Source organism: Podarcis bocagei (assembly GCF_964188305.1).
Source record: "Podarcis bocagei genome assembly, chromosome: 13".
Taxonomy (NCBI): domain Eukaryota; kingdom Metazoa; phylum Chordata; class Lepidosauria; order Squamata; family Lacertidae; genus Podarcis; species Podarcis bocagei.
The window spans coordinates 11,245,960-11,387,898 of NC_138138.1; the positions used below are offsets into that span (position 1 = coordinate 11,245,960).

The window sequence follows — 141,939 nt, forward strand, 5'->3', positions numbered from 1 at the left end:
GCGACTCTGAGTATATTTCACTGGATGATTCCAGTTTCTAGTATTATGAGAGAGAGAGAGCGAAACAGCCTCTCCATTCACTTTCTCCACAATATGCATCATTTTAGATACCTCTTCATGTACATTGCTTTACAGGCACCAGCAAGTAATAACAAGTACAGACTAACAGGATGCTTAATCTCAACTGCTAGTAGATTTCTTTTTCCCTTTTTGCAAGTCACTGGGTGGTGGGGCTGCTATCCCTCTGCTCCCCACTGCCTACCAATAACAACCTCTTTCAAAGTAATTCCGCTATGTTTGTGCTGATGATTATTATTTCACTATTTAATAAATTTATACGTCACCTTTCATCCAAGGATCACACAGCAGTTCACAATATAAAAACACAAAAATGTACACTATAGTTACAAACAAAACAGTTACACACAAAAGTATTATGATGGTGGGAAGGATCTCAAGGAATAAACTGCTGGGGTTAATCTAGAATAGTCCTGTGCTTGTCGCTTGGGATTCCATAGGAACATAATAGGTAAAGGTAAAGGAGCCCTGGACGGTTAAGTGCAGTCAGGCGACTATGGGGTTAATAATAATAATAATAATTTATTATTTATGCCCCGCCCATGTGGCTGGGCTTCCCCAGCCACTCTGGGCAGCTTCCAAAAAAATATTAAAATACAGTGGTACCTCAGGTTACATACCCTTCAGGTTACATATGCTTCAGGTTACAGACTCCGCTAACCCATAAATAGTGCTTCAGGTTAAGAACTTTGCTTCAAGAGGAGAACAGAAATTGTGCTCCGGTGGCACAGTGGTAGCAGGAGGCCCCATTAGCTAAAGTGGTGCTTCAGGTTAAGAACAGTTTCAGGTTGAGAACAGACCTCCGGAACGAATTAAGGACTGAACCCGAGGTACCACTGTACTGTAATGCATCAAACACTAAAAGCTTCCCTAAACAGGACTGCCTTCAGATGTCTTCTAAAAGTCTGGTAGTTGTTGTTCTCTTTGACATCTAGTGGGGGGGCATTCCACAGGTAGAGCGCCACTACCGAGAAGGCCCTCTGCTCTTCTCACTTTCAGGCCAAGGGAGCCGCCGTTTGTCCACAGACAGCTTTCCGGGTCATGTGGCAGCATGACTAAACCACTTCTGGCACAACGGGACACCGTGACAGAAGCCAGAATGCATGGAAACGCCATTTACCTTCCTGCCATAGCCGTACCTATTTATCTACTTGCACTGGCGTGCTTTCGAATTGCTAGGTTGGCAGGAGCTGGGACAGAGCAACGGGAGCTCACCCCGTCGCGGGGATTCGAACCGCCGACCTTCTGATCGGCAAGCCTAAGAGGCTCAGTGGCTTAGACCACAGCGCCACCCGCTGCATAATAATACATAATAATAGCCTGCTGGTTCAATCTCGTTTAGCACCCTGTTCTCACAGTGGCAAAACCAGATGCCTGTGGGAAACTAGCAAGCAGAATTCGAACACAAGAGCACCCTCCCTTCCCGTGGCTTCCAGTAACTGGTATTCGAAAGCATTGCTGTCTGCAGCGATGGAGACAGAGCATAACCATCACGGCTAGGACAGTTTGTCTAATCCTCTTTTAAAGCCATTGAAGTCAGGGACAGTCCTGGTCGAGCCAGTCCCATAGTTTGACTGTGTAAATAAGTTATTTTTATCCGTCCTAAATCTTCCGGCGTTCAGCTTCATTGGATATCCACGGGTTCCAGGGCTGCGAGAGAGGGAGGAAAAGATTTCTCTACCCACTATCTCGTAATTTCACGAACTTCTCCTCCTGCTTGTCTTTTCTCGAAAGGGGAATTGCAAGGCGTACACCCCAGTCGCTCTTGAGAGCAAGTCCTCTCCCACTTACCTCAACTTCAACGTGCTCTTTGCCCTCCATCGTGTCGCAGTCACATCCTTGAAGGCTGTCTCGTTTTTTTTATACGCCGGCTGCTCTGCCGAGCGATTTTGTGGCTGATTCTGAAAGGGCTCGCCCCCTCCTTGATACTGAGATAAACACGCTAAGAATAAGCGCTGCATTAACCGCATCAAAACCTAGCAAGCCTGGCCTTACTTTGCAGATACAACATGGTGCGTGCGATGGAGATAATTTGCAAAAGTGTTGTGCATCCCACATAGTTTAAAAGTTTTTTTGGGGGGGGTTTCCACCTGTTCGGGGCATGCTTGTAAGCAGTTATGAAATCTGTTTTGAGTGTTTGTGGGTGCAGAATGATGGGGCGGAATTTCCCTCTCCTCAGGGCCGATGAATGAAAGTGTGATGTTGTATAGAAGACACAACTTCAAACCCATCACATCGTGTCTCTTTCCAGTGAAAAATGACGCCAATGGTCCATTTAGTCTGGCGTTCTGTTGTCGCAGTGGCTGACCTGTGAGAAGCCCAAAGGCGCAAGGGCACTGTCCGCTCCTGCAGTTTTCAGCAACTGTCATTCTGACAGTTGCTACTTCTCACTATGAGATGTAAGAGGAATGTGTGCAGATTGAACATTTATGTTCCCTGTTCTCATCCACCATAGAGCAATAAAGCCAGCCCTGAAACAGATCCCTTTAGAACTACAGCGGTACCTCGGGTTACATACGCTTCAGGTTACAGACTCCGCTAACCCAGAGGTGGTACCTCGGGTTAAGAACTTTGCTTCAGGAGGAGAACAGAAATTGTCCTCTGGCGGCGCGACAGCAGCAGGAGGCCCCATTAGCTAAAGTGGTGCTTTAGGTTAAGAACAGTTTCAGGTAAAGAACGGACCTCCGGAACAAATTAAGTACATAACCAGAGGTACCACTGTATGTAGAACAGTGACAAAGACAAAACTACCACCAACAAAAAAAGTTCTCTTTTTTAAAAAAGTCATTTTTATTTGATTTTACAAATATAAATTTATAACAAAACTGTACATATGCATATACAGTGCATATACAGTGGTACCTCAGGTTACAGACGCTTCAAGTTACAGACTCCGCTAACCCAGAAATAGTACCTCAGGTTAAGAACTTTGCTTCAGGATCAGAACAGAAATTGTGTGGCAGCAGTGGGAGGCCCCATTAGCTAAAGTGGTACCTCAGGTTAAGAACAGTTTCAGGTTAAGAACGGACCTCCAGAACGAATTAAGTTTGTAACCAGAGGTACCACTGTAAAGAGATTCCTCTATATCTCCAGACTCCCTCCCCAATCCCCTCCATAGGTCCTATTGTCCACTTTTCCAACTGCATATCATTTCATAATCTACATTTTATATCTCTCCATATTGTCCATAGTATTTGTTACATTACAGGTGAGATTAAAATCCTGCTAATGTTTTCATACTCTTACAGTGGTTCTCCTAAATAAATTATAAATTTTCCCCATTCTTTTTTGAAGTTTTTGTTGTCTTGGTCCCTGAGCTTTCCGGTAAATTTTGCCATTTGGGCGTAGTCTAACAGCTTAGTTTGCCATTCCTCTCTGGTAGGGACTATTTCTTCTTTCCATCTCTGGGCTAATAGCATCCTTGCTGCTGTTGTCGCATACGTGAAGAGCCTTTTCTGTTCCTTTGGGATGTCGGTACCTACAATTCCTAATAAGAAGGCTTCTGGTGTTGTATTTTTACAAAAGTTATTTTAAACATTTTTTTTCAAAGAATGTACAAAACAGGCTCAAACATGTGTTGGAGATGTAAGGAAAAAGATGGGACTTTTTATCATATGTGGTGGGATTGCACTAAGATCAGAAAATTTTGGGAAATGATACATAATGAGTTGAAGAAAATGTTCCAATTAACATTTGTTAAAAAAACCGGAAGCATTTTTGTTAGGAATTGTTGGGAAAGACCTGCCAAGGAAATTTAAGAATATCTTTATGTATGCGACAACTGTGGCAAGAGTCTTAATAGCACAAGGATGGAAGAATGAAGAAACCCCGACTAAAGAACTGTGGCAAGAGAAACTGTTGGACTATGCGGAATTGGCGGAATTGACACACAAACTGCGTGACAAGGACAACTGTGACTTTAAAGAAGCATGGGAACCTTTTGCAAAGTACTTAAAGAAACAACAAAATGAATTGGACTCCTTGGCAGGTTTTGAATAAACACCCACAAATTTATTATGAATAATACATAGACAGATAAGTTAAGGATCTTTACAATTTTACAATATGCAGAGAATTATAAGTACGGAAAACCAGAGAGAGGAGCTGAGGGAAGTCCGGGGAGGGGAGGTTCTTTTTGGGGGAGGGGGGAGAAAAAAATTAGGGATTTTTTTTTGGGAAGATATGTTTTATTGTTAAAATATTATATTGTTGTTATGTTCAATAAAATGCTTTAAAAAACAAACAAACAAACTTTCCCCCCCAGTTCATTGTATATCCTTTCCCAACAAACAAACAAAAAACGTTCTCAATGAGCTTCAAACAGCACTGTAAACCTTTTGTTTCAAGCTGTCTGGAGCTGTGAACCACAGTATTTTTATTCAGGGACTGCAATATTTGTTTCTTCTGCTTCCCATTTGTCTAATGTTGACCTCCTAATTCTGGATGCTTATTCCTCGGCTAAACCCTGACACCACAGCAAAACAAAGAAAGAGGATCACAGAGGTGAGGAATTGCCCCATATTTTCCCTATGTGGGGCAGATGTAAATCCTATATTTCAGATTTCACTTTAGATTGGTTGTGTTTCGCTTGTGGGGGAGGACGTCATTACATTTTCCCAGTAAACAGTCAAACACACATAAAAAATCCATTGTCGATAACAAGCAGATTAAACAGCAGTGGGGAGGAGCCCTCCTTTTCTCTCGATGTCAGCTGAAAAATCAATTTGGTTTTAATTTTAATAGGCTTTTGGATTTGGGAAGTTATAATCCTGCCGGGCTTTCCCCCATTCTCCAGGCCCCAAAGAGCTCATCCCTGCTTGGCCTTCATAAATAAAGGAGGCATTTCTTCCCCCATCTTTTTAACAAGCGGAGGGCTTAGACCCCCCACATCTGTCCCCCAAAGAGGCATGAACCCCACCCCACTCTCACCACCCTTGCCCTCCCTTCTTAAAAGAACAGCTTCACGAAGGGGGAGGAACCCGCTAGCTTCCTGCTTTGGCAACAGAGCAACATATGGGGCCCCCATTGTTGCCGAAAGAGAAAACAATACCAACAATTGTCTGAGTGCGGATTGCCAGTAGCAACAAAACAGGTTTGCCATCTTTTATTTCTGGCATTTTCCCAGTAGTGATGTATGGAAGTGAGAGCTGGACCATAAAGAAGGCTGATGGCCGAAGAATTGATGCTTTTGAATTATGGTGCTGGAGGAGACTCTTGAGAGTCCCATGGACTGCAAGAAGATCAAACCGATCCATTCTGAAGGAAGTCAGCCCTGAGTGCTCACTGGAAGGACAGATCCCAAAGCTGAGGCTCTAATACTTTGGCCACCTCATGAGAAGAGAAGACTCCCTGGAAAAGACCCTGATGTTGGGAAAGATGGAGGGCACAAGGAGAAGGGGACGACAGAGGATGAGATGGTTGGACAGTGTTCTCGAAGCTTCCAGCATGAGTTTGACCAAACTGCGGGAGGCAGTAGAAGACAGGAGTGCCTGGCGTGCTCTGGTCCATGGGGTCACGAAGAGTCGGACTCGACTAAACGACTAAACAACAACATTTCTGGCATGCCTCCTCTGCTTGGGAGCTTTACATACCACCCAACATTTCTCCAATGAAAATAGGGATGTCCTATTGCCTAGGACTTTCTGATCAGAAGGTCGGCAATTCGAATCCCCATGACGGGGTGAGCTCCCGTTGCTCGGTCCCTGCTCCTGCCCACCTAGCAGATCGAAAGCACGTCAAAGTGCAAGTAGAGAAATAGGTATCGCTCCAGCGGGAAGGTAAACGGCGTTTCCGTGCGCTGCTCTGCTTCGCCAGAAGCGGCTTAGTCATGCTGGCCACATGACCCGGAAGCTGTACGCCGGCTCCCTCAGCCAATAAAACGAGATGAGCGCCGCAACCCCAGAGAAGTCCGCAACTGGACCTAACGGTCAGGGGTCCCTTTACCTTTACCTATTCCATTATTATTATTATTATTATTATTATTATTATTATTATTATTATTATTATTATGCCCCAACCATCTGACTGGTTTGCCCCATCCACTTTGGGGCTAGATCTACACAGCTATAAAAAACGCTCTGAAAACTATCTGCAAAAAAAGTTGTAAAGCTCACAACTGAAAATATACAGTGGTACCTCAGTTTTCGAACAGCTTAGTTCCTGAACAACTCGGAACTCAAACCCTGCAAAGCCGAACGTGCTCCAGAGCTTCCGTTTTTTTCTCTTGTGCAGCAAATTTAAGTCCCCTCGCATAGTAATAAGGTTTCCTTCCCCCCCGTTTTTACCCTTAAGCAGCAAATTTAAGACCCCCCATCATAATTAAAGCCTTCCGTTTCTGCTTGCAGTGTTCTGAGGCGATATTTGGTGCTTTTGTTTTTGCTGTTTTTTGCGTTTTTGTTGGTGTGGCTTTTTCATTTTTGTGTCTCTGACTTGTTCGTTTTATGATTGATTGATTGATTGATTGATTGTGTGACTGCAGAAATGGATAACCCCCCCCCCCATCCAAACAATGACTATTATCAGTGCAGGTAATAATTTATTTATTTTTACATTTTTATCATCTACAATACTGTCTTATTTAATAAGACAGTACCAGCTGCAACTGGTACACAGGCTGAGACCCTAGCTGCCTGCAGACTGTCTGGCCAGAGTGGTGCATGCTCTGGTTATCTCCCGCTTGGACTACTGCAATGCGCTCTACGTGGGGCTACCTTTGAAGGTGACCCGGAAACTACAACTAATCCAGAATGAGGCAGCTAGACTGGTGACTGGGAGCAGCCGCTGGGACAATGTAACACCGGTCCTGAAAGACCTGCATAGGCTCCCAGTCCATTTCCAAGCACAATTCAAAGTGTTGGTGCTGACCTTTAAAGCCCTAAACGGTCTCGGTCCAGTATACCTGAAGGAGTGTCTCCACCGCCATTTTTCAGCCCGGACACTGAGGTCCAGCACTGAGGGCCTTCTGGTGGTTCCCTCACTGTAAGGTTATCAGGAACCAGGCAGAGGGCCTTCTCAGTAGTGGTGCCCTCCCATTGGATGTCAAGGAAATAAGCAACTATCTGACTTTTAGAAGACACCTGAAGGCAGACCTGTTTAGGGAAGTTTTTAATGTTTGATCTTTTATTGTGTTTGCAATACAGTGGTACCTCGGGTTACATACGCTTCAGGTTACATACGCTTCAGGTTATAGACTCCGCTAACCCAGAAATAGTACCTTCAGGATGAGAACAGAAATCGTGCTCCGGCGGCGCGGCGGCAGCGGGAGGCCCCATTAGCTAAAGTGGTGCTTCACGTTAAGTTTCAGGTTAAGAACGGACCTCTGGAACGAATTAAGTACTTAACCCGAAGTACCACTGTATCCTGTTGGAAGCCACCCAGAGTGGCTGGGAAGGCCTGGCCAGATGGGTGGGGTATAAGTAAAATTGTTGTTGTTGTTGTTTTAAAAGGCTGGCTGCAATTCACTAAGTGGTGAGCTGTAGTGTATTTCTGCCCGTCACTGCGGACCAGCTGTTATTTCATGAATAGTGGCTGGTTCTTCCACCCCATCGCACACCACAAGCACCTGGGACTCTTTGTTCTCACTTTCACCCTCAAGCCCCATCATCCCCATCAATGCACAGGAAACATCAGTGGAAATGGTGGGTAGAAAAGAAGCGACTATTGACGTCTAGCACGTATCAGCTTGAGGAGGTGGGACTCTGGAACAGACCTCCACAACCACCCTTTGCAGCCCTCAGCATCACGGGCAGGATGGCACCCAAACGCAACAAGGCTGGTGAAATATACTTGGAGTCGAAGAGTGGAGTTCGTGCTCTTTATTCATCTCATAGTGGTGAGGAGGAAATGGAAGTTCCCCCAGAATGTCCGCTTTATATACATTATTTACACAATGGGCCCCACGTGACTGGCTAATTCCGGGGTTCTCCTGTAGGCCAATCAGGTTGCAGATTCACTTCCACCTGGAGCTGGATTGGGTGGCTCCTGTGGACCAATCAGACTGCTGCATTCTGGGTCCTATTGTTCTAGGACCAATCAGACTGCTGCATTCTGAATCTTATTGTTCTAGGACCAATCAGACTGCTACATTCTGAATCCTATTGTTCTAGGACCAATCAGACTGCTGCATTCTGAATCCTATTGTTCTAGGACCAATCAGACTGCTGCATTTTGGATCCTATTCAACTCAGTACATAACAGCTGGCTTGGCACATTTTGAAGCAGCAAAGCAACACACATTCCCAGCTTTAACATGTTTCTTAATAAAATCTGCTGTTTCCTTACGCTTCAAACCCCGCTGTGGTCTTCGCATATGGGAAATACCTTTTAAAATAGACAGTAAAGGGTTTCTAGTTATCTTCAAAGGATTCTAAATCTGCGTCTCTTGTCAGCGCCATCAGTTTAGCCATCTCTGCGTATTCCAGGATTTTCATTAACCCATCTTCCATTGAGGGTGTTCTCTCCTACTTCCATTTCTGTGTGCAGAGATCCCTTGCCTGTAGTCACATACGTAAATTAGGTTTGCCATATTTCGAAAAGTTATTGAGCTTTTTTTTAAGGAAGACCCCAAAATGGTTGAACCTCTCTCTTTTAGGTAACCCCCAAAATTATTGAACATTTTAAGGAGGGCCTTAACCAACGATCTTGAGCTTTTTTTTTACAAAAACGCCCCCAAAATTGTAATTTTTCGATTGACAAAGCATCATTTCTGCCTTTGAAATCCCAGTAAAGTCTGGGAAAATGCAGACGTATGGCAGTCCTAAAGATAAACCGTTGAGGATTTATTTGGGGTTCCACTGTTTAATATCGCCAGCAGGGAAGATTCTGCCCTCTTGAGAAAAGTCAGTTTAAAAATGTTCTTAATTTCATTATATATCATGTTCCGAAAGGCCCACTAGTGGAGGAAGGGGGTGTGGTGGGTGCAGTCTGCCCCAGGTGTCATCCCTGAGGGGGGTGACATCGCCTCGCCCCCCCTGGGACACTCGCCGGCTAGTTCTGCTTCTGCAAAGGCCTTTGACTTCCTGCACACATAATAATAATAATAATAATAATAATAATAATAATAATAATAATAATTTATTTATACCCTGCCCATCTGGCTGGGTTTCCCCAGTCAATCTGGGCGGCTTCCAACAGAACACTAAAATACAATAACCTATTAAACATTAAAAGCTTCCTTAAACAGGGCTGCCTTCAGATGTCTTCTAAAAGTTTGGTAGTTATTTTTCTCTTTGACATCTGGTGGGAGGGTGTTCCACAGGACGGGTGCCACTACCGAGAAGGCCCTCTGCCTGGTTCCCTGTAACTTGGCTTCTCGTAGCGAGGGAACCACCAGAAGGCCCTCAGCGCTGGACCTCAGTTTCTGGGCACAATGATGGAGACGGAGGCACTCCTTCAGGTATACTGGACCGAGGCCGTTTAGGGCTTTAAAGGTCAGAACCAACACTTTGAATTGTGCTCGGAAATGGACTGGGAGCCTATGCAGGTCTTTCAAGACTGGTGTTATATGGTCTCGGCGGCTGCTCCCAGTCACTAGTCTAGCTGCCACATTCTGGATTAGTTGTAGTTTCCGGCTCACCTTCAAAGGTAGCCCCACGTAGAGCGCATTGCAGTAGTCCAAGCGAGAGATAACCAGAGCATGCACCACTCTGGCGAGACAGTCCAGATAGACGGAGGCAGGTAGGGTCTCAGCCTGCGTACCAGATGGAGCTGACAAAACAGCTGCCCTGGACACAGAATTAACCTGTGCCTCCATAGACAGCTGTGAGTCCAGAATGACTCCCAGGCTGCGCACCTGGTCCTTCAGGGGCACAGTTACCCCATTCAGCACTTGTTTGGTTCATTTTTGTACATTGGAGCTAGCTTCTTTGGGGTTGAAAACCATCTATATATCCACAGCATCACAGACTTGACGGCCGAGCAGAGTTGTGTAAAAAGGAACAGGCGTCCAGGACACAAATGGATAACAGATATCATTAAACTTGAGTGAACAGTAAATCAATATAATTTCCAACCGCAGCAGGGATAGTTATCAAACAACATAGCTTCTCCTCTTATATTAGAATATACAGTCCTTAACAACATGGGACCAGTTTACTTATGATTTTGTCTTATTTGCCCACTCGGCTGCTTCAGTCGGTGGAATTGGCACAATTACAGTTGCCATATAGATACCCGTTCCACATTTGTAAGAACTCGGTCCCTGAGTGTGGCAGCACCGAAATGTTGGAACTCCCTGCCGCTTGAGATCAAGCAGGCGTCTTCACTGTATTCTTTCCAGCACCTGCTAAAAACATTCTTGTTTTGACAGGTCTGCCCAGATACTTAGAAAGCTGAAGTAATTTTAATCTGTTTTAGAATTGTAACTTTCGCATGTTTTAAAGTACGGCTACAAATTTTGCTTGATTTTCTTGTTTTATCTTTTCATATGTCACTATGTGGTTGTGTGGGTGGGTGTTTTTGCAATCAAGCAGCGTATAATTTTTTTGCAAAATTAAATAAATGGATACAACTAACCATTTCAGGGAGTTTCGCACAGAGGGCTTAATATATCCACAGGTCACTGATATACCACAGATAGGCTATTAGAGGTTCAGAAATATGCCTCCCCTCCCTGAATTAAACTCTAGGAAACTGTAGAGAACAAATAGCTGAGTTATAAAAATAATTTATTTCTTGTACCCCGCCCATCTGACTAGGTTACCCCAGTACTTTTTATTTTTCAATAAAGAATATGAAATAATAATAAAAAGGAACACACCCAAATATCCAACATTAGAAGCTTTCTGAAACAGCTGCCTTTAGATGTCTGCAAAAAGTCATATGATTATCTCCTGATGGGAGGGCGTTCCACTGCCTGATTCCCTGTAACCTCACTTTTCGCAATGAAGGGACTTGCCAGAAAACCCTTGGCGCTGTACCTCATTGTCCGGACTGAATGATGGGGGTGGAGACTTTCCTTCAGGCCTCTAGTTGTAGTGGGTTGTAAAGTTCAGCTCCACCCTCCATAAAATAACAGTGAGGAATGTTCTTTCCAACTGGATATTAAAACAGAATACTGTAACAGATGGAACGCGGGTGGTGCCATGGGTTAAACTACAGAGCCTCTTGGGCTTGCCGATCAGAAGGTCAGCAGTTCGAATCCCCGCAACGGGGTGAGCTCCCATTGCTCGGTCCCTGCTCCTGCCAACCTAGCAGTTCAAAAGCATGAAGTGCAAGTAGATAAATAGGTACCACTCTAGCAGGAAGGTAAACGGTGTTTCCATGTGCTGCTCTGGTTCGCCAGAAATGGCTTAGTCATGCTGGCCACATGACCCGGAAGCTGTACGCCGGCTCCCTCGGCCAGTAAAGCGAGATGAACGCCGTAACCCCAGAGTCGTCCACGACTGGACCTAACGGTCAGGGGTCCCTTTACCTTTACTGTAACAGAAACCGTGTCAAGATGTTGTTGTTGTTTAGTCGTTTAGTCGTCTCCACCTCTTCGTGATCCCCTGGACCAGAGCACGCCAGGCACTCCTGTCTTCCACTGCCTCCCGCAGTTTGGTCAAACTCATGTTCATAGCTTCAAGAACACTGTCCAACCATCTCATCCTCTGTCGTCCCCTTCTCCTTGTGCCCTCCATCTTTACCAACATCAGGGTCTTTTCCAGGGAGTCTTCTCTTCTCATGAGGTGGCCAAAGTATTGGAGCCTCAGCTTCAGGATCTGTCCTTCCAGTGAGCACTCAGGGCTGATTTCCTTCAGAATTGATAGGTTTGATCTTCCTGCAGTCCATGGGACTCTCAAGAGTCTCCTCCAGCACCAGAATTCAAAAGCATCAATTCTTCGGCGATCAGCCTTCTTTATGGTCCAGCTCTCACTTCCGTACATCACTACTGGGAAAACCATAGCTTTAACCATAAGGACCTTAGTTGGCAAGGTGACGTCTCTCGTGTCAAGTTGAAATCTAACATTTTCTCTGTAGGTTTGCTTCTGGAAGTATGCATTTGGGACTCTAAACCTCTAAAAATAGGATTTAGGCCATTCCCTGGGTGGTTAAAAAAAAACCTTTCCTCTGTAGAAAAACCCATTTAAATTAGTTACAGTGGTCCGGGGAACCCCTGTTAGGATTGTGACGCTCCCCATTCTCCCGAGGCACTGCAGGGTTGTGACGATTTCCACTTGGCTCATGCTCCGTAACCATTAATACGCCGGGATGTCTTTCATTCTCTCTCTCTCCACGCCCCCCCATGTTCCAGGGCAGGAGATGACCTTGCCATTGGTGGAGGGCGGTGAGATTGGGGGCCGTTTCTAGGTCATCCGGCCAAACCGTAGCCACCCCTCTGACTCGGAGAGGGTGAAAATGACAACGGGATCCAGAAACAGAATCAATTCCATGTAGCTTTCACTGCTTTAGCTGATAATAAACCCCACAAGCCCCTAAAACCCCCCAGGGCTTAATCTGCTGGTTGATTGCAAACGAGCCACACATCTGTCACACTGCAGCCAGAGCTTGTCTGGTTTCTCAGATGATGCTAGCACTAACACATCTCCTATTTATTTCCCTGCTGTCACACCCTGGCTCTTTATTATCATCTCTCTTGACCCATTGCAGCAGTCCAGGGCATCTCCTGCTCATTTTAAGGAAGCCAGCATGCGAGAACCTCCTAGCTGTTCTGTAGGGCGTGTGACTGGTTGGGTTTTTCTGCCTTTCACACCAACTGCCCTCCCTTCCTCTCTCCCTGTTCCTGCAGGTGACGAGGCAAGCTCAGTGGCTATTTTCTCAGCGAGACGATGAGCTTCAAAATGTCAAATCCTTCATTCAGCAGCATTAAAAGTCCTTGTCATCCAGTTACCAGACCTGACATCAGAATGGGATCCAGCGGTTCACGTACCACTTCCATCTGGCTCAAATTAAACCCTGACCTCACTTCCTCTCATCCCAGAAGCAGGCTGCTTCCCCTTCCTTTGGGACTTTCTTCCCTGAAAGGATTTGAAGTGGATTAAATGTATATATATCGCCATATCAAATTTTATGGTCATGGCAATTATACAGGCACAAGACTCCCTATACAGGTAAACCGAGCTGGTCAAAGCTGCATTCCACAGCCTGGATGTTATTATAAATCTTAATAAAAACCCTGTGGATTTGTACAAACTGTCTGATATTTGGCATGGGTTAGCAATACACTCCTGACAAAATTTCCTGTGTGAGTGCCTGGAGGCAGTTGGAGGATGGATGGCGGCTAACAGATTGAGGTTGAATCCTGACAAGAGAGAAGTACTGTTTTGGGGGGACAGGGGGCCGGCGGGCAAGTGTGGAGGACTCCCTGGTCCTGAATGGGGTAACTGTGCCCCTGAAGGGGCAGGTGCACAGCCTGGGAGTCATTTTGGACTCACAGCTGTCCTTGGAGGTGCAGGTCAATTCTGTGTCCAGGGCAGCTGTCTACCAGCTCCATTTGGTACACAGAGACCTTACCTGCATGCAGACTGTCTTGCCAGAGTGGTGCATGCTCTAGTTACCTTCTGCTTGGACTACTGCAATGTGCTCTATGTGGGGCTACCTTTGAAGGTGACTCGGAAACTACAACTATTCCAGAATGCAGCAACTAGACTGGGAGCGGCCGCTGAGACCACATAACACCAGTCCTGAAAGACCTCCATTGGCTCCCAGTATGTTTCCAAGCACAATTCAAAGTGTTGATGCTGATCTTTGAAATCCTGAATGGCCTTGGCCCAGTGTACCTGAAGGAGCGCCTCCATCCTCATAATTCAGCCCAGACACCGAGGTCCAGCTCTGAGGGCCTTCTGGTGGTTCCCTCCCTGCGAGAAGTGAGGTTAGAGGGAACCAGGCAGAGGGCCTTCTCAGTGGTGGCGCCCGCCCTGTGTAACGCCCTCCCATCAGATGTCAAGGAAATAAACAACTGACTTTTAGAAGACATCTGAAGGCAGCCCTGTTTAGGGAAGTTTTTAATGTCAGCCACATGGGTTCCAGGCAGATCCAGCAAATGGTTGGGACATCACAGTTTATAATCTTTTGTCCATTTCAACTTGGATTTTGCCAAGATACTTTTGGGATTGTTTTTCTTGCCCCTTTAATTGGGCACAGAAGTTCAAGGAAATGTGATCATGTGGAGAAGTGACATGCAGACACTCTGCTTCAAATCTCCCTCCTCCAACACATGGACAGCGACAATAGGGACACAGCAGAGGGTCCCTATTGCCCCCACCTCCAGTTATGGGGTTGTAATAATAATAATAATAATAATAATAAATTTTTATTTATATCCCGCCCTCCCCAGCTGAGCCGGGCTCAGGGCGGCTAACAACAATCAAATAAACAATCAAATAATGACACATTCTAAAAAAATTTCATTATAAAAATTAGTTAAAATCACATTGGTGGCAACCGATTAACAAAATTCTGTGCAGGTTGCCAGAGGAGGGGGTCAGGCTGCGCCCTGACTAAAGGCCTGGCGGAACAACTCTGTCTTGCAGGCCCTGCGGAAAGATGTCAAGTCCCGCAGGGCCCTGGTCTCTTGTGTCAGAGCATTCCACCAGGTTGGAGCTGCAGCCGAGAAGGCCCTGGCTCTAGTTGAGGCCAGCCTAACCTCTCTGAGGCCTGGGACCTTGAGGGTGTTATTATTTGTAGACCGTAGGTTTCTCTGTGGGGCATACCAGGAGAGGCGGTCCCGTAGGTACGAGGGTCCTAGGCCGTATAGGGCTTTAAAGGTTAAAACCAGCACCTTAAACCTGATCCTGTACTCCACCGGGAGCCAGTGCAGCTGGTATAGCACCGGATGAATGTGATCCCGCAGCGAAGACCCCGTAAGGAGTCTCGCTGCGGCATTCTGCACCCGCTGGAGTTTCTGGGTCAGTCTCAAGGGCAGCCCCACGTAGAGCGAGTTACAATAATCCAGTCTGGAGGTGACCGTCGCATGGATCACAGTGGCTAGGTCAGGGAGATGTGAAAGAGAATGCCCGAATTGGGGCAATTAGCATTCTAGGAAATGGCTAACAGGATAGTAAGTGTGTTTGCTGTTGTGGATAACATGTGTACTCTTCAATATACAAATGTGCCTTTTTTTTTAAAAAAACAACTTTTTATTGGATTTTCTAAACAAGGGCCATAGGAATAACAAACGGTACAAATACAGTGGTACCTTGGGTTAAGAACTTAATTTGTTCTGGAGGTCTGTTCTTAACCTGAAACTGTTCTTAACCTGAAGCACCACTTTAGCTAATGGGGCCTCCTGCTGCTACTGCTGCGCCGCTGCTGCACGATTTCTGTTCTCATCCTGAAGCAAAGTTCTTAACCCGAGGTAATAGTTCTGTGTTAGCGGAGTCTGTAACCTGAAGTGTCTGTAACCCGAGGTGCCACTGTAAATAGATCAAGCCTTCTCACGTCATTTGTCCACCACAAAAATAGCAAAAATAAATTTGCAGTAATACCTACAGCATATCACTGTTCATTATTGGTGGTTAATGTATAAGTCAGGGGTTGGCAAGGTTTACCTCGCCTGGGCCGGTTCACTCCAGTAGAGAAACTCCGTGTGGCCATAATTTCTGGCATCTACGCAGACATGATTTTCGGCATCTGTGTCTGCGCAGATGCGATTTTCGGCGTCTGAGCTTGCGCAGACATGATTTCCGGCACCACGGAAGCGAGTCCCCAAGCCGCACTGCACCGGTTTAGCATAGCGCATGGGGACTCGCTGAGTAGGCAGCTCGGTTCGGGGGTGGCTCGTGGGACGGTCAAACGACCCCTGTGGGCTGCTTGTGGCCCATGGGCCTTAGGTTGCCTACCCTTGGTATAAGTTTTATTTTATTTTATTATTTAATTTTTATTTTATTCAGGATTTTCTTGTTTTACAGAAGTGTAGTGCCTCGTATTTCCCCCCCCATGTAACATTTTTACAAATCCGTTTCATTTGTTGAGGCATTAGGGGGAGAAGAAAAGAAAAAAAGAAAAAAGAAAGGGGGGTAGAGAGGGGGAAGATGGATAGGGGTGGGGTCGGGTGGCGGTGTTTCTATTATGTTTAATGTATGCAGAGTTTGGTGTCAGCGTTGCTTGTGTTGTTCACTTGTGTTCCTTTGGTGGTGAGAGAGGTTGGGGTTGGCCTAGGGCAGGGGTCTGCAACCCGCGGCTCCGGAGCCGCATGTGGCTCTTTTACACCTTTGCCGTGGCTCCAGGGTGGATACTAGTGAGGGGAGGAGGCGCATTGTGCGCCCCGACACTCCCCACTGTGGCGGGCGCTGTACTGGCTGTGACATCGCATGGGGGTGGTACGTGCGTTAGTCACACACCGTCCCGACGTCACCTTCCCGCCCACCCGCCCGCTACATTGTAAGGGGCATGTACGCTGGTCACTGCATTGAAAGGGGGCATGTACGCTGGTCACTGTTTTGAAGGGGAGTGAAGAACACACACACAAAAAAAGGTAACTTGTTAATTTAACGTTTATTTCTATGAGGAGGAGTAATTCTGAGGGGTCAAACAAAGAAATAATAAAAAAGTGACAAAAAAGTTATTTTTATAATGACGAGTTTTGTGGCTCCCAGTTTTTTTTTCTTCGGAAACGGGTCCAAGTGGCTCTTTTTATCTTAAAGGTTGCAGACCCCTGGCCTAGGGTGTGATTGTTTGCTTGTGATTGGCTGTGGTGATCTTTGCTTTCGTGTGTGGGTGAGGTGGGTGGGTGTTTTGGATCAGGTTAGCCATATTGATTTGTATGCTATTGGTGGATTATTGTCACTGTCCTGTTGGGCTGTGTATGTGATAAAGGGGAGCCATACCTTGGTATAAGTTTTTGGTTCATGAATTGGTTTAAATAAAATCTAAATCTAAGGGGAAACAGAATAGAACAGAGTTAGCAGATAGCAGAGTTAGCCGTAGCTAAACGCCTAATCAGGAGCTCTTCCGTTTGTGCTTAGATTAAATATGAGTAATAAGTCATTCCCCCCCCCCCCTTATGTTACCAATGAAACAATGAAAAATGCTTGTCTATCGATGAACATGGGAGCAGGGTTCAAAGTGAAGATAATGATTTATGCTTAAATTTAATTGTAGATCAACCAGATTGAGGCGAATGCTGAGGTGGGGACTTGGTCGTTTCTTGGAATACTGGCATATGTTTTGAAATTAAGTCACACTGGGGTAAAGTCATATTTCTTTATCTGTCCACGTGTCAACCATAATTTATATGTTAATCTCTTGAGGAGAGCTCAGTTGTACCAATTGTCCATTGCTGTGCCAAAAAAGGTTATTTCCAGTGTCTGGTTATGTTGTGTCTCGCCACTTGTAATGAATGGCTTATTAATTTGCTATTATGTAGATCCAGATGGCTGTCTTGAAATACATTCAACAAACTTTTTTTTTAAAAAAAAATTATTAGATTTTCCACAATGATAACACAAACCACAAAGCAGAATGATACACAAAAACAGAAAAAGAGAGAGAGAGAGAGAAAGGAACAATAAACAGATAAACAATAACAGCAAACTTAATTCTTCACAAATCCAACCTTTTAAACATCATGGTTGACTTCCTCAAGTCCCTCCCTTCTGAGTTTCCTTGTAGTTAAAAGTAACAGCTTTCCAATATCATTATTAAACTAAAACAATTTCCAATTATAGTCCATCTTATTCACTTTTCTTAACATTCTAAATCCCATTTATTTAATTATAACTTAGTTTAATCCTGGACCTATTTGTTTCTTTCAAACAAATTTTTTTTGTATTAGAAATATATTCAACAAACTTTTAATTCTCCACCACTGCTTGAGGCGGTAGGGCGGGCAGGGCTCCCAAAGGCCTCTGCCGCCTGAGGCAGCAGTCTCACCCTGCCTAATGGCTGGGCTGGCTCTGGTTGTACAGTCCAGCACTATTCCATCAATTTACTCCTGCCCTAAAGGCTTCTGCAGCAGCGTTCAGTCCTGGGCTAATTTAAGAGGCAGGGTACTGTGAGGCATGTGCAAAATGCTTTCTTTACCCCGCTACATACCATGGCTGTGGGAGGCCCTGCAGCAGCCCAGCTTGGACTACAACTCCCATTAGCCTTGACATGACTGTGGTAGCGGAGGCTGCCGGGAGATGGAGTCCAACAACATGGGGAGCGGGGACGCACAGATTCTCCAGCGCGGATCGCCGGTGACTTTTAGCTCGATGCCACGAAAAGGCCGGTTGTGAAGCGATTGCTGTGACTGATCCGAAGCCCCACGCTTCTCTGGCCATTCCTGGAGAAGAAAGACTGCTTCTGTCTGTGTTGGTTAAAAGAATGGATTACACTGGATAACGCAGACATCCTGGACTTAGGTGGTCATGACTTAAAACTCGGCTGGCATGCATGTCTTTGGTATGGGAAGGCGATAATTTGTAGGAGTTTTATGAACCATATTCTTAGGAAGAATCTGTATAGAGTTTGGGAGAAATATAAAAATCTGCTGGAAAGGAAAACAGCGTTTTCAGCTGCGCACAATTATTTCCCATATTTTCAATAAACCTTTTCCAATCTTCTCTGAACGTATGTTCTTCTTGTTCTCTTATTCTATATGTTAGGTCCGCAAGCTGCACATATTCCATCAATTTAAGTTGCCATTCTTCTTTAGTTGGGACCGCTTGTTTTCCATTTTGGGGCTAACAAAACATGGGCCGCAGTAATGGCATGCATAAATATCCTTTTTTTGACACCTGGGAATTTCTGAACTATCCCCAACAAAAAGGACTCTGAAAGATCTGTCTTTAACCCACCTTGGAAGAATGGCAGATGCAACTAATAGACTATATGGAGATGGCGGAAATGACTGGCAGAGACCAGGGAGAAGAGTCGGTGGAAGAAGATTGGAGGAAATTTAAAATTTATTTGCAGAAACATTGTAAAAATTTTGAATGTTGATGACATTGAAATGAATTGAAGGGGCTCCAGCAACAAGGTAAAAAGTATAAGGGGACTAATAATAGATAAACTAATAGATCAGGAATTTGCTGAACTAAATTTAAAAGGGATACAATAATGGGAGACGTGAGGAAGTCAGGAAAATAAGTCAATTTAAAGTGGAGAGATTAAGAAAGAGAGAAATTTTGTTTTTCTTCTATATGTGTTTTTTATTCTTTTTGTGTTTAATGTTTGCATTTTTGTATTGTGTACTTTTGTGTTTCTGTATTTTGTATTTGTTTTGCATTTGCCTTTTGTGTCACAGACAGATTTACAAATTCATATGTATGTCTGTGTGTGACAAATTCCAGAGGGGCCACCCTTGTAAGACTGCAAGAGATTGTAATGGATCGCGTGGAAGTCACTTCAGCACCACCAGATGAAAAGGAAAACCGTCCGCCCTGTCTGGTGAAAACGAAGGTGGCCACCCTGCCTCTGACCCTGTGCAGAGCGCTCTCCCCCCTAAGGGGCGGGAACGATCAGCTCGGCGGAGAGAGAGGGAGAGAGAGAGAGAGGCCGTCGGCTAGTCCCGGGCGGAGGCGCGCCGGCGCTCGCTCCCCGCGTCGGAGGCGCGCGTAACGGGCTTGCTCCGGCCAGCGGCAGGCGGAGGCGGGCAGGGGCGCACGTGCGGCGGCGATGGCCAGGCGGCTGGGCTCGGGAGCGCACTGAAGCAGCCCGCGCCGCGGCTGCAGCATGGGCGGCCGCGCCATGCTCTTCGTGTTCGCCGTCGCCGCTCTCCTGCAGCCCAGCCACGGAGGCTGGTTCTGGCGTGAGTGTCCCGGGACTTGGCGCGGCGGTGGCGGCGGCAGCTGCATTGCGGCAGAAGAAGAAGAAGCAGCCCGGATCGGGCCGGCAGGGGAGAGGGGGAAAAAGGTCACGGGGCGGGGACAAGGCGGACTGCGCTCCGGGGCGCGCGGCGCAGCGCGCAACGTTTGGGGAGAGGGGCTTGCGGCGGGGCGCGAGGTTTGCGCGCGGGCTGCGGCGTCTTGGGTGCGGGGAGCGGCTCCCTGGGGACCTCGGGAGCGGGCGGGGTTCGCGCCGCGCGCTTGTAGGAGAGACATCACTACCCCATCCCTCGAAACCCCCTCGGGAGAGGCTTCTGCGTCGGGGTCGTTTGGCACAAGACGCCTGGGTCCCCTTCCCCGTCTCTTCCCCCATCCCCCCTGCCCCGCCACCCAGGTCAGAGTGTTTATCCCGTGTTAGCAGTGGCGTAGCGTGGGGGTGCAGGGGGGGGGGGCCCGGCCGCACCGGGCGCAACATCTGGGGGTTAGGGTTAGGGGGCGCAAATCCACGGGTTAGGGGGCGCAAATTACTTGCCTTGCCCCGGGTGCTGACAACCCACGCTACGCCACTGCGTGTTAGCAAGGAATCCCGACTTGGGGAGCTGCCGGGCGGGGCTGGGGCTGGAGGTTGGTTGGTATCCTGGCCAGCTGTCGAGAAAGCGGCTTTCCATCCAGCACTTCCCGGCTACTAGGTCTCCCGGAGACCCGGGACACAGGCGCTCATTTGGCGTAACCTTTGCGCCTGGGGATCGGCATGTGTGGATGCACATTTAGGTCGCTGAGCAAATTAAGGGGGCTGGGGGCTGGTAGCAGTGCCCTTTGCAGTGGCAAAGTTTTTTTGTTTTTGTTTTGGTAAAGCATTCAAAGTAGTTGCTGCCTTTTCCAAAAGAGGGGCAAGGGATCTGGGGCTCAGTACCAAAGATTTGGGCTTCATCAGCTGCTTCCTGACAGCACCCCATCCCGGCTTTGCTCTTGGGCGAGTGTGTATCTTGGGCCCTCTCAAAACAGAGGCCCAGCGAATGGTCATTTCTTCCATCTGAACACACACATACACACACACACACACACACACACACACACATAGACACTTTTTCTTAGGCTGCACAGTTTGTTTGTGGAGATGGCTGAGAGCCTGTAGCCTGTTCCATACATAGGTGCTCTGGGAGGGCAGGACAAAGCCAGCCCCCTGCTGCCCCCATCCACCCCACCATATAGGGCCTTGCAAAAATAGGTTACAGGTCTGGGTCGTTTCTTCCACATCTGCCTTTTTTTGGAGTGTGTGTGATGATTCTGCAGACTTCTACACTTACCTATGGCTTCCCTCTTCATTTTTTAACAGGGTTGAGTGGGGGGGGGAGTTTTGGGGTTCCTCTCCACCAGAGAGCTCTGGCCTAGTGAGTTTGCTGGAAGGTTGCCTGAGGTTGGGGGATGCGATGCCTGTTATTTGTTTTCCTTCCTTGGGCAGGTCAATGGCTTCCTTCATCTGTCCTTGATGTAATGTGCATCTCTTTTCCACCTGGCTCAGGGAACTCGAGTGTGTCCCACTTCCTTGCACCCCCGGCCATTTGTTTCTCGAAGCCTTGTTCTGCTGTCTCATAGCTGGGTCGAGAGAGGGCTTCCCCATTTTGCTCTTTAGCAGATAGAGGCAGGCAGGAGCTGAGCCTGCAAGGGCGTGCCAGCCACTCTCTGCAGTGGAAGGGGGGAAAAAAATAATAAACCTGGAGGGAGGGAGCCGGTGGATAGCTCTGCTGCTGCTGCTGTTGTTCAACGGTCTTCCAATTTTGCAGCGGTGACAGGCTCAGTGTGCTGCCTGCCTGATGTGCGTGTGCCTTGTCATCTCTGGAAGGAAAACAGGAGCTGCTCACTTTGTCACTTGGTCTTGGCCGCTGGCGTCCAAGAAAACTGAACTTTAAAGACATGCAGCTTAATCTGGCGGGGGTTCTGCCCTGGAACCTGTTTTACATGGGAGGTAGTGATAGCGCAGGGGTAGGCAACCTAAGGCCCATGGGCCGGATGCGGCCCAATTGCCTTCTCAATCCAGCTCGTGAATCAGCGTGTTTTTCCATGAGTAGAATGTGCCCTTTTATTTAAAATGCACCTCTGGGTTATTTGTGGGGCCTGCCAGGTGTTTTTACATGAGTAGAATGTGTGCTTTTTATTTTAAATGCATCTCTGGGTTGTTTGTGGGGCATAGGAATTCGTTCATTTCCCCCCTTCAAAATATAGTCCTGCCCACCACATGGTCTGAGAGACGGTGGACCGGCCCATGGCTGAAAAAGGTTGCTGACCCCTGTGATAGCGTATCATCTGAGCATGTCTGGAGTGCCTTTCCTTCGCTACTGCAGTGTGCTTTGTGTAGGGCTTCCCTTGATGATGGTGTGGAGACAGCAGCTAGTGCAGAGTGCCATGGCATGAGTTCGAATTTGTTGGGCTGCCTGTGGTGATACACTGCTAGTTCTGTCTACTCAGTTCATCGCTGAGTCCAATTCAAGGCGCTGGCTTAAAACTGTAAAGCCCTGTAGAGGATGGGACTCTGCTGTCTCAAAGAGTGGTGCTCCCTAAACTGTTCTTCCTGTGAATTGAAATCCACCATAGAGGTCCTGTTGGCCATGCCAGCAGTAAACAAAGTCCGGTTGGCCAGAGCCTGGAACAGGGCCTTCTCAGTGGTGGCACCATGGAGTACTCCCCTGTCCTGAGGCAGTTGTCAGCACTGGCTGGATTTTGGCACTAAGTAAATATGTTTCTCTTTCCCCAAGCCTATGAGGAATTGCACCTGTCTATAATTTGGAATGTTATCAGTGGAATGAATGGGTATGGTTAATTTGAAACGAGGAATCAGAGAATTGTGTAGATATTTTATGGCTGGCATTTGGCAAGTGAAGAATTGAGGGTGGTGATAATTTGATTTGTTGAAACCCACCCTGAGACCACTGGTAAATTTTATAAATCAATAAAATTAAATAAAATAATTAACAACAGCTATTACACATACATGTGGCAGTAAGCTTACTAGCTTCTGCCCATCAAGCATTTCTGAGTAGACGTGCTTTGGATGCTTACTCAGAAGTAAGCCCCACTGTGGAACTTAACCCTCTGCTATGTTGAGGACTGCAGCTTTAGATGGCATTAAAAACATAGGAAGTTGCCTCAAACAGAGTCTCGCCATTAGTCCATCAAGCTCACCATAGGAGCCAACTCCTAGGCGCTGAGGTCCCTTCGCCCCCCCCATAAAATATTTGAGGGGGCCACCCACCCACCCCAAGTTGACCGGCATTGCCATTCAAATGGGGGGATGTGTGCTGCTTTGTGTGACGAGTTATTCAGGGCTTACCTGGCCCCTCCAATGTTTAATTCAAGTTGGCGCCCTGATTATGATGATGATTTCAGTTTATAAGTCACTCTCAGCATAAGGAGCATCCAAGCGACTTACAGATTTTTTAAGAGCATTAAGCGTAATGTAAAAAAGAAAATACACATTGCAATAAAACCCCGCCCCAAGGTTGCCGCCCCTTGGACAGGTGCCCCCATCGCAAGACTCCATTCTTCCTATTCTTCTCTGCAGGAACTTGTGACTATGAACTGGTTGGCCCCCTCTACACCTGGAATCTCGCAGCATCTTCCCGATCCAGCATCTTCCGCGCTGCCACGTTCGCTCGGATTTATGGTGAGTTCATCACGGAGGGACAGACTTCACGCTCTCTCCAGCTCAGTAGCATTACCAGATGCAAGACTAAGACAGTGGCCCACTGGGTTTTGTTGACTGTCTTCCAAAATTGGCCCACTGTCCCAAGGCGGTTCACAAGCAATGCATGGAAGTGAAATGTGTCACTTGTAGGCGACGATTGCTATACTGGATCCAGCCACCGGAGAAACTTATGGTCTCTAAATGCTGGATTTGTGCTTATGGTTGTCACACTAAGTCAGGGTGGTCCAACCATCGGATGTGGCCCACAAAGCCGGTGGTGCTGTGGGTTAAACCACAGAACCTAGGACTTGCCGATTAGAAGGTCGGCGGTTCGAACCACCACTTTATTTCTCACTGCCACCACCCAGGCCCTACCTGGTACAATACTGAGTCCACTCAGGTTTAAATTGGAACATAAACTTTTGTTTATTTATTGCAGTTTAACAAGCATGTGGTATCATAAATGGTATCGGTCAATTACAATCATGGGGTGCCTATCCAGACCTATAACTTCCACTACCTACTCTCACTCACTAAACCACCTCTCAGATATTTACTTGTCTTCCTAGCTCCTAACTGTTCCTGACTCAGCTTATTTCGCTTCACTAACTCAACCTACCCACAGTAAAAGGTAAAGGTAAAGGGACCCCTGACCATTAGGTCCAGTCGTAACCGACTCTGGGGTTGCAGCGCTCATCTTGCTTTATTGGTTGAGGGAGCCAGCGTACAGCTTCCGGGTCATGTGGCCAGCATGACTAAGCCTCTTCTGGCGAACCAGAGCAGTGCACGGAAATGCCATTTACCTTCCCGCCGGAGCGGTACCTATTTATCTACTTGCACTTCGAGGTGCTTTCGAACTGCTAGGTTGGCAGGAGCAGGGACCGAGCAACGGGAGCTCACCCCGTCACGGGGATTCGAACTGCCAACCTTCTGATCAGCAAGCCCTAGGCTCTGTGGTTTAACCCACAGCGCCACCCGCGTCCCAACCTACCCACAGACTCTATCCCAATTCACTCCCACTCCAACCAACCACTCAACTCCCAACGAACTCCCCTTTCGCCCCTCCCAGAGCTGGTTTTATAGTCCCTCTGACTCCACCCCCCTGTGTTCTGATTGGGTAACTTGTTTAACTATTTCACCTCCAGCACTCTCATATGTTAACGTCACAGTCCCTTCCGACTCTACAATTCTAGGATGCCACGAAAGCAACCATTTCCCGTATCTTGTCCTCCCCACCCTCTTTCAGGTGCTGGAGGCTGGTCTCCTGATCCGCAAGACAAGCAACCGTGGCTGCAGATTGACCTGACCAAGAAATGCCGTATCAATGCCATCGCCACTCAGGGGACCTTCAATACCTACAACTGGGTGACACGCTACATTGTGCTCTATGGGGACCACCCCAGCAACTGGAAGCCTTACTTTCAACAAGGGAGCAATTGGGTGAGAGAGGAGTTTCTGTCCCTACCTTCCAACAGGGAGGGGGCAGCACTGTGACATCAGGTGATTGGTGGGTGGGCACCTTCCTGCCCAAACCTGGCCTATAAGGGGTTTGGGGAGATAATAGTTCCCCACGCCTATACTGAAGGGTCATTAGGTAATTCCATCTGAAAAATCCCTCTCGTTTATTCTGCTTCTTGGCTCCAGAACTGCTGTGTTTTCCTACTTGGGCACCACAGGTGGTGAAAACCAGCCTTTTCAACTTCCTGTTGTGGATTTGCAAGGGATCTATGCAGTTTTCTTCATGATTTGTGGCTACTGAAAACAACAGTCCTTTGCTATGTAGAGATTCCCAGACTTATCCTCTAGAATCGCCTGTTGTAGATTCTGTGCCCATATCTTTATATGGTGCAAAAAAGGAACACGCTCGTTTTGCTCAGCCGCCAGTTCCCACCACCCCTAATATATGTGATGGTTCAAAATACATATATAGAAAGAATTCCCTGGATGCCAAGATCCAGATCTGGGGCCAGTACGCTTTGGTGAGAGAACCCTAGCAGAGATTTAAAGTCATAAAGTAATGCATGGAAATACAGACTTTAAAATATGCCCTTCCAAATTTTCTCACTTCCACTAGCATAGAAAAAGACCACATTTTTGATAAGTTAAAAAGTGATTTACTTATCAACTCTCCAAAGGTCAGATTCATGTGCTTCAGAAAGTTGCACAGGCGGTATGGCTTGGCTTAGCTACAAAGTGGTGAAAGTTCCTAAATCATTGGAGTAGGAAGTCAAGAGTGGCTTGTGAGAGCCATGCGGTTTTGCTGGAGCAACCAGCTCAAACCTCTTGACGCAGAGAGCTTCTCAGGTAGACTAAGGTTGAACAAAGGCTTGTTTACATAGTCCTTCCCAAGGTAAGGGGAAGTGGACATAGCTAAGCCTGGCAGGACAGCTTACTCTATGGTATTAATCCCTTCATGCATTAATTAGACTTAAGCATGTTGATTATATGAGGCTTGTTATCCCACAATTTGGCCTTGCTGACTGGGCATGATGGGGATTGCAGTCCACAACATTTGGAGGCTGCCATATTGGCTATCCCTTCTTTAACATCAGCCTTGAAGGTCCTCCTTGTATAACTGTCAGTGCATCAGTTTGGCTGGAGTGGGCATGGCCTTTTCACCAGTAGCTCCACCCGCCAAAATGAAATTGCCTCCCAGGTGAGACGTGGGTGGCTCTTTCTTTGCAGGCCCTTAAGCAGACATTCAAGACTTGTCTATTACATATAACTTTCTATTTTTTAAAAAATGTGTTGTGCCCCTATACAGGTTTTGAGGGAGACTTTTGCTATTATGACTTGTATTTATGTCCTGAAAGACCAATGTACATTGGCTCCCAGTATGTTTCCGGGCACAATTCAAAGTGTTGGTGCTGACCTTTAAAGCCCTAAATGGTCTCAGCCCAGTATACCTGAAGGAGCGTCTTCACCTCCATCGTTCAGCCCAGACACTGAGGTCCAGTGTCTTCTGGCGGTTCCCTCACTGCAAGAAGCCAAGTTACAGGGAACCAGGTAGAGCAGTGTTTCCCAACCTTGGGCCTCCAGCTGTTTTTGAACTACAGTTCCCATCATCCCTGACCACTGGTCTTGCTAGCTAGGGATGATGGGAGTTGTATTCAGGGGCGCCGACTTATAAAAAATATTGGGGGAGCCCGCGAAAGCTCATGAATAATAAATGAGCTCATGAATATGCAGATAAAGTGGCGCCGCCTCCTCGTGAGCGAATAGGGGAGAGCGTGCTGCGCCTATTAATCAGCTCCGAAGGAAATTGGGTGGAGCTTTTGCTCGGGAGGGAGGGCAGGAGGCATGCAGCCCGACCCTGTGCATTTTGGGCTGGGGGAGGGGCGGCGGTGGCGCTCTGCTGGAGGGGCACCCGAGATTATTGGGGGGGCAGAGCCCCCCCAAACGAATTTTTGAGGGGGGGTCGGGCCCCCTCAGGCCCCATGGAGTCGGCGCCTATGGTTGTAGTCCAAAAACTGCTGGAGGCCCAAGGTTGGGAAACACTGAGGTAGAGGGCCTTCTCGGTAGTGGCACCCACCCTGTGGAACACCCTCCCACCAGATGTCAAAGAGAAAAACAACTACCAGACTTTTAGAAGACATCTGAAGGCAGCCCTGTTTAGGGACGCTTTTAATGTTTAATAGACTATTGTATTTTAATATTTTGCTGGAGCTGCCCAGAGTGGTTGGGGAAACCCAGCCAGACGGGCGGAGTATAAATAATAAATTATTATTCTTGTTATATTATTATTATGATGTAGTAGGATGACTTGGTAAGTTGGCTTGCTCTTACTTGTTTGCGTTGTACTGCATCTTAATACTGTACGGAAGCTGCCTTGTGCCATTACCGTGAAAAGGGGCTTGTAAATATTGAAAATAAATATGTCTTTTCCCAATTGACTGTGTGCCTTCAAGGTCTCAGGCAGAGATTTTTCCAAGTTCCTTTCCATGGCAAATGGCAAGGAACGAACCTGGGACTTCCTACAAGGGGAGAAAAAAATGCCCTTGCCTGGAGATTTTGCATTCTATTGCCTTAATTTCTCATCCCTCCCTTTGGCTCTTAGTTCTGAAATCCACAAAGTGTTTGTGTGCCTAGGAAGACAGCCTCCCTGTGGCTGATCGTGCTGCTGCTCTTGAGAAGTTTCTCTTCCCATCACCACTTTGTTTTCCCTTGTGCAGACATTTTTTGGCAATGTGAACGCAAGCGGCGTGGCTCTCCACAACCTGCATCATCCCATCCTGGCTCGGTACCTCCGTATCATCCCTGTGGCCTGGAATCCACATGGTTCCATCGGCTTACGCGTGGGCCTTTATGGCTGCTACTACCGTAAGTGATTCAAGCTGGGAATTTCAACTTCCCTTTCATTTATTTCATTTCATTTTTATTTCCCCACCCTGAGATTTATGTGCAGCGCCGCTCTCTTGTGATAAAAATCCCAAAGCGGTTTACGAAAAGGATAAAGCAGTAGCATTATCAGTAAAAAAATAGTTTAACAAACCCTATTTGCAATATTCAAAAATACAGTGGTACCTCAGGCTACAGATGCTTCAGGTTACAGACTCCGCTAACCCAGAAATAGTACCTCGGGATAAGAACTTTACCTCAGGATGAGAACAGAAATTGTGTGGCGGTGGCAGGAGGCCCCATTAGCTAAAGTGGTGCTTCAGGTTAAGAACAGTTTCAGATTAAGAATGGACCTCCAGAACGAATTAAGTTCTTAACCCGAGGTACCGCTGTATCAACAGTAAGCCAAAAACCAGATTAAAACACATGCTAACATTCCACGGCATTCTAAAAACAACTGCTTCACAGAAACGCGAAATACTTGGATGCTATTTATACCTTCCAAGTAAAAGAAGATTTGTGGGAGACACCCTGAAAAGTGTGTTATCTTTCTGTTCAGATTATTTTACTTTGGGCTCTGAAATTCCTGCATTAGGGCAATACATTTGTTAATACATTTTGAACGTGCCCAGTGTTTTTATTTGCCTTGATCAATATGTTTTCCTAATAGGCAGTGCTTTTTATTAAAAAAATGAATGAGGTACTGGTACTCTTATCTTGATCCAAGTGTTCTGGGTGCCAGCACAAAATAGTTACCAGGAGCAGCGAAAACAGAGAGCGGTGACAGTATTGTGTACCAGTGAGTACTGTCACAAAAAACAGTGTTTGAGATTATGGACCAACATGGGAATGTCGACTTCCCATTTACTTTTTTTACGTTAACAAGAAAATCCATAATCATAGCACATACTCAAAATAAAAACTTGTATTTGTGGAGAAGCAGTTTGGAAATTGATTGCCCCCCACAGTCTTTGGTTAAAAGAGGAAAATATGGTGCATGTATTGGTTTGTTTATTTTTTCTTAGCAAACTGGGTGGGGAAGGGGAAGAGGGTGTTTTTCCAGATGTCTTCAAGGTGTGACATATTTAGGGCTGAGGCGAGAGAGCTAGATAAGATAGGGAGAGCCGTTCTCAGAGTGCAAGGTATTCAGGAAATTATTGGAACCTGAGATGAAAATATAGCTTAGTAACTGAGGCGCTGGCTCTTAGTATTGATCAGGAGTCACATGCAAGCAAACTTTGCACCAGCCAAGGTACTGTTGGTCTAATTTGGGATTGCATTAACAATGGGATTGGCTACTATTGTACTGTCGTACTTGGAAAGGAGGGGTGCGGGTGGTGCTGTGGGTTAAACCACAGAGCCTAGGACCTGCCGATTAGAAGGTTGGCGGTTCGAATCCCCACGACGGTGTGAGCTCCCGTTGCTCGGTCCCTGCTCCTGACAACCTAGCAGTTCGAAAGCACGTCAAAGTGCAAGTAGAGAAATAGGTACCGCTCCAGCGGGAAGGTAAACGGTGTTTCCGTGCGCTGCTCTGGTTCGCCAGAAGCGGCTTAGTCATGCTGGCCACATGACCTGGAAGCTGTACACTGGCTCCCTCGGCGAGATGAGTGCCGCAACCCCAGAGTCGGCCACGACTGGACCTAATGGTCAAGGGTACCTTTACCTTTACTTGGAAAGGAAACTTGACCGGAAGCAGCTATGCAACTGCTGTGCTCCTCTTCCCCGCAGAGTCTGACGTCTTATATTTCGATGGCGACGATGCCATCGCCTACAAGTTCCGCACCAGAACGGTCCGTACCGTCCAAGACATGCTTGGGTTCAACTTCAAGACGATGGAACGCGAGGGGATCTTAATGTACGCGGCGGGGGCCCAGGGCGACTACATCAGCCTGGAACTGCAGCAGGCCCAACTGGTCTTCAGCATAAGCCTTGGTGAGCTTGGAGGGGGGAAAGCATGCAAGTCCCAACTCAGAGATAGGCAACGTGGTGCCCTCCAGCTGTCGTTGGGCTCCATCATCCCTGACCATTGACCACGCTGGTGGGAGATGGTGACAAGCTGCTAAGGCAGTGATTGGGTATCTGCAGTTGTGACATAACTAATTTGTGAATATCCTTGTTTGACGTGAGAGTAAACAACTGATAACAACAACAACAACAGGGTTGTCTTCAGATGTCTTCTAAAAGTTGTGTAGTTCTTTAACTCCTTGACATCTAATGGGTGGGCGTTCCATTATACCTGAAGGAGCGTCTTCACGCCCATCGTTCAGCCCAGACACTGAGGTCCAGCTCTGAGGGCCTTCTGGTGGTTCCCTCACTGCGAGAAGTGAGGTTACAGGGAACTAGGCAGAGGGCCTTCTTGGCAGTGGCACCCGGCCTGTGGAACGCCCTCCCATCAGATGTCAAGGAAATAAACAATTATCTGACTTTTAGAAGACATCTGAAGGCAGCCCTGTTTAGGGAAGTTTTAAATGTTTGATGTTTTATCATGTTTTTAATATTCTTTTGGGAGCCACCCAGAGTGGCTGGGAAACCCAGCCAGATGGGCAGGGTATAAATAAATAAATTATTATTATTATTATTATTATTATTATTATTATTATTATTATTACTACTACTACTACTACTACTACTACTACTACTATTACTATTATTATTATTAAAACAGAAGCACAATGAAGGCATAACATTAATCAAGGCAGTCAAACTCATAGCAATGCATGTAGATGTTTCATGGTGCTGAGATTTAAGATTTAGCAGACCTCTCCTGTGAAGCTTTCTGGCAGAGTTGCTATAGTTTGCAATGTCTGCATGCAAGACTTTTGCAGCTGAGCCCACTAAGCAGCTCAGGCTAAGCAGAGGTGATCTTGAGCTGAAATGACATAAAGTTGATAGACTTTCATCTTTAAATGTGAGCACCGCATTTGCATGCGAAATGGGGTATTTGTGAGAGAGATTTAAAGGGCATGCGAATGGGTGGATGGGTGCACGCCAAACCTTTCTGCTGCCCTTCATCCCCATGCTTCCATCTCCCCAGGTACTTTTATCTCAGCTAAACTCTTGATAGTGAAAGTGAGCTTAGCTGGGAGAAAGCGTCTGCGGAGGATAAAGCTGGCTGGAGTAAGGGCCCCACAATTCTCTGACCCTTCGAATTGCAACCCACATCTGCCACACCTGTGACTAGACACAAGATAATATCAGTGGTAAAGTGGTAAAGGGACGAGGGTGGCGCTGTGGGTTAAACCACAGAGCCTAGGACTTGCCGATCAGAAGGTTGGCGGTTCGAATCCCCACGACGGGGTGAGCTCCTGTTGCTCAGTCCCTGCTCCTGCCAACCTAGCAGTTTGAAAGCATGTCAAAGTGCAAGTAGATGAATAGGTACCGCTGCAGTGGGGAGGTAAACGGCGCTTCCTTGCGCTGCTCTGGTTCGCCAGAAGCGGCTTAGTCATGCTGGCCACATGACCCGGAAGCTGTACGCCGGCTCCCTCGGCCAATAAAGCGAGATGAGCGCCACAACCCCAGAGTCGGCCACGACTGGACCTAATGGTCAGGGGTCCCTTTACCTTTACCTAATATCAGTGGTACCTCAGTTTTCCGAGCGTCTCGGAAGCCAAACATTTTGGTTTTCGAATGCCGAAAACCTGGAAGTAAATGTTTCCATTTTCAAATGCGCCTCGGAAATCGAACGGCTCTCGCTGCGTTTCCCCCCCAAATTTCTCTATTGAAATTGCCAACTGCCCTTTACGCCTCAGTTGCCAAACTTTTCGGAAGTCAAACGGTGTTCCGGAATGGATTATGTTCAACAACCGAGGTACCACTGTTTCTGTAAACAAACAATAACCGTCCCCAAAAATGGCAAAAGTAGTTTCTTTCCCCAATAGGTTTTATCTTAAACAATGGCAAACGCAGTAAATAAAGAGTTCCCTTGTAATATGTCAGCGGTTCAGTGCTCATTTCTTCTCTTTCCAAAATAGATTTTATCTTGAACAATGGCAAACATGGTAATAAATGGTCCACTTGTAACGTATCAGTGGTTCAGTGCTTGGACGTTGTTCTGGTAACCTAGCGTTTTGTCGCTAAAGAGCTTAGTCATCAAGCTTTGTAGTAAATAGTGTACAACAGAAGACTTAATCCATCCTAGAGGCCAATAGAGCATAGACATCAGAAGTTAGACTATTCCTGTTCAGATAGAGGAACAGCTGAGCCACCAGCCAAAGCTGATGGAAGGCACTCCACATCACTGAGGCCACCTGAGCCTCAAGCAACAGCAAAGGATCCAGGAGGACCCCCAAGCTATCTTATCTGCTCCTTCAGAGGGAGTGTAGGGAACCACCCACTAACAGACTTAGCTGGATTGAACTTCAGTTTATTGGCTTTCGCCCAGGCCGTTACCAAGGCAAGACTGCAGTCCATTACACATCCACTGCCACACCTGCAGATATTAAATAAATAATAGAATAATATATTGTTATATTAATGGTCTATTATTGTATTAACTTTTCCTTAGTTCACTGACTGATTTGATTTTGTATCCTGCTCTTCCTCCCCCAAAAGCCCAGGGTGGCAAACAAATAATGCTGTTTAAAAAGGAAACAAAAAACATGACAATTAATGACAATGTAAATAATTTAAAAAATCAGTTTAAAACGCCGTAAAAGCTGTTGGATCTGTTTAAAAAGTCCTTCGATTCAGAGATCTGCAGGTTTCCATCAGCCACCCATATTCCTGAGTTGCAGCTTCAAAATTGATCTTTTTCTCAGTTTTCTGAGAACTTCCAGTACAGAAAAACAGCATTCTTTGCCTGTCTTCTGCCCGTGGGTATATACTGGCTCACCAAATAACCAAGGCCAAAAGTTGGATTTTAGAGGGCCACTGAAAGAACTCGAATGACTTGGCTCTGCTCTTCTGCGGACAATATCTCCCGCATCCTGTTGACATGCTGTTTCTGCTCCCCAGGCAACAGCTCACTAAACATGAGCGGAGGGGAGACGATTATGAAACTGGGAAGTCTCTTGGATGACCAACACTGGCACCAAGTTCGCATTGACCGCTACAGGCGATTTGTCAATTTCAGCTTGGACGGGGAGGTCTTGCAGTACCGCCTTAATGGAGAGTTTGATCAGCTTGACCTGGACAAAGAGGTGATTGGCGTGGCATGGTGGGCAGCTGCTCACAGCTCTGCCAGGGGTTTACACTTGCGATGCCCTGATTGGAGATTTTAAATTGAAGCCCCAAATTGAACCCTGCTTTTCTCCCTTTCTCCGTGGCAGTGGTACCTTTCAGTATTTCCCAGCCTTACATATTTGATCCTCTCTGGGTTTCCTTGACTTCTGCAGATCTTCTTTGGGGGAATAATGAACTATGAGAAGCAGCGCCTTGTCTATCGGCCAAACTTCCGTGGCTGCATGGAAAACATTGCCTACAATTTGGTCTATATCAGCAACTTGGCAAGACGCCGTAAACCGTCTATTAGGATCGAGGTGAGGATGAACGTGTTACTGTGGTCTGCAAAAATAGAGAGAGAGAACTTTGTTTAGTTGCCCCTGACTCTGTTGTAGATGTTTGCTAAGACTGCGGAAGCAGCTTTGTTGTTGTTTAGTCGTTCAGTCATGTCCGACTCTTCATGGCCCTATGGACCAGAGCGCGCCACGCACTCCTGTCTTCCACTGCCTCCCGCAGTTTGGTCAAACTCATGCTGGTAGCTTCGAGAACACTGTCCCACCATCTCGTCCTCTGTCGTCCCCCTCTCCTTGTGCCCTCCATCTTTCCCAACATCAGGGTCTTTCCCAGGGAGTCTTCTCTTCTCATGAGGTGGCCAAAGTACTGGAGCCTCAGCTTCAGGATCTGTCCTTCCAGTGAGTGCTCAGGGCTGATTTCCTTCAGAATAGATCGGTTTGATCTTCTTGCAGTCCGTGGGACTCTTTAAGAGTCTCCTCCAGCACCATAATAGTCCAAATGTAGGGCTCTTCGGCTTACACTTATTCTATTATGAGGCTTGCATTGACCATGCAGCCCTCTGCACTTCTGTTATTTTCTCTCTCTAGTAAATTCAGAAGCAAGTAGACTTTTATAGAGATGCCTGCATATTCAGCCCCCAGACATATTTTCCTCTGGGTCTCCTGCCCACCAGCTGTTCAGGGGGAAGCAACTGAGAGTGAAAAGGACAATGTTGTATAAAGTGTATGGCCGCTGCTCATTTTTCTGTAAGAAAAGATAAAAGTAGCAGAGATAATGCCTGAACAGAAAGGTGGACCCTTATTCCGTGCTAAATGTTGCATGTATTTTGTGATTGCACGTTTGGTGATGCAATTGCATTTTGAAGTTTGAGGCTCTGAGCAGCTGAGAAGCAGGACTTGCAGTTGACATTGACATTTTCCCGCTGAGATGATGGAGGTTTTTTAAAAAAACTTCCTGCAAAGTCAGGACACCTAAACAGCAACCAAGCCACCTCCTTAGCTGTCTCCTCCTTTGTTTCAGGGCCACTTGGGCGACTACTGTCGAGACAACCTTTTGTTCCCCTTCACCTTCGCTGGGGTCAACAACTTCTTGCAGGTGCCCGGTTACCCGCGCCGCAATCAGCTGGCCGTCAGCTTCAGCTTCCGGACCTGGGACGTTGTGGGGCTGCTCATGTACACGTCCTTTGCAGACGACCTGGGCTGGCTCGAGATGGTGCTGAGCGACGGGCAGATCAACGTGACCATCGCTCAGCCGAAAACCAAAACGAAGACCAAGAAGCTGGAGTTTGCGGCAGGTATGGGGAGGGGACGGAGGAGGGACGGTTTTCTTCTACAGTGGTACCTTGGATAGTGGTTGAACAACTTGGAACCCGAACGCTGCAAACCCAGAAATAAGTGTTCTGGTTTGTGAACGTTTTTCGGAAGCCGAACATGCTCCATTTTGAGTGTTACACTTCCAGTTTGAGTGCTACACTTCCGATTTGAGTGCCACGCTTCCGTTCCAAGTGTTACGCTGAGATCTGACTGTTTTTGCTATTTATTTTGCATTTTTGTTTTTGCGGTTCTCTTTTTTGTCTTGTTTTCTTGACTGTGTGGAACCCAGTTCAACTACTTATGGATTGATTGTATGACTGCAGGACATTGTTTATTGCTTTCATTTTATGAATCAGTGGTCTCATTAGATAGTAAAATTAATGTTACATTGCTGTTTTAGGCGTTGTTTTTAAAAGTCTGGAACGGATTAGTCCTTTTTGCATTACTTGCTATGGGAAAGCGTGCCTTGGTTTTGGAACACTTTGGTTTTGGAACGGAATTCCGGAACGGATTAAGTTTGAGAACCAAGGCACCACTGTAATTGTTTTGAGGTGAAACTTTAAAATGCCTGCCCTGGAGGCAAAACGGATGAATGCAACCTAGCATGCCGTTTGGGTTTTTTTGTTTTTGTTTTAAAAATTATGCATTCTGTTGCATTGTATCATCAGAATCACTCAAGGTAGCAGATATTTCATTGTGGGCTTTGGTGGCCCTAGATGTGGGGAGCCGTGGCTCCAACATGAGGAGTCTGAGGAATCTTATCCCCTTGTGTCCGTCCACCCACAGGATATCGCCTGAATGATGGCTTCTGGCATTCGGTGGCCTTGATGGTGCGCGAAACCATGGCCGTCATCACCATCGATGACCAGAATGACGCCAGCTTCCGCGTTGACAGAGACATTCAGTTGCGCACGGGGAACCAGTACTTCTTTGGAGGTGGGTTCTGGGCTGGTTAAGGGTTAAAGGGGGAACTGGTCATTTTTTTCCAAGCGGGTGGGCTGATGGTTGGTTAACTAATAGGCAGTCGTCAGGCTTTGGGGAATCCTATCCCTCCCACATAGCAGCCAAGAAGAAGAAAAACAATGAAAGTTCTTACCAAGTAATTTATTCAATATTCACAGAGAGACACGAAGGTATGCAGTATCCCCTAGTTAATGGCGTTGCTCCAAGTCTCTTGGCGTCTCTTCTGTTCTCTGTCACCCCTGCGTCGGCTAATCTGAGATTTCTGCCTCTGAACTTTTTGTTCTACTATCCTCAATGCTTGTCTGGTTCTGGGAGAGGGGGGTCAGGAATGCTTTCCAAAGATGCTGAGTCTGTAAGCTGTCTCTCCCTGGGGCTGCTTCTTCTTCCTGCTGCTCCCCCAATATTCCCCAGCTTCTCCCCTCTGCAGCCTCTGAACTATGACCTTCTGCAAACCACTGTTCTAAATCTATAATGTCCTCTTGTTCTCGGGAAGGTTTGGGAGAAGGGGCAGTGACCCCCACCATTCCTCCTCAGTCCAGCCCCTGACAGCAGCAAGCTCTATGGGTCCACGGGAGCTGCCTGCTGATGTACTGCTTTTGAGAACAACTATTAAGGGAGGCACCTGAGAAGAGATGGGGAGGCAGCCAGGCACATGTATTGTAAGCTGTTCTGAGTTACCTTGGGGGGAAAAGTGAACCATACATTTAATAAATAATAAAAATGAAAAGAGGAACAAATGGCTCAGTTGCTTTAAGCCATTTTAATCTAGGTGCAAATTGAAGTTTGAAGGTGTTGGAATGAGGCCTAGCTAAATCTCATGGTCACGGAAAGGAGGAGCGTAGACTAAGGAGGACTGTTCTAGAAATGGGGGCTACTCATCAGTGCCATCACCTCCAAAGTAAAAAGAACAGGACAGAAGAAGCCCAAAAGCAAAATGCATTGCAAACTAAATGTACAATAGTAAAGGTAAAGGGACCCCTGACCATTAGGTCCAGGCGCGGACGACTCTGGGGTTGCGGCACTCATCTCGCTTTATTGGCTTCCGGGTCATGTGGCCAGCATGACTAAGCTGCTTCTGGCGAACCAGAGCAGCGCATGGAAACACCATTTACCTTCCCACTGGAGTGGTACCTATTTATCTACTTGCACTTTGACGTGCTTTCGAACTGCTAGGTGGGCAGGAGCAGGGAGCGAGCAATGGGAGCTCACCCTGTCGCAGGGATTCGAACCGCCGACCTTCTGATTAGCAAGCCTTAGGCTCTGTGGTTTAACCCACAGCGCAACCCACATCCCACATATAATACACAGGGCATCATGTTATTTCCTCATCCAATCACTTTTTTTGTTTCTGTTTCGTGAAATGTAACGGAGAAATTTTCCCCTTCCTTTTGGTTGATGGTCACTACGTCTTTCCTAGGCTGCCCCAAGCCAGCCTCTCGTACCGGCTGTGCCTCCAACCAAACGGCCTTCCATGGGTGCATGCAGATGGTCAGCGTGGACCGGCAGCCCATCGAGTTAGATATGGTCCGTCTGCACCGGCTCGGCAAGTACTTTGAGGTGTACTTCAACGTGTGTGGCATCACAGACAGGTACGCTTGCCAGAGTGGCAGTTCTGGCCTGGGCAGAAGATGGTGGCTTCGGCTGGCAAGACCAGGGGATGAGGTCTAGCTGGTTCTCCCTGCTGTGTGTTTGGGCCAAGCCTATACAAATAGCATGGTAGGAACCCAGGGGATGCTCTGAGAGTGTGCGGGGTCTGGGTCCAGGCCAGTGCTTGCATGGGAGACGCCCAGAAAGCTCACTCACACATCATTTAATTTTTAATTCTTTTAATTTTATTGAAGGTTTTCAACTGTAGTATTGTATTGTATTGTATTGTATTGTATTGTATTGTATTGTAGTGTATTATTTATACATACCCTGCCCATCTGGCTGGGTTTCCTCAGCCACTCTGGGCGGCTTCCAACAAAAGATTAAAAACACATTGAAACATCAGACATTAAAAACTTCCCTAAACATAGACCATTAAATTTAATAGACCATTAAATTCAAACTAAACTAAAAAGAATAATAAAAAAACAAACTAGAGAAAAAGAAAGATACATTAATAATAACCCTTATATGCTCTTCATAAAATTATAAATATATTTATGTAGGCCTCAGAGAGTTGAGTCTTCCTGCCTCCCACCTGGGAGAACTTCTCCTTCTTGAGTCTCCCACTCTGAGAAAAACCACTCTGGCCTGCCTCTCATAATAGGCTCCTTCCTTTTCTCTCTGTAGCTCCCTCAGTATGTTTTCTCGAAGGCAGGCAAGATGTGGACTTCCTTGTCCAGATGGAGGAGAAATGTTTTTGTATTCTTCAATCTGGTCTCGGCAAGCTTTTGGGGACGCATGGGGAAAATGGTTCATGCTGGACTCAGAAGGTGCATCTTGTCTGCTATGCCTACTCCTGTTCCTCAGGAAAGGGCTTGAAAATAACCTAGCAGATGTCATCTCACCAGTTTAGAGAGATCGGAGCTTTTGCTCGCAGTTGAAATATCAACACAGTTATTTTTTGATCACCTCCTTCTCAAAGAACCTTCGAGAGTGGGGAAAGGACCTTCTAAAATTATCATGAAAGTGGAGGAAAAGGTTAAGGAACTTGGGGGAAACACACAGATTCTTTATAAAAAAATTTTAAGGGATGTTGTAGATACTAGGAGAGGATATATTGATTTAATAGTATCCTTCCTAACTCATGCTTGTGAGTGAGCAGCAGAGTGCATTCTCCACAATATATATCAGGAAGCTAGTTGGTAGATTCGTTTGAATCTCTTTACTTAAGCAATCCTATGTGGCTTTGTTCAGCTTGCGTTTGGTTCCTGGTAAGTCTCCTTTTATCCCTCCCAAAAAAGAATAAAGACACAACAGTCTTCTTTTAAAAGTAATAAGAAGTTTACTCACATTCAGTTCACGGTTGGATCCCTGAAGGCAGGCTTTAGCTTAGAGTTACAGAAGAGGGTTTGAGTTCATCCCATATGGGAATGAGCCCATGTCCTGGTGGCTGAGAGCCAGCAAAATACTTCAGTATTAAGAGGAAGAAGAAGGGAGGTGTCTGCGTAACCAGCCCCTTTTATGGGGTCTCCCAGGATCACACCCACCAACCTGGTCACACGCAGGGGGAGGACGCTCCAGACCAGGTGTGACAGGAAGTCCTCCTGGCTGTGGAGTAACACCCCCCTGTTTGTCCACTCTGGGCAAACAGGAAGTGTTGTACTTGACTGCTTGTGTTACATACCACAAATGGGGCAAATGTCCCTGAAGAAAACTACCCCAGGGTGTTCAGTAGCCAGTGTCTGGGGGTGGGAGAATTGAAAATCTTGAATGGAGATGGAATGGGGTCTCCTGGAAGGAGGGCAGACTGGCAGAAGTGTGCCACACTGCCATGTTATGTTGCAGGCCCCACTGCAGGAGGCTGGCAGTGCCATCATGCTTTAATGTTGTAAATCGCCCTGTGATCTTTCAATAAAGGGTCGCATGTAAATTTAATAAATAATATTATTGATCACAATCATGCAGTGCCTATGAGCTTACTGTGGGTATTGGCTTTGCCAAAGGTGAAGTCAAAAGCGCCAGGTTAGAGGGGTCCCGCAAGGCAGTTTTCGATGTTTCAGGAGTGGCAGTTGTCTTGCCAACAAACTACAAAAGAGATGGTGTACCAGGTAGCTTGACTGATTGATTGATTGATTGATTGATGGATTGATTGAATTTATATTCCGCCCTATATCCGGAGGTCTCAAGACAGCTCACAGAACACAAAACCACAAAATATATAATCAAAATAAAAACAACAACCCAATAACCACCCCCAATCACATTTTAAAAGGGCATCAGATGTCAATCAAATCCACCAAAGGCCTGGTGAAAAAGGAACGTTTTTGCCAGGCACCTAAAGGTGTATAATGAAGGCGCCAGGCAAACGTCCCTGGGGAGAGCATTCCATAGATGGGGAGCTGCTGCAGAGAAGGCCCCGTTCTCGTGTTGCCACCCTCTGCACCTCTTGAGGAGGAGGCTTGGATCCCTGCTGCGATGGGGAGTCCCTTTCTCTGGTGCCAGCTTGCTTCTCATGTCATGCCAGGTGCACTCCCAACATGTGCGAACATGGAAGCCGCTGTATCCAGTCCTGGGATGACTTCACCTGCATCTGCGACTTGACGGGCTACAAGGGGGAGACCTGCCACACACGTGAGGCCCTGAGGATGGGGAGGGGAAGGGAGATCTTGAGGTGCTGACCACACGAGTGCTGACCCCTCACTTCCTTCTTAAACCTTGCAGCCGTTTACAAGGAAAGCTGCGAGGCCTACCGACTCAGCGGCAAAGTGTCTGGAAACTACACCATTGACCCGGACGGCAGTGGGCCCCTGAAACCCTTTTACGTCTACTGTGATATTCGAGGTATGGGGGAAATGTGTGGGATACTGGTCTTTATCAGGGGGTGTTCAGTGCAGGGTGGAATAGGCACAGCAGCAAAAAGAAAAGGGAGCCTTGGAGTATATGCAGAGAGCAAAGCCATCATCACTGAGCAAAACAAGCCAGACTCTACCAATATATTATTTAGATGCCCAAGCAGCCCAGGCACTGTGCAAAAACTGTTGAAAGAGAATATGTCAGAACCTGAAAGCTTTACAATAGAAATCTTCAGCTTGCAATCTAAATTTTGCAAAGGGGTTGTGTATCATTTTTATGCTGAATATCGGCAAGCAACGCCCTTTCCTTTCCTGGAATGCTGCTTTTCTATATTGTTGCTGATTTATGGAATGTGGCATCGCATGAAAAAACATTACCGGCTGTATTTTGCTGCTTGTCTAAATAGCAACAAGTGTTGCGGCAGAGAGCGCTTTTAAAAAATGGCAAATGGAAAAGGCCAGAAGCATAATGGAGGTGAGAGGTGTCGGGGACTGGCTGGACCGAAGAGGAATAGTGGGAGCCCCAAGAGAAGCCCCAGAGGAGGAAGGATCAGAGCCTGGGGATTGGTGGTGGGACACTGTGGAGAGGTCAGAGGGAGAACTGGGTGCTGAAGGGGCAACGGGGTTTAGTGAGCAGGGAGAGCCGGTGACAGGGAGCAGTTCAGACTCAGAGGATGAAGCAGAGGAGGGGGGTTCAGAGGCTGCTGAAGAATCATGGGAGTCTCCCTCTTCAGCTGCGACAAGGTCACCTCCCTGCTGGTCTCCAAGAACGCGCAGGATAATAAGAGCAGAACAGAGGCCAGAGGTGCGCAGACACAGTTTGAGACTGCTTGGGAAATGTCCGGGAGAGGAGGAGCTTTAGACGGGGTGGAAGGCAGGGGCCTTCAGTTCTGGCAACTGCTCTGGCAAGACCTACTGGGAATTGTTGCTGAGTTGTATGCTGTATCCTTGAATAAGGAGTTAGCTTCACGGGCAATTGCCTCTGCCTCTCTGTGCTGAGCTGCATCGACTCCAACCTTGACGAGTTGTGGCACCTGGTGCGATTCCTAGCATCTCGAAGTAGGACGGGGTTACCCAGCCTGAAATCCTGCCAGACAGTGTAGACAGCACTGGGCTAGGCTGATCGATCATTCAGCTTTTGTAGGGTCTTCTGATGGAGGCTGGCTCTGTAAACTGGCTACAGAGGGTTTCCACAGCAAGCCCTGCAGGCCACTGTCTCCATTGCATGGGGGGGGGCAGTTGTTTTTCCTGTCGCACACTCGTTTTGCACCCTTTCTGCCTTCCAGAGGACCGGGCTTGGACCATCGTCTGGCACAATCGATACTGGGTCACACGAGTGACCGGTTACAGCCCTGAAAGGCCTTTCCTGGGCACTGTGGACTACTGGAACGCCTCGTGGAGCGAGGTGTCGGCTCTGGCCAACGCCTCCGAGTACTGCGAGCAGCAAATTGAGTTCCGCTGTTACTTCTCTCGCCTGCTCAACACCCAGAGTGAGTGACCAGGTGGACGGAGCTGCACGGCTGCACCCTCGGGTGTTGTGTGGGTTTCGCTTTTAGCACCTGCTAAAATTTGAAATTTGCTATAATGGAACCATTCCAGGCAGCTTGTTTTTGTTCTGCCTCTTCTCCCTGGTCCCTGTGCAGAACCCCTGTTTTCCTCAAGTGGGAAACTTCCAAAGTTAGGCTCGTGTTTTCGGTGGGTACCTTGGCCTAACTTCTGTGCCATCATTCCCCAAGTTGGTACCTTCCAGCTGGTACAGAACTACAACTCCCATCATCCCATTGGCCATGCTACATGGGGGTGTTGGGCATCGGAGATGGGGCTCTGTGTGCAGGCAGCCACTCAGAAGGACTGTAAAAGTAAAGGTATAGGTACCCCTGACCATTAGGTCCAGTCGTGGCCGACTCTGGGGTTGCAGCGCTCCTCTCTTTATTGGCCGAGGGAGCTGGCGTACAGCCTCCGGGTCATGTGGCCAGCATGACTAAGCTGCTTCTGGCGAACCAGAGCAGCGCACGGAAACGGCGTTTACCTTCCCGCTGGAGCGGTACCTATTTATCTACTTGCACTTTGACGTGCTTTCAAACTGCTAGGTTGGCAGGAGCAGGGACCAAGCAACGGGAGCTCACCCCGTCGCAGGGATTCGAACCGCCGACCTTCTGATCGGCAAGTCCTAGGCTCTGTGGTTTAACCCACAGCGCCACCGGCGTCCCTCCCAGAAGGACTGTTGTTCCAGGTAAACAACCTGTTTCTTTCAGATGGGTCCAAGGGCTGAGCCAAGCCCTGGAATGCCACCTGTTCCAACACCTCTCTTGAGTCTGCCTTCATATGATTCACTAGGCATTGCTCACTCTACTCTGAGGTTGATCTTTACCTCTATCATGACTAGAAACTTGAAAGTATTCATGCTCCCCAAAGGAGCATGGAGCATGGGAGCATGAATACTTTCAAGTTTGGGGAATTATAGGGACAGAACTACCTAAAATTGTATAGAAAATTATTTATGTATGCTACTACAGCAGCAAGAATGCTACTTGCCCCAAAGTAGAAAGAAGCAGAAATCCCAGTAAAGGAAGAATGGATACAAAAACTCATGGAATATGCAGAAATGGCAAAACTTACCGGAGGAATAAAAAATAAAGATAGCAAACTTTTTTTATAAAAGAATGGAAAGGGTTTATTGAATATTACAGATAAATTGCAAACAGATAAAAACATTATCAGGATTATTGTAACAACCTGCAATTTCACAAGAGTGAATATTTACAGTAGATAATTAAATGAGCAAGTGAAATGAATTTCAATATGCAGACGATATTAACAAATAATAATAAGGAACCGCAGAAAGGGAAGAAAGTCGAATTTTGAAATGTGGAATTGATTGTAAAACTAATGAAATGTATAAACTTGAAAAGCATATATATAAAAAAGTATTCACGGCTGAAAAAAATTCAGGGTGCTGAGCTTTGCATTACCCAATGGCACTGTTGTTGCAGAATGCATGCAACCCCCCTAAACAGAGGAGATCTTTACTAGGAAGAGATCTTCAGGTTGTGTTAGATATCTGAATGAAAAACGTAAGTTTGGTAGGCAGAGGCAGCGGAGTGGGTTAAATGGACCTCTGGCCTGATTTAGCAGGTGGTAGTTTTGCCGCATAGCTGTCAACTTTCAGATTTGAAAATAAGGGATCAGCAGCCTCGAAAACAAGGGACCAGCAGCTTCACCTGTCCCGGGGACAGTCTATGGGATACAGTGGTGCCCCGCAAGACGAATACCTCGCAAGACGGAAAACTCGCTAGACGAAGGAGTTTTCCGTTTTGGAGGTGCTTCGCAAAACGAATTTCCTATGGGCTTGCTTCGCAAGACGACAATGTCTTGCGAGTTCCCGCTGGTTTTTTCCCCTCCCCCCTTTTTTCTAAGCCGCTAAGCCGCTTATCAGCTGATCCGATCAGCAGATAAGCCGCTAAAGGCCGCTAATAGCGCTAATCCGCTAATCCTTCAATGGGCTTGCTTTGCAAGACGAAAAAACCGCTAGATGAAGAGAATCACAGAATGGATTCTTTTTGTCTTGCGAGGCACCACTGTATCTAACAATCCGGGATAGCAGCGGGGAAACGGCGCTGGAATAAAGGAATTTCCCGCAAAAAAAGGGAAGGTTGACAGCTATGTTTTTCCGTCTGCCTGAGAGCAGGCTCTGTGAGATCTCCTTCTGACAGGCTCTCTCGTTCTTCCTTAGCTGGGATGCCGCTGAGCTTCTGGATGGGCCGCAACGAAGAGCGCCATTACTACTGGGGGGGCTCTCCCCCAGGGCTGGGGCGCTGCGCTTGCGGCATGGATAAGAACTGCGCCGACCCCCGTTTCTACTGCAACTGCGATGCGGACCATGCCATGTGGTGAGAGAGAAGGCAGCTCTCGTCCCTCCAAGGAGGGCCTTGGGTGGTCATGGCTGCGGGCGCGAAACATATATCCCTAACTGATAGCGGGCCCAGTTTCCCACAACCATGGTGTTACGTACTGAAGTTCTCACCCTGGACCAGCAGGGGGATACTGTAAATAGTTCAGGTCCACATGCAAATAAGGGATCGAAAGTGACATTCAGTGATTGGATAGTTACAGAAAGTTGTTACAGTTACGTTGTACTGGAGCTCTATATAAGCAGGCTGGCTGAACCCTTCAGTTCAGTTCTGTTCTGGCCTCTGAATAAACAAGAGCTCTTTGAAGAATCGCTGTGTCGTCTGATATGTTCACCCACAACTTAACACATTGTTCTCTCTCTCTTCCAGGCGGGCGGATAAAGGGCTGCTGAATTTTGTCGACCATCTTCCAGTCACGCAGGTGGTGATCAGTGACACGAACCGCACCGGGTCGGAGGCCCAATTCTACGTGGGCCCGTTGCGTTGCTATGGCGACCGTGAGTAGCGGCCTGAGGATATGGATGCCGTTCCCTCGTGTGTCTATCGGAATGGATGGAGGGCCCCTGAGGGAGGACGGGATGGGGCTCGCACCCATTTTACATGCGCTAATAATGGACTTCCTATGATTTGCAGGCAACTCTTGGAATACCGTTTCTTTCGTCCGGGGAATGGCTTTGATCTTCCCCACTTTCCAAGTCAACTACAGTCTGGATATCAGCTTCTTCTTCAAGACTTCTGCCCCCTCTGGCACTTTCCTGGAGAACATCGGGCCGAAGAACTACATCCGTGTGGAGCTTAACAGTACGGAATCGTCATTGAAATCCCACTCAGTATTGATCCAGAGTAGATCCCAATGTATAGTTAGCAGAGTAAGAACTTAAACACATTGGAGGATTCCCAAAAAATAGACCAGAGGCAATTAATATTTCATCCAGCAGAGCTTTACTGCTACTGAAGGCAAATGAGCATAATGGTCACAAATCCAATACATTCAGGATTGGCCCTGTCCATAAGAAATCCAGTTGCAGAAGACTTACAATAACTTATAATAAGACTAAACCTTAATACTATATATACTATGGACAGAACACCACACCAGAAGGAAGAGAGAAAGTGAAACAGGCTCCTTCTGGCCTCTTATTATAGTCAGAAGAGATAAGAGAACCAGTTTAAACCAGCTGTATTCAGCTTCTCTGAAGGAATAACCCAAACATCATGAAGTTTCTTTCACACAGAGAAGCTTCCAGAACCCTCTTAAATTAAGTAAAATAGGAAAGATCTCCACACATCAAATCAATACTTTCTGTTCTAAAAAATGCAAACTGACAGGAATTGGGAACTCGAGGCAGTGGGAGTAGTCTGAGAGGCCTTCTTAGACAGATATTGAATGTATTGGCACTTTGCCCAATCCCAGTGGTGTGCAAAATGTAGGGCTCCGTCCGCATGGTACATTTGAAGCGGCATCAAATAACTTTAAATAGGGTTCCCCCCAAAGAATTATGGGAGATGGCGTTTGTTAAGGGTGCTGGATGTTCTCCCCTCACAGAACTGCAGTCCCCAAAGTTTCTTGGGGAGAGGGATCGACTGTTAAACCACTCTTGAGAATTGTAGCTCTGTGAGGGGAATAGGGGTGTCCTAACAACTCTCAGCACCTTTAGCAAACTATAGTTCCCAGGATTCTCTGAAGGAAGCCATGGTTGCTAAAAGTAGTATGATACTGCTTTAAATGTGTGGCGCAAATGGGCCCTAACACTGTTAGAAATGTGAACGAGATGGAGAACTAAGGATGTATTGCTTGGAAACGGAATCTTGATTCATCTAAGTAATATTACTAATAATAATATTAATTCTATTATTTGTACCTTGCCCATCTGACTGGGTTGCCCCAGCCACTCTGGGTAAAAAGGTAAAGGGAACCCTGACCATTAGGTCCAGTCGTGACCGACTCTGGGGTTGCGGCGCTCATCTCGCTTTTACTAACAAAATATTAAAAACACAGCAAAACATCAAACATTAAAAACTTTCCTATACTGGGCTGCCTTCAGATGTCTCCTAAAAGTCATATAGTTCTTTATCTCCTTGACATCTGATGGAAGGGTGTTCCATAGGGCGGGTGCCACTACCGAGAAGGCCCTCTGCCTGGTTCCCTGTAGCTTCACTTCTTGCAGTAAGGGAACTGCCAGAAGGCCCTCGGCGCTGGACCTGTGTCCGGGCTGAACGATGGGGTTGGAGACACTCCTTCAGGTATATAGGACCAAGGCCATTGAGGACTTTAAAGGTCAGCACCAACACTTTGAATTGTGTTCCAAAACATACTGGGAGCCAGTGTAGATCCTTTAGGACTGGAGTTACAGGGTGGCTGTAGGAAATCATCAGGGCTACGGTCTCCAAAAAAGACACGCCACTCCCTTTTGTGCTTATACTCAGCAGGCAGTGAACCCAGGAAGAGGGAGGTAGCATTATTTAGGGCCCCGCAAACCATAGCTGTCTGAAGGGGCAGAGACCCTCCCTCCTGGTCAGGGCGGTCTTAAGCATATCCGGCGCCGTGGTGCAAAGATCCCTCCAGCGCCCTACCCCCCGTTTCCCAGAGTTGTCAGCCTTTTTACGGGGGGACCCCAAAGTTGTTGACCTTTTTTAGGAAAGGCTGCTCACACTGCTGCCCTGTGCTGCTCAAGCGTGGCTGAGCATTGGCTCCCGCGACGGGATCATAGTGTGGGGCTGGGCAGCCGGGCATGATGGGGGCAGCACAGGAAGCAGGTGGGGGTCTTGTCCGGGCAGGGACAGGCAAAGTGAGCTGGGCCGTCCACATCGCCGCAGAAGAGAAACGCGCTCACTCAGCCGCAGTCTCGCTGTCCTTGCTTGGAGAGGAAGGGGGTGGGAGGAGAGAGCATGACTGGAGGGGATCGGGCAGGGGAAGGAAACATGGTTCGTGTGAAGGTGTGCAGAGGTGGTGGGGGCAGCGGGAGGAGGCAGGCTCCGTGCAAGGCGGTGGAGAAGCAGGGGAAGGAGGGAGGGGCGCTGGGGGCAGCAGTTGCAGCGTGTAGCCTCAAGCGCAGGGATCTTTTGAGGTAGAGTAGACGAGGGGAGCGGGACATGGGTGGCGCTGTGGGTTAAACCACAGAGCCTAGGACTTGCCGATCAGAAGGTCGGCGGTTCGAATCCCCGCGACGGAGTGAGCTCCCGTTGCTTGGTCCCTGCTCCTGCCAACCTAGCAGTTCGAAAGCACGTCAAAGTGCAAGTAGATAACCTAGCCACTGTGGCAAGTAGATAACCTAGCCACAGTGACCTAGCCACTGTGATCCACGCGACGGTCACCTCCAGACAGGATTATTGTAACTCGCTCTACGTGGGGCTGCCCTTGAGACTGACCCAGAAACTCCAGCGGGTGCAGAATGCCGCAGCGAGACTCCTTACGGGGTCTTCGCTGCGAGATCACATTCACCCGGTGCTATACCAGCTGCACTGGCTCCCGGTGGAGTACAGGATCAGGTTTAAGGTGCTGGTTTTAACCTTCAAAGCCCTACACGGCCTAGGACCCTCGTATCTACGGGACCGCCTCTCCTGGTATGCCCCACAGAGGAACTTAACGGTCCTCAAATAAAAACATCTTGAAGGCCCCAGGCCACAGAGAGGTTAGGCTGGCCTCAACTAGAGCCAGGGCTTTTTCGGCTGCGGCTCCAACCTGGTGGAACGCTCTGTCACAAGAGACAAGGGCCCTGCAGGACTTGACATCTTTCCGCAGGGCCTGCAAGACAGAGCTGTTCCACCAGGCCTTTGGTTAGGGCACAGCCTGACTCCCTCCTTTGGCAATCTTTACAATACTTTAGTTTATGGTTGCCATCAATTTTGATTTTAATTAATTCTTATGATGTTTTTATAATGTTGCACTATTTTAGTGTTGTTAGCCGCCCTGAGCCCGGCTTCGGCTGGGGAGGGCGGGATATAAATAAAATTTATTATTATTATTATTATTATTAATAGGTACCACTCCGGCGGGAAGGTAAACGGCGTTTCCGTGCGCTGCTCTGGTTCGCCAGAAGCGGCTTAGTCATGCTGGCCACATGACCCGGAAGCTGTACGCCGGCTCCCTCGGCCAGTAAAGCGAGATGAGCACCACAACCCCAGAGTTGTTCACGACTGGACCTAATGGTCAGGGGTCCCTTTACCTTTACCTAGACGAGGAGAGCAGTGGTAGAGTCACGTTTATGATGCGCAGAGCTTGGGATGCAAGCACACACCACGCAGCCGAGGAGGTGGTGCGTTGCGGAGCCAGCAGAGAGCTCCCGACTGCGGGAAAGCATCCGGAGCCTTCGCGCCTCCGACGGGCGCTGGAGGCGTGCAGGCACCAAGCCCCCGCTCTGCCTCGCTTACCTCCCCGCTCTCCCCTCCCCGCTCTCCCCTCCCCGGACTCTCCGCTTGGTCCCCTGGCTCGCTGCGCCACTACGCCCAATGCTCCTGGAAGGCAGCTGTGGTGTGACACCTCTCTCCTGCTGCCGTTTTCTAGCTACCCGAGATCTGGTATTCATATACGACATTGGCAACGGGGACGAGAACCTGACGGTTCACCGGGACATGCCCTACAACGACAACGAGTGGCACGAGGTCAGGGCGGAGATCAACGTGAAGCTGGCTCGGATGCGGGTTGACCGGATGCCCTGGGTTGTGCGAGCAGCCCCTCGCCAGACCTTCATTCACATGAACCTCACGAAGCCTCTCTATGTGGGTGAGTGAGGATGGGCAGGGTGGTCTGAATGAATGAAAGAAAGAAAGAGGGAGAGAGAGAGACCCTATTGGACGAGGTTCTTTCATTGTTGATCACCTCAAACTAGAACCAGGCTGAATACAGCTTACTCATCAATATGAAAAAGCTCAGCCAGCTCAGTTTTTGTAACAGGCAAAATCTCATTTGTGTGTGTGTGTGTGGGGGGGAATCTAGCTTTATCATCTTCACCATCCTCTTCATTTTATTTGTTAAAAACTTTATTTCCATAGTTAAAAACTTCTAGGTTCATTTTTTAAAAAAAATATTTTTTATTTGATTTTACAGGTAAAAAGCTATCACATTACCAAATGCATCACCATATATAGAGATTTCTCTGAATCTCGAAACTCCCCCCCCCATGGGTTCTGTTGTCAACATTTATAATTGCATATTATTCCATAATCTCCATTTTTAATCCATAGTGTTTGTTACATTACAAGTGTGATTAAAATCCTGCTAATGTTTCCATCTGCTTACAGTGGTCCGCTAAATAAATTATCATTTCCCCCCATTCTTTTTTAAAGTTCTTGTCCAGCTTCAAAGGCAACGGACTTTACAAAAACACCTTGCTGTTTTCCACTGGGACCAGAAGACTTAAAACGAGGTTGCCTAGATCCAGCGAGGCAGCTGCTAACGTTTTCATTTCCTGTCCCCCTTTCTTAGGCGCTGCCGAATACTACCTGCGCCCCTTCTTGGGCTGCTTGCGGGGCCTGCGCATGAACGGGGTCACCCTCAACTTGGAGGGGAAAGCCAACGAGACGGAAGGGGTGCTTGTGAACTGCACCGGGCATTGCCGGAACCCTTTGGTGCCCTGCCGGAACTACGGCACCTGCCTGGAGGCCTATAGCCACTACACCTGCAACTGCTCGGTCTCTGCCTTTGAAGGACCTTTCTGCAACCTGGGTGAGAGCCCTAAACAAGTCTGGAGGGTTGAGGTGAAGTGACGAGGCGAGGAGGGGGCAGGACGGAGAAGACAGGGCTGATTTTTTCCCGCCTTCGTCGCATCAAGCAGTTGGTCCCTTACCTTTCCCGCCCCGACCTGGCCACAGTGATCCATGCGACGGTCATCTCCAGGCTTGACTACTGTAATTCGCTCTACGCGGGGCTGCCCTTGAAGCCGTCCCAGAAACTCCAGCGGGTGCAGAATGCTGCAGCGAGGCTCCTCACGGGGTCTCTGCCATGGGAGCATATTCACCCAGTGCTTTTCAAGCTGCACTGGCTCCCGGAGGAGTACAGGGTCAGATTTAAGGTGCTGGTTTTGACCTTTAAAGCCCTTCACAGCCTAGGACCCTCGTACCTACGGGACCGCCTCTCCCGGTATGCCCCACGGAGAGCCTCAAGGTCCATAAATAGCAACACCCTAGTGGTCCCAGGCCCTAAGGAAGTCAGAATAACCTCAACCAGAGCCAGGGCCTTCTCAACACTGGCTCCGGCCTGGTGGAACGCTCTGTCTCATGAGACCAGGGCCCTGCAGGATCTGATTTCTTTCCACAGGGCCTGTAAGACAGAGTTGTTCCACCTGGCCTTTGGCTTGGAGCCAATTTGATTCCCTCCCCCTCTTTCTTTTTCCTTTCTCCCCTGTGATGAGGCTGCATTTTAATGTTTCAATGTTTTGATGTTGTATTTTAATCTTGTTTTTAAGTTGTATTCATTCAGCCTGTTTTTATTATTGCTTGTTAGCTGCCCTGAGCCTGGCCTTGGCTGGGGAGGGCGGGGTATAAATAAAATTTATTATTATTATAATATTTTCCTTAGGCCTTTGACTCTCTGCCTAACCGTTGCCGTGTTCCCCCATCTATCCCCTTTTGCAGACATCGGCGCCTACTTCGAGCAAGGCACCTGGGTCCGCTACGACATCATGACGATGCCGTTGCACGTGGTCCGGGAGTTCTCCAACATTCTCCACCAGCCGATTCAGCCGCTCCCCGGCTACAACCTGACCAGGGAGGATGTGTGGCTCAGTTTCCGCACCACGTCGGCCCCCGCCGTCCTGATTTACGTCAGCACCTTTGTGCACGATTACATGACCATTTTGATCCGCGAGGACGGTGAGCATCACGGGAGCTAGCCCTGGGGCCCCCCCGAATCTGGCCTCTTTCTTGTTGACAACGCATCTTGCCATGGCGTCAGGATAGTTCATAGAATTGTAGAGTTGGAAGGGATTTCTCCCAGGGGTAATAGACTCCAGCCCTCCTGCAATGCCTAAATCTTAACTACAGCATCCATAGCAGATGGCCTAATAATAATAATAATATGTTTATACCCCGCCCATCTGGCTGGGTTTCCCCTGCCACCAGAATACAGTGGTACCTCGGGTTAAGTACTTAATTCGTTCCGGAGGTCCGTTCTTAACCTGAAACTGTTCTTAACCTGAAGCATCACTTTAGCTAATGGGGCCTCCTGCTACCGCCGTGCCACCGGAGCACGATTTCTGTTCTCATCCTGAAGCAAAGTTCTTAACCTGAGGTACTGTTTCTTGGTTAGTGGAGTCTGTAACCTGAAGCGTATGTAACCTGAAGCATATGTAACCTGAGGTACCACTGTATTAAAAATGCGATAAAACACCAAACATTAAAAACTTCCTTAAACAGGGCTGCCTTCAGATGTCTTCTAAACATCAGATAGTTGTTTATTTCCTTGACATCTGATGGGAGGGTTTTTCACAGGGCGGGTGCAACTACCAAGAAGGCCCTCTGCCTGGTTCCCTGTAGCCTCACTTCTCACAGAAGGTCCTTAGAGCTGGACCTCAGTGTCGGGGCTGGATGATGAGGGTGGAGACGCTCCTTCAGGTCTACTGGGCCGAGGCCATTTAGTTCAGCATCAGCACTTTGAATTGTGCTTGGAAATGCACCGGGAGCCAATGCACGTCTTTCAGGACTCAACACTGAAATGTTCACATGTTTCTTTGGTTGTTCCAGCGACGCTTGCCATCACACCAGCGTGGCATGCCTTTGAGAGCTGCTGTTTCAAAGTAACACCATCTCCTCCTTGCCGTCCCCTTTTACCTGTTGCCGTTTCCCTTGCAGGCATCCTGCAGCTGCACTACCAACTGGGCGCCCTCCCTGCCATCTACCCCCTGAGCACGCGCTCTGTGGCCGACGGACAGCCACACAGTATCAACGTCACGCGTGTCAATCGAACGTTGTACACACAGGTAAGGGGGGCCCTCTTGCTGCACGAGTGGGAAGGGGCCTGCAGAAAGGCGTCTTGCGACGGAAGGGACTTGGAGCCCCCTGATGTTGCTTGGCTCCCAACTCCCATCAGCCTCAGTTGAGTGATGGATGCCGCAGTTCAGCAATGCCTAGAGGACTACACATGGTCTTCACCTCTGGCCCTGTGGCTCTCTCACTGTCTGGAGGGAGGGAGGGACTCACGGGAGAGTAGCCCAGCAGCTTTCTGCTCTGCGGAGTGTGGCCCGTTGGTGTCATGTGGACAAACGGTTAAATTATGCAGTGCTTGGCTTCATGTCGCCAGGCACACATTCCCAGCGTCTGGAGGTTCTGAGATAAGGTGCCAGGTGTGCTGGGTTGCCATAGCAACACTAGCAAGGCCTGGCGTACGTCTTGCTGAGTCATTTACCCTTCCATTAGTTCAAGAATGCCTAGGTGTAGAAACAGATATAGCAGGCATTGCTTTTCTGATGTTTGTGTCCTGATGCCCATGCCATATTGTCCTTTCCTGTCAGGATACTGCCCTGTTTCCATGTGAGGAAGAGGCTCTGTGTTTTACCCAGCAGCGTTACCTAGCAGGGAGATAGTGTTACCGGATCTTTCTGTACATATGTATCTTTACTTCAGAGACCAGAAGAACTCTGTATAGTAGATAGCTGGGGCTCCACGTACTCTGCTGATATATCAAACTGGTTGTTGAGGTGTGGGGAACACAACCTTCCACAAGTAGACAACAGGGCCTGGGACAGCGCTGGGAATGGCTGAGTTCTCCACTGTAAAATAATAATAATAATAATAATAATAATAATAATAATAATAATAATAATGATAATGATGATGATGATGATGATGATGTTAGTATTATTTATAGCCCCCCCACTGGCTGGGTTTCCCCAGCCACTCTGGGCGGCTCCCAACAGAATATTAAAAACATGATAAAACATCAAACATTAAAAGCTTCCCTAAACAGGGCTGCCTTCAGTTGTCTTCTGAAAGTCAGATGGTTGTTTATTTCCTTGACATCTGATGGGAGGGTGTTCCACAGGGCAGGGGCCACTACCGAGAAGGCCCTCTGCCTGGTTCCCTGTAGCGTTGCTTCTTGGAATGAGGCAACCGCCAGAAGGCCCTCGGCGTTGGACCTCACTGTCCGGGCAGAACGATGGCGGTGGAGACGCTCCTCCAGGTATACTAGGTCGAGGCCGTTTAGGGCTTTAAAGGTCAGCACCAACACTTTGAATTGTGCTTGGCAATGTACTGGGAGCTAATGTAGGTCTTTCAAGAACAGTGTTCTATGGTCTTGGCGGCCGCTCCCAGTCACCAGTCTAGCTGCCGCATTCTGGATTAGTTGTAGTTTCCAGGTCACCAGTCCACTGTTCTCTGTGAGGGTATCCTGATCAGCCTTATAGTATGTCTTCTCTCTTCTTCCTTTCTTTAGTTGGATTATTACCCAGTCCAGGTCTACCAGCTCTCCCTTTTTGTGGATGGCAGACTCGACTCGCCCAAGGCGCTCTATCTTGGTCGTTTCATGGGTGAGTGAGAGTCGTGGGTCCTGCCCATTCTTGACATTGATTGTCCCATGCCCAGCTCCTTGGATGTACCAGTCAGCCTTCTGCTGCCCTGGTTCCTTCCAGTTACTTTGGATTTCCAACCCATGGCTAGTGGCCAACACCTGGAAAGCTCCAGATTGACCAGGGAGAGAGGGGGATGTCTGCTCCACATAACCTCACCCTGACATCCAACTCTACTTTGCTTTTAGGCTCGCAAACATAGTTCTCTCCCCCTTCCACTTCCACATCTCTGGATTCTGCCCTGCCCCTCGAAACAGCCTCTGTTGTCCCCTTTCTCCTGTGTTCCTGGAGACCCCCATTCCTTCTAATCGCCAGCTTGGGAGTGCCTCTCAGTTCCAAAGCAAAATGTGGCCACCCCAAAAGGAGGCGATGGTCTCTGCATCCTCAGGGGCCGCTCTTCGGTATATGGAAGTTTGTCGTTATATACCGTATTTTTCGCTCTATAGGACGCACCGGACAATAGGATGCACCGGACAATAGGATGCACCAGACCATAGGAGGGGGAGAACGGGGGGGGGGATTCTCCCCCTCTTTGCTCTGCACCCCTTCAGCGAAGCGGTAGGAGAAACAGAGCCCCTTCAATTTCTCCTCCTGCTTCGCTGAAGGGGCGCTGCGCAGAGAGGGAAAACTGTGCAGCACTTCTCCAGTGAAGTGAAGCCTGGAGAGCAAGAGGGATCGGTGTGCACTGACCCCTCTCGCTCTCCAGGCTTCAGACGGCCATCTGCAAGCCTTCGGAGCACGGCGGGAACTCCTGCTGCGCTCTGAAGGCTTGCGGATAGCTGCCTGAAGCCCCCGGAGCGCAGCGGGAGTTCCCTGCGCTCCGGGGGCTTCAGACGGCTTCAGCGAAAGCAATGCGAAGCCTCCGGAGCACGGGGGGAGCTCTCCCTCTGTATTTCGGAGGCTTCGTGTTGCTATCGCTGAAGCCAAGGAGCCTGCATTCGCTGCGTAGGACGCACACACATTTCCCCTTCATTTTTGGAGGGGAAAAAGTGCGTCCTATAGAGCGAAAAATACGGTATATGCCCAGTAGGGAACTGTGAGCTTCGATACTTAATAGAATTTGGTGGCAGCTGAGTCTGTAAGAGGAGGAGAAGGGTCTGACGCGGAGGCCGGCACCCTGGGGCCTCCTCTAAGGCAAATGGGGAACTCGTTTCTTCAAAGAGCCGCCATCACCCGAGCTCCTCTGCTCTTCCGTTGCCCTCCTGCCCCACTTTTTCACGTCTTCTCCTTCCACCCCACTTTCTGCAAGCTCTCCCCACCCCCCCTTTCCCTTTCTTTTCCCCCTTGTTGCATCTGTCAAACGCAGGCCTCTCTGTATGAACATTCTGTAACGGGGCTGAAAATGATTTTGCAGGTTCTGGGCTGAATAAATTATGCAGATCATATGAATTTTGCATGCGTGTCCTTAATTTGCATAGCATGCCCTTCTGTCGCTAGGCGGGGAAAGGAACAAAGAGCCCCTCTTCCCCAGGAGTGCTGCTTCACTTCCTGACAGACATTGACTCCTAAGCCTGTCCTTACAGATCTCAAGGCTTTTTCAAAAACTGATATGGCTGACCGTTGTCAGTGTTTTTGATTTGGGGTAGTTTTTATTTTATCTCATTGAACAACCTGTTTTATTACATACATTTAAACCCATTGACACACACACACACACACACACACACACACACACACACACTCACTCACTCACACATACGCACACTTATTTTTTTTCCCTTTTCTAAATTACATTTCAAAATATTCATTTCAACAACCATAAATCAATGACTTCCCTCCTTCTCTTTTGGTAGTTCATTTTGCATACTATAAAGGTAAAGGGACCCCTGACCATTAGGTCCAGTCGTGACCGACTCTGGGGTTGCGGCGCTCATCTCGCTTTATTGGCCGAGGGAGCCGGCGTACAGTTTCCGGGTCATGTGGCCGGCGTACAGTTTCCGGGTCATGTGGCCGGGTCTGACTAAGCCACTTCTGGCAAACCAGAGCAGCGCACGGAAACGCCGTTTACCTTCCCGCCGGAGCGGTACCTATTTATCTACTTGCACTTTGACGTGCTTTCGAACTGCTAGGTTGGCAGGACCAGGGACCGAGCAACGGGAGCTCACCCTGTCGCGGGGATTCAAACCGCCGACCTTCTGATCGGCAAGTCCTAAGCTCTGTGGTTTAACCCACAGCGCTACCCTCGTCCCTTTTGCATACTGTATACATCCCTGCATATTTTACATGAACTAAATTATTCAGTAATCCGTTTTTACATCCCTCAAAACTTATTTACACTGTTGAATTTATCTTAACGCTGCTAGCATTTTTAAATGAACACAATTTTCACCCATATATTCAGTGAACATTTTCCAGTCGTCTTTAAACGTGCATTCTTCTTGTTCTTTTATATTCTATATGTTAAGTCTGCAAGCTGCTTGTACAGTGGTGCCTCGCAAGACGAAAAGAATCCGTTCTGTGATTCTCTTCGTCTAGCGGTTTTTTCGTCTTGCGAAGCAAGCCCATTGACAGATTAGCGGATTACCGCTATTAGCGGCTTTTAGCGGCTTATCAGCTTATCGGATCAGCTGATAAGTGGCTTAGCGGCTTAGAAAAAAGGGGGGGAAGGAAAAAAAACCCGCAGGAACTCGCAGGACATTTTCGTCTTGCAAAGCAAGCCCATAGGAGATTCGTTTTGCGAAGCACCTCCAAAACGGAAAACTCTTTCGTCTAGCGAGTTTTCCGTCTTGCGAGGCATTCGTCTTGCGGGGCACTACTGTATTCCATCAATTTAAGTTGCCATTCCTCTTTGGTTGGGGCCTTGCCCGTTTTCCATTTTAGGGCTAACAAGACACGGGCCGTGGTAGTGGCATACATAAATAGTCTTTTTTGACACCTGGGAATTTCCCTCTGAATTATCCCCAACAAAAAGGACTCTGGTTTTTTTTGGGGGGGGTGTGTACTTTTAAACATTTTTTTCAATTCCTTATATATCATTTACCTGATTTGGGATAGTTTTGAGGGGGGTTAGGTGGAAGAAGCTGGCGTCCATTTAACTCTGTCCTGTTCCTCTTGTCTTCCATTTAACTCTTGTCTTCCATGATCCACAGAGACGGGCCTCATTCACCCGGACATCCAAAGATACAACACACCGGGCTTCACAGGTTGCCTCTCAGGAGTGAAATTCAACAGCATTGTGCCTCTGAAAACCATCTTCCGGGCCAGTGACAAAAATCCCATCCGCCCCTACAGTATCAAAGGGCGGCTGGTGGAGTCCAGCTGTGCCTCTATGCCCAACTCTTACGTCGAAACACCACCGGAACTTGACCCCTGGTACATAGACCCAGGTAAGGTAGCATTTATGGGGGAGGAAGGTGAGATGTTGGGCCTGCCCACTCATCCCAGAAGGGTTGGGGGCAAGGCTGTGCTTACCTGGGGGCGAGGGTGCCTCTTAATAAATTTAATAATAATAAATGTTATTTACACCCCGCCGTCCCCAGCTAGAGCCGGGCTCAGGGCGGCTAAAACCAATAAAATCACAGTAAAAACATAATGGGGGGGGGGGGAACGGACAACCAATTTAAAATACAGATTAAAATGCAGCCTCATTTTAAAAGTAGACCATAAGGGGAGGGCAACGTAAGGGTCAGACTGAGTCCAAACCAAAGGCCAGGCAGAACAGCTCTGTCTTGCAGGCCCTGCGGAAAGATCTCAAGTCCCACAGGACCCTAGTCTCTTCTGACAGAGCGTTCCACCAAGTCGGAGCCAGTACTGAAAAGGCCCTGGCCTTAGTTGAGACCAATCTAAGCACCTTGTGACCTGGGACCTCCAAAGTGTTGTTATTTAGGGCCTCCGGGGGGCATACCAGGAGAGGCGGTCCCGTAGATACGAGGGTCTTAGGCTGCATAGGGCTTTAAAGGTCAAAACCAGCACCTTAAACCTGACCCTGTACTCCACCGGGAGCTTGTGTAGTTGGTAAAGCACTGGATGAATGTGATCCTGCAGCAAGGACCCCGTAAGGAGCCTCGCTGTGGCATTCTGCACCCGCTGGAGCAGCCCTAGCCTTCCTTCATGTGTCCCAGGCGATGTTTGGGCCAGAACCCTTGGACTAATCTACACTAGTGAGTTAAAATATTATAGAGTGGTACCTTGGTTCTCGAACGGCTTAGCTGACAAACAAATCGGCTACCGAACGCCACAAGCCCGGAAGTAAGTGTTCCGGTTTGCGAACGTTTTTCGGAAGCCAAACGTCTGACGTGGCTTCTGTTGAGGGCAGGAAGCTATTGCAGCCAATCGGAAGCCGCGCCTTGGTTTTCGAACCGTTTCAGGAGTCGAACGGAATGGATTAAGTTCGAGAACCAAGGTACCACTGCGAATGCGTTATAAACATGTGACACCAGAGGGCACTGTCATCAATGTAAAATTGCATTGCTGTTGTTTTATTTTGAGCGTTTTTACAATCACAATTTAAATCACTAGTCAATAAGACTTGATTTAAATCATCATTTTTTAACAGAAAGACTCAATATTGCTGGGATCATCTTAATATTTACAACCAGAGGAAGATTTCATTTTTGGAATAATAAATTTTCAGAGTAGTTTTTACAGTTATATCAAAATTACTGATTTGCTTATACTATTAGAAATACATAGATAATTATGAAATTATTGTGAGGTTCAATAAGTTAACTGTTTAAATTTGGACTTTTCTGCTGTCCTTTATTGGAAGGAGATAATAATTTCCTTAATGACAATTTAAACAATTTATTTAACTAAAACAATAACATTATAGCATATGTATCCATGTTTGTTAACTGATGTGGTTAAACATTTTTTAAAAAAACTTAGACTTGCGTTTTAGCACACATGAAAAACTTAAAACAAATCCTTATTTCCTGATGAATAGCTTTTGGACTATAATGTAACTTAAACAGAAAACGATCTTTAGAAATTTTTTTCCTCCAAAAGCAATTCGTTTTAAAAATGTGAGTTAAATAAAAAAAATCTGATTTAAATAAAAAATCCAGTTTAAATTTTGAAAAATCTGTTGTTGTTTTTTTTTAAAAAATCATTGATTTTTATCCACTCTGGTCCTCTGTGTCCTTCTAGTTGACTTCCTGTACATCCACGACGACGGCTGGATCGCGATCATCATTGGAGGTGAGTCTGAGACTAAGAGGGTTGCTGGGAGCTTTTGCCCAAGAGCTACACTGTGGGAGCTTGGCCCATGGGAGCTTTGAGAGCTCAGATTTAGATGCTGACTGTGGCCTACCGTGCTACAGCCAGACCTAGGAACGGAGGAAGCCACAGGATGCCACGGGTCCACCTAAGGGCATAGCACTGTCCGCGTCGGTTAGCAGTAGCTCCCCAGGGTTTCAGATGCGGAAGGGGGCATTCCCAGCCTTAACCTTTAAAGCCCTAAATGACCTCGGTCCTGTATACCTGAAGGAGCATCTCCACCCCCATCATTCAGCCTGGACACTGAGGTCCAGTGCCGAGGGCCTTCTGGCAGTTCCCTCCCTGCGAGAAGCCAAGTTACAGGGAACCAGGCAGAGGGCCTTCTTGGTAGTGGCACCGACCCTGTGGAACGTCCTCCCACCAGATGTCAAAGAGAAAAATAACTACCAGACTGTTAGAAGACATCTGAAGGTAGTCCTGTTTAGGGAAGCTTTTAATGTTTGAGGCATTAGGTAAAGGTAAAGGGACGCCTGATCATTAAGTCTAGTTGTGGCCGACTCTGGGGTTGTGGCGCTCATCTCGCTTTATTGGCCGAGGGAGCCGGCGTACAGCTTCCGGGTCATGTGGCCAGCATGACTAAGCCGCTTCTGGTGAACCAGAGCAGCTCACGGAAATGCCGTCTACCTTCCCGCCGGAGCGGTACCTATTTATCTACTTGCACTTTGACGTGCTTTCGAACTGCTAGGTAGGCAGGAGGTGGGACCGAGCAACGGGAGCTCACCCCGTTGCAGGGATTCGAACCGCCGACCTTCTGATTGGCAAGTCCTAGGCTCTGTGGTTTAACCCACAGCTCCACCGGCGTTCCCGTTTGCTGCAATACTGTATTTTAATATTGTGTTGGAAGCCGCCCAGAGTGGCTGGGGAAACCCAGCCAGTTGGGTGGGTTATAAATAATACTAACAATAATATTTATTATTATTATTATTATTATTATTATTATTATTATTATTATTATTATTATTTTGATGATGATGATTTACAATGGAGAACTCAGCCATTCCCAGTGCTGTGACAGCGCTATTATTATTATTTTATTTATTTATTATTATTATTATTTTGTTATTATTATTATTATTAATTATTATTAAAATAATAACTGGAGAAGCTGGGAGTTGAACCTGTCACCTGCAGGCAATCCAGAGTCTACCAAGGAGCTACGGCCCTGCCCACGTGTAGCCTCGCTTCTGGGTTATTCTCGTCCTCCCCCTTCACTCTCGCCTTTCTCCCTCAGTGATCTTTTTCCTGCTCCTGCTGCTGGCGGCCGCTCTCCTCTTGATGTACCTGCACCACCACCGCTACAAGGGCTCGTACCACACCAATGAGCCCAAGGCTATCCAGGACTACAACAGCAGTAGCAGCAGCGGTGGTGGCGGCGGCGGCAGCAGCAGTGGCAGCGGCGGAGCTCCTCCCGTCCCGCCGGCGAAGCCTGCCGCCTCGCGGAAGGATCAAAACTTGCCACAAATCCTGGAGGAGTCCAAAACCGAATAGCCGACCGGAGCCAGGAGCGCCGATTCCTCCCTCCGATGGTGCTGGCTGCAGCCTTTTGGCAAGACCAAACCTGAACTGCCAACTGTGCCACTTTCTGGGAAACCGACCTTCTCCCCCCCGACAGCCCCACTGCGAGACGACGGCCCTCTTGGCGCCTCAGCCTTGTTTCACCTGCACATCCTGTGGAGTGTTGCTGCATCTTCCGGTTGGATCCAATAACCGATGGGCAGGTGTCAATCAAAGGTCCCCAGCCCGAGTTTTTTTCCCTTTAATAGCCTGATTCTCCCCAGTCCCGTTTCTCATCTCTTGATCAGGTTGATGCCTAAGAAGATGCCCAAATGATACCTGAGGGTGGTTGTTCCCCGACCCCCAGAGCTATTAAGTCTCTCTGCACTCCTGTTTCTGGACTGTGCAGAGTCTCCTTTGGAGCAAAATTGGGGTGGCAGAGGCGACGTATGACAGGCTGTGGCAAGCAGCCCGTGCTCGGACTTCCTCCAAGCCAAACTCCACAGATCTTTGCCGTTTGAAGAGAGACACTGGACGTTCAATATTGCACTTTCTTCTTTTTATTTTGTTTTTACGGAACAAGGGAAAATGCAACGCAATATCCATTCTGGCCTTTTCACGCGTGACTCACTAGCACATAGTCTTCCTTGCTTAATTGCTTAGCATTTAATTAAAACAAAAACAAAAAAGCCATTAGTCGAGCCATGCAATATAGCGTATTTTAGATCTCGGCACGTTATATTGTGCCCTGAGAGAAATCCAATGTGCAATGTAGGTACCTGCCTGCCAGTATATATAAAAATATATATAAATATAAATATATTTCTGTGTGCAGCTGCAGCGCATGGAAGGATCACTCGCACTTTGCTACCACTTTGCTGCTTTCGTAAATCAGGGTTTTGAGAATTTTAAGATTCTTTCTACCTTCCCTTCTTCCCTTTTAGTTGTGGTTTATTAGACAGACTAGTTTTTTTATTCTATCGGTTTGTATAAAAAACACAAAAGCAGAAGTCTGATGTTCTGTTTTTTCAAGTGATGTCGTCTGTGTGGTCTGTAGTTTGCTACTTCGGGGAAGGAGGTTTTGCTCTTGGGTAATTCTTCCAACCCTCTTCCTCCCCCTACCTTTTGAAAAGCTAAGTTCACTCGTGAAATGTTAAGAAGATAAAAACTGTGTAGCAGAAGCAAAATGGATTTATTTTATCCAAAAGCCCAGGGCTATTCTTGGGCGGTTTATTTTTTCTAAGGAGCTGTTTGTCTGGACAAAACGTGAAGGTTACCTAAATAAATAAATGTAAAGAAAGTTAAGTCAGGGCGATGACGACGTGATCCTGTGTCATTTTGTGGGGAGGTGATGGTGTGAAGGCTGTTGTTCAAAAGTATCTAAATTATGAATTGAGTTTTAACAGGCAGCCCTCCAGCGGTTCTCAACCTGTGGGTTCCCAGATGTTGTTGGACTACAACGCCCATCATCCCTGAGCTCTGGCCTTGCTAGCTAGGGGTGATGGGAGTTGTGATTCAACAACATCTGGGGACCCACAGGTTGAGAAAGGCTGCAGGCATAGTCCAAGCAACCACCAGCATTGTGTTAAAGGTAAAGGGAGCCCTGACCATTAGATTCATAGAGTTGGAAGAGACCACAAGGGCCGTCGAGTGCAACCCCCTGCCAAGCAGGAAACACCATCAGAGCACTCCTGACATATGGTTGTCAAGCCTCTGCTTAAAGACCTCCAAAGCAGGAGACTCCACCACACTCCTTGGCAGCAAATTCCACTGTCAAACAGCTCTTACTGTCAGGAAGTTCTTCCTAATGTTTAGGTGGAATCTTCTTTCTTGTAGTTTGGATCCATTGCTCCGTGTCCGCTTCTCTGGAGCAGCAGAAAACAACTTTTCTCCCTCCTCTATGTGACATCCTTTTATATATTTGAACATGGCTATCATATCCCCCCTTAACCTCCTCTTCTCCAGGCTAAACATGCCCAGCTCCCTTAGCCGTTCCTCATAAGGCATCATTTCCAGGCCTTTGACCATTTTGGTTGCCTTCCTCTGGACACGTTCCAGTTTGTCAGTGTCCTTCTTGAATTGTGGTGCCCAGAACTGGACACAGTACTCCAGGTGAGGTCCAGTCATGGCCGACTCTGGGGTTGTGGTGCTCATCTCGCTTTATTGGCCGAGAGAGCCGGCGTACAGCTTCCGGGTCATGTGTCCAGCATGACTAAACTGCTTCTGGAGAACCAGAGTAGCGCACGGAAACGCCGTTTACCTTCCCGCCAGAGCGGTTCCTATTTATCTACTTGCACTTTGACATGCTTTCGAACTGCTAGGTTGGCAGGAGCAGGGACCGAGCAACGGGAGCTCACCCTGTCGCGGGGATTCGAACCGCCGACCTTCTGATCAGCAAGTCCTAGGCTCTGTGGTTTAACCCACAGTGCCACCCACGTCTCGAGGGTGTGTTAGGATGGTTCAAAATCTCCACTGCTGCAAAGTTCCTGCTCTAGACTCACGTTCCTTTTGCACATAGAGAATTGACGTGCTGGGGTGAGAACGGCAGCAGCAAAACCGGCTAGAGCTGCCCTAGCTATGCAAGGCAATCGGATCTCACAACACATAAAAGCTGAAACCCAAACATTGTTTGCTGCAAAGGCCAGCACAAAATGTGTGGCTCCTATGGTGAACAACAGGGTGAAGAGACGTTGGCTCCTACAGCTAACGCTAGAATGATGGGCAACCCTTGCCCCGAACTCTGAATTAAGGCAACAGCTTTCTTAAGCCTACCAGAATGTCACACAATAGCATGCAAGCTCTCAGTTTCCCCAGAACTCTTCATCAAGTTAGATAGTTAAAAAAACCCCAGCAACCCATAAGCAACGGAGGGTGTCTATATTTCAAGTTCTTCCCCCGCCCCCGTCTTCAAAGTCTGTTGTTCCCTTTTCTGCTGCAACTTGTACCTATTTTTATTTTTTAAAAAGGTCCTCGTGAAAATTCATCAAGTGTTGAAGAGAGGATGGAATCACCCGTTGTAAATGCGTTTCCTCTTCCCAGGCGGCCTGGATGCATCCTGAATTGTGCAAAATGTCTGCTACTTCCCCCCAACGGTCAAAACTCCCATTGTTCTAGGCGTGTTTTGCGACAGGGAAGTTTGTTAACGTGAGCAGTTTCTGAGCTCTGGGTGCAGTACTGAGCCCAAGATTTCAGATTAAAACTGCAGAGTGGAAGGAAAGGAGGACGTTTTCCTGCCTCCCCACTTCCAGCTACTCTCTGAAGACTGGAAAAGAGACCCTCTTAAGAATATTAGGGGGGTGGGCAGGGGAAGGACTAGACCATGTGAAAAATGAACATGATATTTTAGCTGCAGTTCATTCATTCTCAGCTTTGTATTCTTGTTATAAAGAAAAGGCTCACCTAGACATTCTGTTGTTGTGCCCAGAACCTAGGTTGAAGGTGCCATTTAGCTCCTAGCTTTCATATCTCTGTTTCTAATGGTGCTACTCTGCCATGCCACCTCAAGACTCTTACCAAATGCCCACACCTTCCACTTTTCTCTTTTCCTCCTGCTTTCTCTCTCATTGGATTTTTTCTTACCATCTAGTGTTGTTGTTGTTGAGTCGTTTAGTCATGTCCGACTCTTTGTAACCCCCTGGACTAGAGCACGCTAGGCATTCCTGTCTTCCACTGCCTCCTGCAGTTTGGTCAAACTCATGCTGGTAGCTTCGAGAACACTGTCCAACCATCCCATCCTCTGTCGCTCCCTTCTCCTTATGCCCTCCATCTTCCCCAACATCAGGGTCTTTTCCAGGAAGTCTTCTCATGAGGTGGCCAAAGTATTGGAGCCTCAGCTTCAGGATCTGTCCTTTCAGTGAGCACTCAGGGCTGATTTCCTTAAGAATGGATAGGTTTGATCTTCTTGCTGTCCATGGGACTCTCAAGAGTCTCCTCCAGCACCATAATTCAAAAGCATCAATTCTTTGGCGATCAGCCTTCTTTATGGTCCAGCTCTCACTTCCATACATCACTACTGGGAAAACCATAGCTTTAACTATACGGACCTTTGTCGGCAAGGTGATGTCTCTGCTTTTTAAGATGATGTCTAGGTTTGTCATTGCTTTTCATTGCCATCTAGCCTAGGGAAATCAAAAGCTTGCACACCAGTTCATGACATTTCAGTCAGCTTAATAAAGGCACCGTCTTAATATGGGCCCCCCACCCCCTCTTATGGGCCTTTATTTGTAGGGTGACTGAGATGAAACATTCCTTTGGGTACCTCTGACTTCGTGAGGCAAGCATTTTCAGAGACACAAACCACACACGCGATACAAAACAAAGTAGAAAGCACATCATCACCCCCACTTTTTTTTGTCTTTCCTCCTCTGCTGTGAGACTCTATATACCAGTGTTTCCCATACTTCGGTCTCCAGCTGTTTTTGGACTACAATTCCCATCATCCCTAGCTAGCAAGATGATCGGGGTGGTGGGAAGCGTAGTCTAAAAAACTGCTGAGACCCAAGTTTGGGGAACGCTGCCCTACGCAAATGTCACAGGGATGATTCTCAGGGTCCCTTCCAACTCAACAATTCTATGCGTGTGTATCTCAAGTTGTATATGCGTTACTCAGTTACAGTGCTGTCATCTTGAAACACGCATGTACGGTCCTGTCCCTCGGTCTCCTGAGGGTGTGGGAAGTGCCGGGGGGGGTGCAGTTAGACCAGATCTCTCTTATTTGGGCCCCAAACATGCCTGCTCTTCGCCCTCCTCAAGTGTTTTTGCCTGCCCTTGGCCTGTGCTAATATTGCCTGCTTGCTTGGATGGGTGGAAAGGACACCATGTTGCCCAGAGAGGTAAGTATCCCAACGACTGCTCTATCAACTTTTGCCCGCAGGCTGAACAAAGGCCCCGACCCCCCGGGTCAGACAAACGGTCACTCCAGCTTACTGTCCCCAGGCAAGCTGGAAAAGAGGCAGACTTAACTCAGCAGTCACTACAACTTTATTAAGACAAAACTCTTACAAGCCATAATATATAAAGTGCACATAAGTTGCCAGCAGCAAAGCACAGAGACACAAGCAGCCAGAGGAGTTGGGAGGAAGAGGCCAAGACAAGAGTGGCTTTGAGAGATACTGCTCTGCCCCGCCACCATTACTCCAACACAAGAGCAGTTCCATTAAACTTCCTTTTGGTGTGTGTTGTGGGGTGGGGGGTGGAAGTAAGCATACAAGTCCACAATGCTAAACCTGCTTTTGTTACCACTCTATAAATGTTCTGGGAGGGGACTGGAGGCCTCTGCCCCTGCCAACCTCTGCGCCGTGCCTCGAAAGTGTCAAGCGATACAGGCTTGCATTATAAGAGGGAACAGAATGCACTATGGATGTGAGGTCCAAACACCCAAACAGCTGCACAAACAATGCCTTTTTATGGGTTAAGGTACTTTTGCAACGGAGATGAGCAGATGAAGCGCCTATTACTATAGGCCCAGCCAGCCCCTAGCAAAGTATTAAAACTTGCATCACCTTAAGACAGTGGCTGGTTCAGCACTGGATAGCTCCTTTCAGAAGGAAGCAGCTCACTTTGGCACATCAAGCCATTGGTCAAATCAGAGAGTTACAGACCTTCCCACTGCAGTCTGCCCCAGGAACCATATTCTCCTTAATCTAAAGTTGGGTGCAGAGGTAGCTGAAGTGGGAAAGTGCATTTGCATCTATTTTATTTAGCTACAACCCCATAGCTAATCTCACACTCCAAATGCACCTTCCCTGCTACCAAAAATGACTTGCTGCTATGCCGATAGCAATCCGAACGCTAGCCTTCTTCATGGCTTTAGGCAGCATTTAACACAGTGTTTCCCAAACCTGGCCCTCCAGCTGTTTTGGGACTACAATTCCCATCATCCCTGACCGCTGGTCCTGATAGCCAGGGATGATGGGAGTTGTAGTCCAAAAGCAGCTGGAGACCCAAGCTTGGGAAACCCTGATTTAATGCATCGAGGAGTTCTTTTATTAACTTCGGCATCCAGCGTGCACGCATGTAATCTCGGAAGCAGGCTGCTGCCCCAGAAAGCTCCCATCACAATTAGTCAGTTTCTTCGCATTTTTACAGATAAGGGCTGCTGTGGCGGGCCCTGTATGAGCAACAGCCAGGGAGAGGAGGAGGACTGCAAGCTGGCAACTACTGGACCTCATTTTCTCACAACAGAATCAATATCCGTGTTGGGAAGCACAGTAAAATGGTTTGAGCGACTATGTGTGTGATAGATGTCCTTGTTTCCCCGCCACCACGAGTATTCAGGTGCTGGGGAACAATGAGCAACAGGGAAAGGGGCGCAGTCACTGCTGCTTAGTTCTTTCTGTGATTAATTTCTGAGAAAGATTTGGGAAGTCTAGGCTGTCCAGCAATCGCAGCCCCCCTGCCTGGAAAGCCCTGATCCCAGATGACAGAGGGAAGGTTATAGCTATATGGGAGAAAACGCACTCTACGCATGTTTAGACACTATCCATGGTATTACTCTACATGTCAAATGTAGGCCAAGGGACAGGCAGGGAAAGGGATTTGGCCAAGGAACCCTTTCAAAGAGTGTTCTACTTGGGATAAATGTGGGAGCTTCTCCAATTAGGCAGCTATCTTGATCTGAAATGGCTGAAAATCCTTCAGACTAGGCCAAAATGTTGCTCTCTGCCAGTAGTAAGAAACCGCTCCCTGATGACGCAGGAGATAATTCTGTAGAATTCAAAAGCTCTGCATACTACTAATACGAAACGCAGCCCCATAGTGTAAAACTTCTTTCGCCACCTCTAAATGGACAAGACTGTCACACGCAGCAGCTGCTATGCCAAACTTTGAGAAGAACGTCTTGTCTTCTGCTGGTGCCTGCAAATAACCTCAACAGCAGGAAAAGCTGGCTATTATTACTGCCGGAGCTGATGAGGATCCAGCCCTTACAGTAATTCATGCCATCGACTCAGCTTTCCACCTTCTACAGCTCACGGAGAGCCCAGCTCTCCGCGGCCGACCCATGGTGGAGCAAATTATTCTAAAGTGCATGCTAACTTTTGTTTTGTACATCAATAGGCGGGGGGGATCCTGATTTCTGAGGGAGAGGAATTTGGTCAGGAACAGACTACACATCCCATCATCCCTGGTCACGCTGGAAGGGGCAGATGGGAGTTGTAGTCCCGACACCAACCCTGAAACAGCATTTCGTAAGGTTTCATTCTAGCTGGGACACGTACCCTCAAACATCCCTTGCATGAAACCTCCTGCAGCTTCAAAGGTGCTGATATATTTATTTATTTATTTATTCATTCATTCATTTAAAAGCTTAAAGGGGTAGGACCTGACCAAAAACGTGAACTCAGCAAATGAGGAGGAGTGTTGCCAGTGCTGCAAGGCCTGAGATTCTGCTGGAGGGCTTGGGAGAGGACAGATGATGAATAAGCAACTTCCTTGCTTCAGAGGCGACGGGAGAATTGCTCACGAGACTCTGGGGGAATTAAGGCTTGTAGCCACAGAGTCATTTCTTAAAAACAGCGGGTCTTGGGCAGCGCAGCTGCAGCACCATTCTGCGCAGTCGCTTTGTCGCTACCGGCAGGGACTCTTGGTTCAGCCTCGCAGGACTGAAAACAACCGGGGCTTCCTCTGGACTCTGAGAACGCTTTGTACTTCCCGTCTCCCAATATCTAACACATACTGACGGGATGGAAGAGACCCGATTATGGCTAGGGAGGAGAAGCCCCATTACGCCCTAATGCAACCAACAGAAGGGGTTAAATCACCACCATGGGAGACCCAAACCAGAGCCGATGGCGTCTGCGCCCCGTCTCCCGTGCCATGACGCCTCCTACAACCCTCTGCCGCATCTTACTGACCCACTTTACCTGCCCCAAACACTCCTCCTCACCTTTCTGCCCACATCTCTATGTGCTCATGCTCCTTGCTTTTAACTACAGCTCCTTAGCCTATACAAATTCCTTGCTCCCATGACCTCCTGTGCTTAGCACTTCACAGCCCGTCCTTCCCTGCAGGTGGGGTTCTTGCTTGTGTTGCTCTTGCCTGCAGAGAAGGGAGGAGGCAGCCAGAGGAAAATAAATCGTCCTACAACTCAAACCAGGCTTCCCCGCAAAAGACCAACAGAGCCCACAAAGCCCAGCGTCCCAACCCCAGGCTCATTCTGCACGGGGCAGGGCTCAAAACCCCTTTTCAGCACCTCTGAATTTTCCTCCGACGGCAATTGAGAAGTGCTCCCCAGCTCAGGCCTTGGAAGTCAGAATCTCACTTCTGTAGGAAGTTTGTCGGCCTCTCCTGCTCCTCCTTTCCTTCTCTGAAGAGGGACCTGGATGGAATGAAGCGCTCACGACACACACAGCAACAAGGGAAGCAGCATGGCTAGGGTGCGGCGATGCTTGCTGGGAGCACGGCTAGATTATTTCGCCTTCTCTTTCTATGCCAACGTATTTGAGCGCGTCTGCCTGGCTGTACCTGCGGAGAAGAGAAAGCAACGTGGACTTTCCTCCGCAACTTCTCAGAACCTCCCGGAGCTAAAAAGCTTGCGTGCCTTCCCTGTTGCGCGCACTCTCACCTGTAATCGAAAAAGAGTTCTTCGCCGGCCTGGATTGCTCTCTTGGCAAAGATCCCAATGCGGTGGTCTCCGTTCACCATGACCACTGAGTCAGAGCAAGAGGGAGCGCGTCAGTTGCAAGGCCACATCAATGTAGGACAATCGCTCCTCCCTCCCTCCCCCACCAGCTCCTCAGGGTCCCAGCCGCCCACCAACCATCCACATACGTAGTCCCGAGTTCAAGGTACTTGCTAAGACACAGCAAAACTTGGGATGAAGGTTCCAGATGGTATCTTCACAGCCAGAATCTACTTTTGCACATAAGCATCAAACTGGCATAGACAACAGTAACTGGTTAATCCACCCCCACCCCCATTTTATTTACAAAGACTAGAAACCCAAAAGCTTTTACTGAACGCTAGGATCTATTTCTTAAATTCATTAGACAGCCAACAGCTATCATTATCTTTCTGCCATTCTGCATTTTGCAAGAGGCACTCAGTGAAGTGAGTGGCTTCCAGCAGTATCTGAATTAGGGCTTTCAGACACTGAGCCTTCATCCCATCTAAGCTTCTTGTTTCTCCCCCACAGCTGCAGGATGTTACTCCCTTTCCCCCCAGAATCCCTGATAGGGCCCTCGTATCTACGGGACCGCCTCTCCTGGTCTGCCCCGCAGAGGACCTTAAGGTCCATGAACAAGCATAGTTTAGAGGTCCCGGGCCCTAAGGAAGTCAGACTATCCTCCACCAGGGCCTTTTCAGTGATGGTTCCAACCTGGTGGAATGCTCTGTCCCATGAGACTAGGGCCCTTCAGGATTTAACCTCCTTCCGTCGGGTCTGTAAGACAGAGCTATTCCGCCTGGCCTTTAATTTGAATTCAGCCTGATCTTTTATTTCCCTTCCCTCCCCTTCCCCTTTTATGAAGATCACCCGCTCTGAGACCCCACAGCTAATTCTCCCCTCGCCTCCTCGCTGGCTCAAGTAGGACCAATTCAGCCAGCTAGCCCTGGGGATTATCTAAATTGATTTTTGAATTTTATTGTTATTCATGTTTTTATACTGTATTTTATGTTGCTTTTATAATTAAGTGTTTTAAATTTGTTGTTAGCCGGCCTGAGCCCGGTTTTCGAACCGGAAAGGGCGGGGTATAAATAAAAAATTATTATTATTATTATTATTATCTGTGCTCAAAACCTCCCCTTTCAGGAAAACCGATTCTACTGAAGATTTCTACTTTCAAAAACCTGCAGCCACATTTCCGGGAGTTTTGACTACAGAACTGCTTCGCTGTGGTCCTCTTTATCTGACCTGATTATTTAAAAATGTATTCCCTACCATGTCTGCTTTATTTATTTATGGGGGTGGGAGGATGAGAAAGACACCAAAGGGCTATTCTGCTCCCACAGAACAGTCGCTGAGCCCACCCATCTTACCTTTGGCATAACAGTTGGGGTTGACAGAGTGGTTTGCAAACCGGATTTTGTTGCCTTTCCGGGTGGCGTCAACAACGAAATCTGTCCGGGGAAGAAAAGCAGAGCTAAAGAGACCACAGACACTACTGGGCCCTATTGAAAAAGCTGAACTGCCTCCCTCCAAACCAAGCAGAGGGGCTGGATATTTTGGGGGGAGGGGTTCCCCCATTGCCACTACCATGCGAATTGCTTCCCCCCCATCCCCTTCCCCTTCCGTCACTCAGGATTGTGTCACTGATCCGACGCGGTCAGTTACCGTTATTGAGGTTGAAGAGGAAGCTGGACATGTACTTGTCATAGACCTTCCCACGTCGGTCAGCCTCATCTTGAGAGATGAGCTGAAGCAAGCAAGGAAGGAAGGACAATAGATAAAAGCCAGTGAGTGGGCAAAAGGAGACCAAGTCAGATCCTGTCAAGCAAGCAGATAGGGTTGTTACAGGGATCAACCTCCCTCAAAGAACCCCTAGATCGGGCAGACAAGAGCCCCCCCCCCCAAAGCGGAAAAAGACCAGCACACATTCCCTGCAAGAAACAGCACAGCGGGGGAGCTAATACAGTCGTACCTTGGATCCCGAACGCCTTGCGAGTCAAACGTTTTGGCTCCCAAACGCCGCAAACCTGGACGTGAGTGTTCCGGTTTGCGAATGTTTTTCGGAAGTCGAGCGTCTGACTTGGCTGCAGGAGCTTCCTGCGGCCAATCGGAAGCTGCGCCTTGGTTCCCAAACGTTTTGGAAGTCAAAAGGATTCCGTTTGACTTCCAAGGTGTCTTTGACTGTATAGTCATGAAGGAGAAGAGAGCACCTAACCCTAGCTCAGCCTCACTTTCCCGTAGAACGGCAAAGACCACTACCTATGCGTTACAATATCCCCCCTCCCCTAAGAGTTTGAGAGAATAGCATCATGACTGCCTGGAAAGTTTCCCCCAACCACAGCCCTCGTCAGCTGGCCACAAATGATCACAAACGCAGAGGCTGTCTGCCTGGATCTTCAAGCCCCAGGTGCCATTACTTAGAAGGACTGCTGACCCAGGAAGCGCCCCCAAAATCCAATGGTAGGCAATTTCCAGCTGCCTCATCTTAGCCTTTGGGCTATGGGGGGACGGCAAAACCAGAGCTAGCCACAAAACGCACTTTGGCGAAGGATTTGACAATTGCACAGGTTTCCCATCCAACGCCAGACCTGACCAAAGAAAGCTGCGCTTCCTCCACGAAGTCCCTTTCCCGCCTTATGAGATCATGGAGGTGGGATGCCAAGAAATCTTTTTAATTTGCTGCCCCACCCCCTCCACCACCAACAGAGCAAAGGTAGGCCGCGCCAGAGAGGAATTTGGAGCTCCCATGCCACATCCTGCCTCCCAACTCACCTCCCCGCAGTACTCAGAGATAAATTCATTCTTCTGCACCGCCTCCTTGATGAAGGTTCCCCACCCGGCAACATCCGATGGGGCGAGCAGCAGGTGCTAAGAGGAGGAGAGATGGAAGGTGCCTCAGCCTGCCCTGCCGGGTCCCTGGGAAAGTGGCGGCAGACCACACTGACCCAGGGACTCAGAGGGCTGGGAGGGACCAAATAGGTACTCCAGGCCCCCTTCAACACATCCGTTATCCACTACCCACATCCGTACTGGAAGACGCCTGTCCTTCAAAGACCCCCAATCCGTTGATGCTCTAACTCAGGCTTCCTCAACCTCGGCCCTCCAGATGTTTCGGACTACGATTCCCATCATCCCTAGCTAGCAGGGACGATGGGAACTGTAGTCTCAAAACTACAGTTGAGGAAGCCTGCTCTAACACACAAGCTCCCAATCCGTTGGTGCTCTGAGCCTGGAGCAGCAATGCTCAGAGGATCCCCTTTGGAAAAGCAAGCTGCTTAGCCCTTACGGCTGTGGAAATAAGCCCAGTGATGCTTGTCGAAGCTGTGAAACTTACTTAGCATTCCCATTAAAGAATGGCATTGGGGTTGAGCATTTCTCTTCTTTGTTTTTAAGTGGTTTTTATCTGGTTTTTACAAATTCATTCACGCTCAAAACCGCAAATAATAAGAATTACACAAGATTCCTCCGAATCTCAACACTTCCCTCCTCCCTTCTGTGGGTTCTGTAGTTAACTTTTTCAACTGCGTTATTATAAATCCTCCTGTTTTCCCATTCCTCCATCGTATCCGAAGTCTATGTAACATTACAAGAGCTATTTAAGACCTGCCAAAGGGTTGAAGTGTTTACGGCGGTCTGTTTGCTTCCGCTTGCTCCTCCCCATGGCTATCGGAAGCAAACGAGTTACGCAAAACACATCAGTCTGTGCAACTGATGTATTTTGCATAGCTCAGTTTGCTTCCGCTAGCCATGGGGAGGAGCGAGAAATAATGAGAAATGCTTGGGGTTGAGCATTGGTTATTACTTCTTGCTCCTCCCGATGGCTAGCAGAAGCAAAAGGAGTTATGCAAAATACATCAGTTGCACAGAACTCCTATGCAGGCTTTCCCCGTTCCGCCCCCACCCCTTCCACAGCAAATTCAAATATCCACATCAAATGTCCACACCGACCCACAGCATGCAATCTCGACTAACCTTCTCTCTCCTCCCCACTCTCTGAACAGAGATATACCTTCTTAAGACCCCGCTGGATGCTGCAGTTCTTGCAAGAGACCACTTTGGATTCCCAGTGCTCCGAGGCGCCGCAGGTCAGGCAGAGGTCCGGGTCACACTCTCGGACCGCCAGGTAGCACGGGCACTGCTTGGTGTTGCACTGCGTTTTGCACCGGCAGCCTGGGAAACGGTTCTGGCCTTGCGGGAGGAAAGAACAGAGACACATTTCAAAGGGACTCGTGCGCCACGAGAAAGACGGAAAACAAACCCACATGAGGCCGAGTGCCTGCCCACTCTTCCTGGAACGCCACGCGCCAGGATTTTCAAGCCTCGCCCCTTACAGTCGGGATTGCACTGGCAAAACTTCTCGCAGAAATTCTGGGTCACGATGCACGGGCAGGAGCTGTCGCAAGGGTGGTCCGGGTGGTCGCAGGGCTGGTAGTTGTACACCTGAGTGGAGGAACTGTCTGCACAAAGAGAAAGAGGGGGAAGCTGTGATCTGAGCCCCGTGGAAGTTTGAGGGTCTGACAGACAGGAGACCCCCAACGGACAGTGTGCCCCACATGCAGAGGGCCATGCTCAGCTTCACCTAGCGCTAGAATAGGGCTTGAACGACAGGAGGCTACGCTTTTGAGACCTTGGCAACCACAACTTCCCCGTTAAGGGCTTTTCTTTAAATAACACGAAGGGCAATGAGGGAATACCTGCTCTGACTTGAATGGCACTGCCTTAGGAGAAGCGACAAGGGGATTCTGTTCAAGATTCAAACAGGAAAGACAGGCATGGCAAAACTGGGTGCCTGTTGACATTCTGGACCCCCCCCCCCAAATTTCCAGTTGGGCAGAAAATCGAACCGGGGCATTGTTGGGGAAGAATGCACAGTACCTTTTTTAAGTTGGATCTTCCGACAGTGAGCAGCCCAGAGCCTTTGTTGGAGACAGGGGCAGGGGGAGAGAGGAGAGAGAGAAAAGAATGCCCCAGTGTGACGTTACCATATGAAAGTGCTGGAGGTGAAATAGTTAAACAGGTTACCCTATCAGAACCCAGGGGGTGGAGCCAGAGGGACTATAAAACCAGCTCTGGGAGGGGCAAAGGGTGGTGTTCGTTGGGAGTTGGGTGGTTGGTTGGAGAGGGAGTGAATTGGGCTTAGAGTTGTGGGTAGGTTGAGTTAGTGTAACAAAATAGGCTGAGTCGGAACAGTTAGGGGCTAGGCAGACAAGTAAATATAGGAAAGTTGGTTTAGTGAGTGAGAGCAGGTAGCGGAAGTTATAGGTCTGGATAGGCACCCAATGAATGTAATTGACTGCTACCGTTTATGAAACCACACGCTTGTTAAACTGCAATAGATAAACAAAAGTTTATGTTCCAATTTAACCCCGACTGGACTCAGTATTGTACCAGGTAGGGCCTGGGTGGTGGCAGCGGGAAATAAAGTGGTGGCACAGGGATCAATAGACGGTGAAACGTCCAGGGACCCTGTGTGATCGCCACACCCAGTTTTAATCCTGATGACACACCATGCTGAATCCCCATGGCTCAGTAGCTTCTATCCTGATCTTCCCTGACACATCCTTCCCCGAGGAACTGGCAGCTGGGGGAACAGCAATATGGGCGGGAGGGGGCTTTCCAGCCAAACAACACTCAGACAGGGGTGTGGGCATGAAGCAGCCACATCTTAGATCTTTGACCCCTTTCCTCAATATGTGTGGAAAAGCAGAAACAACAGCTAGGGATTCATTTGTCCTGGGCAATCCCTGCCCCGCCATAGGCTTCATCAAGGGGCAACTATATTCTGTAGCCCAATGGAACTATTTTTACGTGGGACTTCCTCATGAGCCTCCTACTGGACAGGCTGTCCTGGCCACACACCTGTGCTTCCTCTTCTTCTTCTGGGAAGGATTCAAGAGCTCATTCATGGGCAGCTTCATGATCAAGGACTCCTTTACTGCAAACTGAAAGACCTGCCAGGAGAGAAATGCGGCTCGTTCAAAGGACTCTCAACGTCAGGAGCTTTGCACATGCGATGCCTGGTGCTGCTGCCGGTCTGGTCTTCCCAGCCACCCAGAGGTCCACCATACCTGCTTGCAGGTCTTGGTTCCCAGGAGCCGAGAGATTGAGCAGAAGTTGTTGAAGTAAGTCCCGTGGAAGACGCGGAAGAGGGACTCCTCGGCTCCGGTCCACTCGACAGGCTCCAGCGGCATGTCAGCCATGAAGGGCTGCGAAGAGGCAGGGCTTAGCTTCGGCTTGGTTGGGGTCTGGCAACGTGAGTTTGCCTCTAGGGCAACACGAGAACAAACACAAAAGGTTGGAAGAGAATCCGCCTAACAAAGCAAGCTGCAAGGGAGCTACTGGTCCCTTTTGCCGCGGGACAATCCTCCCCCCCAAAAAAGTAGGCTTTTATCAGATGCTTTTATCTCTAACCCCACTCCAGGCTTGAACCTGGATGCAGAAAGCAGGTTCTGGGATTAAGCTGTTTGGAAGTACCGTATTTTTCGCTCTATAAGACGCACTTTCCCCCTCCTAGAAAGAAAGAGGAAGTGTGTGTGCATCTTATGGAGCGAATGCAGGCGGGAGGCTCTGCTCAGCACTCCCTTTAAAGAGCCGCGTGGAGGGTGTGTGCGGCTCTTGGGGGCTTTTCCCCGAGGAGGAAGAAGGGCAGCCCAGCAGTCCCTTCTCCCTCCTCGGGGAAAAGCCCCGAAGAGCCGCATACACGCTCCACGCAGTTCTTTAAAGGGAGAGTGGCTCTTGGGGGAGCCTTCATCCCGCTGCCCGGGGCTATCGCATAAGCCAGGACAGCCAGCCGCACAGCGATCCCGCTAGCTGTCTTGGCTTCTGGCTTAACACGCGGCTCTTGAGGGAGGTGGGGGAAGGGACAGAGTGCATGGCTCTGTCCCTTTCCCCACCTTCCAGAAAAGCCCCCAAGAGCTCCTTTTCACGAGCTGACGGGCTGCCCTTCTCCTTCCTCGGGGAAAAGCCCCCAAGAGCCGCACACACGCTCTACATGGCTCATGAAAGGGAGTGCTGAGCAGAGCCTGGGATGCATACAGCCTCTGCTCTGCGCTCCCTTTAAAGAATCTTTTCCCCCTTGCATTCCCCCTCTAAAAACTAGGTGCATCTTATGGTCAGGTGCATCTTATGGAGCGAAAAATACAGTGAATTCTGGAGGAACTCTGCCTTGAAAACAGCAGGCTACGCGTCTCCTTATATCTGTTTAACCAGCAACCCCAAGAAGCACAGGGAAATCTTGCTCAGCAGGAACTGTTGGAGGCCACGATTCCTGCAACTCCTGCACACACACACACACACACACACACACCCTTCCCACAGGGCAATGAGAAGATCTGTCAAGTACCAGAGGAACTGGAGGCCCAGTCATTGCCTGTGTCTCGGTCGCTATCGCCTTCTTTCGCTTCGTTGCTCGTGGAGGCGGAAGCGCTGGAAGTGTTATTGAGTGTGAGATGCCTGCGGCGACGTCGTCCAGAGCACTTGGAACGCGGATTGTGCAGCACAGCAAACTCCTTGGCTCCCTCCTATAAGCAAATCTTCATTAGAAGAGTCCACACAGAGACATGGGGATTCCCTAGTGCTGCGTATCTCAAATTTGGTCCCCCAGCTGTTGTTGGACTACAACTCCCATCATCCCTTGCTAGCAGGACCAGGCTAGCACCTGCCTTCGAAGTTTCTGTTGTTGAAGAAGAATGGTGGGTTTCAGGTCAGTATCAGAGTGCTGGGGGTGGGGAATTTGAAATGTTCTTCCATTAGCAATTATTTGCCAGTAATGCTTCTATATTCTACACACAGAACAAACAGGTCATTCTCAAAGTAAAATAATAAAAGGATGCCAATCTGAAATAAAAAGGGCTTGCTTACTGTGATTTTTGTAAGCCACATTGTGAGCCTTTTGTAGCTAAAGAACAGAGCTTTTAAATAAAATTAAATAAAACAAACATTCGGAAACCACCTGGAGAACTTAACACTCTCCCAAGACATTCTAGTGCTGGCCTTACAAGTTGCCATTCTTCAACAAAAGAATAAGGGAGACTCTGGCATTACTTGGAACTGATCAGGAAATTTGATCCTATTCATTCAGGTCAGAATGGAGGCAACAGTTTCATTTCCCACTTACAGGTGTTAACCAGCACAACAAACCAAGGATGACTGTGTTATCATCACTTGTTAATGCTGTGAATGGCTGCTACACTTATCTTGTATACATTCAAGGTTTACACAGAAATTCTCACAGACTATCATTTGTCTCTCTCTGTCAATGTGTGTGTGCATAAGACAGAGAGAACGAATAGTGCTAACTCTAATGAGTGGATTGCGGTCCAATAAATGTGCTAGCCTTAAAAGGTGCTAAAGAATTCCCCTCTCTCTTTTTTTTGCTCCAACATAAAGGTAAGGATAAAGGGACCCCTGACCATTAGGTCCAGTTGTGGCTGACTCTGGGGTTGCAGCGCTCATCTTGCTTTATTGGCCGAGGGAGCTGGCGTACAGCTTCCGGGTCATGTGGCCAGCATGACCAAGCCGCTTCTGGTGAACCAGAGCAGCGCACGGAAACACTGTTTACCTTCCCGCCAGAGTGGTACCTAGTTATCTACTTGCACTCTGACGTGCTTTCGAACTGCTAGGTTGGCAGGAGCAGGGACCGAGCAATGGGAGCTCACCCCGTCACAGGGATTCGAACCGCTGACCTTCTGATCAGCAAGTCCTAGGCTCTGTGGTTTAACCCACAGCGCCACTCGCGTCCCTTTGCTCCAACATATACCACCCTAGATTCTTCACTTCTAAGTGTTCTGAACAGAATATCTTCTTCCTAAGTGTACATCTCTCTCCCACCCTAACGTAACCTCTACCCAACATACCAACCACAGGAAGCACTCTGGCCCGCAAGGCTCCATTTCAATTTTGGTTTCTCTGTTCTTCCGCTTGTAAACGTTGGGAGTAGCGTGAAAAGCTAGAAGACAGAAGTCATTTTGTCTGGGTTACAATGAGAAGCTGACGAGATCACCTGTTGCTCTGATCCTCATCAGAAGTCCACCCTCCCCCTTCCTGTGAGAGCACCCCAAATCCAGCCCTAATTAATAAAAGTTACTTTTACAAGTTTGAGAGAACTTGGTAATAACCCCACCCATATCCAGCACACCAGTGTTAAGAATGCAAGAGTGGGGTGGATTAGGGGGCATTTAAGAAAGAAAATCTATCCTCCCAAAGAACTTGAGGAATTGCTCGTGTCTTTCACATGCTGCTAATTAATCTTGCAATGTTTCATTATGGATGAATAATCCCAATTGAGCCTGGCTGGCTGAGGTTACCACTAGGTATTGCAAGAGCTAACCCAGGGTTTCCCAAACTTGTGTCTCCAGCTGTTTTTTTTTTGTATTACAACTCCCATCATCCCTAGCTAGTGGGACCAGTGGTCAGGGACGATGGGAACTGTAGTCCAAAAAAACCAAAAAAACAAAAAACAGATGGAGACCCAAGTTTGGGAAACACAGAGCTAACCAATAGGAATTTTAACTGAAATGTTCACCTGCAAATGAATTATGGTTTGTAATCACGACATGTGTTTTACAGATTTTGTTAAACCACTCTGGGGTAGACAGGTGGGTGAATGGATAAGCAGGCAAGTGGGGAATTTCTCTAGGGCAACTTTTTGCAGAGGCACATTCCAAATGGTGGGTATGGATACATTTACAGAGGAGAAGTTGGATCCTGCTAGGAACCTGGCAAGACAAGATTGGCTAAGATCTTTAGGGAACGTTTCCCATGTCATAGGGAGCATCTGTGCCAGCTCAAATACTTGGATGTAACCGCTTTGGAATAGCCACTGCTTCCCCTTGAATTTGAAAGCCGGAACAGAAAAGGTTGGGGTGAGAGAGGCGGGGATTGTGTCGGAAACTTACGATGGAGGAAACAGTCGTACTTGAAGCAGCGCCTGCAGAAGAGTGTGTGGAAAGAGTGCAAGGCCTGCTCACGCTGAACAGATTTGGCACACGGTCCATCGATGTTTGGCGTGCATTGGGGAGGGAGCACATTCGGGTCAGACTCTTTTGTCAGTTCTCTGTATCTGTGGAGGGAGTGGGGTGGATAGAAAAGTCACTCGAAGGCACTCAATAAGGTGCTCCAAATGATAGGATTGCTCAGAGCCAGCTGGGTGGACGGACAGTTTGCATCGGTGACGGACTTAAAAACACCTGCCACTTTCTAAAATTCTTCCGCCATTTCAACCCTGCCATTTCAGGGTTGCCTTGTTAAGAGGCAGATGCCGCTTTTGGTGTTACTCAAGCACAAAGCACTATGCCCAGGAATACAACCGGACACCTTTAAGAGAGCACCAGACATCTGGACAATCTTCATTATGCTGCAGATTCTGGGATCACAGAGTCAGAGCAGGGCAGAGCCAAGAAGACGTCTAATCCAGCTCCTTTTATGAACCACATTCATCCGCTGCCCAGTGCCCAAAGATCAGCCCACCTGGTCCAGACCTTAGCATGCAGGAAGCCAAGTCCATGGCAGGGCATAGGCCTACAGAGCATATTGCTCAAAGGTTCATTGGACAAGCAAGCGGAGTCTCACACTGCAGTGGCAGGAGGCCAAAATAAGACAGCACACACACCAGGATCATTTCCATGTAGTAATTAAGGGGAAAACCTTGGTTTAAATTGAGCATCTCTACCTACACTGCAAAGGGACACGGGTGGCGCTGTGGGTAAAACCTCAGTGCCTAGGACTTGCCGATCGCATGGTCGGCGGTTCGAATCCTCGCGGCGGGGTGAGCTCCTGTCTTTCGGTCCCAGCTCCTGCCCACCTAGCAGTTCGAAAGCACCCCGAAGTGCAAGTAGATAAATAGGTACCGCTTTATAGCGGGAAGGTAAATGGCGTTTCCGTGTGCTGCGCTGGTGCCGGCTCGCCAGAGCAGCTTCGTCACGCTGGCCACGTGACCCGGAAGTGTCTCCGGACAGCGCTGGCCCCCGGCCTCTTAAGTGAGATGGGCACACAACCCTAGAGTCGGACACGACTGGCCCGTACGGGCAGGAGTACCTTTTACCTACACTGCAAAGCAATGGGTGAAACTCACAAGTTAAGCAGTGCAAACCATGTATTCCAGTTATTGATCCTGGGAATTTATAACTCCACCTACTCTTATAACCCATGACTAGAAATGCCAAAAGACTGTGTCAAGAATAAAAAACGGCTACCTTTCCTTCATATCCTCTGGAAAGCCGTTCTCTGGGAACATTGACGAAAGAGCAGTGAAGATCATGTCGTTTGGAAAGTGCTTCTTCAGACATTTCTTGTTGCCTGCATCACAGGGAAGGAGGGAAGGGGGGTGATTTCTGAATTAAAGCACTTTATTCCCCTCCTGGAAAGAGTCTTCCAAGATAGGAGTGGCCCAGAGCAGAGTTAGAAAAAACCCTATAAAAGTAAAGCAGATGCTCATACAAGCATTAGATAATACGCCAAGTGTAAGATAGAGGAATCCCTCAATTTTATTCTGCAAACAGGTTACATGGAATTATTGTACGTAGCGTGCAGGTAGCCACTCAAGGCTTCCCATGCAGCAAAATACACACGTCACGGCCATCTTGATCTGCATGTAAGTTGAAATTTAGTTCTTACAAGAAAAGGAACTTCCGCATACGAATTGTGGAGTGTTTGCAGCAGCCCTTAACCTGCTCCTTCTCAGATCAATAGCAGCAGCCTTGCTAGTGACAAAAAATGCTAGCAAATTTAGCGAAATTTGCGTGGGGTGGCTTCCATAAGGTGACATCATTTCTGGGGTGATACAAGAGCTGTGAATTTTAGCAGAAATGGACTCCGATCTGTATAACAAGGAAGGCTTGTATGGTTCTGACAGCATCATGGTGTGCCGTAATAGGAGGGGGGAGGGTGATACTGGGAGGGTAACTGGTTTACCTTCCACAGAAAGCCACTTCCTCTTCCGGGTGACAGGCAGCTCGTCCTTCGCCGCTTCCTGTTTGCCTTCCACAGCATCGTGGCCTTCCTCTTCCTCCTCAGAGTACTGATTGAGTGCATCCACCAGCTCCAGGAACACAGCATCGCTGATCAGGACGGACGTCGAGAGCATTTCTGGATGGGAGAATCAGGCAAAAGGTGGGATGGCATATACTCAAGCGTGGAAAAGATGCAGCTTCTCTGTCATCACAACGACGGTGATAATGTCGACGATGGCACACAAATTCAGTACAGTGGTACCTCTGGTTACGTCCGTTTCATGTTACGTTCTTTCAGGTTACGTCCTACGGAGACCCAGAAGTACTGGAAAGGGTTACTTCCGGGTTTCGCCACTTGCGCATGTGCAGATGTGCAAAATGGTGTCACGCGCATGCGCAGAAGTGGCGAATCGTGACCCGCGCATGCGCAGATGCACCGCTGCGGGTTGCGCTCTTTTCATGTTGCGAATGGGCCTCTGGAATGGATCCCGTTCGCAACCAGAGGTACCACTGTACGTGCAAGCAGAGTAGTGTCCGTAAGTGTGATAGACTCTTCCAAAAATGAAATGCTAAGAACTCAAGGAATCTCCCCTCCTGTCCACCAGCCACCACCACACGGCCTCTTACATCCCTGTTGAAACCTATTGCCCTCATTACCTTCCTCTCCATGGACTTTGCCGTCATAGTTGTTAATGAGCTCCTCAATGAAGGTTTCATCCTCCTCTTTCACCTCGTCCCCCATGTAGGGGATGTTGCACAGAACGGTTTCATCCTCCACCTGCAAACGGAGTAGACACAGCAGGTGGTTGTCCCTTGTCCACTCACCAGGAGCGCCTGCAAATGGCAGATTGCACGGCTACCTTAACGAGATCCCAGAGGGGTATTTGGTGGTCTCGCTGCATAGCCCCTTTCTTAGCACCAGAGAGCAGATCTTCCTTCCTCAGTGGGAGAGAGGATCCTGAATGCAGTATTCCCCTCTCCCACCCTCTGATGGCAAGGCCATGCACACCTGCTAGAGATTTATCCTTTCCTGTAGAACAGGGTTTCCCAAACTTGGGTCCTCAGCTGTTTTTGGACTACAACTCCCATCATCCCTCGCTAACTGGACCAGCGGTCAGGGATGATGGGAACTGTAGTCCAGAAACAGCTGGAGACCCAAGTTTGGGAAACACTGCTGTAGGATGTGGCGTACACGGTTCTGATCCTACCCACTTGGAAGCAGCAGGGCATTTTCAGGATTTCTGCTCCCTAATTATTTGTTGGTCTCCTGGATTAAATAGTTTTGAGGTGGGGAGACAGCTAGACAAAGTACTTCCCCATACACCAGCACACACTCGACCATTGCAAGGTGCACAACTCACTCTTCTGGCTATCAGGCAAAGAGAAGAGACAGCCTTGAGAGGTGCAGCGAGATGACAAGTGGCAGGCTTTTTATAACCTTACCATCTGCATTACTGCATTAAAGGAAAACATTATGAAAATGATATATAGATGGTATATTACACCAGTAAAACTTGCAAAAATGTACAAAACATGTAAGAGGTGTTGGAAATGTAAAGAAAAAGATGGTACATTTTATCATATGTGGTGGGAATGTAAGAAAGTGAAAAGCTTCTGGGAGTTGATATATAATGAGCTGAAAAAAATGTTGAAATATACATCTGTTAAGAAACCAGAGGCTTTTCTTTTAGGAATTGCCGGTAATGAAATAAATAGAAAGGACCATAAACTTTTCCAATATGCAGTAACAGCAGCAAGAATATTACTGGCCCAGAAATGGAAACAAGAACAAATACCAACGTTGGAAGAGTGGAGAATGAAGCTGATAAGACTATGCAGAACTTGATAAACTGACTGGGAAGATCAGATATCTACGAGATCAAAAGTTCATCGAGGACTGGGGAAATTTAGTTGAATACTGGGAAGGTATAAGTGATAATGAAATAACGCTAGTGGCATTTAGAGAAGCTCTGTAACAGCATAAGAAATATTGTAAAAAGGCAAAATAGAAGTGGGGGGGGTAGGTATAAAGGCAATAGCAAAATTTGGAAATGTGTAACTGAAGAAGTTAGAATTTGGATGATTGGCAGAGAAGCCGAAGGAAGTCAAAAACGGAAAATTTAATAGAAATTGTAATGTGGTATGAATGTATGGAAAATTAATAAAATATAATTTGGACAAGTGGCAGGCTTTTTATAACCTTACCATCTCAACCCAGATGCAAGAAGGCAACTGGGGGAAAGAATGGAGGGGGCTCAACAGCTGGAATGGAACAGCTGGAATGGATTGTTTCCTGCTGCCTCTGCACCTGGGTTTTTGCGAAAAGTTCCTTATAATGTGGGAATCTGAAGAGAGGCACCTCTGCTAGCATGCCTTATCTATCTCTTCTCACTCTGATCCACTCTGTAGGTGGGCAGGGAAACAGCCTCACATTGGAGGAATAATAATAATAATAATAATAATTTATTTATATCCCGCCCTCCCTAGCCGAAGCCGGGATCAGAGCGGCTAACAACATTAAAATGATACAACATTCTAAAATCATTTCATTATAAAATCAGTTCAAATCAAATTAATGGCAACCATTGGGCTAGAGTTCTGTGAGGAATGCCAAAGGAAGGGGTCAGACTGTGCCTTGGCCAAAGGCCTGGTGGAACAGCTCTGTCTTGCAGGCCCTGCGGAGAGATGTCACGTCCTGCAGGGCCCTAGTCTCTTGTGACAGAGCGTTCCACCAGGCCGGGGCCACAGCCGAAAAAGCCCTGGCTTTGGTTGAGGCCAGCCTAACCTCTCTGTGGCCCAGGACCTCCAAGATGTTTTTGTTTGAAGACCGTAAGGTCCTCCGTGGAACATACCAGGAGAGGTGGTCCCGTAGGTATGAGGGTCCTAGGCTGTACAGGGCTTTAAATGTTAAAACCAGCACCTTAAACCTGATCCTGTACTCCACCGGGAGCCAGTGCAGAAGGTATAGCACCGGGTTAATGTGATCTCGCAGAGAGGACCTCGTAAGGAATCTTGCCACAGCATTCTGCACCCGCTGGAGTTTCTGGGTCAGTCTCAATGGCAGCCCCACGTAGAGCGAGTTACAATAATACAGTGGAACTCAAGCTTCTACTGGCAGACTATTAGTGGGACTTTTTTTTTATTCTGCAAATCACGCTGGACCTCCTCAGTCCCACAGGGGGCAGAGTGTGAGAGATATACCACCCCTTGCAGCACCCCCACAATATAGCCGGGCAATATGCAAAGCAGTTCCATTTCCCCAACCAGACACTAAAGCCTGAATCAGGAACATTTGCTCAAAGTAAGAAGTCCTAACGCAAAACTGTTATTTGCAGCAAGGGATTCTGTATATATGGTGATAGCTTGTCACCTACCATGAAATTCTGCTGAAGCGGGGACCAGGAATACATGATAGGCACCAAAGCCACAGTGTTCAGAGTCCGCATGAACAAGGTCTGGGTGGTCAGACTGGGGAAAATGCTCTCGACTGTGCACTGGAGTGGTGAGAAAAAAATGTTACACAGCTGACAGGTAGCAATTTATTCAGTCATCCAATGCCCAGGTAACCTCAGCTCCACTGACTCTCAATGGTTGCTCAACCCAATTGAAGGTGCAGGTTCTTAAATGCCAAGGCCCATCTCCCAGAACATTGAAAAACACCAACATACTGTACTGTAGTCATTCTCTTTTGACCTATAAGACCCTGCTGATTAGTCCTCTGCGTTCAATCAGGCAACAAATTAAGATAATTCTATTCAGATGGGAATCTAGGGTGGGCTGTGACCTGGAATTGTGCTGCTGTGTTAAAATGGGCTTGATCTTGTTTGCTGTCAAGCCATAACAGTGGTGCAAGAGTTGGTTGTGAATATGCAGAGAACCAAACCAGGCCCCTTAAATATGGTCAGGTGCACCTATTTGTATTCCTTGGAAGGGCTTCAAGACATGAGTCTGGGGAGAAGCCCTCACTCAGATTAAACCTGCTCAACCCACAAGCGCACTCTCACTACCTCTGTCCTAGAAAGGCAAGTCTCTAGCAAGAAGGGACAAGAGAACAGCGCAGGCTGAACAGAAATTCTCGACATCTGTTGTTTTGTTCAACCTCCTCTATTCTCTAACAGAAATCTGTTCCACAAAATGGAACAATGGCAAGGAATGAGGGGCACATGGCAGGAGGTAACAGCATTCTAAAAACAATATTTCTCTTTTCATCATCTAGGTCTCAAAGAGACTGTCGTAACTTCCTTTTGCATCATCACTGGGTACAGCTGAGCAGAAGGGACTGCAACTAGCCAGCAGGAGGAACTGGAGTACAACTAAGCAGGAAAGCCTTTATACTATTGAAAGCAAACCATTCTATCCAAACCCATTTCTGCATGTTTCCCTGGTTTTGTAAAGGTTAGCATTTTTTATTGAAAGTTCAGACTGGGATTCTCCATGGGACAATACTTTGCATGAGCTGGTCTATGCCACACTACTTAAGCTTTTCAAAAGCGCTTCTCCAATTCATTATGAATAAATTGTGAACCTGAGATGTGGAACCTGTGGCCCTCCAGATGTTGGTCAGCTCCTGTCAGCACTGCCAATGGTCAGGGTTGATGAGGATTGGAAGCCAACATCTGGAAGGTCACAAACCCTGCTTTATAATATGGCACTGCAGAACACAAAAAAGCAGAGATATCTTGGTGTGTGGATACAAATCCTAGGGGAGGAGGCACAGAGGGTCACAACATGGCAGACTGGCACATCCACAAAACCCAACAGCTGCCTCCTCAGCATACCTGTTTGAGAAAAGGATTCCCTCCAACCAGCTTCATTGATTGAATAGGTTGAACTCTAAGCTTCTTCCAGTCTTCGTTCAGAATGTTTATCTTCTCCTGAACCTTTGCGTAGTTAGACACAAACAGCGCCTAGAGAAAAAGAAGATGATTGATTGCCAACCTCGCCCTTAAGAACTTTCCAAATCTTTTTGCCACTGGGGAAGAAGGTGCTCCATGGAGACTGCCTGAACTTAGCTAGCAGGAAGTTGCTGTTAAGCCCGCATCCCTGATAAAGGAACAATTAACGATCTTATGCAGGTTGGCAGAATTTCAAATCCACACAATTTTTATGCTGGTTCAGCGGAGAGCAATCTCTCCCACATAACAGCCTGTAATGACACCTGCTTACCTTCGGTCTCAAATATGTCACCATATCTTTTCTATCAACCGGGAGACCTCCTTGCTCTCTCACACATTAATAAGTGAGTTCTGGTTTTCCTTAGTTAATAATTTTAAGATTTTAAAAAAGGCAGTCATTCCCCTCATGGCTCTTTACCTTGGCTCCCATGTTTGCTTGCAGCCTCTTGAGCTGCCTAAGGCGCATATATTCTGACTTGACCTTCCTTTTCCAGTAATGGATGCATTTGGACGTTGGTACGGCTGGAATCTCCATTTTCCTGGGGGGAAGACAAGAAGGAGCATATGAGCTATGTGAACAGTAAATGGAACCAGAGTTGTTGTTGTTGTTGCTAATATTATCGGCAACAAATCTCTTTCTCAAGAAAAGCTGCATCCCTCTGTTCTGTATCATTCATGCAAATTGATATATTTACTTGTTCTACATAGCTATTAGTCCCGGGAAAGTAGGAAACCTATGGCAAAGGAAGCGGGAAATTCCGATCAGCTGATATTCCACTCGGAATTACCTCTGGTTCTTGTTATTTCACTATGCATTGCTCCTACTTTGTGGCTTCTCTTCACACCAGAGTCCTCTCCCTTTATAATAAAAGCTTGCATTCTCTATCATGGTTATGAGAAGTTGGTAAAAATAAGACTTAAGTTTTAAGCTTTAAGGTTTTTTATAGTAAGATAAGATTAAAATAGATTAAGGTAATGTAATGACAGAATACTATGAAATATGGAAAGGATTTGCTGCGACAATTAATAACCAGGATACAAAAAAAGGGAGGAGGAGGAGGTCAAAGAAAGAAGGTAATGACAGTTGAGGATTTGAGAATGATGGATTTGTTTTTGAGTGTTTGTGGTGTATTTTTGTTTTTTGAACTTGTATTGTTTGATGTGGTTTGTTTTTTTTCTTTTTCTGCCTTGTTTTCTTTTGTAACTCTAAAAAATTTCCAATAAATATCATATTAAATATATATATATATAATAAAAGCTTGCATTCTCAAGTTGCTGAACTGCACCCATTAACAGCTTTTGTTTGGTGCAGTTGCAAAGCTCTAATCATAAGGTGAATGGGCCCTTAGAAATTCAATTAATACAGCACCATCACTACCAACACTTCTGCAATAACTTAAGAACTGCAATGGCTGAAGTATGTGGGGATTTCAGGATGCAATCAAAAGGGTATAATTAGAGTTTTGAAGGCAACGAGTGCTTGTGATTAACAACTAGTTGAAGAGGATGGCATGACTCCTTCTCATACAGCTGAACTATGAATTGGGGAGGCAAGGACTCTAGACCCTCAAAGAATGCAGAAGCCACAGCAGAGAGCAAGCAGAAACTGCTATAGATCTAGACATAGTTCTCTACTACAGTGAAGAGCCAACCACGATCTCTTTTTCTTTTTTTCTTTCACTAGGAAGAACAGGGGAAACGCAAAAGACCCTTTCATCTCTCCTCATTCAACAGAACGGAGGAAACCTTGTAGATCAGCTTTCTCCAACAGTGCTGGCTGGGGCTGGTCCAAAATACCTAGAGGGCACCACATTTGGGAAGGCTGTTGTAGGCATACCTGGGCGTTTTCAGGTGCTTCCATCAGCACCATTTACATCAGAAAGCACAGAAACCTGCCTAGATCAACACTTGAACAAGAGTCGAAAATAAAGGGGTGGAGGAAGAAGCAAAGAAGCTTCGCCTATTGCCCACAAATTCCTCACACAGCAGCCAGGAAACACACCACAGAAAAACAAAAAAATCTGAGCTTTTCACACCGATTTCTTTTTCCACACATGCCTCTGCCGAAGAAGGCCAGGAAGCGGGGGAGAGAAGGCTGAAAAGCGCAAAGCTTTGGGAGCCTTTAGAGGCATGGGAGATGCAAAGAGCCCTCAGTCCCCACAACGGCCAGCCCCAATGCAACCCTGTCACCTTAAGGGAAGATATCCTGAAACCCCCCACCCCACCTCCTTTTCGACCCCCTTATGGGAAGATGTCCCTGACACCCCCAGCCCAACCCCCACTCCTTCTTGCACCCCCTTATGGGAAGATGTCCCTGACACCCCTTCCTCCTTTTTGCACCCCCTTATGGGAAGATGTCCCTGGCACCCCTTCCTCCTTTTTGCACCCCCTTATGGGAAAATGTCCCTGACACCCCTCACCCCTTTTTGCACCCCCTAATGGAAAAATGTCCCTGACACCCCTTCCTCCTTTTTGCACCCCTTATGGGAAGATGTCCCTGACACCCCTTCCTCCTTTTTGCACCCCTAATGGGAAAATGTCCCTGACACCCCTTCCTCCTTTTTGCACCCCCTTATGGGAAGATGTCCCTGACACCCCTCAACCCTTTTTGCACCCCCTTATGGGAAAATTTCCCTGACACCCCTTCCTCCTTTTTGCACCCCCTTATGGGAAAATGTCCCTGACACCCCTTCCTCCTTTTTGCACCCCCTTATGGGAAAATGTCCCTGACACCCCTTCCTCCTTTTTGCACCCCCTTATGGGAAGATGTCCCTGACACCCCTCAACCCTTTTTGCACCCCCTTATGGGAAAATTTCCCTGACACCCCTTCCTCCTTTTTGCACCCCCTTATGGGAAAATGTCCCTGACACCCCTTCCTCCTTTTTGCACCCCCTTATGGGAAAATGTCCCTGACACCCCTTCCTCCTTTTTGCACCCCCTTATGGGAAAATGTCCCTGACACCCCTTCCTCCTTTTTGCACCCCCTTATGGGAAGAATTCCCTGACATTCCCACCCCTTTTGCACCCCCTTATGGATAGAATTCCCTGACACCCCCACCCCTTTTTGCACCCAACCCCTTCTTGCACCCCCTTATGGGAAGATGTTCCTGACACTCCCAACCCCCACCCCTGCATGCACCCCCCCGCCACAAACACATATTTTGAGGGGGGTCCCTCTCCCCTCCGCTTCCTCCTACCCCGGAAAACCGTTTCCCCACACCCTTCCCCGCCATTTCTGAGGAAGGGGCTCCCCATGGCACCCCAAATTGCCAATGCTTCCCCCCTTCCTCAGAGGTCCTTACTGCATAGGCGTGGCGGCCCCCCCCCTTTATTCCTCAACCCACCCCAGAGCCCCCCCCCTCGAGGCCCCCCCGTCACTCACTCCACAGACATCGCACTCAGGTGACCTACAGAGACCACAGAAGCAAACACCCCCCCTCCTCCTCCGCCTTCCGATGCGCGCATGCGCGGGGAATCGCGTCACCGCTTCCTCCTCTCCGGCTCCCCGACGCGGCCCTCTTCCCGCAAAGCCACGCCCCCTTTGCCGCAGAGACCCATAGACGCTCAAGGGTAGAGGTGGCGCGTCGGGGGCGGATTCCGGGATCCGTAGTCGTTTCCTCTCGTGCGGTGAATTAAGTGGACATTGGCAATTGGGGGGGGGGCGACACGTTTGTCTGTCTGTCTGTCTGTTTTCAAAGTTTTTAGCGGGGCTGCGTCTGGGTAGCAGGCATGCCCCCTCCCCCCCAGTTAAAAAAAACAGAGCAGCGAAGTAAGACATTTTTTAATGTGTGTATAATTTTTATTAATTATATTTATTAAATATTTATTAAATATTAAATATTATTCCGTTTTACGATTTAAAACATTCATTTAAACAACCTTAAAATGTCAATGACTTCCCTTCTTCCCTTTCCATGGTTCAATTTGCATATCATAAATCCTTGCATATTTTACATAAACTGTACCATTCAGTATTCCATTATTACACCCATCAAATCTTGTTTACGCTGTTGAATTTATCTGAATCCTGCCCATGTTTTCAAATATACACAACCCCCCCATATATTCATTAAACGTTTTCCAATCTTCTCTAAACGCGTGTTCTTCTTGTTCTCTTATTCTATATGTTAGGTGTTATGTACTGAAGTTCTCACTCTGGGCCAGCAGGGGGATACTATAGATAGTTTTCACTCAGGTCCACATATGCAAATCAGGGATTGAAAGTGACGTTCAGTGATTGGATAGTTACAGAAAATGGTTACTGTTGCGTTCTAGTGGAGCTCTATATAAGCAGGCTAGCTGAGCCCTTCAGTTCAGTTCAGTTCAGTTCTGTGAATAAACAAGAGCTGTTTGAAGAATCGCTGTGTCATCTGATATGTTCACCCACAATTTAACATAAGGTGCGCAAGCTGCATATATTGCATCAGTTTACAGTAGTTGGGAAGAAGTCAGACATTCTCATCTCCTCTAATTTAAGGCATTATTTAGAGAGAGGATGGTTTTGAAAGAATTAAGGGTTTAAAAGGGGAACACCTCCGCATGCCAGTCAATGTGTCCCATGTGGTTTCTGCATGCGACACGGTTTTGGATCTGAATTGGTTTTAATATTTGCACCTCCACTTTTCCAACAGCGATTGCTGAGCAGGAACAGTAATAATAATAAATTGCAATCACTATAATATCAAACGCAACAGCCTATGTAGCAAACAACATGAAGAAATCCATCAATACAATTCAACAAAGTCATAGTTACCGTAGTTTTCGCTCCATAACACGCGTTTTTTTCCTCCTAGAAAGTAAGGGGAAATGTCTGTGCGTGTTACGGAGCGAATGCTTCCCTCCTCCGTGGTTTCCAGCGGGAGAAGAGCCGCTGAGTGGGGAGGAGAGAGGGACAGAGTGCCTGCTTCTTTAAAGGAGCAAAGCGAGAGGGGAGAGGAGCCACTTACACGAGTGTAAGCGGCTCCTGTCCGGTTGGCTCCTTTAAAGCAAGCAGGTTCTGCTTCTCTCCCTCCTCCCCACTCAGCGGCTCTTCTCCCCTCTCGCTCCTTCAGTTCGCTAAGGTGGGGGCGGGGAGGGAGAGAAGCAGAGCCTGCTTGCTTTAAAGGAGCAAAGTGGGAGAGGAGCCGCTTACACGAGTGTAAGCGGCTCCTGTCCGGTTGGCTCCTTTAAAGCAAGCTGGCTCTCTGTATCTCATTCCTCCCGCTTTGCTGGAAATAGCAGGCAAGATTTTCAGTGTCCTCCCGCTTTGCTTTTCAGCTCGCTAAGGGTGGGGGGGGAGGGGGAGGAGGGAGAGAAGCAGAATCTGCTTGCTTTAAAGGAGCCTACCGGACAGGAGCCGCTTACACTCGTGTAAGTGGCTCCTGTCCGGCAGGTTCATTTAAAGCAAGCAGGCTCTCTGTCCCTTCAGCAAAGTTTTTCAGCTTGCTAAGGGGGGGGGGGGGAGAGAAGCAGAGCCTGCTCCACGCATGTTCCCTGTCCCTTGAGTGCTTTTCCTTCCCTCCCCACTTAAAACTTGGTTACAAAGCACAGATCCACATGGATCCTCAGGATTTTTGCACTGGGTCACCCCAAATTCACCATCAGGTCACATAGCATGTCCATGGCTGCAGCCTGCACCAAAAAAATTTACGCACCCACTGTTGCCTGGGGCTGCAGTGGTGCAAAAACATTGTTACAAACATGGATCCACATGGATCCTCAGGATTTTTGCATTGGGCTACCCCAAACTCACCGTCAGATCACATGTCTGTGGCCACAGTATGAACCACAAAAATCATACATCCACTGTTTCGTTTAGAATATTTTTTTCTTGTTTTCCTCCTCTAAAAACTACATGCGTGTTATGGTCGGGTGCGTGTTATAGAGCGAAAAATACGGTAACTCATAGCATGGCCAGAATACTGTCTAATTTCAGCCAGAAGGAGGGGAATTCACAAGATGAGGAGTGTTTTACAGGAGGGATTTTCGACTGGAAAAAGCAAACCAGTCCACACTCCCAGCACTCTGCAATATCAGCAACAGAATGTATAGTACAAGGTTGTTTTGCACAGCTCTGTAAACGATACCTGCTCGTGCTATTTTATTTTATTTTGTTGTTTTTAAAGGCACACTACTCCATAAACAACAAATCACAAGAAATAAAATCCAAATTGGAAAGAGTATAAACAACCCTGCTGTTTTGTGTTTGGGTACGGAGACGCCGGTGCAATAATAAAAGCCTGGATTTCTCCGATTTCTATTGGCAGCTCCCAGTTCTTTCCTCCTTTTTCGACAGTTCTCAGTTATGCCTTAACATTTCTCTGATGAAAATAGGGATGTCCTATTCCATAATAGGGACATCCTATTCCTCCTCCACCACCATCATTTTATCATTTATACCCCACCCATCTGACTGGGTTGCCTCAGCCACTCTGAGCAGCTTCCAACATCTATAAAAACATAATAAAACATTGAACACACACACAAAAAAACAACCCTTCCCTATACAGGGCTACCTTCAGGCCAGGTCTTCCTGTTATATACCTGCTGGGACTGACAAGGCATCTGACCCTCACCTGAATCTCATAGCTCTCCTGACGAGTGCTTTGGTCTGCCCACCAGATACCAGGCACTCTACTATTCAAATTAGGCCCCAGTGTTTTTGTTACAATCCCCTTCTCAATTAAGTAATCAATTTTAATCTAGAATTTAAATTCTCAAAACTTTCTTATCAGATTATCAGATGTCTTCTAAAGGTTGTAGAGTTACTTATCTCCTTGGTTCGCGGGTTGCATAACTCCATACCCTCCAACATTTCTCTGATGAAGATATGGATAGCCTAAGGAAGAGCGGGACATTCTGGTATCAAATCAGAAACTGGTACAGCTTCTGTAAATCTGGGACTGTCCCTGGAAATTGGGGACACTTGGAGGGTCTGCCTTAGGATTTAGCAGCTTCTGTGTCGGACTAGAATTGAGTAACTAACATCTGATAGGCAGCACAATTCCTCAGGTTGGAACTGGGAGTGGTGACGGTGGCATGGGCCTTGTGTTAATTGTGGGGGGGCTACCTCAGACTTTTCAGAGTGAGACATGTTCACAGTGCAGCAAGCTTTTGGGTTCCACAGAATCTTTCAGGCAGGAGTAGAGAGGGTGAAGAGAAGCAAGTCTAAAATATAAATACAGTGGAACCTCGGGTTAAGTACTTAATTTGTTCCAGAAGTCTGTACTTAACCTGAAACTGTTCTTAACCTGAAGCACCACTTTAGCTAATGGGGCCTCCTGCTGCCGCTGCGCCGCTGGAGCCCGGTTTCTGTTCTTATCCTGAAGCAAAGTTCTTAACCTGAAGCACTATTTCTAGGTTAGCGGAGTGTGTAACCTGAAGCGTATGTAACCTGAAGCGTATGTAACCCGAGGTACCACTGTACTGTGGGAAATGACTATACAGTGGTGCCCCGCAAGACGAATGCCTCGCAAGACGGAAAACTCGCTAGACGAAAGAGTTTTCCGTTTTGGAGGTGCTTCGCAATACGAATCTCCTATGGGCTTGCTTCGCAAGATGAAAATGTCTTGCGAGTTCCTGTGGGTTTTTCCCCCTCCCCCCTTTTTCTAAGCCGCTAAGCCGCTTATCAGCTGATCCGATAAGCCACTAAAAGCTGCTAAAAGCTGCTAATAATAGCGCTAATCCGCTAATCCGTCAATGGGCTTGCTTCGCAAGACGAAAAAAAACGCTAGACGAAGAGAATCACAGAACGAATTCTTTTCGTCTTGCGAGGCACCACTGTATATAACCACTTTGCCTTATTCCCAGAAAATGGCGGTACTTGCCGACCTTACCTCTACGCTGCCTCCAGAACTGATCTTTTGTGCTTGGACTCACCCTTGGAACATGAGGTGATCATAACATGAGGTCACCTTAGAACTTATACACAATATAGAACGCAATTTTCTATCCCAACGAAGGGGGGAGCGGTAAGGTGAATCATTCCCTTCTTATGAAGACCACCACGATTGGTTTTTGTTTTTCCAAAAAAAAATTATTCAAAAGTTACAATACAGTTGAAATGCAATGCATTGAAAGACCACTATTGTTCTTTACCAAACTCGCATGGTTTCAAAATGTGCCTCTGGTGAGAGCAACGATATCACACATTGCTGCATGCACATCCCAACAGGGAAAACTCTCACATAGTCTCTGACACTTCAGAAACTTGAACCACCATTTGTTTTGGCACTGGGACTTGGCTATTTTGAGTTTTTGCTGGAAAACAGCCAAGCATCTCCCCTCTTGAAGTTTGTATATCTCGCATAGGGCTGAAGGGAAATCATTTGCCAATACCTCTCTCCCCTGTTTTGAGGAATGTTTATAGAATTGGTCTTATCTCACTGGCTTCAAAACTATGTTTTCCTTCTCATTGGTTCCATATACCTGAGCATAGGGGTAACTGATACATTTTCAGCATGCTGCTGGCTTCGTAGCTAGAGAGCAGGGCCATCTTCACCCGAGGTACCACTGTATTTGTTATGTATTGAAGTTCTCACCCTGGCCACCAGGAGTATTGTGTATGTAGTTTTCACTCAGGTCCACGTCAGTTATTTTAGGCAGGAAACCCTAGGTTGTTGTTGGCAGTGGCGTAGCGTGGGTTGTCAGCACCCGGGGCAAGGCAAGTAATTTGCGCCCCCTAACCCGTGGATTTCAGCACTCGAGTGCCAGCGCGCCCCCCAGATGTTGCGCCCGCCCCCCCTGCACGCCCCCACGCTACGCCACTGGGGCTGGGGGCGAGCGAAGGAGCCAAGGACCCCCCCAAAGCTCAGCAGGAATTTATTGAATTTATTATTTGCGGAGCCCCCGCGGGCGGAGGCAGCCGAAGCCCCCTCCCCTCGGGCGCCTCCCCGCCCCCTCCTCTCCTTGGGCTGTAGGTGGAGCTCCAGATCCGGGCTTGGCGAGCGCCTCTCCTCCTCCCGGCCGGGTCCGGGGGCTTCCAGCCATGCTCCGTCCTCCCCCCCCCCGCGGCTGAGACTTGCGCTGAGAGCCGGAGCCAGCGGCGCCCCCTTCTGCCGGCAGACCCTCGCCCGCCCGCTTCCTCTCGGAGGGTTTTGGGGAGCGCAGGGTGCGGCGAGGCCCCTCGGAGCTCTCCTCCCTCCCAGTCGGCAGAAGCAGCCGCCGCCTCTGGCTGGGCCAAGGGGATGGTGGCGTCGGGGTGTGGAGGCTGCCTGTGCCCGGCAAGACATCGGTAGCGGCGTCGGCACTGCTGCAGCGGCTGCTCCTCCTGCGAGCAGTGAGTGGAGCGCAGCCGCAGCGGCGGCGGTGGGCGCGCGCGCGCTAGGGCGCAAGGCTGGCGGTGGCGGCGGGGAGCCCGGCGGAGGAAGGCACTTGTCCCTTCCCTCTGGATTCGCGCCCCCCCAGATGTTGCGCCCGATGCGGCCGGCACCCCTGGCACCCCCCACGCTACGCCACTGGTTGTTGCTACAATGTTGACAGCCGGCTGCCTATAAAAGCAGGCCGGCTGAGCTGTTTGCTGTTCAGTTCTGCTCCAGCTTACAAAATAAAGAGCTGCTTTGGAGAAATCGCTGTGTCGTCCACTATGTCAACCCACAACTTAACACTGGCGACAAAGGTGGGATTGATGGACAACAGAGCACAGCCAGATGCGGCCACCCCACTATTCAACAGTATTGATTAATATGATCCTTCGTAACTCGCGCTAGCAAGTTTCTTCATATAGAAGAGTGCATCCCCCTATTAGACAGCAGCAAGTTGGTTGCAGACTCGTTAGAATCTCTTAAAACAATGAGCAATTCAATCTGGATTGCCCAGATTGGGATATGCTCCTGGGTAACACCCCTTGAATCCCTCTTAAAAGAATAAAGATACAACAGTCTTATTCATAAATAACAAAAACAAGTTGACTCATGATGAGGGAGAACACAGTGTGAGCCCTGAAGGCAGGCTTTAGGCTTAAAGTTACAAATACAGTGGTACCTCGGGTTACATACGCTTCAGGTTACATACGCTTCAGGTTACACACTCCGCTAACCCAGAAATAGTGCTTCAGGTTAAGAACTTTGCTTCAGGATGAGAACAGAAATCGGGCTCCGGCGGCGCGGCAGCAGCAGGAAGCCCCATTAGCTAAAGTGGTGCTTCAGGTTAAGAACAGTTTCAGGTTAAGAACAGACCTCCGGAACGAATTAAGTACTTAACCCGAGGTACCACTGTATGCTTAAGTACGCCTTACCTTGTGTTGGGATTGGTCCCTGCATGTAACGGTAATTTTCCATTGTTCAGAAAACAAGTGTGCTGCCTACCTGTTCATTTTCTCAGCACGGCAGCATTAAGAAGCAAGGATCTCCCTGGAATCTGTGAACAATGAGATTATCTTGGAGCATGTTTAGGATTCTCCAAAGCCAGCTCACCCATGGAACTATCACCTCCCGTTCATCAAACCTCAGGATATTCATGCCCCTTGCTTGATAGTTATCTATGATGAATGACTCTTTCTTTCAACAACTGGTCCAGTTTGCAAGAGGCTCACATGGGAGGGTTTCACAGCCAAACTCCCGAGTCGATGTGGGCCATAGGGGTCTCAGACAGCCATTTGATAAGAGAGGAGAAAGGCTGAGTTTCTCCCCAAGATGGTGATGAGAATGCCCCAACCTCTCTGGCGTTGTCTCCTGTATTCTAGCCTGCTTTTGATTTTTTGCAGAGGTAAGTGTCCCCTTTCCCGTCCCATTAGAAAAAATATATAGTTGTCTTTCAGTGCTACATGGCGTGAAAAATACCACGATACTGGCAGTAGATTGGGCTAATGTGAGTATAATGCTATTGAGAGAGAAAAACAACCCTAAGTTTTCTCTGAATTGTATGGAAAAAAAGACCAACCTGTATATGTAATTGAGCATTGATCCTGCACAAAACTCCCATGAAATTGCATCCAGTCATTTATTGAGTATTTGTTCTGATTTGCTTGGAAACTCTACGAGTTTTAGCTACAGTGCAAGCCTAAGCATGCCTACTCAGAAGTAAATCCTATTCAATTCAGTGGGGCTAAGCTGTAGTTTCCAGTTTTGGAATACTGCAATACTGCATATTGATTTCCACAACCTGACCAAATTTCTGGCTAGGACTCTGCAATAATTACAATGAATGAGGGCTTTGACATTTGCAATCCCTTGGAGCTCTTCTCCTTCTCTTGGAAGAACGTACATTAAAAAAAAAACACACAGTGGAAATTGTGTGATTTGGAAACCCACAAAACGACTTGTTTTGATTCCAGTTTAACAAACATTTGGAACAAATTACAACAAATTTGCCTTCCTTGGTGAGCCCCTCTCTCTCTCCTGAATGTATGAGGCCAGCTTCTCCATAGAAGCTCTACCTCACAGTTTATAAAGCTATTGTATTTAACTTTGTGGGGTGGGTTGACATCTGTTGGTGTTTAGCTTGGATTATTTTAGTTGGCGGCAGCAAAGTTGCTTTTGATTTCCTATTCTTGGGCTCAGTTGCATTGTTCGAATAAAGCAACAAAGTTATCCTGGCTTTAGCATAATAACGCTGTGTTGGTGCACACCTGGAGGTGACTCCTTTGCCGGTGAACCTGAGGGACCTTGTTGTGGACCTGGGGTCACTTGTGGGGCAGAGAGAAGGGCAAGGAAGCTGCCTGCTGTGCTTAGAACTGGCTTCAAAGCAACCCAACCGAAGAGAAACAAAGGAGCCCCTCTCCATTTCCAGCAGCTGCACAAACATACAATATGCAAAAAAAGAGCAGCCAAAGCAGTTATTCTGAACTGACAAGGGTAGTCCAGGGAAGCCCCAGTTAGATTTCTCTTTTCCTACTGCCAGATTCTTTCCTCCTTCACCTCTTCCATCTGTTGCCCCGTGAGGTGCAGCAGTGGCCTCGACAACGAGAGCTTTACATACCATCCAACATTTGGCCAGTGAAATGTTTTCAGAAGTCCTGAGTAACTGAGAGGGAGGGACGCGGGTGGCGCTGTGGTCTAAAAACCACTGAGCCTAGGGCTTGCCAATCAGAAGGTCGGAGGTTCGAATCCCCGCGACGGGGTGAGCTCCCGTTGCTCGGTCCCAGCTCCTGCCAACCTAGCAGTTCGAAAGCACGTCAAGGTGCAAGTAGATAAATAGGTACCACTCCGGCGGGAAGGTAAACGGCGTTTCCGTGTGCTGCTCTGGTTCGCCAGAAGCAGCTTAGTCATGCTGGCCACATGACCCGGAAGCTGTACGCCGGCTCCCTCGGCCAGTAAAGTGAGATGAGCGCCGCAAACCCAGAGTCCATCACAACTGGACCTAATAGTCAGGGGTCCCTTTACCTTTACCGAACTGAGAGGGAGGCAGCTTTTAGCGTTCTGCAAACTGAACAGAAACATCCTTGGGGTTATTTTGCTTAAAAAACAGGTCTCTGTGTAAGGCCTTAAGGCTTAATCCCATCTACGTGGAAATGGACTGTGTCAGGCTGCTGTGCACATTGCGTTTTCTTCCGGGACCGAGTACAGCACTTTGCCCCCCTCCTCTTCATGGTGTACACACAACCTAGATCTTGCCCTGAAAAGCACTCCTTGAGAAACTGGGGGGGGGGGGTGTATGTGGGAACCTATAATATCATTTATAATATAATTTGTTCATTGTGTTGTATTTACATATAGCAAAGGGAAGCCTAGAGCAAGTAGATATATTTTAATTTAGGTAATCTAGGTAATAGGCTTATGTTAGAAAATGAATATGGATTTTGAATTTGATGTTTGTAATTTTTTGTTTGTTTGTTTTGAAAGAAAGAAAGAAAAGAGAAACTGGTTTCATTTTGAAAATAAAAAATTGTTGCAGTGTGATTTGGCATTCCCCCCCCCCCCGTATGTCCATTTGTGGGAAGGAAAAAATGTGAATCGCCTAATCAGAGGGAAGGTTTTCTAATGCGTATCAAGTAAACCCACCCTCCCTTGTGGCATACCAGGATCCCGGACCAATATAGACCAAGCAGCATGTTAAGAACAAGCACGATTGCAGTGCTATTTTTCTAGAAAAAGAGGTGCCAGAACTCACCATGAACACCTCCCTCTTTCTCCTAGAATGGCAATGGCACCCACCTGAGAGGTGCTGGAACTGAGTTCCGGCTGAAAAAACACACCTGGGGATGTCCTATTGCATGCCCTCCAACATTTCTCCGATGAAAATAGCGTGGGTGGCACTGTGGCATAAACTACTGAGCTTAGGGCTTGCCGATTGGAAGGTTGGCGGTTCGAATCCCCACGATGGGGTGAGCTCCCGTTGCTCAATCCCAGCTCCTGCCAACCTAGCAGTTCAAAAGCACATCAAAGTGCAAGTAGATAAATAGGTTCCGCTCTGGCGGGAAGATAAATGGTGTTTCTGTGCGCTGCTCTAGTTTCACCAGAAGCGGCTTAGTCATGCTGGCCACGTGACCCGGAAAAACTGTCTGCAGACAAACATCAGCTCCCTTGGCCAGTAAAGCAAGATGAGCGCCGCAACCCCAGAGTCGTTCGCGACTGGACTTAACTGTCAGGGGTCCTTTACCTTTACCTTTAAGGAAAAGTGGAACATTCCGGGATCAAATCGGAAACCAGGACAGCTTCTGTAAATCTGGGACTGTCCCTGGAAAATAGGGGCACTTGGAGGGTCTGGCTTTAGGGTGGGGCCGAGACAGAAGGGACTCCTGCAATTCTCCCTCTCTGACCTTTCTTTCTTTCTCTCTCTCTTTCCTCCTTCAGGATGCACAGCACTGACCTATGATGACTTTGAAGATGAAAGTAAGAGAGAAACAAGTATTTGTTCTCTGGGAACAAGGAGAGCAAACCAGTCCTTAGCACTGCCCTTTCCCATTTATCTTTCCGTTGCCATTTCCACACTTCTCATACAGAAGGTACTGGGCCATTAAGAAATGGGGACATGGGAGGGTCTTCCCAGAGGCTGCACCCTAGATTTAGAAGACCCTCCCTAGGGACGTCCACATAGCCCAGTGGTCCTCAAAGGGTGTGGTGTGCCACACTGGTGTGGCAGGAGAGGGTGGTGAGTGTGGTGGGAACATTCAAGGACAATCAATATTATATTCTGGGAATGATTTGTGTTGTTACAGAGCCACAGTCTTTTATACAGTGGTTCCTTGGGTTACAGACACTTTAGGTTACAGACGCTTCAGGTTACAGACTCTGCTAACCCAGAAATAGTACCTCGGGTTAAGAACTTTGCTTCAGGATGAGAACAAAAATCGCGTGGCAGCAGTGGGAGGCCTCATTAGCTAAAGTGGTACCTCAGGTTAAGAACAGTTTCAGGTTAAGAACGGACCTCCAGAACAAATTAAGATCTTAACCTGAGGTACCACTGTACTTTCTGGATATCTCACGATCATATGACAAAGTAGTTGTGTTCTGTGCTATAAATCAAGCACTGCTAGAAGTTGTTTTGTTTTCCAATGTACCGTATTTTTTGCTCTATAAGACTCACTTTTTCCTTCCTAAAAAGTAAGGGGAAATGTGTGTGCGTCTTATGGAGTGAATTTAGGCTGCGCAGCTATCCCAGAAGCCAGAACAGCAAGAGGGATTGCTGCTTTCACTGAGAAGCGATCCCTCTCAGTGGCGTAGCGTGGGTTGTCAGCACCCGGGGCAAGGCAAGTAATTTGCGCCCCCTAACCCGTGGATTTGCGCCCCCTAACCCTAACCCCCAGATGTTGCGCCCAGTGCGGCTGGCCCCCCCTGCACCCCCCACGCTACGCCACTGATCCCTCTTGCTGTTCTGGCTTCTGAGATTCAGAATTTTTTTTTCTTGTTTTCCTCCTCCAAAAACTAGGTGCGTCTTGCGGTCTGGTGCGTCTTATAGAGCGAAAAATACGGTATTTCTTATCGATAAAAAAATTGTTGTGGCGTGAACAAATTTTTATTTTGGAAGTGTGGCCCAGAATCCAACATTTCTCCGATGAAAATAGGGTCGTCCCATTCCGTAATGATAATTTTACTATTTATATCCCACACATCTGACTGGATTGCCCAGTCTGGGCAGCTTCCAACATATATAAAAACATAATAAAACATTAAACATTTAAAAAAACTTCCCTATACTGGATTGTCTTCAGACGGCTCGGGGATCAGATAACTCCGTTCCCTCCAACATTTCTCCAATGAAAATAGGGGTGTCCTAAGGAAAAGCGCAACATTCCGGGATCAAATCAGAAACTGGTACAGCTTCTCTAATTTAGGGACATCTCTGGGAAATAGGGACACTTGGAGGGTCTGGCGACCCAGAAAAAATGTTTGAGAACCACCGACTTAGCCCCTTTTCTTTCCACTGACAGGAAAACACATTTTAAATGCATCTAAAATTGTTTTAATGTGACCACTGTTTGGTCCTATTTTCTCTCTTTTTATATTTTTTTAAAGTGTTTTGATATATTTTTAATGGTTGCTGTAAATCATCACCATCATAATTTTATTATTTGTACTTCGGCCATCTGACCAGGTTGTCCCAGTCACTCTGTGCAGCTTCCCACATATATAAAGACATCATCATCATCATCATCATCATCATTTATTATTTATACCCCGCCCATCTGGCTGGGTTTCCTCAGCCACTCTGGGCAGCTCCCAACAAAATATTAAAATACAATAGTCTATTACAGTGTTTCCCAACCACTGTTCCGCGGCACACTAGTGTGCCGCGAGATGTTGCCTGGTGTGCCGCGAGATGTTGCCTGGAGGGAGGCGGGCAAGTCGGGCGGCGAGAGGCGGCGGCGGCGAGGAGAGGCCGCCCAGCGCGGGGCTCTCACCGTCTGCCTGCCTGGCTGCCTGCGAGCTCGGCGGGCAGCGCCTCCGTCCGCAGCACCCGCCTCGCGGCTCTCATTCCCTGCCCCTGCCAAAGCTCACCCAGCCAAGCCGCGCTCTCCTTCCTGCCTCGCTTTGCTGCCTCCTCCCCCCCCACCCCCAAAGCTTGGAGGTTCCCCGGCAAGGGGGAGGGGAAAAAATTGAAACTTACACTTTCGTGCGTCCCTCCCGGTGTGACGCTGCGCGCTGACGTCACGGGGCTGTAATGGTGGTGTGCCTCAAGATTTTTTTCATCAAACAAGTGTGCCTTTGCCCAAAAAAGGTTGAGAAACACTGGTCTATTAAACATTAAGAGCTTCCCTGAACATAATGAAACATTACAAACTGATCGCCTTGGGTAATATATTGTAGAAAGGTTGGCCAATAAATTGAAAGAACGGCCAAACAAATTGTACGACAAGCAGTAGTTTGGCAGGTGAAGCGTTTCTGGTGTCTATGCACATTGAGGAGGAAAGATTTCAGCTGCTGAATTTCTGCCTGCAATGACGGTGCTAAAGGCACACAAATGCTGCCAGAAAAAAATGTGGTAATCTCTTCCCAAGACAGTAACAGATTCCCTCCCTCTTTAATAAGGACATCAGGTTAGGGCAAGGGGGAACTTTTCATTTGTGCTTTCCTCCCCACTCCTCCCCAAACGGGAAGAGATCCCAGAACTACCTAATATTTTTGGATCAGGAATAGGGAGCCTTGGGAAGGAAGGCGTTCGGTGCTTTTTCGCTTCTGAACAAGGAGGTTCTTGAGAGGAAACCATGGATGTTTATAAAAATTACTCGGAACAATGTGGAAGGAGCTGATAAGGCAGGGATTCCTTTTCTCTTTTTTTAATAGTAGCACTTAGGGTCAACCAGTGATTTTTTACAACACCAGGGCAGATAGACGTTAATATTGCATTGTGCAACATGTAATGTATCTATGGAACTCATTGTCCCTGGGTGTTCTGGTGGCATAGATGGCTTTCAAAAGAATTGTTCTCTCTCTCTTTTGCCTTCTTGGGGAATGTTCATTCATGTCCATTGACCATTGCAGCCAAGAATAAAAGATTTAATTTGAAAGCAGGATGATGCAGTGGCGTAGTGTGGGTTGTCAGCACCCGGGGCAAGGCAAGTAATTTGCGCCCCCTAACCCGTGGATTTGCGCCCCCTAACCCGTGGATTTGCGCCCCCTAACCCGTGGATTTGCGCCCCCTAACCCTAACCCCCAGATGTTGCGCCCGGTGCGGCCGGCCCCCCCTGCACCCCCCAGGCTACGCCACTGGGATGATGCCCAGTTGCCAGAAATACTGGCTTGGTTTGCAATGTTAATGTTATGTACTGAGTTGAATAGGATCCAAAATGCAGCAGTCTGATTGGTCCTAGAACAATAGGATTTAGAATGCAGCAGTCTGATTGGTCCACAGGAGCCACCCAATCCAGCTCCAGGTGGAAGTGAATCCGCGACCTGATTGGCTAATTCCGGGATTCTCCTGTAGGCCAATCATGTGGGGCCCATTGTGTAAATAATGTATATAAAGCAGACATTCTGGGGGAACTTCCATTCCTCCTCACCACTATGAGCTGAACAAAGAGCATGAAATCCACTCTCGACTCCGAGTATATTTAAGTTAAACAATAGTTTAAAACAGGGTCAGCAAACTTTTTCAGCCAGTCCACTGTCCCTCAGACCTTGTGGGGGCCCAGACTATGTTTTTTTTTTGGGGGGGGGGTTGAATGAATTCCTATGCCCCCAAAATAACCCAAAGATGCATTTTAAATAAAAGGGCACATTCTACTCATGTAAAAAGACACTGATTCCCGGACCATCTGTGGGCCGGATTTAGAAGGCGATTGGGCCGGATCCAGCCCCTGGGCCTTAGTTTGCCTACCATGGTTTAAAATAAACTATAGCTTAATGTGCACAAGGACATCTCCTGCACAGCTGCTGCTCTTAACCTCGCCATGCAGAGGGAGAAACAAGCCCCAAGCAAGCGTGGCTTGTTGTGATGTGTGAAGCTGTGCTCATGGTTTGTTACCTTCAAATAAACCAAACGAGGTAAACTAAGGACATGGTTTGGTTGTAGGAAACAAACCATGGTTCTGGGTTCACACATCACAACATTGAGACTCTGGCTAGTTTCTTCCCTTGAATGGCACAGACGGGACTAACTTCAACTCCATCAGTTTCAGTGGGTCTACTCTGACTGTGATCAACTCAGATACAACGGATAGTTTGTCTTTTAACTACGGTTTAACACGGCATTTGAACGCAGACATTGGGGCTTAAGGTTGCCTGGATGCCTTGCTTGCTGGTCACTTCAAAGTTCCTTATTCCTGATCCTTGTAGTTGTGACAGGAGGGAAAACCAACACGCACATCCTCAGAGAGGCACTCGTGAACTTAAGCAGGGTTCTGGACTGAGCCTTTGTCCTCCTCCAGATGTTTGTCCCCCCAGCAGAGATTTAATAATCTCCATTATCCCTCGTTTGGGAACCTCTGGGGTGGGGAGGTCTCTGCTGGAGAGAAAAGTGCTGTGCCAAGATATATCTTTGATCTGATCTACAGAGCCCAGGACTTGCTGATCAGAAGGTCGGCGGTTCGAATCCCCGCAAGGGGGGGAAAGCTCCCGTTGCTCAATCCCAGCTCCTGCCAACCTAGCAGTTCGAAAGCACGTCAAAGTGCAAGTAGATAAATAGGTACCGCTCCGGCGGGAAGGTAAACAGCATTTCCGTGCGCTGCTCTGGTTCGCCAGAAGCGGCTTAGTCATGCTGGCCACATGACCCGGAAGCTGTACGCCGGCTCCCTCGGCCAGTAAAGCGAGATGAGCGCCACAACCCCGGTCGGCCACAACTGGACCTAATGGTCAGGGGTCTCTTTACCTTTATGGATCAGTAGTTTGGCTGATTCCATCTGTCTTCCTCTTAAGTTTGTGTCAGTTCTGGAGCCAAAAGCTGAAGGTGAAATCGTGTATACAGTACAGGGGAGATGAAACAAGCTTCGCAGGTTCCCCTTCTTTAGATAGATCTTTCTTGAGGAAGGTAATAGTTGAGCTAGCGAGTCCCCAGGCCTGTCCTATCACTGTTACTTATCCTACTGCTGTTCCTAGACTAACATCTACCTTCTCCTTCCAGTCTCCTACCTGTATCCAGATGAAGAAGGTGAGCAATGATCGCTTCCTCCCATCTCCTCTGTTGCCAAACAGAAGTCTTTGTTCTTCTTTTAGCCACAGGCTTCTGTTTTAATGAGATCTGTGTCCCAAAATGGTCTGTTTACCCAATATCTCCCTTTTTATTTTGTGACCTCTCTTGGAAGTTTTCACATGTGACACACACTGAATAATAATAATAATAATAATAATAATAATAATAATAATAATAATAATAATAATAATAATAATTTTTTATTTATATGCCGCGAACCAGACAGAGGGTCTTCTTGGTAGTGGCACCCGCCCTGTGCAACACCCTCCCACCAGATGTCAAAGAGAAAAACAACTACCAGACTTTTAGGAGACATTTGAAGGCAGCCCTGTTTAGGAAAACTTTTAATGTTTAACGGACTATTGTATTTTGTTGGAAGCCACCCAGAGTGGGCGGGGTATAAAATTATTATTATTATTATTGTTGTTGTTGTTGTTGTTGTTGTTGTTGTTGTTGTTATTTGCACAACTCTAGTTACATGCACCATTTGCCTGTTGGGTTGAATGTAAAAAGCTGGCTGGAATGTGATTTGATTCCTTTCCCAATTCAACACCATTTGCACACAGTGTAGGTGGTACAACAGAATCAGGCATCCTTTCTGTTGCCTGCAGTGTTTGATACGCTTTCTTCCCAGAGCCAAACTAGAAGTGATGTTTGTCAGGTAGTTTGCATTTGCATAGCTGATGTTTAATAAATGAATTGCTGGCAAGATGCCATGAACTGATTTTATAATGAAATGATTTTAGAATGTTGTATTATTTTACTGTTGTTAGCCGCTCTGAGTCCGGCTTTGGCTGGGGAGGGTGGTATAAATAAATTATTATTATTATTATTATTATTATTATTATTATTATTATTATTATTATTATTATTAGAGCAGGGGGTGGAGGCACACACTGAGCTGGATGGGATGGGGCAGGGGATTTTTGCCTGCCACAGTCCCAGTCATAATTCTCTTCCGATCTCTCATTCTCGGCTAGGGCCTTTTGAAGAAGAGGACGACCAAGCCAGTGACTGTGGAGATACCTACTATGACTGGGTAGCGCTGTTCTGCTGGCCCAAGTTTCATGCCTCCGTCATGGCTGCAGCAGAGAGCAGGAGGTGCATCTGGGAAACAACTGGCAGGTATAGATTTCTGAGCCGCAGACCTGGTTCCTGGTACCTCAGGGGGGTTGGTTTCTTGATTTATTTTACATATAGGCCTCCCCCCCCATTTATGTGGGGGTTACATTCTGGTGTGTTGTTCCTTCTATGGCAGAGACAATGCCTTCCAAGATTTCTCCAATGGAAACAGGGACTCCTACCACACTCTGCATCTTAAAAAGCAGAGACATCACCTTGCCAACAAAGGTCCGTATAGTTCAAGCTATGTTTTCCCCAGTAGTGATGTATGGAAGTGAGAGCTGGACCATAAAGAAGGCTGATCGCTGAAGAATGGATGCTTTTGAATTATGGTGCTGGAGGAGACTCTGGAGAGTCCCATGGACTGCGAGAAGATCCAACCTCTCCATTCTGAAGGAAATCAGCCCTGAGTGCTCACTGGAAGGACAGATCCTGAAGCTGAGGCCCCAATACTTTGGCCACCTCATGAGAAGAGAAGACTCCCTGGTAAAGACCCTGATGTTGGGAAAGATTGAGGGCACAAGGAGAAGGGGATGACAGAGGATGAGATGGTTGGACAGTGTTCTTGAAGCTACCAACATGAGTCTGACCAAACTGCGGGAGGCAGTGGAAGACGGGAGTGCCTGGCGTGCTCTGGTCCATGGGGTCACGAAGAGTCGGACATGACTAAATGACTAAACAACAACAACCATACTCTCCAACACCTATACAGTGAAAATAGGGATGTTCTAAGGGAAAGCGGGACATTCCAGGATCAAGCCAGAAAGCGGAACGGCTTCTGTAAATCCGGGACCGTCCCTGGAAAAAAGGGACACTTGGAGGGTCTGAGAGATCATCGATCCTGAGTCTGAGCTCCTTGAGAAATCAGTTGCCATCATGCCATATATTTCCTGTTCTTGTTGATGGTGCAGTGAATACACTAGGCCTGGAGTAAAGGCAAGCTACCATAATGCTATAGGCAGTTGCCTAGCGTGGGTTGTCAGCACCCGGGGCAAGGCAAGTAATTTGCGCCCCCTAACCTGTGGATTTGCGCCCCCTAACCCGTGGATTTGCGCCCCCTAACCCTAACCCCCAGATGTTGCGCCCGGTGCAGCCAGCCCCCCCTGCACCCCCCACGCTACGCCACTGGCTATAGGGACAAGGGTTGCCCCTTTAAGAATTTTCACTCGCCAGACATGGAGGTGGAGCTTGGGAAGGGGAGTCCATGCCTAGAAGGCCCCCCCAATGTATTTTTTATTTGCCCAGGAACCTCACCAAAATGCTAGAGAGGATGCACCTCCACAGGCACATACCTCCACATTAGGGCGGTTCATAAAAAACTTTTAAAACAAAATGCCTGCTCCAAATGTCTTATGTTACTACACTAGGGATTATATACCAAATCCAAAATGTCATGCATATCAGTTAATATCTTGACCCTGCTCCACTGAATTGAAATTTCAGCCTTCACGACATAGGAAAATGGCCTAATAATAATAATAATAATAATAATAATAATAATAATAAATTTTATTTATACCCCTCCCTCCCCGGCCAGAGTCAGGCTCAGAGCAGCTAACACCAATAAAATTTCAGAAAAAACATAAGAGAAAAAGAAAAAGAAAAAAACCAATTTAAAATACAGGTTAAATGCAATTTAAAATGCAGCCTCATTTTAAAAGTAGCCCATAGATCAAAAGCATAAGGGGAGGGAAACAGAAGGGTCAGACTGAGTCCATACCAAAGGCCTGGTGGAACAGCTCTGTCTTGCAGGCCCTGTGGAAAGATGTCAAGTCCCGCAGGGCCCTAGTCTCTTGTGACAGAGCGTTCCACCAAGTTGGGGCCAGTACTGAAAAGGCCCTGGCCCTAGTTGAGACCAATCTAACCACCTTGTGACTTGGGACTTCCAAAATGTTGTCATTTGTGGACCTTAAGGTCCTCCGCGAGGCATACCAGGAGAGGCAGTCCTGTAGGTACGAGGGTCCTAGGCTGAATGGAGCTTTAAAGGTCAAAACCAGCACCTTAAACCTGACCCTGTACTCCACCGGGAGTCAGTGCAGTTGGTAAACAGCTATTTTTGTGGAGGAGGGTCAAGATATTAACTGATATGCATGAAATTTCAGATATAGCTATATAATCCCTAGTGTTGTAAGATAAGACCTTTGGAGTAGGCATTTTTTTAAAAAAGGTTTTTTATGAACCGCCCTACTCCACATGTGGTGGGAATGCCCCCAAATCCAACTATTCTGGACAGCAATCATACAAGAAATATGCAAAATAACTAAGCAAGTATTAGAAGTCACCCCAGAACTGGCCCTGCCAAACGTCTTCCAAGATAATAATGGCCACTCACATCATAAAGAGCTCATAACCCACCTACTCTCAGCAGCCAGAAACATCATAGCCAGACACTGGAGAGACCTGTCAGGAGTGAGCATGGACCAATGGTACCAAATAGTATGGGAAACAGGCTTATTAGAAAAACTAACCAATAACCTGAAACTGAAACGGGGACAAATAGAAGAAGACGCCTTCACCCTGGCATGGCTCCCCTTCATCATATATACAGTGGTGCCTCGCAAGACGAAAAGAATCCGTTCTGTGATTCTCTTCGTCTAGCGGTTTTTTCGTCTTGCGAAGCAAGCCCATTGACGGATTATCGGATTAGCGCTATTAGCGCTATTAGCGCTATTAGCGGCTTTTAGCGGCTTATCTGCTGATCGGATCAGCTGATAAGCGGCTCAGCGGCTTAGAAAAAGGGGGGGGGGAGGAAAAAACCCCAGCAGGAACTCGCAAGACATTGTCGTCTTGCGAAGCAAGCCCATAGGGAAATTCGTTTTGCGAAGCACCTCCAAAACGGAAAACTCTTTTGTCTAGCAAGTTTTCCGTCTTGCGACGCATTTGTCTTGCGGGGCACCACTGTACAGCCTGGAAGGTTATAAGCATTCTTTGGAGGTAGGATTCTGTCAAGCCAGGTTTCTGGATCCCAGTGATCCGTCCATGGTCCTGTAAGCCTCGTTCTGACCTCCTTGCTTCTCCTGTCTGTACCCCCACACCTCTTTTTCAGTTACCTTTGTATATGGCACTGATGGTCCTCATTTCTGACATATCCTGGCTCTTCTCTAGGCAGAAGTGGCTCTTCCAGGCAGAGGGCCTTCTTGGTGGTGGCCCCCGCCCTGTGGAACGCCCTCCCTTCAGATGTGAAGGAAATAAGAAGCTATCTCATCTTTAAAAGACATCTGAAGGCAGCCCTGTTTAGGAAAGTTTTTAATATTTAATGCTGTGCTGTTTTTAACACTCGATTGGAAGCTGCCCAAAGTGGCTGGGGAAACTCAGCCAGATGCGCAGGGTATATTACTATTACTACTACTACTACTACTATTATTATTATTATTATTATTATTATTATTATTATTATTATTATTATTATTATTATTATCATCATCTGTTGGTTGTGCCATTAGGGTGTGTTGAATTTGTCAACTTTCAAATTCCATAAATGGGAATCTGAAAACTTTGAAAACTTGGGAATTCAAAGGATATTTGGTTAAATTAATCTAATTTAGTTTTGGTTGGTGAGTAAAATGTGTGTACAATTGCACACCAATCATTAAAAACGATTGCCAAGTACTTGCTGTTATATAATATTAATTTATTTATTAAACATTGCCAGATATTTTCAGACAGCAGAATTAAAACTCTTTGGCTTTCCAAAAGCACTTCATGCGCTTCTTCAACAAATGTTATTATTATTATTTATTAAATTTCTATACCACATCTCATCTGAAGATCAAGGGGCGGTTTACAATATGATGTTGTCCAATCACAAAAATAAAAGCAGTTTTGATTCCCTCACACCTAAAAACTTATTTTTAAGACCCCCTCACGAAAGACATTTGCAAAAAGAGAGAGAGAGAGAGAGCATACAGTTGTACCTTGGAAGTCGAACGGAATCCATTCTGGAAGTCCGTTTGACTTCCAAAACATTCGGAAACCAAAGCGTGGCTTCTGATTGGCTGCCGGAAGCTGCTGCAGCCAATCGGAAGCCCCGTCGGACGTCCGGCTTCCAAAAACAGTTTGCCAACCGGAACAGTCATTTTCGGGTTTGCAGCGTTTGGGAGCCAAAACGTTTGAGAACTAAGGTGTTCGAAAACTAAGATCCGACTGTATTTGAATTCCTCACACCCAAACGCATATTTTTAAGACCCCTCACTGAATAAATTTACAAATGTCAAGTTCCCCCCCCTAAAGTGACATGCCCTAGAATCATAGAATCGTAGTTCACACACCTGCAATGCAGGAATCTCATCTGAAGCATCCATGACAAAGCGTGTTCTCCCCAAATGAGAGCATGGGTTGTGGGGGGGTCTGCCAGGCCAAACCTCTGTTGCCAGGCAGGTTAAATGGTTATTGCCTGAAGCAACGATTGGATGACTGGGTTGCTGGGGCAAATTGCATGCTGCAATTTGGGTGGGTGGGACCAAAGGTTTTAAATATTGGGGCACTCTGCCTTTTCCTTTCTCTTTTGCAGAGTGCATCGGATCACCCGCCTGCCCGCCCTGTGTTCCGGTTGACCTTGCTATGCCTGTCATGGGGTCGTCTGCCTTGGGGCAGGGGCCTAGTAGGAATTTTGCCATTTGGCTGATTGGCTGGTGCCACCTGGTTTTTGCCTACTACTTAGCCATTCATCACAACTTGTAAGGTTGCAGTTAGGCATTGGTTATAAAAATTGGTGGAGGAGGGGTCAGGATAGGCTGTGCCTGCCCCTCCAATGGTGGTGGAAGGGAATTCCGTTAAAGGAATCCTGGGGCTTGCCATGATTTCATCCAATCCCTGAAATGGGACCAGGGCAGCAAGCCTTGGGGAGCAGATTGGGTGAGCGGTGAGGGACTGACACTCAGCTCAACTGATCCCCAATATTGTTATCCTTTCACTGGCTTCCGAGGGAGTTCGGATAGTCAGTTCTGTCCCAGGTGGGGGGGGGGGACAGATAGTCATAACCAATGCCTAAGCAACCACTCACAGATTATGTATTTTAATAAAGTTGTGGCCCAAAATTTTATGCCAAAAACCTTAAACTAAAATTATGTGTGATTTGTGAATTATTTTGAGGGGTGGCTTGGGGGCCTCCACATACAAATAGCCTATACAGTGGTGCCCCGCAAGACGAATGCCTCGCAAGACGGAAAACTCGCTAGACGAAAGAGTTTTCCGTTTTGGAGGTGCTTCGCAAAACGAATCTCCTATGGGCTTGCTTCGCAAGACGACAATGTCTTGCGAGTTCCTGCTGGTTCCCCCCCTTTTTCCTAAGCCGCTAAGCCGCTTATCAGCTGATCCGATCAGCAGATAAGCCGCTAAAAAGTCGCTAATAGCGCTAATAGCGCTAAGCTGCTTATCAGCTGATCTGATCAGCAGATAAGCCGCTAAAAGGCGCTAATAGCGCTAATAGTGCTAAGCCGCTTATCAGCTGATCCGATCAGCAGATAAGCCGCTAATATCGCTAATAGCGCTAAGCCGCTTATCAGCTGATCCGATCAGCAGATAAGCCGCTAAAAGCCGCTAATAGCGCTAATCCGCTAATCCTTCAATGGGCTTGCTTCGCAAGACGAAAAAAACCGCTAGACGAAGAGAATCACAGAACGGATTCTTTTCGTCTTGCGAGGCACCACTGTAATGTTCCATCCGCCACAACCTTTTCATTTTGTCCCTCTGCAGTATATATAGCAATCTGGTCCTCTGCACTGGGCTGCTGGCTGAAGGGATGGGCTGCCCGGTGGCCAGCCCCACGTTGGACGCCTTCTTCATGAGAATCCACGCGGAGTACTTTGCCAACTGCTCCCTCCCCCGTGACCCCACAGAGCATCGGCCACCCACCGGAGTGGTCGTTATCCTGACCTCCCTGCCGGTCTGTTTGGTGCCCCTCTCCATCGCCCTCGTCCTCCGCAAGGCACGGGGTCCCGAAACTGCACTGCAAACTCCCCCGCGGTGGGCAACAGTTCGAAAGGGAGTGGTGCTGCTAAATGCTGAGAGGTGCGAGACATCTAGCCTGGAAGACAACTGAGAGCAACTAGGCTGGAGTGTGAAAGGAGAGGCGGATTTTATTCCGTTGTTTTGTTTTGACATCACATTTTTATTCAACTTCAAAATCTTTAAATTCCAGCTTTCAAGTTTTACAGTTCTCTTTAAACTTCGCTTAAAGTTTTAAGTGTCTGTACGCTTTTCGCGTTTATAAATTTCAAATTTATTGTTGCACATTGTTTTAAATGTTTGTTTTCCTTCTGGGATTGTACCCCCAAGTGTGATTTAGAAGCTGGTCTCCGACCGTAATAAATTATCTATCTATCTTTAAACTTTGACTTTCCGCCTTTCTTCCCTGCTGTTCTGAATCCCATCTCATCTACATACTGCCTTCTAATGAACATTCCACCGAAAATATATTCTTTCATTTCAAATATTATCACCTTTCTTCCGCTTCTCATGTTTCAAATCCTGCTTGCGATTTCATCTGATTATGGTGTTTTTCAGAGATTCCAAAAAAAGGCTTCTATTCTTCCACAAATAGACCGTCATTCTGGTTTTGTTTTTTTTGCTGTTTGCTTCGCCAGTTCTGCATAGTCCATTAGTAGCTACTCCCCATCCCTTGAATTTTATTTCTGAAATTACATATTCCTAGTGCTTTTTTTCTAAAAAATAAAATAAAAAATTGCTTAGGGTTACTCTCATTTTCCTCCTCATATTGAAATACTGCCCCTCAATGAGGCCAAACTTAGATTCACAAAATGTTTAGGGGTATGCGTACCCCTGCGTGTCCCCCCAGAAAAAAACACTGCATATTCTACTTGTATGAAGTTACACATTAGCCCAGACGGAGATTTTTCTACAATAGAAATGTTAACCCAAAGCCCCAGAAGAATGGAAGACCATTTTTGGACTACTTAAGGAAATATTGCAGTTTGATGGCCTCACAAGCTGGATTTAAAAAAGAGCAACAGAAGGTATTAGAGAATACAGTATTGATGTTATGGTAAAAGATAGAAGGTATTGCACAGCAGAGGGGGGGGAAATGAAAACATCATGGAAAATGAGGTGGGAAGTCAGAAAATGATAAATTTGTTTATTTATTTTCCAAAATCCCCCCCCAAATTTACAACAAACACACAAAAAAGAAAAACATTGCAATATTAAAAAGAAAAAACAAACAAACAAACAAACATATAAACACCTAACTGTTTGAAGCCCAATTTGATTTTCATTGTTAAGTGACTTCCTCAAATCCCCCCTGACTGAGTTTCCATAAATCTCATTGTAGCAGTTTTCCAATATCCACTTTCTAATAAAATTAACTTAATCCAGTTGCTATCTTTCTTTCTCTTCGTGGTAATTTCAATCCATAATGTTATACAATTCAACATATTTTACTCCTAGGCCGATTTGGTACTTACAAATAGTTCTACTTACGTTATATTAGAATATCTAGCTAAATAATCCTTAAATTTCTTCCAAGAAATTGGAAGGAAATGATAAATTTATTATGTATTGAAGTGTATATGTTAAATCTTTGAAACCTTAATAAAAAAAATTATGGGGGAAAATAAGCCCCGCACAAACCCCACATTGCAGGGCATAACAGCTGTACTGTTTTCTTTAAAGTTGCCAATCGTGCCTGCATCTCTTTGTAAAGTGTTTCTCATTAGGCCCAAGTGCCAATCTGCATTTCATTAAAAGCTGCAGTTTCTCTGCTGACCAAGCTTTGTATTCCTTCTTCGGTTGTTAACCGAAGCGTCTCCCTTCTCCTGCCCATCAGAAGGAAACGCCACTTTATCCAAAAGCACTTACCGTACTTCTATATGTGTGCCAAGACTTGTAGTCTTTTCAGGCAAATCGCCCCCCCCAAAAAAAAACAGCCACAATTTTCCGCCGCAAACAACAGTACAAGTGGGCAGACAGACTCCCTTCTTTATTCTCAGAGAGTTCTCGCAATCCATTTCACAATCTTTATTTTGTACCAGTTACCTAATTAGTTTGATCACCACAGCCAGATGACGATTTGCAGATCCTCCCACCCCGGCTTCTATTGAGGGCTTTGGAAATAATTTCCTTTTTTAAAAAGGCAAAACAAATCCCAGGGCTTGTCTTTCCACATTTTGCTTTTTTTAAAAATATAAAAAATCTCCCACTTCAAAGGAGAAGTGAGTTTTTTAAGCCTTCAAATTCATCTGTGATTGATTAAAATCCAAGCCATGGAAGAACTGCCAGCCCCTTCACTACTCCCACCAGCCTTTGCCCTTAATAAAACACACACCCCTCTCATATTCCTTGCACGAGGAGCAGTATTCTTTCCCTATGGTATGTGGAATATCATGCAAGATGTAAGGTGGAATGACCTGTGGGATTCATAGTCTACACAACAGCTCTGTTGTGTTGTGTTTTGTGTTGCTTACAATTTTCAGGTTGCACCAAGGGCTATGTTATGTACTGAAGTTCTCACCCTGGGACAGCAGAGGAATACTGTAGATAGTTTTCACTCAGGTCCACATATGCAAATAAGGAATTGAAAGTGACGTTCAGTGATTGGATAGTTACAGAAAGTTGTTACTGTTGCGTTGTAATGGAGCTCTATATAAGCAGGCTGGCTGAACCCTTCAGTTCAGTTCCGTTCTGGGTCTGTGAACAAAACAAGAGCTGTCTGAAGAATCTCTGTGTTGTCTGATATGTTGACCCACAACTTTAACAGGCTACTTGGGGCAATCTATTCTGGCCTCCATTGCTCCTTCCACAGTTACTCCATTGTCTTCAGGTGTCCCTTAAAAGTTATATATTTGATTGATAGCATGTAATCTCAAGCATGTAGTATGCTACACAATAACTGCATGTATTAGCAATCTCAGGCTGAGAGCGCCAACCCAAATTGACCACTAAGAAAGAAGAGGAAACTATCAGTTTGACTGAGGGAATCCCAAGGATTTCAGTAGAGATATTGATATGGATATGGATATCGATTACATATACATATACATATACATATACATATACATATACATATACATATACATATACATATACAGGTAAAGGGACCCCTGACCATTTGGTCCAGTCGTGACCGACTCTGGGGTTGTGGCGCTCATCTCGCTTTACTGGCCGAGGGAGCCGGCGTACAGCTTCCGGGTCATGTGGCCAGCATGACTAAGCCACTTCTGCTGAACCAGAGCAGCGCACGGAAACGCCGTTTACCTTCCTGCCGGAGTGGTGCCTATTTATCTACTTGCACTTTGACGTGCTTTCGAACTGCTAGGTGGGCAGGAGCTGGGACCAAGCAATGGGAGCTCACCCCGTCATGGGGATTCGAACCGCCAACCTTCTGATCGGCAAGTCCTAGGTTCTGTGGTTTAACCCACAGCGCCACTCGCGTCCCTTGATGATGGAATAGGACGTTTCTATTTTCATTGGAGAAATGTTGGAGGGTATACACATAACAATCCATCTTATAATGAAGTTTCACTTATTTTGTTTGTCAATTAGCATACCTCAGACTTTTCAGAGTGAGACATGTTCACAGTGCAGCAAGCTTTTGGGTTCCACAGAATCTTTCAGGCAGGAGTAGAGAGGGTGAAGAGAAGCAAGTCTAAAATATAAATACAGTGGTACCTTGGGTTAAGTACTTAATTCGTTCCGGAGGTCCGTTCTTAACCTGAAACTGTTCTTAACCTGAAGCACCACTTTAGCTAATGGGGCCTCCTGCTGCTGCCGCGCCGCTGGAGCCCAATTTCTGTTCTTATCCTGAAGCAAAGTTCTTAACCTGAAGCACGATTTCTGGGTTAACGGAGTGTGTAACCTGAAGCGTATGTAACTCGAGGTACCACTGTATTTCCGATCTGCAGCTTACAGTTCCCTGGTCAGAGACGTGATTATGATGATCTCAATCTGAAGTTAGGAAGGCTTTGTGGACCCCTTGTGAGGTGCTCTCTGGGCTCAGGTTGATCTGCTAAGTTTTATTTTAAGCAAAATATCCTCAGCAAAAGCTCCAGGACATCTGTGCCAAGTCTGTTCGCAATTTATTTCCTCGTATCTCCGAATGGCACATGGCAAGCAGGCAGAGTTATGTCACGGGGAGCTTGGCTTCTGCCTGTTGAGCTGCCAAGGGATGACCAGCTCGGGGTACTAATTGGCCTCCTCAGACTCTAAAGATGTTCTGACTTCAGTGGGTGTGTTTGCGGCAAGTAAGTAATATGCACAAGCTGTTTTCACCGAGGGCTTGGATCCAGCTGCCATGACCTCAGCAAACAGCATCAAAGGTGCTGACAGGCCTGGACTTCCTCCAGGATACGATCTGTTCCAGATGTGGGGAGGGAGACTCCTGCTTGCCCACAGTCCAAGGAAAATGGGTCTCTTTCTGTGAAAGCACAGCGCTCTGGGTGATGAGGGTGGGAGCCATCTTGCTGGGTGGTTTCTGTCTCATAAATCGCACAAGGACGTGAGGGGAGGGAGGGAGAGGGAATTGGCAGCAAAGCTTGGAGGGAGCTGCAGTCTCTGGCCAGGAAGAACTCTGGGCAGAGCTCGGTTCTGCCTGCTTCTCTTCCTGAGTTTATCCAGAAAACCACTTCATCCTAAACGGCTGCATTTTCTTCTAACTCAGAAAGGTTCGAGATGGGCCCAGCTGGGGGCTACAGGCCAAGGGGACGGAGTTGTACCTGGGTCTGTGAAACTGAGGTTCAAGTCTTGCCTCCGCAACAGATTTGCCGTGCCGCACCAGAGCACGTCCTACTATTGGCCTCAGTTCCTCATCTGTGAAATGGGTGTATGTGTGTGGTGGGGGGTGTTGCTCAGAGGTAGAAGGTGGCGCAATGGCTCGGTGCATCTGGCTGTTAAGCAGAAGGTTGGCGGTTCGAGCCCACCCAGGGGCACCCTACCTGCCCGCAGACTGTCTCGCCAGAGTGGTGCATGCTCTGGTTATCTCCTTCTTGGACTACTGCAATGTGCTTTACGTGGGGCTACCTTTGAGCCGGAAACTACAACTAATCCAGAATGTGGCAGCTAGACTGGTGACTGGGAGCGGCCACCGAGACCATATATCACCGGTCTTGAAAGATCTATACTGGCTCCCAGTATGTTTCTGAGCACAATTCAAAGTGTTGGTGCTGACCTTTAAAGCCCTAAATGGCCTCGGTCCAGTAGATCTGAAGGAGCGTCTCCATCCCCATCATTCTGCCCGGACACTGAGGTCCAGGGCTGAGGGCCTTCTGGCGGTTCCCTCGCTATGAGAAGCAAAGTTAGAGGGAACCAGGGAGAGGGCTTTCTCGGTAGTGGCACCTGCCCTGTGGAACGCCCTCCCATCAGATGTCAAAGAGAAATATAACTACCAAACTTTTAGAAGACATCTGAAGGCAGCCCTGTTTAGGGAAGCTTTTAATGTTTAATAGGTTATTGTAATTTAGTGTTTTGTTTTGTTTTGTTTTGTTGGAAGCCGCCCAGAGTGGCTGGGGAAACCCAGCCAGATGGGCAGGGTATAAATAAATTATTATTATTATTATTATTATTATTATTATTATTATTATTATTATTATTATTATTATTCCTGCATTGCACTAGATGGGTTGGGCTAGGTGATATGATTCTATGAAAAGAGTTAACACCACAACACACTTTGCAGTTTTAAAAAGTGATGGCCAGAAGGCTGCATCTGGTGGGCGTGGGGCAAATAAACATGGAGTTCGGGCCTGAGTCACAGCATTATTCACCGATTTGTGCCCACCCTATTCCCAATGGTTTAGATCCAGTAGCAACGTTAGAAACAAGTAAGCAAAACTCTCTGAACACTTAAAACATAAGCAAGCAACACCAGTAACAGGATTCTAATTTTCTCATCCACTGGGTGTTCGCTGGATGTTTTTCCGGGTTGAAACCCTTTCAGTGTTTTTTGACTCCAGCCATGGTGGTCCTTTCCTCACTGTGCAATTTTGAGATGAGGAGAGCTATCGACACAACCGTCAAAAGGTACCTGGTCTGACACGGCAGAGTTCTTTGTTTTCCCTGGTTCTTCTCCAAGCTAATAGCAAAAGAGCCCTCCACAGACCCTGGGGAGTTGGACAACTACTGCTCAGCCTCTAATACTCGCTGTAGGCACCATTGGGGGGGAAACAGAGTATCTGGACCCATTCCAGCCCAGGTTCAGGAAATCAGCCCTGAGTGCTCACTAGAAGGACAGATCGTGAAGCTGAGGCTCCAATACTTTGGCCACCTCATGAGAAGAGAAGACTCCCTGGAAAAGACCCTGATGTTGGGAAAGATGGAGGGCACAAGGAGAAGGGGACACCGGAGAGCGAGATGGTTGGACAGTGTTCTTGAAGCTACCAAAATGAGTTTGACTAAACTGCGGGAGGCAGTGGAAGACAGGAGGGCCTGGCGTGCTCTGGTCCATGGGGTCACAAAGAGTCGGACACGACTAAACGACTAAACAACAACAACCCCTGACAGATGACTTCCTTTAGAGACGGGAGGAGTCAGTGAAACTGCATTCAGGGCCAGCCCGCCGATGAGGCAAGGGGACGTGACTGCCTCAGGCGGCAGGATCCACAGGGTCAGCAGACCCTGATGTAGATGTTTATCTACATTATCTATTTATGATCCTTAAGATCCTTATTTATACCTTCACTCATCTCATCTTCCCCGGTGGCGAGAAGGGAGAGAACCATTTTGTGGTTTGCCTCAGGTACCAAAAAGTCCTGGGCTGGTCCTGACCATACTTCTGTCTCTTCACCGCCCAGCAATCAGCTAAAGGGACACAGTTACTTTTACCACGACCTGATTATTATGGGCTTGTGGGAACAAGGAGGCAGGCTTTTTCACTAGTGGCACCAGTGTTGTGGAATGCCCTCCCTGCCGAAATAAGAGAGTCCCCACCAGACTCCTGAAGGGAAACCTGGTTTTTAAAAAAATGTTTTAATTATTCTGCTTTTTAGTTGTTTGTATTATTGTATATTTTAATTAAGGCTGTTTTAATGCCCCAGTGGAACTGTTAGTGCGCATTTCAGCTATGTCTTGATTTTATAGCTGTAAACCACTTAGGAACATACCGTAGTTTTGCTCCATAAGACGCACTTTTTTCTTCCTAAAAAGTAAAGGGGAATGTCTGTGCGTCTTATGGAGTGAATGCATGGTCCCTGGAGCTGAATTGCCCAGGGGCGAAAAGCAGATCATGCTTAAAAAAAAGGGGGGGGACGTGGGTGTTGAAACAAAGCCACTGATCAGCAAGCGATCGGGAGCGAGATAAGGGACGCTAGCAATAAAGGAGGCTGCCTGGAAGGGGGGAGGTAAAGACAGCAAACTTGCAAGGAGAGGAGACAGGAAGACTAAAGCAATCAGGAGAGAAATTAGTAGAAAAGGAGGAGCAAAAAACCTAAGACACTAAGGCAAACAAGAGGGAAGGGAGTGTTGAAAGGAAGCAGCTGATCGGCGAACGATTGGGGAGAGAGATAAGGGACGCCACAATGGCACAAAAACGTGGTTACAAAGCACGGATCCACATGGATCCTCAGGATTTTTGCATTGGGCTACCCCAAACTCACCGTCAAATCACATGTCTGTGGCCACAGCATGAACCACAAAAATCATACATACACTGTTTCGTTCAGAATATTTTTTTCTTGTTTTCCTCCTCTGAAAACTAGGTGCGTCTTATGGTCAGGTGCATCTTATGGAGCAAAAAATACAGTATTTAGGCATATTAGATAAAGGGAACCCCTCACAGTCAAATCCAGTCGCAAATGACTCTGGGGTTGCGGCACTCATCTTGCTTTACAGGCTGAGGGAGCCGGCGTTTGTCCGCTCTGCAGACGGTTTTTCCGGGTCATGTGGCCAGCATGACTAAGCCGCTTCTGGCGCAACGGAACACCAACACCAGAGCAGCGCATGGAAACGCCATTTACCTTCCCGTCAGAGCAGTACCTATTATCTACTTGCACTTTTGGGCATGCTTTCGACCTGCTAGGTTGGCAGGAGCTGGGACCGAGCAACGGGAGCTCACCCCGTCACGGGTATTCGAACCACCGACCTTTTGATCGGCAACCTCTAGGCTCTGTGGTTTAGACCATCCTTGGGCATATTAGTGGGATATAAATTAATATATAATAACAACAGCTCCCATCACCTCCAACCAGCATGCTAGCTATGGCTGCTGGAAGTTGCAGTCCAAAAACATCTGGAAAACTCCAGTTTGATACGGGAAGTTCACAAAGTTTCGCTGAATAACTTCTGTGTGTTGCTGTTTGCAGATGGGGAAGCGTCCAGAAGCCAGAACGGAGTTTCATAGCTGGGCATCAAAGAGGGGATTTTAGCAGGTGTGGCAAAGTGCCATGCAGCAGGCACCTTCTGGGAAACCCAGGATGAAAAGCGCAGAAGCTCTGTCCTGTTTGGCGGCTGGCTGCCCTGCACCCAAGGCCAGGGCTAGGGTTTCTGGTCGAGGTCAGGCCAAGTCATTTTGTTGCCTGAGGCAAAGGAGAAGAGCCACGCCCCCAATCTTACCTGAGAAGCCGGCAGGATTGGCAGCTATATCTTGCTTCTTCAGCCCTGGCAAGGAGAACAGGGGGCTAAGCTTAGTGGGGAGGGTGCAGGGCAGGCTGTGTGGCACACAGCTCTGCCATCCAACAGACTTGGGGAGGCTGAGGTGTCTGCCAATGCCCTACCCTAGCAGCTAATGCCTGAGGTAGACTCCTCATTCCACCGATTGCTAAAAGCCTGCCCTGTTTTCAGGGGCGCCGACTTATAAAAAATATTGGGGGGGCCCATACCGGGGTCCATACTGGCGGCAGGATGGCAGTGGTGCTTTTGCATGCAAGAATCGGCCTGCCCTCCCCAGGCTTCGCGCCGGGAGGCAGCCACCCCCTCCTACCAACGTCACCTTAGCCGAACCCAGAAAAAAAGCCCCGCTCCGGCGGCGGGAACTCCCATCCCCTCCATTCTCCCCTCACCCCGGTCCCTCGCCGGCGACGAATACGCCGTTCCTCGGCCCCGTGGCTCCATTCCTTTCTAAAGTCCCGCCGCTGGGGGTCTTCCTCTGACTGACCGACCTGCCCGCCCCTTCTCAGGAGCTCCCGGTCACTTTGGGAGGCGCGCGCCGGAGTCCCCTGCGCGGTTTTTGGCAAGGTGCCTAATAATTTTCTTAAATTATTGGGGGGGCAGAGCCCCCCAAACGAATTTTTGAGGGGGCTCGGGCCCCCTCAGGCCCCATGGAGTCGGCGCCTATGCCTGTTTTTGTTCTGGTTGTCAGTCTTGCGTGCCTTCCAGTGTTGCCCAAAGAGGACGATGCCTCTGAGCATGCACAGAGCTGGTTTCCCCTCACCCTGAAGCAGTAATTTGTGACACCTTTTGGGAGGCGGGGCAACTTAGAGAATGCGCATTTCAGGCAGTCCACCACCGTATCTCCAAAGCTCATTGCTCTCTGTTCCAAATAATCCTAGAAATTGTAGTTTGCTTGTTTGTTTTGGATCATGCTTCATGCGTGTGGGGCCTATTCCACAAAACCTGATGCAGCAATAAATTTGCTAATCTTTAAAGTGCCACCAGATTGCTGCTTCTGGTGATAACAGTGACCTATTATAGGGTGGCGCTGAGAGCCAGGGCAAAGGCAAGGGTCGTGGGCATATGAAGCACACTCCAAGCGGTCACTTTCCCTTGGAGCAAGTGCTTTGTAGCTGTACACACCCTCGTGCCATAGCATTTAAGTAAATTGGCAGCTACAATCTGCACTGTTGTTAAACACAGGTTGGCATCTTTACAAAATAGTGTGCATTGGTGCGATATACTCCCCTTCCCCTCAGCATTTCCCAAGTGATGGTATAATAATAATAATAATAATAATACTTATTGTTATTGTTTGTTTGTTTGTTTGTTTGTTTGTTTATTATACCTTACCCACCTGGCTGGGTTTCCCCAGCCACTCGAGGCAGCTGCCAAAAGAATATTAAAAACAAGATAAAACATCAAACATGAAAAACCTCCGTAAACAGGGCTGCCTTCAGATGTCTTCTAAAAATCAGATAGTTGTTTATTTCCTTGACATCTGATGGGAGGGTGTTCCACAGGGCGGGCGCCACCACTGAGAAGGCCCTCTGCCTGATTCCCTGCAACCTCACTTACGCAGTGAGGGAACTGCCAGAAGGCCCTCGGAGGAGGACTTCAGTGTCTGGGCTGAACGATGGGGATGGAGACGCTCCTTCAGGTATACTGGGCTGAGGCCCTTTAGGGCTTTAAAGGTCAGCACCAACACTTTGAATTGTGTTTGGAAACATACTGGGAGCCAATGTAGGTCTTTCAAGACCGGTGTTATATGGTCTCGGCGACCACTCCCAGTCACCGGTCTGGCTGCCGCATTCTGGATTAGTTGTAATTTCCGGGTCATCTTCAAAGGTAGAACGCATTGCAGTAGAGCGCATTGCAGTAGTCCAAGCGAGAGATAGTCCAAGTGGCAGAAGTGATGTCCCTCCCCAGTGAGGTCCACTGGGTGCTTTTACAGGCATCTGTTATGCAGCAGGCCATGGGTAGGCAAACTAAGGCCCAGGGGCCGGATCCAGCCCCATCACCTTCTAAATCTGGCCCACAGACGGTCCGGGAATCAGTGTGTTTTTACATGAGTAGAATTTGTGCTTTTATTTAAAATGCATCTCTGGGTTATTTGTGGGGCATAAAAATTCAGGTTTTTTTTCCTTTCCAAAATATAGCCCGGCCCTCCTTCAGAGGGAGCTGCCCACTAACGGTGTCTCAGTCTTGTACAGTGTGCACACGATGCATGCGCAATGAGATTGGAACTGTGCATGTAGGACCGGCAGTGATTTCTGCAACTGACTTCATTTCACGCTTGTAACAATATTATGTCCGTTATGTCCAAATGTGGCATCCAACAGGCTGCCCTAGCAAGGATGTGGTGAAGAGTAAAAAGCTGAGAGTGTGCAAACCACACTCTGTGCGCTTTCAGAACACAGGCAACCTCTGCGGACAACCTCTTCCCCTGTGTGGTGATCCAGGAGGGACGAGAGCACAGAGTGTGTAAGTGCTTTGAGTCACATAAGGTCACACAGTGACAACATTTGGTGTCTGCTTGATGTTTGCACGAGGCAAGTTTAGATGGAGTGAGAGAGACGCCTAATTTTAATCTTCTTCTTTGGCGATCACTCGTGTCCGAGTAAGATTGTCTTCCATAAACATGGTTTTAACAGCGAGTTCGTAAGCGACTGTGGAGGCCAATTCTGGATCCATACATTCTCCCACAGTGGGGACATAGGTTTCTGGCCAGGAGTCGATCACAGTGAGGGTTTGCCAAATGTGCCTTCCTCTTAGCTCGTTTCTCCCTTTCGCCCTGAGTTTGAGCGTCTTTAAAGCCTGTTATGTACTGAGTTGAATAGGATCCAAAAGGCAGCAATCTGATTGGTCCTAGAAAAATAGGATTCAGAATGCAGCAGTCTGATTGGTCCTAGAACAATAGGGTCCAGAATGCAGCAGTCTGATCGGTCCACAGGAGCCACCCAATCCAGCTCCAGGTGGAAGTGAATCCGCAACCTGATTGGCCTACAGGTGAATCCCAGAATTAGCAAATCACGTGGGGCCCATTGTGTAAATAATGTATATAAAGCAGACATTCTGGGGGAACTTTCATTCCTCCTCACCACTATGAGCTGAATAAAGAGCATGAAATCCACTCTCCAAGTATATTTCAAAGCCCATGACACCTTTGGTAAAGGCTGTTCTCCCACTGGGGTGCTCACAGGCCAGTGTTTCCCAGTTGTTGGTGTTTATACTACATTTTTAAAGATTTGCCTTGAGAGAGTCTTTAAACCTCTTTGGTGACCACCAGCATTACGCTTTCCATTTTTAAGTTCAGAATAGAGTAGTTGCTTTGGAAGACGATAATCGGGCATCCGAACAACATGACCAGTTCCACAAAGTTGTCATAAGGGCAATATTAGCACAAAGAAAGCAGAGACGCAGAGTGAGCGGCAAAGGACTTTCTTTAATGCAGCCCGTATTTTTCTCTCCACAGCGGATGACCACTCCCTGCACATCCGTGAGGTGTCCCTTAACCTTCCACCTCTGGGCTGAGTGAACAAAGAGAGGGAAATCAGTTGGCCAAGAGAGGCCACTGCCACTTGCCATCTGCAGTTTGTTAAGGGTGGCACCACAGCACCCATAAAATAGTTCAGACCCTATGATGAGTGTCACAAACATCTGCCTGAATGTAAGTTATGAATGTGAAGTCTATGAGCATTAACATCCACACCACACAGACTAGTTACTCTATTGTGTACACGGAACACCGTGAAAGCCACCAGTGCCCAAGCGTTGCTCTAATTGAGCATCGACCTCCCCCCATCTCTCTTTCTGACTTCCAAACATAATTACTTTACCACATGGTATTCAACACCTATAAAACTGGCCAAAATGTATACATCTATAAAACATCTGTTGGAGATGGCACTATGAGCCACGTGTGGCGGAACTGCCAAAAAATCAGGGATTTTTGGGAAACAATATATAATGAACTTTAAAAAAAGTTTAAAAGTTATTTCCCTAAGAAGCCTTGAGCCTTCCTGCTAGGCATAATGAGCAATGGAATTCCAGAAAGGGTAAGGAAAATTTTAATGTACGCAATAGCCACAGCAAGGATTTTAATTGCTAAGGTATAGAAATGAGATTCTACTCCCTCAAAATTAGACTGGCAGAATAAAACATTAGAATATGCAGAGCTAGCAAGATTGACAGCCAGATTCCGAGACCACACAGATCAAATATTTAATAGAGTGTGGAATATTTACAGAGAATATTTAAAAGAACATTGTAAAAATCTCAATTCTTTGGCAGGCCTGGATTGATTTCTGCATGAAATAAGATAACTTTACAAAATTAACGCAATCGAACAACCTAGGAGAGATAAAGTTTAGTGTGCAGTTGTTATGTAATTTAGAAATCACAATGGGGGGATTGGAAGTTATGTTAGAATTCGTGACGTGTGAACTCAATCGTTTCTCCTTTTTGTAACGAGTGTTGATCTTGGATTGCCTTTTGTTGATTGTTGCGTATTGTTTTGCATTTGTTTTGTTTTTAAAACCAATAAAGCATTTAATCAAATAATAATAATAATAATAAACTTGCAGTTTTCCTTTTCTGCAATCTTCCCTGTCGCTATAATTTGAAGCAACTTTGTGCATTGCGTTGGTTCCTGTCATCTTGCAAACCCTCGTCCAAGCGTGAGTCAGATGAGTTGCACAGATGTGCCGAGTTGCCCCCGGGGCTGCTTGTCCCCTGTCTGATTTTGCACGCGAGAGACACACAGAGAGAGACAGTGTCTCGCTTCCAGAGGCGTTCCCCTCTCTTCCCTCTGCCCTGGCTACCCATTTCAAGCTGCCTCTTTGATTTCACAACCCAGCAGACAGAAACAACTCGGAAATTGCCAATCCAAAGGCCGGCTGGGCCTTGTAAAAGTTGGAAGGGCTGCGGAGGAGAACGTTCCTCTGCTGCCAGGCAGGGTGACCCGAGGTGGCTGCCCCGAGGTTACAGGGGTCCCGGTGCCTCCGAATGGGTGTGGGAGCAAGGGAGGAGAACTGAGCCTCACTGAAGCAAAGCCCCTGGGAGCCAGGCTTGCTCCTGGATCTCATTTTTCACATGTCGGCTGCACTCTCAACCACCAGCCCTGTCAGAGGAAAGGAGGCGCTTCCTGTTATTCCGATTCAAATCTCAAGCTGGTCAGGAGGAAACAGGCAGCTGTGCTGAGAGTGGCAGGGAGTACCAAGATGGATGGCCGGTGCCTGCCCTTGCTGCTGCTTCTGGTGGTCTTTACAGGTGAGTAGCACTTCAGGGTGGCCGTTGGGTGGGAAGCAGAAAGCTTCTGCTCAGCAGCTGAGAGGGGCTTGGGTTCTCAGAGCTGTGGAGAACAGAGATAATCTCCACCCTCAACAGGTTGTCCACCGCAGGGAGATGGGTATCCCTTCTGAGAGTCTCCGCAGGTCAGCTAGAGTTCTCAGAGTCTTTGTCTCAGATCCTGCTTTTTGTCTGAATTGGAATTCTTAGCTCTTGTCCCGGCTCTGAGGTAGCTTCTAGACTCTCTGCGTAGACACAGACTCACCCTTGTTTCTTACTCAGGCATGATTTGTCCTGCTTCCACGCTGTCTTCCAGTGCTTTTTCTGGCCAGGTTCATCGCAGTCTCAGTAGGGCTAGTCAAAAGTAATATTATGTCCCAGAGATCTAGGCAGTGCTTTTTTTCTGGGGGGGACACAGGGGTACACATATCCCTAAACATTTTGTAAATCTAAGTTTGGCCTCATTGAGGGGCAGTATTTCAATATGAGTAGGAAAATGAGAGTACCCCTAAACATTTTTTTAAGAAGGAAAAAAACCCACTGGATCTAGATAAACCCCCACTGTCATTTTCTTCCCCTCTCACTCCAGCTTTGCTGGCATTTCTGACTCCCCAAATACTCAGCCCAGCCACATTTTCAGGTACAGGAGCTTTGGGAGAATTTGCCTTTCTCTGAGGCAGGAGGCAATTTCTTTCTGTGTTATTAAATATTTGGGCGACTTCCTCCGTTTTCCAAGTTGAGGCTTACAGCGACTTCTCTAGGGAAACAGCACTCCTCTGGTGAACTGTTTTTTGCAGGGCTATCTCACCTCTGTGGATTTATTATTTCTTACATTTACTGGTATATCTTGCCTTTCCTCCAAGAAGCTGAAGGCAATGTGCATGGTTGTCCTCTCTCCCTGCATCTCAGCTTCATAACTAGGACTGGGGGATAAATTGATATGCAGTGGTACCTCGGGTTACATACGCTTCAGGTTACATACGCATCAGGATGAGGACAGAAATCGGGCTCCGGTGGCGCGACAGCAGCAGGAGGCCCCATTAGCTAAAGTGGTGCTTCAGGTTAAGAACAGTTTCAGGTTAAGAACGGACCTCCGGAACGAATTAAGTACTTAACCGAGGTACCACTGTATCGTCCCAAATCGGTTTCAAGTCCATATCATGATATTGCCTTCATAATTTTTGACCTGGCAATATGTTGCAAATCATGGTGTGTGTGTGTGTGTGTGTGTGTGTGTGTGTGTGTGTGTGTGTGTGCCATGCAAATGTCACAATGCGGGGGAAACCACGAAGCCAGCCAATGCCTCTACATAGCTCCACCCTTATTTTAGACATTGTAATATATCAGTACAGTGGTACCTCTGGTTGTGAACGGGATCCGTTCTAGAGGCCCATCCGCAACCTGAAAAGAATGCAACCCACGTTTGCGCGTGCACAGGTTGCGATTTGCCACTTCTGCGCAATGCGCATGATGTCATTTTGCACGTCTATTCATGCGCGAGTGACGAAACCCGGAAGTAACCCTTTCCGGTACTTCCGAGTCGCCACGGACGCAACCTGAAAACGCGCAACCTGAAGCAAACATAACATGAGGTATGACTGTATACAGTGGTACCTCAGGTTACAAACCCCTCAGGTTACAAACACTTTGGGTTAGAGACTCAAAGTTAGAGACTTAACCCGGAAGTAGTACCTCGGGTTAAGAACTTTACCTCAGGATGAGAACAAAAATCACGTGGCGGTGGTGCGGCAGTGGCAGGAGGCCCCATTAGCTAAAGTGGTGCCTCAGGCTAAGAACGGTTTCAGGTTAAGAACGGACCTCCGGAACGAATTAAGAACTTAACCAGAGGTACCACTGTATCACGAAGTTTAGCTGGTGATATATCGCGATGTTGAAAACCAGATTATCACCCAGCCCAACTCATAACAACCCTGTGAGGTAGATTAGACTGAAACATTGTGAGCAGCCCAGTATCACCCAGTGCGTATTATGATTGAGTGGAGACCTGAATCTTCCCAGTCCTTAATCAACAGCTCTAACCACTACACCATGCAGGCTTCCTTCAAGTGCCTTCATGGGGGCATTCCTGATGGGGGTTTCGCCTGCCTGCTGCAAGCCAGTTCAGCTTCAGGTGGGCACCGAACATTCCTAGAATTACAGCGCTGAAGGGGCCAGATCCCTTCTGTTGCCAGGTATGGCTGCCCACCCGATTTCTCTCAGAGATCAACTCATATGATCCAAACTACAGCGTGGCACAAGAGCAGGCGGAATACAGAAAGAGGTGCTTTGCAGAAAAAGTGACTATCAAGCAAATCTGCCCAGCATGGCACAAGAAAGTGATTCCAGCTATACGTCGCAAGGAAACGCAAGTACGCTCAAGCTCAAACAGAACCCGGTCGAGAAAATGTCGTCCCAGGTTGCGTACGTACTATGCCTTTAAAGGGCATTCAAACCACAGTCTTTCCCTCAAAGAATTCTGGGCACTGTAATCCCTGAGCTGCAATTCCCAGAAATCCCTGAACAAACTACAGGGCCCAGAATTCCTCAAAGGGCAAAAAAATGTGCTCAAGGGGCAAAAAAATGTGCAGTAAAGATATTGTGTGTACACGGCTACAGTCTCAAATGTGGCAGCTAGAAATTTGTTTATTTAGAAGCATTTGTATTGTTGCATACCAACCCAATAGGTGCAAGACCCCAGGGGTTCCAGGCACTTACCCAGGGCTCGGATTCCTTGGAATGAGGGACAGCGGAGACTGCAGTGTCTTTCTGATATATGGTTTATTTGCACATCTATACAACCTGAGCCTATGATGGAGAGGCTCACAGCATTAACACCCCAGAGGGTCTTGCTTCCCTCTTAGCCACAGCCTTGGATTCAAGCAGAAATCAGGCCTGGCTCTCACTCTCTGGCTTCTGCCAGAAGCCTGCTTCCATCCCTGCTCTGGCCTTTATTCTTCTCACTACCAGCCGGGTGAAAGAGGGGGCCCACCCATTTGCCCTCTGGCACAGAGCAGCTTCCTTTTTTATACCAATGCCTTTGGGACATTAACAATGGAATCAAAAATAATTATAGAATTGTAGAGTTGGAAGGGGCCACGAGGATCATCTATGTCAGGGGTGACCAACTCCCAGAAATCTCCACGAGACATTATCAAAAGCCTTTTTGGCATCAATTAAGACGAAGGCCGTCGCTTTCCCGGGTTCATGTCTAGATATTCTATGGCATCTATCACCAATCTCGTATTATCCCGCATCCTCCTCCCAGGAGGCTGCAATCTACCTTCAGAATTAAAAACTGGCAGCGATCTACCCCTGTTTTGGGTTAGCTCAGTTGTTGAGCTTTTTTTGGGAGGGGGTGTTAAATGCAAGGGACAAAGGGGTAAAGTCACTCACAAAAAGATTGCTGTGGATGAAAACAGCAGCACAGAGAAAGCTTTATCTTCCCTTTCAGCGATCAAACAACAATGGAGAGCAGGGCGAGGGGGCGGGGCAGGAGTCAGTTTTAGCAAAGTGAAGGAAGGGGAGCCAGAGATCAGCTGTGATCTACCAAAACCTTGCGGGGATCTACCAGTAGATCGCGATCGACCTGTTGGATATCCCTGATCTATGTCCAACTGCCTGCAATGCAGGAATATTTTTCCCAACGTGGGATTTGAACCAATGACTGTGAGAAGAGCCTCTCTTGTCCAGAGGTTGCATTATCATCAATTTACGATGGGGTGGAAGGTTCGCAGGCTATGAAGGACTTGCTCACAAATTTATCGACAGCTGCACGAATTATGATAGCCAGGAAGTGGAAGGGGCAAGCAGAATATAAAATGGAAGAATGGTATAAAGAGCTGTGGGAGATAGCTATTAATGACAAATTAACACATGACATTAAGGTAAGACAGGGAATATGCAGGACAAATGATTTCGAGGAGATATGGAGGGTGTTTGTAGAATCTGTACTGCTAAAATGGAAAGGGGTCAAACCATCGCAAGAGGTGTTGAAATTTTGGGAGTTTGGATAGTTATAATGGAATGGCCTCGGTGGTGGGGTGCACATTTTTATTCTTATTTATTTATGATTATTACTTTGTTATATACATATATATATATAGAGAGAGAGAGTCTCTTGCCGGATCCAGGAATTTTGAGGGACTCAGAAATATAGCCTAACACCCACCTCCTGCAAAACAAACAAACTCACAACTATATATTGATATTTCAAAAATCTCAGAGCGGTAGACATGGCTCAGTGTAAACACAACTCATTTACAGAGTCGCCACAGTTCACATTGATTTTTGTACACGATGCCCTGTCCCTGGCTGTAGCAGCTTCTTAAACTCCAGAGGAAGTAAGTGAAGGAGGAAACCTTCCTGTTCTAGCAGGCTACAAAGCATTGGCTAAGTACATGTTTATTGGGGTGGGGGGGGGAGAGCTTCAGGAAAGGGACATTTAGAAGGCAGGAAGGAGTGCTTAACTCTTTCCCACCTTGCCAATGCTGTGCTCCAAATGTCTAGCCTGCTTGCTGGAATACCAGACATGTTTGTCCTGAACCCAATTCCATTCCCTCAATGGTTCCAGAGCATAGCTGTCAGCTTACAGATTTGAAAATAAGGGACCAGCAGCCTCGAAAATAAGGGATCAGCAGCCAAAATAAGGGATTTTCCAAGCACAGGTATGTTCAACTTCTGAGCCCCTCCGAGCCAAAGGCAGAAAGCCCAGCCAGCAGTCAAACGAAGCCTCAAGCGGTGGTTCCCACAGCACAGCAACCTGGCAAAGGGGATGCAGCAAGGAAAACCACCGTCACCTCTCTGCTGGGAAGCGCTGAGCAAAGGCGAGTCCCCAGGCAACGCGGCCGATTTGATTGGCACAAGGCATGCAAGCTCCACCCCCCAGTCGTTCTTAGACTCCTTATTGGGTGAGCAACGCAGCCAAGCAACACAGTTGGAGCCTCCCTCCTCCCTGGCCAGCAGGGAGGGAGGGAGAGGAGCTGCTTCCTTTGAAACCCGGGAAATTTAAGGGACATCATCAATAAGGGACAGCAGCGGGACACGGCGCTGGGATAAGGGACTTTCCCGCCAAATAAGGGACGGTTGACAGCTATGTTCCAGAGGGACTGTTCCAAAATATCCACTTGTCCCCACTCTTCTTGCATTCCTTCTGCTCTCTCTGTCTCACCTGCAGTGGCCACCAGGCTCGATGCTCATAATGGGACCACAGAAGCTCCTGGCATTGCCAGCGTCTCTCTCGAAGGAAGACCAAACGCTACATTTCTGGGCCCCGAAATGAAGCTGAGCCTGGACGATGGTGAGATGATAGCAAAGCCGAGAAATTCTGATGCCTCTGAGTATGTACAGACTGCCTTTTCTTCCCTCTAGACACATCGTGACATGTCCTTTGTTATGAGGACGCTTTGGGTCAGAACATGGCTCCTTTAGTCCTCTTGTCTTAGAAAGGCCTTTCCTGAGGTGGGTGACCACCTCCACCTCTCCAGTTGGAGGGGCTTGTGGGAAACTGGGGCTTGTAGGAACTGGCGTCCACCAACATCTGGAAGGCCACAGGTTCCCCACTTCTGGCCTAAGTTTGAAAATGAGCTGCTGAGGTCACCTCTGCTTTCAGCGCCAATCCAAGAGTATCCCCAGGGTACAAACCTGACTGCTTACATCTCAAAGCAGAAAACATTGTTTGGCGCACCAAAACAGGGCCGGCCCACACATGAGGCAAGATGAGGCAACCGCCTCAGGAGGCAGGATTCACAGGGTCAGCACACCCCAATGTAGATCTTTATTCCCCCTTTGCTCCTAATGCATATGTTCACTCACATCTGATTCCATGGCAGGGAGGGAGATGGCATTTTGCGTTCACCTCAGGCGCCAAAATGTATTGGGCTGGCCCTGATCCACTCTTTCTCAGGGCCCCTGCATTCCCCAGAACTACTCCAACCTGAAACAACTGTCCCAGGCTGCAGTAAAAAAATTGGAACCTCACCTTTTTCCCCAGTGGTTCCCATTGAACGAACCTGTGCATAGCAGCCAAATCCTAGAGACTGAAGTCCCTTTGCCCCCATAAAATATTTGAGGGGGCTGGGGGCCCCCAAGTCAGTGGGCATTACCATTCAATTGGTGTGTGCGTGCCGCATCTTGTGACTGATTACGCGGAGTGTGGCTTACCTGTCCCCCAAATATTTTATTCAAGTTGGCACCCCAGAACCTGCGATTCGCTTTGGGAAACCCTGCAGCCATAACTGTTTCCATACACCTGCCATTGCGAGCCACTTTGAGAAGAGACAAGTGAAAATGTTGACTCAGTGCTGTCCTGAAAAATTGCTGTGCTATTTGATTTGATAGATAAACAGATGACTGCCTGGTTTTTTGAGGTCAGATCTGAGATGGGGGCGTCCTCCTTGCCTGTGCAATAGGCATGTGCCTCAGAAGGCAGAATGTTGGTTATATTCTCACTCGTTGGCCCATGTGCAGATTTCTTCACAATTCCTCCTTTCCACCGTTGGATTTCAGTATCACATGACACAGCCAGACCCCTGCTTCCTCCACCGCTACCTTTACCATGCTGCGTCACACACACAAAGGCATTACTCATTATGCTTTGCTTCCCCCCATCTAGTTTACAGTATCCTCGTGGCAGATTGCTGGAGAGACTTTGAGAAGCAGATGGCCAACATCACAGAGGAGCACTGGTGTGAGTGGATGCTCATTAGAAGGTAATGAAGAACGGAGCTTTTCCACTGGGTAAGGGGTGGTTGAGAGTGGTAAACAAAAGTTGTGCCAGTTTCTTTCGGGGGTCAAATAAGGAATATGAAATTCTGGAGTTACGACGTTCAGATGTTGACTCTGCCACAATTCATAAAGAAATTTTGAGATGTATCGATAACAGTCTTAAGGCCAAAATCAAATGTTACATGCTGTTTATCTGAACAGCAATGATGATGATGATGATGCTATTTAGACCGTAAACCACTGAGCCTCTTGGGCTTGCTGATCAGCAGGTTGGGGGTTCAAATCCCTGCAATGGGGTGAGCTCCCATTGCTCTGCCCCAGCTCCTGCCAACCTAGCAGTTTGAAAGCATGCCAGTGCAAGTAGATAAATAGGTACCGCTTTGGCGGGTAGGTAAATGGCTTTTCCGTGCACTCTGGTTTCCGTCACGGTGTCCCGTTGCGCCGAAAGCGGTTTAGTGGGCAGACATTCTACTATGAAGTTTTTAACAACAACTATTATTATTATTATTATTATTATTATTATTATTATTATTATTATTATTATTAATGCCCTGTCCATCTGGCTGTATTTCCCCAGTCACTCTGGGTGGCTCCCAACAGAACACCAGTAACAGTAATAAAAAAGCAACAACAACAAACATTAAAAGCTTCCCTAAACAGGGCTGCCTTCAGATATCTTCTAAAAGTCTGGTAGTTGTTTTTCTCTTTGACATCTGGTGGGAGAGCGCAGTGGCGTAGCATGGGTTGTCAGCACCCGGGGCAAGGCAAGTAATTTTTGCCCCCTAACCCTGAGTGAGCCAGGTAGGGGCAGAGAGCTGCGAGTGCGAGCGTGCCCCCCCCAGATGTTGCGCCCGGTGCGGCTGGCCCCCCTGCACCCCCCACGCTATGCCAGTGGGAGAGCGTTCCACATGGCAGGTGCCACTACCGAGAAGGCCCTGTGCCTGGTTCCCTGTAACTTGACTTCTCGCAATGAGGGAACCGCCAGAAGGCCCTTGGAGCTGGACCTCAGTGTCCAGGCTGAATGATGGGGATGGAGACGCTCCTTTGGGTATACTTTTATTGAGATTTTCATGACACATAACAGAAAAACAAACTAATCTACAATAAATAATAGAAAGGGAACTAAATGAAGAAGAAAAGAGAAAGAAAACTGCACCAGTCCTCTCTCACTGCGGCATCGTAACTTTTATCCCATGCAGAAACAGGTGACCCCTCCTAGCTCTCACCTGGGATCGTTCTTCTCCTCACAGCCTCTCACCTGTGAGGTCTCCCCTTCCCCGCCTTTCACACAGGATTCTTCCACCTGTGAAGGCAGACATTTTAATAGCCACTTAGAAAGGTTGTAAAGGTAAAGGGACCCCTGACCATTAGGTCCAGTCGTGGCTGACTCTGGGGTTGCGGCGCTCATCTCACTTTATTGGCTGAGGGAGCCGGTGTACAGTTTCCAGGTCATGTGGCCAGCAGGACTAAGCCGCTTCTGGAGAACCAGAGCAGCGCATGGAAACGCCGTTTACCTTCCCACCGGAGCGGTACCTATTTATCTACTTGCACTTTGACGTGCTTTCGAACTGCTAGGTTGGCAGGAGCAGGGACCGAGCAACGGGAGCTCATTCTGTCGCAGGGATTCGAACCACTGACCTTCTGATCGGCAAGTCCTAGGCTCTGTGGTTTAACCCACAGCACCACCCTTTAGAAAGGTTATAGTGCAAGGTTTCTTTCTGAGGGTTAAGAGCACAGCTTCCCCCAGTTTCTACTGTATCTAATGCTCCAAATCCTGAATTCCTCCCTCTGTTGATCAACTCCACAGGCCATACAATGAATTGCGGGAGTGCCTGGAAAAATGGGCAGAACGCCTGAAGTACGGTTACCCCAACACCTTGGCTCACAACTACATCACGTATGGCCACAGGATGTACTTCCTCAACTGCAGCGTGCGCAACGCCCTGCAGGACCCCCCGGATGACATTTTGCTGCCTCTGATCATCACCCCGATCTGCCTCATCCCTTTCCTGGTGACCCTGGTTGTTCTGAAGAGCAAGGATGGTGAAATGAAATTCTGAGTCCCCGGCCTTCGAGTATGCGACTGTGGTCCAGCAGCTTGCAACGCCGTCACAATCCTCCTCCCTTGCTTCCCATGGGATCGGGCCCTTCTACTCTGACACCACACCCTGGGATGTGCCAGGCTGAATCTGGAGACTTTGAAAAGGGAAAGTATTGGGGCATTTTACGAGTTGTTACTAAAGGGAAAAAACAGAAGGGAAAACCCCTGAACCTTTCGTCATTGAAGCAAACATCTGCAGCTGACTTAAGCAACTCTTCCCCCCTTTTTTTCTTTAGACCTTTATTGAAACTTAACATATATACATAATAACCAAAATCCCCAATGATTCCCTCACATAAAATATAATATCTAAATTACAACAGCTGCATAATTATACACCACCCACACACCCTCTTCTCCCCCCCACAGCAATTCGACTTCTTTATATTTCTTTCTGCCTTTTTCCCTTGCATTCTGTAATAAATTATTTTTGTTAAATTCTGATTTCCCCTTCCTTCTTTCTTTGTTTTGTTATTGCTTACATTTTTTATTCTAAGCCTATTAACACGTCATTTTTAGAACAATATTTTGACATATAATCTTCGAAATACTTCCACTCCATTCTTAACTTCCGATTCGATTGATATCTTATAATTGATGTTAATTTTGCCCATTCTATATACTCACTTAATTTACAAATCCACTCTTCCTTTGTTGGTATGTCCTGAGATTCTCATTTAGTAGCAATCACTACCCTGGCAGCTGTTGTTGCATATAAAAAGATTAATTTTTTTTCATATGTGGTATATCTTTGCCCACCAACCCTAACAGATAAGCTTCAGGATTTTTAATGGGGCCTAACTGTCTTAGCTTCTGGGAACTGTAGTGCCTACTGCTGAAAATCTTCAGTGAGAATGTCCTAGGTGCTTGACAGAATTGGTTTCCAGATGGTTTTCTCTGGTCATCTGCTGGGAAGTCTTTAGCTGTGATTCTGGATTTCAGGGGGTTGGACTAGATGACCCTTGGGGTCCCAACTCTACAATTCTGTGATAAACCATGACAGTTAAAAGATTATACAATAGATGTGAGCAGACCAAGTTAGGCCTCCTCCTTTTACGTAGCAAAGCTCCATACAGTCTCCTCCCCTCTCTGCTGCTCTCGAAGTGCTTGAAGTTTCTATTGACCCCATAAACCAATAAAGCTGTGTATTTACATACAAGATATGGGTTCAGGGTCCTTCTTCTCCCTCCCTTATTTATTAGATCGACACCGTTATAGCACTCCTACGGCAGCCGCAAGGCTCTATGCTCAGTGCAACCAAACCAGTCACACTCCCATAAATTTGCCTCTGCACGCCTAAAGCCAAAATCACATATAGTCTTTTTTATGCTTTATTGATTTTAAAAACAAAACAAAACAGTCAACAAAAACAATCCAAAATCGATCCATATTACAAAAAAAGATTTAGATTCATACATAACTAATTCCAACATGACTTCCAATCACCCCATTGTGGTTCCTAAATTCCATTTTCGACTGCGCACTTTCCTTTATCTCTCCTCAGTTATTTCAGTTGTACAGTGATACCTCAGGTTACATACGCTTCAGGTTACATACGCTTCAGGTTACATACGCTTCAGGTTACAGACTCCACTAACCCAGAAATAGTACCTCGGGTTAGGAACTTTGCTTCAGGATAAGAACAGAAATTGTGCTCCGGCGGCGCAGCAGCAGCAGGAGGCCCCATTAGCTAAATTGGTGCTTCAGGTTAAGAAAAGTTTCAGGTTAAGAATGGACCTCCAGAACGAATTAAGTACTTAACCCGAGGTACCACTGTATTGGTTTTGTGAAATACTCTTATTTCATGCAGAAGTCAATCCACAAAACCGCATATCGTCACAACACATTGGATTCAACGGCAGGTGGGATGGCTGAAGTCTTTTCCCCCCATGATGCCCACCCTCTTTTTTTATTTTATTTTTTGTCAAGTGTGTACAACTGAATGTACACATTAAATATGTGTATGTTGTGGACTCTATCATCTGTCTGTCTGTCTGTCTGTCTGTCTGTCTGTCTGTCTGTCTGTCTGTCTCTCTTTGTGTCCATCTGTCCACACACACACACACACACACACACACACAAAGTTGACAAAGTAAACCAGGAAGCTTTCTCCCTTCATCACCGCTAGCTATATTGCAAATGTTTCCACTCAGGGCCTCCATGTTCATATGCGCCTCTCAGTGTGTGCATAATAGGAGGGAGGAACGCACACATTGAAGCTGCCTTTCCAGACTCTCTGCTCCCTTTGTCTTCCAGCGGACGGGTGGTGTTTTCCTTCCTTCCTTCCTCACCGGGGCATGGAATCATATCGGCTTGTTTCACTGCCCGCCCCGACAGTATGGATGCTGAGGGAAATTGCACAATCAGCCGTGCGAGAAAAAGAAAACAACCACCACCGTGGAGAGAGGAGAGGAGATGGGTCATGATTCATCTCCCTCCCAATAGCACCCTGAAAGTATAAACAGTAACACCATACATTTAAAGCATCCTTCCTGGGAACTGTAGCTTGTTAAAGGTGATGGGAATTGTAGTTCTGTGAGGGCTTGTCACAGGAACCCCCCCCCGAATCATTCAGTTTGTACAAACTTCACACACACACACACTCACACACACACTCACTCACTCACTCACACTCACACACTACATATGCTACGCTTCTGTTATAAATTAATAGAAAATCAACCATACATTGGATCTGCACCGTTCCACTTTTATTTTACTCCATGAAGGAAGGACTACAAAATGGGGAAGGTTTGATACAGAGCAGCCATAATCCCTTCAGCATACCAGCACATACACAGGAGCCCTGCCCAGTTGCTATGCCAACCCTGATGGTCCTAGACAGAAGACCATCAAGGTCACAAAGAACTTGCATATGGGAGTGGATTCAGCATGGAGTGGAACAAAGGACAATGATCAGCTCTTCCCTCTGGGGGCAGGAAACTGCAAACTCCCCTTTGTCACCTGGAAAGTAATCATGGAGAGGGTGTTTTTAAGTTGGACAGGAAAATTGGCTTCCAGGTGGAAAAATCAAAATTAGAAACAGAATTGATAGAACCCAATACTAAGAACTTGTCAAGAATGTATAACTTGCTGTTGAAATGGAATACACAAGATGAAACAGTGAAATCAGCTATGATAAAGTGGGCACAAGATATTGGCCATAACATTATGTTTGCTGACTGGGAACAGTTGTGGAACACCGGTATGAAATTTACGGCATGTAATGCCTTAAAGGAAAATATTATGAAAATGATTTATAGGTGGTACATGACCCCAGTCAAGCTTGCAAAAATTTACCACTTGCCTGATAATAAATGTTGGAAGTGTAAAGAAACTGAAGGTACTTTTTTTCACCTTTGGTGGACATGCCCAAAGATTAAGGCTTTCTGGGAAATGATATATAAGGAAATGAAAAAGGTATTTAAATATACCTTCCTTAAGAAACCAGAGGCCTTTCTCCTGGGCATTGTCGGCCAACTGGTGCCAAAGAAAGACAGAACATTCTTTATGTATGCTACAACAGCAGCAAGAATACTCATTGCAAAGTATTGGAAGACGCAAGATCTACCCACCTTGGAAGAATGGCAGATGAAGGTGATTGACTATATGGGACTGGCAGAAATGACTGGCAGAATCCGGGACCAGGGGAAGGAGATGGCGGAAGAAGATTGGATGAAATTTAAGAACTATCTTAAGAAACAATGTAAAATCAATGAGTGCTAGAATGATGTGGTTTTTAGAAATTAAATGGAGTACAGCTGTAAAGATTAAGATAAAAGAAAAGAAAGGTTGATAATTGGATAAAATTAAGGGTGAGGATTTGCTGAATTAAATATTTGAAATGGGAACGCAGAAAGGGGAGGTATGAGGAGGTCGCTGAAGTAAGTTTTAAGAAGATAGGGTTTTGAAATTGTACTTGTTCTTTTTTTCTTTGTTTGTGTTTGTGTGTATTGTTTTGTTTGATATAATTTGTAAAATCTTAATAAACATTTAAAAAAAAAATCATGGAGAGGGTGAAAGGAGGAACCAGCCAGGTGACAAGATATTCAGGTTACCTCCACAACTCCTCCCTCAACCCCTCCTTTTTGTGATGTAGTTGTGATGTAGTCTTAGGGGTGTAGTTTGGGGGATTAGTAACTAATAAAAGTTGGGGTCTTCTTTTGTCCTCGGCTTCCATTTTGCTTCATCTTGTTGCGGGTGGGAGTCCTGTCACGACAGTATCCAATAAAGGCCAAGCCTACAAGGCTACTGTTTTGCTCCAAGTTATCCTGGTTGGTGTCTTTGTTTTTGTCCAAGGGAGCCCTCGGATTTCTCCATTAACAGGCTAAACTGCAGACCACACAATTATTTTCCCCCTCTCTTTTTTTTGGCAGAGGAGAGGGGAAGATGTATGATGTGCACTGAGCCTTGGAGGGAACTGAGTAAGCGCTGACAGAATGTGACAATGAAAGGTGGAGCACCATAGGAACTGAAAGGAGGGGAGGCATTTCTCTAAAATTACACGCGGTCATTTGGTAGGGATGACTGTCCTTTGTTAGGAGCGTCATGGGAGCTTTGCAATAGGCGACTGTGAAAGTTGGAAGAGACACACCGACTGTCGGGAAAGGGGAATCTCCCCGGCCACGAAATAACGTGCTCATACAAGTCGACAAGCCCGCATCAGTTTAAGGAAATATATATCAATTTCCGACCATATGGATGCAGAATCCTTCTCAGTCTGAAGGTCACATTCTATTCTGGGTAGTGTTTTGAGGACCACAGCCCAGTGGGGAGCAGGGCTGGGTACAAAAGTGGGTGGAGTAATAATTTTTAAATGTATAATAATAATGCCCATGTAATAAACACACTGTTGTGACTCAGAAGTGCTGTGGTGGAGCAGGAACTGCGGAGGGAGGACTGCAGATCATTAAAAAAAATCAGATCAGGAGCAACAGCATCATCTGCTAGAGCGACAGAGTGACAGTCCTTGTGTCAAAGAGACAGCCAGCAGTTCAAAGTTGGAGTTAACTCGCTACAGTCGTACCTTGGCTTTGGGAGTCAAATGTTCTGGCTCCCGAACGATCGAAAACCGGAAGTGAGTGTTTTTGGAAGCTTAACGTCTGACGGGGCTTCCTCAGCTTCCGATTGGCTGCGCTTTGGTTTCTGAATGTTTTGGAAGTCAAACGGGTTTCTGGAACGGATTCCATTCGACTTCTGAGGTATGACTGTACAGTCATACCTCGGGTTGAAGTAGCTTTGGGTTGAGCATTTTCCGGTTGCGCTCTGTGGTGACCCGGAAGTAATGGAACGCGTTACTTCCGGGTTTCGCTGCTCGCACATGCGCAGACGCTCAAAATGACATCATGCGCATGCGCGGAAGTGGCAAATTGTGGCACGCGCAGACGTGGGTTGCAGAAAGATACTAGAAAGCGCCCTTGATCTAATACTTTTCCTGCCTCTATGGGTAACAAACAACATGGAAATAGATGGAATTGGTGAAAGCAACAGCACCCTCTGGTGCCCCCAAATACATTTATAGGTTGTTTTTCCCTGCTCAATCTGGTTCAGAGTTCTCAAAGGTTGTGGTTTTGTCATCAAGACTTTCAAACAGGGCAGCCCACAGCTACCTGCTTTCCGTAGGGGGTCTCCTGTGTCATTCTCATAGCGCTGATGGTCCTGCTTTTCACAGGCTCAAAAGTGATAGAGAAGGTGGGGTGATGGTTTAGTGGTCATGTAATCACAGCACCTTGCATCAAGCCAGAGCACCCTTTGCATTTGTTTGCAAATAAGTATGTGAGGTTGGAGTATTATTCTTCCACTTAAATGGTCCTGCAATCAAGCAAGATGCATTGTTACTAGAAAAGTGGATTTTGGAGCCAGTTCCACGACAAAGTGGCGATCGATTTATTGAAGAGAAGACCCTTCTTTTGGCTGTCCGTTCTTTTGTGTTCTTTTCTCAGTTAAGTGCTTGGCTGAGTGTATCACATGGAGCTGTCCTTCCTAATATACTCTACAGAGTAAGTGCGGCACGTGTGGATCTTCAGTGGACATTTCCCCAGACCCCAACTGAGCATTTTTCCTCTGTTCCCAATGTTTCTCACAACGTGGCCTTGAAAGTCAGTGTCCAGTCTTTGCCTAGGCAATCTAACTATCCAGTCCTGACCTGAACAATAGGATTCGGACGCAGTAGTCTGATTGGTCCTAGAACAATAGGATTCGGATGCAGCTGTCTGATTGGTCCTAGAACAATAGGATTCAGATGCAGCAATCTGATTGGTCCTAGAACAATAGAATTCAGTCTGATTGGTCCTAGAACAATAGGATTCAGAATGCAGCAGTCTGATTGGTCCTAGAACAATAGGATCCAGAATGCAGCAGTCTGATTGGTCCTAGAACAATAGGATTCAGATGCAGCAGTCTGATTGGTCCTAGAACAAGAGGATTCAGAATGCAGCAGTCTGGTTGGTCCTAGAACAAGAGGATTCAGAATGCAGCAGTCTGATTGGTCCACAGGAGCCACCCAATCCAGTTCCAGGTGGAAGGGAATCCGCAACCTGATTGGCCTACAGGAGAATCCCGGAATTAGCCAATCACGTGGGGCCCATTGTGTAAATAATGTATATAAAGCAGACATTCTGGGAGAACTTCCATTCCTCCTCACCACTAGGAGCTGAATAAAGAGCATGAAATCCACTCTCGACTCCGAGTATATTTCAAGCACTGTGATTCCATCAAGGCAGAGCAATGCACTGTGCCCACTTCACAGTGTGCTTGTGGCAGAATAATGAGGACTGGAGGAAGTATGTGAGGTTGCAGTTGTCTCTTCAGCCAGGAACCACCTGCAACAGAACAGCTAGACAAGGAGAAACGAAATGAGATTTCCCGCTACCTTTAGAGTTGCCCAATAGGACCCTCTTCCTATGCACTACCTTAACAGAAAGGGAAAAGCTGCTCTAAATCTTCTTCCCCATGATTCCCCCTTGGCTGAACCAGGAATCTCTAGCCACAGGAGGCCACACATATTTTTCAAACCCAGGAATCAAGCTCCAGAATGCCGCAGTGGCATAGCGTGGGGGGTGCAGGGGGGCCCGGCCGCACCGGGCGCAACATCTGGGGGGGGGGGGTGCGCTCGCACTCGCAGCTCTCTGCCCCTACCTGGCTCACTCACTCTCTCTCACTGCAGTGAGAATCTGTGTGAATCTGATCCGAGCCGCTGGGTCGCCGCCCACTGTGGAGGGGGTGGGTGCCAGGCGTGCGGTGTGGAGAGAGGGCGAGGGACTATCTGGGGGAGGGACAGTGCAGCGGCCGCCCAGCGCAGCGCTGAGCGCGGGAGAGAACCACACCAGACCAGACCAGGCAGCAGCAAGAAGAAGCTGGCAGCGGCGGCAGGTTAGGGGTTAGGGGGTGCAAATTACTTGCCTTGCCCTGGGTTAGGGGGCGCAAATTACTTGCCTTGCCCTGGGTTAGGGGGCGCAAATTACTTGCCTTGCCCCGGGTGCTGACAACCCACGCTACGCCGCTGGAATGCCGGAATATAATTTTGTACCGGTGACTACAACTCCCATCAGCCCTAGCCTTTGTTATGGCCAACGGGCAGGAATAATGGGAACTGTAGTCCAACAAATTCTGGACAGGTTCCCTATCCCTGATTTAGCTAATGCGCAGACAGCAGCTATG

The 141,939-nt window shown here is 47.4% G+C and overlaps 5 protein-coding genes and 1 long non-coding RNA gene across 9 annotated transcripts in view; 4 read left to right on the plus strand and 2 right to left on the minus strand.

The window, feature by feature from the left end:
- CCR10 (C-C motif chemokine receptor 10) overlaps positions 1-1,918 on the minus strand; it is a 7,034-nt gene extending 5,116 nt beyond the window's left edge. Inside the window, exon 1 of the mRNA XM_081166743.1 lies at positions 1,870-1,918. Within this exon, the coding sequence (XP_081022869.1) occupies positions 1,870-1,899 (30 nt within the window). The 5' untranslated portion in view covers positions 1,900-1,918. The remainder of the gene's footprint in view (positions 1-1,869) is intronic.
- Positions 1,919-19,597: 17,679 nt separating this feature from the next.
- Positions 19,598-61,385, plus strand: CNTNAP1 (contactin associated protein 1). Its single transcript, XM_081166094.1, has 24 exons — positions 19,598-19,750; positions 23,326-23,427; positions 24,695-24,888; positions 27,621-27,768; positions 29,515-29,718; positions 32,740-32,924; positions 33,120-33,263; positions 34,261-34,534; positions 35,340-35,489; positions 36,934-37,105; positions 39,631-39,737; positions 39,828-39,947; positions 41,245-41,448; positions 43,692-43,848; positions 44,239-44,366; positions 44,503-44,670; positions 48,374-48,592; positions 49,295-49,534; positions 50,443-50,679; positions 51,658-51,785; positions 53,237-53,330; positions 56,459-56,695; positions 58,458-58,508; positions 59,818-61,385. Exons 1-24 carry the CDS (start codon positions 19,675-19,677, stop codon positions 60,072-60,074), a joined length of 3,996 nt encoding a protein of 1,331 aa, XP_081022220.1. The 5' UTR covers positions 19,598-19,674; the 3' UTR covers positions 60,075-61,385.
- A 3,657-nt stretch (positions 61,386-65,042) lies between these two features.
- Positions 65,043-89,038, minus strand: EZH1 (enhancer of zeste 1 polycomb repressive complex 2 subunit). 4 transcript variants are annotated; one of them, XR_014001265.1, is made up of 20 exons: positions 88,912-89,038; positions 85,947-86,067; positions 85,412-85,540; positions 84,008-84,127; positions 81,291-81,411; positions 80,596-80,769; positions 79,878-79,980; positions 78,582-78,745; positions 77,541-77,632; positions 76,028-76,205; positions 74,754-74,950; positions 74,545-74,636; positions 73,561-73,601; positions 73,017-73,142; positions 72,695-72,873; positions 71,458-71,553; positions 70,351-70,503; positions 70,056-70,136; positions 68,644-68,728; positions 65,043-68,543 (listed from the first exon to the last, which is right to left on the minus strand). XR_014001265.1 is itself a non-coding variant. In XM_081166305.1 (20 exons), exons 1-20 carry the CDS (start codon positions 88,992-88,994, stop codon positions 68,483-68,485), a joined length of 2,325 nt encoding a protein of 774 aa, XP_081022431.1. In that variant the 5' UTR covers positions 88,995-89,038; the 3' UTR covers positions 65,043-68,482. The 4 variants fall into 4 exon arrangements, 3 of the variants coding, with proteins under 3 accessions (XP_081022431.1, XP_081022430.1, XP_081022432.1); XM_081166305.1 differs by having other exon boundaries at positions 70,351-70,432; XM_081166304.1 differs by lacking the exons at positions 65,043-68,543; positions 68,644-68,728 and having other exon boundaries at positions 69,238-70,136.
- Positions 89,039-96,099: 7,061 nt separating this feature from the next.
- LOC308571482 lies at positions 96,100-104,472 on the plus strand. Its single transcript, XR_014001479.1, has 3 exons — positions 96,100-96,212; positions 99,239-99,277; positions 104,445-104,472. It is a non-coding gene; the product is annotated as an uncharacterized lncRNA (long non-coding RNA).
- A 951-nt stretch (positions 104,473-105,423) lies between these two features.
- On the plus strand, positions 105,424-111,768 carry LOC308570619 (uncharacterized protein; the record flags this gene model as incomplete). Its single annotated transcript, XM_081165535.1, has 4 exons — positions 105,424-105,638; positions 108,741-108,759; positions 110,160-110,311; positions 111,330-111,768. The coding sequence occupies 4 exons, from the start codon at positions 105,424-105,426 to the stop codon at positions 111,673-111,675; spliced, it is 732 nt and encodes a 243-aa protein (XP_081021661.1). The 3' UTR covers positions 111,676-111,768.
- Positions 111,769-124,990: 13,222 nt separating this feature from the next.
- Positions 124,991-135,439, plus strand: RAMP2 (receptor activity modifying protein 2). Its single transcript, XM_081166970.1, has 4 exons — positions 124,991-125,438; positions 130,630-130,752; positions 132,067-132,163; positions 133,987-135,439. Exons 1-4 carry the CDS (start codon positions 125,390-125,392, stop codon positions 134,237-134,239), a joined length of 522 nt encoding a protein of 173 aa, XP_081023096.1. The 5' UTR covers positions 124,991-125,389; the 3' UTR covers positions 134,240-135,439.
- Positions 135,440-141,939: the final 6,500 nt, after the last annotated feature.

Coding starts and splice junctions, on each gene's coding strand:
- CNTNAP1 (XM_081166094.1), top strand. CDS start 19,675: ATGGGCGGCCGCGCCATGCTCTTCGTGTTCGCCGTCGCCGCTCTCCTG. Junction 44,671..48,373: donor CATCCGTGTGGAGCTTAACA/GTACGGAATCGT, acceptor GCCGTTTTCTAG/CTACCCGAGATCTGGTATTC. Junction 58,509..59,817: donor GATCGCGATCATCATTGGAG/GTGAGTCTGAGA, acceptor TTTCTCCCTCAG/TGATCTTTTTCCTGCTCCTG.
- EZH1 (XM_081166304.1), bottom strand. CDS start 88,994: ATGCGCGCATCGGAAGGCGGAGGAGGAGGGGGGGTGTTTGCTTCTGTG. Junction 74,637..74,753: donor GAACCAAGACCTGCAAGCAG/GTATGGTGGACC, acceptor CTCTCCTGGCAG/GTCTTTCAGTTTGCAGTAAA. Junction 73,143..73,560: donor GAAGATCCAACTTAAAAAAG/GTACTGTGCATT, acceptor CTCTTTGTGCAG/ACAGTTCCTCCACTCAGGTG.
- RAMP2 (XM_081166970.1), top strand. CDS start 125,390: ATGGATGGCCGGTGCCTGCCCTTGCTGCTGCTTCTGGTGGTCTTTACA. Junction 125,439..130,629: donor GCTTCTGGTGGTCTTTACAG/GTGAGTAGCACT, acceptor TCTCACCTGCAG/TGGCCACCAGGCTCGATGCT. Junction 130,753..132,066: donor GAAGCTGAGCCTGGACGATG/GTGAGATGATAG, acceptor CCCCCCATCTAG/TTTACAGTATCCTCGTGGCA.